Source organism: Neopsephotus bourkii, unplaced genomic scaffold (genome assembly GCF_033783945.1).
Source record: "Neopsephotus bourkii isolate Nb327-2 ecotype Australia unplaced genomic scaffold, CSIRO-AGI_Nbou_v1 NB_1797, whole genome shotgun sequence".
NCBI classification, from domain to species: Eukaryota; Metazoa; Chordata; class Aves; order Psittaciformes; family Psittacidae; genus Neopsephotus; species Neopsephotus bourkii.
The window spans coordinates 1,216,621-1,360,799 of NW_026902270.1; the positions used below are offsets into that span (position 1 = coordinate 1,216,621).

The 144,179-nt window shown below is 42.2% G+C and overlaps 4 protein-coding genes across 9 annotated transcripts; 1 reads left to right on the forward strand and 3 right to left on the reverse strand.

The window, feature by feature from the left end:
* Positions 1-34,430: 34,430 nt before the first annotated feature.
* Positions 34,431-40,788, reverse strand: CUNH3orf38 (chromosome unknown C3orf38 homolog). Its single transcript, XM_061342563.1, has 3 exons — positions 40,581-40,788; positions 38,721-38,941; positions 34,431-35,491 (listed from the first exon to the last, which is right to left on the reverse strand). Exons 1-3 carry the CDS (start codon positions 40,711-40,713, stop codon positions 34,916-34,918), a joined length of 930 nt encoding a protein of 309 aa, XP_061198547.1. The 5' UTR covers positions 40,714-40,788; the 3' UTR covers positions 34,431-34,915.
* A 4,437-nt stretch (positions 40,789-45,225) lies between these two features.
* Positions 45,226-83,547, reverse strand: ZNF654 (zinc finger protein 654). 5 transcript variants are annotated; one of them, XM_061342574.1, is made up of 9 exons: positions 83,344-83,545; positions 71,147-71,292; positions 66,590-66,671; positions 64,575-64,710; positions 59,101-59,303; positions 58,204-58,343; positions 53,493-53,634; positions 49,521-51,834; positions 45,226-49,126 (listed from the first exon to the last, which is right to left on the reverse strand). In XM_061342574.1, the coding sequence occupies exons 1-9, from the start codon at positions 83,473-83,475 to the stop codon at positions 49,119-49,121; spliced, it is 3,303 nt and encodes a 1,100-aa protein (XP_061198558.1). In that variant the 5' UTR covers positions 83,476-83,545; the 3' UTR covers positions 45,226-49,118. The 5 variants fall into 5 exon arrangements, with proteins under 5 accessions (XP_061198558.1, XP_061198559.1, XP_061198561.1 ...); XM_061342575.1 differs by having other exon boundaries at positions 71,147-71,307; positions 83,344-83,463; XM_061342577.1 differs by lacking the exon at positions 66,590-66,671 and having other exon boundaries at positions 71,147-71,307; positions 83,344-83,463.
* Positions 83,548-86,399: 2,852 nt separating this feature from the next.
* CGGBP1 (CGG triplet repeat binding protein 1) lies at positions 86,400-91,552 on the forward strand. The gene has a single exon (XM_061342583.1). The coding sequence runs from the start codon at positions 86,533-86,535 to the stop codon at positions 87,034-87,036; it is 504 nt and encodes a 167-aa protein (XP_061198567.1). The 5' UTR covers positions 86,400-86,532; the 3' UTR covers positions 87,037-91,552.
* A 34,253-nt stretch (positions 91,553-125,805) lies between these two features.
* On the reverse strand, positions 125,806-143,505 carry LOC133206524 (OX-2 membrane glycoprotein-like). Of its 2 annotated transcripts, none has more exons than XM_061342582.1 (6): positions 143,408-143,505; positions 141,022-141,103; positions 138,293-138,619; positions 137,394-137,660; positions 135,685-135,798; positions 125,806-126,576 (listed from the first exon to the last, which is right to left on the reverse strand). In XM_061342582.1, exons 1-5 carry the CDS (start codon positions 143,462-143,464, stop codon positions 135,689-135,691), a joined length of 843 nt encoding a protein of 280 aa, XP_061198566.1. In that variant the 5' UTR covers positions 143,465-143,505; the 3' UTR covers positions 125,806-126,576; positions 135,685-135,688. The 2 variants fall into 2 exon arrangements, with proteins under 2 accessions (XP_061198566.1, XP_061198565.1); XM_061342581.1 differs by having other exon boundaries at positions 135,685-135,801.
* Positions 143,506-144,179: the final 674 nt, after the last annotated feature.

Consider the following 144,179-nt stretch of genomic DNA (forward strand, 5'->3'; position numbering starts at 1 on the left):
CTCACCAAGAAGCTGAGCCATTTCCTCTCTTCCTTTTGCAGAAATCAGAAACAAGCCTTTGACCTGTCACATCAGCTCACAGACAGGCTGTCCCCGTATGCGCCAGCACAAGGACACAAATATATGCTTCCCCCTACACAAGTACAGCTACATGATAAAGCAGCTGGCAATGGATGGCTCCTATGAAGGAGGGTTCATGACACACTAAACCCTTAAGCTTCAGTTGTTGGAAGCCACTTCCATATGTACTTCACATGGCTCAGCTCACACGATTGACGCCTGTCCCTTGATCCGCACATCGTGCCTGCACAGGAGTATTCAGACTTGGGATTTACCTCCTTGTCATGGTTACTTCATTGACAGCCCTGAAACACCTGGATGTCTGGCAGCACTTAACAACCCCAGAAATATCTTCAGCACCTTTGGTTCTTACTCATTACAGACATTTAACAGCTCAGGAATGCTTCGGCAGTGTCCTAGGGCAGGCTTACACTGCTGAAATGGCCAGCTCGGGCTGTTGCAAGAGCACACACCACAGCCCAAGTTCACATACTACCAATCTCTTCAACACATTTCCTCTCCAGGCAGAAGCATGTCTACTGGGTATAACTCAGCCCCTGAAAATTGTCTTTCCTTCAAACCTGGTCCCTGCCAATTGAGAGATGTCATTATTCAAAACAGCAAGCTTAAAGAGGTGGAAGGAGGGGAAATAATTCTGAATCAGGAGTATGAAGTTACTGCCACAAATGAAAGGTCATTTCACTAATTATCTCCTGCACATATTTTGCATTAAATCCTGCATTATTCATAGCTCCACCAGGCTTTCTTCTGATTGCTATTTGGAGAACTGAATATTTACGCAGAGCATAAGGTTAAATTACAAGTCATTGAAAAATCGTAATGATGGATTCCAGTTTAATAAGCAGTGACATAAGAGTAAAATATATATATAGATAAAAAAATAAATATACCATGCTTAATTGATTGGAAAAACCTGCTTTCCTATTTTAAAGCACTCTCCCTCCTATGCAAGGAAAGCAGCATTAAGGAGGGTTTCAGGTCAGAATAAGCACTACGCTCTTCAGTGATTAGGCATTCCACACTAAGGCAGTTTAAAAGAGTTCAAATTTCCTTTCCAACTTACCGTTCTGATGGATAAACTTTTCTAATTACATCATGCTAATATTAAACTCTCTCCATTTCATACTGAACAGAAGTCTCTAAAGCCATACTTACAGCAAGCTCCCCCTCCCTTCTTCCCCTCTCCGTGTTTCAAAGCAGCCCACTGATTCTCAGCAGAGGGGCTGGAGGATACCAGTCACCCGCTCACCTATGACTGATGGTGGCTGGGTGGAGGCCAGGCGCTAAGCCCAGGCGTGAAGCCCAAGGGTTGCTGGTGACAGAGACAGATGCCTCTCAGAAACAAGAGCATAGCTGTACAGATGGCACCAGCAAGACATCTTTGGCTTCTTTAACTAGGGGATGTTATCCCACGAAGAAGTGTCTCTGAACAGAGATAAGAAGAGCAGGGTAGGAAGTATCAGCTTGCCTATCAAGTGGGAAAGATTTTAAGCCAGATTGAATAGCAGTGGATAACAAAATTCTCATGTTCTAAAAAGCAACGATCTGGCCCAGAGGGCTGAAATCTGGGGAAGTGATAAGAAACTGTAATAGAGTCTATCAGAAGAAGCAGCAGCGAGACACTTTGAGAAACTTACTTAGATGTATATATAGTAACCCTAGGAGCATGGAAAAGAGAAAGGGAAGGATTAGAACCTCTAATATTTGAACCAGTACTAGAAGAGATGTTCTGGGGCAAATTCTGTACAGCTGAGCATAACTTTACAGGAGAAAAAGCAGGGATTTAAATTCAATTTCGAGAGCATATATACTAACTGAAGTGAGGTAAAAAGAAAGAAAGAAGGAAATATTAACAAAGGATGTCATTATAGGAGTCTTACCATGGCTAGATCAAAACACACCAGGAAAGAAGCCATTGTTCCCTGATACATAGGGCAGAGAACTTCGGCTAGGTATGTTGGTAAAGCAGCACAGTGCCACACTGACGAATTGGAATACAATGGGATAACCTCTCAGCTGGATAATCTTTCCCCTCCACCCCCCACTTTTACCACACCCCCCCCCCCCAAAACAAGATGCAGAGGAAGTACTAGAGAGAAAGTCTTTCAGCTCCAGCCCTGACTAACAGGAGAGCACCAATTAGGAATTTGACATATGGGGGTAATAAATAACACTTTGGATTAAAGCAATCAAAAGGGAAAAAAGAAGTATGCATATATATACGCAATTATTTTAAGCAAATCATCTTTTCTGAGGAAGAGAATGCACAGCAAGACCATCGAGGCTGTGCCAAAAAGAGGCACTTGAAAACAGAAAGAAACATAAATCTTATGACAAAAACAAGTATACACAGCTGAGGCATAAAAAAGATGCAACATTAATCAAAGTACATTAAAGACAAGACACAAAACTAGCTAGAAAGGGACAAAAGGCATCAAGACCAACTTGGCTTGCATATGATAAGGGGAAACAAAGGAAAGCAACACTCTTCCTAAAAAGAAGACGTTGAAGCATTTACTCCCTTCTGCCACAGGCTTCACCGAAAAGGGAAGCATCCTCAGCCTCATGGGGTAACTGATGGGAGAGCAGACTGCAGGTGTGGAGAGGCGAGTCTCACACAAGCCATCGGATACGGACAACATCACCCTGGAAGAAGTCAGAAGTTTCAGGAAGCAATCACCAGAGCAGATGGGAGAACATTTACAAGCCAACAAGGCACAAAGAGAGAGCAGAGGGCTGGAGACAGGCAAACCCAACACCAACTTGTTCTGAGGAAACTACCAACCGCTGGCTTCTGGGGACAGTGGATTGGAACTTGATGATCTTTAAGTCCTTTCCAACCCTAACTATTCTATGATTGCCCAGCCTAATGCCACTGCAAGACCTACCCTCACTCTACCCAAACCTGAGGCTCAGCACCCAACACCTGATGTGATCCATGGGAGCAGGTTACCATAGGCAGGCCAACCTCTGGCCTATAAGGGGGGGTATGTCACTGTGATGAAAAGCGATTGGATCATTTGGTAGGGTCTAGCTGCTAAAAAGCTGGATAACTTTGCAAAAATACATCCCTAAATTTATTGCAACAGTCAGATATAAGCCTCATTTCCAGTCTTTGCTCCCTCTGTCCTCCTTTCCCTCCTATACAAGGCCTTTAAAAGGATAAATAGACAGGTATTTCTCTGCAGTCCTCCGGTGTCTACTTGATCTCCATGGGAAATTCTCCATTGACATAGGATAATTAGGAAATTTCATGCTGCTTGGACCTGCAAGAGTGCACATCTCTTTCTGAAGTGGTTAGGAAGTGGTAGGTTTGCTCCAATAAAACCTAAATTAGGACAGCATTCCCTTATCATTATCTTTGACTTCTCTGGGAAACCAAATCGCAGAGAGGAAACATTTAACTGTCATCTCTAATCCAGCTGTGTTTGCACAACTGAAAAGGACCCAATGAAGCCTCCTGGCAGCACTCAGGACTGGAGCCCAAACCCTACTTGCCTCATAACCACACAGTGCACGCACATCTGGAAAACAAAGGCAATTCTAAACATGCTGGGAGGTAAACTACAACCAGTAACAGATCTTGAGAAAAAATTATAGTCACATGGGGCACATGAGAAAGTATATTTTGAGTCAGCAGAAGCTGCTTTTAATCGTGAATCTCACTGATGCAGTTGTGTGTTGTTATATTAAATGCATTGCAAGTCCAATGAACATTATGGGAGGATTTCTGAAAAATGAACCTTAAACACACATCAAGCTCTCTGGCAAATGAAAATAATGGAGGATTTCCCCTTATTTCTTGTTTGAAAGCATTAACTTAAACCAGTTTTCATAGGAGAAATATACTTTCATCATAGTAGATAGAAAGCATTGGAATGAGTTTATGCTTGGAGAGTGCTTAACCATGTTCCCTGCATATACAATGCCAGGAGTACATCAGAACTGACTTTTTAACCAGACTCAGTTTAATATATTCTGCAATTTTAACTGTTACTATTGAAATTGCATCTATTATACAAATGGTGACTATAGGCTCTTCATACTTATTCTAAATTTCCTTTTCTTAACTAAGAAATAAATCATTGAAACACACACACACACACCAGCTTTAAAAGCTTACAACTGCAAAATGGTTTGACACCATCTGGTCACTAATATGCAAGGAGAGAATCTCTCATCAGTATCGCCTCTGTAGCAGTACAGGCAGACCAAAGGATTTTGGCACAATGCAAGAGGCTATAGACATTAGCCAGATGACTTCTACTTTGCTACGGGGCATGTGGCTTACACGTTCAGGGGCAGAAAAGCTGTCTTTGCATCAAAAGACATAAAAGCCAGATCTTCGGAAGGAACACCTGTAAAACAAACCGAACAAAAAAGCCACCAAGAAACAGGTAAAGGTCACATTAGTCAGACACCCATCACGGATGCCTTCTGTAGGCTTGATTGCACTCTAGTGGACTACTTTTTATTCAGGTTCCCTCCATTTTTGTAGTTCAATCATTCTATCACAAGATGTCCCAGAAATCAAGCATGAGAAGTTGCGGCTGCAAGCCACAGTTCGGCATGAGAGTGCTGACATATGGGAATTGCTTGTCATTATTTGATCTCAAATGATTTTCAATAATGCTTTGCTGTCGCAATAATTTGCGTCCTTATGAAGATGAATTAAGATCATTGTGTTACATCACAACACACCTCATTAATACAAAACAGCTTTGCACCTTTATCAGCAAGATGCATTTGCACAAAAAGCCTAATGCCCTTGTGCTGAAAAGCTTATAATGTTAAGTTACCTGCTCGATATTTTCTGTGCACAAGCATGACAAATCCTTTCTATGGCTTCTTTGTGCGTTATAAAGTACTGCATGCACACAGAGGCAACATTTTGCTTAACAAGTACTGTGTTAATAGTACCCTTGTACTGTTTCTGGCTTTCGTACCCAGAGATAACACAGTGCATTAACACACTCCAGTAGATTTAGGTTAACAGCTGAGTAATGAAAAGATAAGCATTCATTAAACTTGATATGATATTGGATCCATTTGGACCAAGACCAGCTATAGGTGCCCCATGTCAAAGTAAGTGATGGGGAATAGGAGACGTTCCCTCTACCTCCATACGCTATTTTATTTGGCCTTGGGAATGTGATAGAATTTGAAATACATACTCTCCAAGAAGCCTGATGGAGAAATTCCCTCTCTAAAAAGCAGGAAGCTATTTTTCAAATGCTACCTTTTAATTAGGAAAAAAAAAAAAAAAAAAGAAAAAAAAGACTGCATTCAAGCTAGAAGATCAGCTACCAATATTTTTTAAGTGATCTGAAGCATGACAAGCTTAGCCAGCAACAGAAAACCCATACAATCTATCCTCTATTGTCTGAGGGTTAATATAGTTATACCAAGCCTATTACTTCAGAGCCGCCTAATGAAAAATGTTCTATTTAACAAAGTGAACATCAACATCCTGAAGAGGTTCCTCTGCTATCTGTCTTCTACCTTTAATTTTAATTAAGAAAACAAATGGACAGTAAATTTGAAGCAAAGAATCAACATTAATCTCCAAATCAAAAGGATTTATATTGAGATTACAATTAATCACATGCATGGAATATCTTATTTAATAGGGTGATGCCCTCAGTTACTTTGTTTAATCACTAAAACAATTCCATTTCCAAAATTAGAACTTGGAACCGTTCCAAACATATCCCATTAAGTTTATCAATTCAGCAGGAACAGTGACACTAAACCTCTGAAACTCTTCAGAACTTCTTTATTCCTGCACTGAAGAATGTAAGGAGTGGGCAGACAGACTGACCCTCAGTTAAAAACAGGGAGGGGTAATGCAACATCTAATCAAGGAGGCAACCCCAGCACATTTGCACTAAAACTTACGGGTGACATTACTCCATTCCATTCAAACAAAGGCCATTAGGCCAGATTTTAGCCTCAAGTAAGCAGATAAACTCCTAGATTTCCTTCCAGTTACACTGGATGTGATTTCAGCTAACTGATATAGAAAGGATTTTACCATCAACCCTAAAAGAAAGCAGAGAAGGCAGCCCTACATTTGCACTTAGAATTACCAGCTGTCATGTGGGATATTGCACAGAGATCAGGTCTTGGCCCAGATGCACAGACATGCTGTCATCAAAACGTAGGCTCCAGGGCTCACCAGCAACAACTTCCACAGCTAGCTATGCCTTTTATTCAGGTTCATTTTAAACCTCGCTCTTCAGACACCTTATTCAGAGTTAGGACAGTCATTTTCCATGCTCTTTTCTTGTTAAAAAGGGACAACCAAACATCCCCAAGAAGAATATCCTATTGGTCACAAAAATGGGCAGTGGGAATTGAGAAGACAAACAAGTGTAGTCGGTTCGGATTAACTTAGCCATAATGTTTCAGCCAGCACATCAAAACATAGGTAGAACAATTCCTGGAAACATGAATTTACACGCCCATGTCTTTTACATCAAGACAAATGCCATAAGTCTTCAGATATTGCCTCAGCAAGATTAACACAAGACTTTTCATTACATGATCAATAAAGCCTGTCCTTTTACAGGTTCTCTTTCTCTTGCCCCACTTAGCTTCCAGTCTGTGACAGCACAGATTATTTAAAGATGCAATATATATTAACTGAAGACTGAAATCTGCTTAATGATTCCTGTTCTCCTCGTATACTCTATCCCCCTTATAAAAGAAGGGGGTGGTCAAGAAGAAAGTGGGTCATGGTGCTGTGGACATCACAGAGCATGGTTGTAGGATAATGCCCACGTCATACCATAATAAAAAGAGCAGTCACATACTCCTTTCCTATTTAAATGACACTTCTCATTTAAAAAGTCATTTTTCAAGTACATTTCTCACTCCACGTGCTCAGAGTCACGCTGTCAGCAGAGGAGAACAAGCCCTTCTGGCTCCATGCCCCTCTTTGCATGCCAAATCTCCCCCAGCAGCACCTCAACCACCTTCTCCTTGTCCTCCCTCCTTCACATGGCTACAGCCACTTTCTAGCCCACAAACCCCCCCGGCACACCCTGAAGAGCAAAAGCCATTCCCATCTCCAAAGCCAGACCTGCCTCAGAGATGACAAATTCTGCATACAGCCCCCCAGCATCTCCTCATCTTCAAACCTGGTCCCCAAGACCCCTGCTGAGAGACATCAATGCGCCTTGGCCAAGGGGCAAGCCCAGCCACAAAAGATGACCAGATTTACCAATATCACCCCACACTACTGGCCCATCTCAATGCCACAAGGGGTGAGTAACTTTGCCCCTTCCTTTAAGCCTGAGAAAAACACAGGTTATCTCATTAGAGCAAGGAGCTCAAGGGTGCTCTGGGACCAGCATCAGACAAAAGCAGACATCAACATGAGGAAAACACTCTGGGCATTTTTCCTCAAGCACACACTTAAACATGCAATAAAACTGATGGGATGCCTGCTCACAAAGTGACATAACTGAAGTCAGAGCCACCACAGACCAGGACAGGTCAGGGTGTCCCCTGCATGCTGGCAGAGAGGGAGGCTGGAGGGGAGCTCCCTGCACTCTGCTCCTGGGTTCTGCTCAGTAGCTGAGGGTGGAAGCAGGGATTGGAGGAGTTCAGCAGCCTTTTTAACACAGCAGTTGGAGCAGTCTGTTTAGTACTAGCTCTAGGGCGAAAGCAGTAAGCCGTGGTTACCCAGGGCAGGAGCTGAAGGGCTGTGCAGATTACAAGTCTAAGCTCTCACTGAGCGTGCATTGTCTGAATATTAACAAAATGCAAATTGCATACCAAATTAATTTGCAGGATAGTAAAAACCTCACAAAGATATGGGTGCTGTCATTGCGCTCAACATTTTAATGCTGTATTTTTATGAAGCTTCTGCTTCTTCATCCTAAGAGCTTCTTTAGGTAAAAAAGTTACTTTTACATCACCCAATTCTCTTTGGCAGTTTATTTTTAACAGACAACACATGCCGCATAGAAGGGATTAGAGTGAGGATTGTTCCCTAACCAGCCCTGTTATCCACTGAGAAACGCTGCTATTTCATTACATCCAGGGATGCTTGAATTTCCCTGGGTTTCTGATGCACATGGAGCAACTACCAGCAGTTAATGCAAAAAAAGGGACTAACTACTGGAGGGTCACCATCTCATAAAAAACATAATGTTCCCAGCCAGCTCTGCAGCTTGTCTTCTGGACATGTCAGCTACCATGTTGCCTTCAGGCAAGAAATAAGAATATTAACCAACAAAACAAGTAAACACATGTTCTTGTATGATTTTGGACTATATCAAGGTAACAGCTTCCTAAATAAGTCTTGGTTTTGCTGGTCCAAAGCCAGAAGAAAGATACACGCAGAAGCAACCCTTCTTACCTCTTCTGAGCACCCACAGCAATATAAAGGGAGTCAAGGGCAAAGCATTAGCCTTCTCTGTTCCATAAAACCTATTGCAATAAATTCAGTAAGAAGATGCAAGCATCTGAAACCAAGGATGGTGCCAAGAAGGCAGTCATTCTTGTCATCATGAACCTTAGCGCTTGCTGCTCCAGCAGCACCACTTGTCCTTCCCACCATGCCAGCATCCCCCTTGAAGCCATGCCAGCTGTAGGCGACTTGGGGCAAGGACAAGGTGCTGTCTCTGAGACTTGTGCTGCTTTATAGAGGGCATGCTCAGCTGGAGGACACTCACCCATTGCCACCCTCCACAGCTCCTCATGCCCATAGAGCAAGGGAGGATTGATTGATCGCATTAATGGGGGAAACAGGACACCTTACACTGGGGGAAACCGATCCTTCCCCGTGGCAGTAGAGCCCCTGCCCAGAGCAGCATCAATGCTAAGGAAAGTGGGGTGATTAATAGAGAAGAATTGATCCACCCAGTCCTTGTCAGGCAGCCAACTGCTGCCTTAAACAAAGAGGCCTATGTGTAACTCTACCAGGCAGTCACTTAAATCATGCCACAGCTTATAATGCCTCCCCATACATTCCCTCACTTGAGTCCACCCTTCCTTCTTAACAGCTACTTACGTATTAAACAACCTCCTTTTCTACACACTTTGAAGACTGACAGAGGAAAATTTCCTTGAGGTATAGCAGCCTTATCCACCCAACTGCCCCTGGATCACGTCCCACTTTCTCTCCAAAACAAGGAGAAAACATAAAACGTTTTCAGAAAACCCAAGGGATTCCAAACCAAGGAATAAAGATGGAGGGAGGCCTTGTTGAAGTTTCCTCATCCAAGATAAAGCTAGCCAACAGATAACAAAGGAGCTAGGAGGAGAGGGTATGTATAGCTTTCAGTGCTGAAGCATACTGTGCCAAAACCTACCTTGGACTAGACACACTGAAGTATTATTGTTATCTGTTGCCTTTTGGCAGTACATGTCACATCTATGAAATTTATTTTTATCTTGGTACGTTTTCCTGAATTAACAAAACCTCCTTATTTAATTCCACAGCATGGTCGGGCAAGAGAGTTGCATCAATCCCTTCCTGAAGGGCAAAAGCACACCTCTCCTTCAGATTTGACCCTCAAATCTCATTAACTGCAACAGCATCCTTAGGGCCCAATGTTTGCACATGACGTTCCTGAAAGGGGAAAGGAGGCAGAAGAGACAAGCACACCCCCAGCGAACAGCAGGCTGAGTGCTTGATCTGGCTCCCCTCCACCCCCACCATAAAAGTCCCTAGGGCAGGGCTCTGCTAACAAAAAGGGGCTTTGCAAATACCATGCTAGATAAGCACTGTAGCATAGGCAGCTTTTGGCATCTGCTCATCATTAAAGATAACCTCACCTGAACGGCTGGGGAAACAGCCCACCTGCTTTTAAAAATAGGCTTCCTCTTTTCTCACAGCAATCTGCCTGTGCTGAGTGATGCTTTAAAAATACACCAAGACATAGTGTTAACACTGGAGCATTTCCTTACCCAGCCGGGCAGGGATAAGATCTGCATCTCACAAAAGGCCAACATATGGTGCTGATAGCTCCCTGATTATGTCAACATTTATTAGTTAAGTAAAAATCACCAGTCTTCTTTAAAGGAAGGAGCCCAGATGCCTGCAATTAATATTTCTCCACCCCACCGAAGAAACTGTAACGTAATTCCAAATGTCTCTACTTGAAAAGGCTCAAAACTCACAAATTATGTCATTAGAAACAGCAACGGGTAACAAGAGGTGCAGTATAATGTATTTTCATTAGCCGAGGCTAATTGGAGCCAAATGAGTAAAACAATGCTGTAAGGGCGAGCAGCAGAAATCCTTGGGTCTTTAGGAGATGAAATAAATGAGGGTAATCAGTGGCGTATGCAGAATACAGCATGTTCAATTAATATAAATAGGAGAGCAGTCGACGGCAGCGCTCCGCTGGGGCGCAGATGAGTGCTGGTGGGCAGCAGATGTCTTATTATATTGTACAAACACAAGCAGTATGGCAGCCTAAACCAGTGAAAACACTCGGGTTTGAGGTACACCCAACAAACAGGACTGAAGGGGGTGTGGAAAACCCAACACAAATTGCCACAGGAGGAAATCCTGCCAAGCGGAGCGGAGGTGTTCGGAGAAGCCAGCATGGACCTGGGGAGGAGATGGGAGAAGGGGAGGAGGCAGCTGCCTGTCACGTTAGAGGAGAGACAGTCGTGGCAGCTCTTCCCTTGGCAGCTCCAACACTTGCCACCTGCACACACAGATATTTTGTGGGGGTGGATTATCTGATCCATCCTCCTCCTCCATCTTTTCATCACGTCAGGTTTAATTGTTGCGGTAACGATAGTCAATTGATTTTGCAATTTCAGCTTTCAGGCCCTTCTGAAGAGAGAACAACCAACCTTGTCTTGCACTTCAATCTTCTTCTCAATAAGATCAAGGCTGCTGTCCCTCAATTTTCTCTTCTTTTAGGGGAGAGAATAATGATGAGATCTTTCAGCACTTGCTTTTTATCTAATGTGTGGCAGAGCACGAATTTTCTGTGTTGTTCCCCCTAGGCAAATCCCCTTTTTGAATATTATGCTTTGGGGCTTACATCTTTTCAGATACAATTTTATAGCTCAAAAGTCACAAAATGCCCATGCTTTTCCAAGTTACTGGCGTTTTTATGCAATTTCCTGATATATCTTTTTGCAATTCCCAAGCAGAAATTGCCAATAATGCTCTTCTCGTTCTCCAAAGAAAAAGCTCAGTGGCTCACATCCCTCTGCAGCCAACACTGAGGTCTACTGTACAAAAAAGCACTGAATTTAAGCAAGATATACGAAAGCTTAGTGAGCTATCACTCATATCCACAGATATCCTACCTACTTTTCATAGTGCTAACTACCATGTTGCAAAAGAGCAATGACATTATGCAACTATTAATATAACAACAGCTTCATGATCAAATCCACACTGACTAATGTTGACTACTGTCATTTAGCATCACTAAATGATGCTTTGGTGACTTAGCCAGTGCATGACACACATTTTAAGTCAAAGATTGATTTTATCATTTACCAATTCTGTAATTTTTGGTTTAGCATTTGATACATAAAAATTTGGAGGGTTTTTTTGTCTTAATTCCAAGATTTCCCCACCCTCCTGAAGAAAATAGCTTTCACACTCAAGAAACATGGGGAAAATCAGATATTAAGTACGAGGAGGGTTCAAAAGTCATATCATTATGAAACTGGAGGTGAGTTAGCATTTTTCTTTTGTGCTCTATTTCATGGCCTGTGCCTAAAGGTGAAGACAGGCAACAAATTACACAAGCTATCACTGCAATACAACCACAAGACTGACAGTCAAATATACAAGATAGATGCAACATACTCCATACAAGATAGAGTATCAGGAATGGTTTAGGAAAGAGCCACATACAAGAGTTAGAAGTAATTATGTGTAGTAAATCATGCAAAATTATTGATGAGCAGCTGAACATTCATATCCATGAGCTGTTCAAATACATTCCAAATTCCTGAGGTTTCCCTAGACATTTTTCTCTTAGCATTATTTATTGGTCCCAGAAATCTATCTGTATCAGAAATCTATGCAGATCAATTCCAAAATATATTTACTACTACAAAATCAAACCTCTCTAATCATAGAATAGAATCATAGAATAGTTAGGGTTGGAAAGGACCTTAAGAACAACCAGTTCCAACCCCCCCTGCCATGGGCAGGGACACCTCACACTAAACCATGGCACTCAAGGCTTTTGTCCAACCTGGCCTTGAACACTGTCAGGGATGGAGCATTCACAGCTTCCCTGGCAACCCATTCCAGTGCCTCACCACCCTTACAGTAAAGAACTTCCTTATACCCAATCTAAACTTCCCCTGTTTAAGTTTGAACCCTTTACCCCTTGTCCTATCAGTACAGTCCCTAATGAAGAGTCCCTCCCCAGCATCCCTATATGCCCCCTTCAGATACTGGAAGGCTGCTATGAGGTCTCCACACAGCCTTCTCTTCTCCAGGCTGAACAGCCCCAACTTTCTCAGCCGATCTTCATGCAAGAGGTGCTCCAGTCCCCTGATCCCACAAGTGTTTGGAAGAGGCCCAGGGCTGCATCATCCAAACAATTCTTTAAGAAACAAGAAGCCAGCTGCTCATAGCCCCTTTACTGCTGAATCTAGACTACATTAAACGCACAGCAAAACGTTAAGCTGAAGGAATGAACCCGAGTAATCCACTAAATGCTTCAGAAGCAGCAAGTGCTGTTTCATTTATGCTGCACCAGTCCAATTGTGTTGAGAGACACTAGCATTTTTGCTGTCCTGCATGGAGGAAACAGAATGAGTTAAAAGGCAGACTATGGAAATCACCTGGAATGAGTGAAAGCGCACGCCTGAGCTGACCAAGGTTGACTGGCAGCACACACAGACAGAAGATCAGCTCCTTGGATCACTTACAGACAATAAAAAAAAGAAGTGTAAATTGGGTTTAAAGTATTTTTTTCATAGGAAAAAAAGAAACTCATTCCACAGATATTCCCCTGTGAAATACTGGAGAAAAAGGAACAGGTCACTGATGTCCAGGTACTTTGTTTTGATCCTGAAATTGTTAGATTTCCACTAACCCCAAAATTATTCTGCTCCCTTCTTCCCTCAGTGGCTTGTAACAAGGAGAAACTTGAAGGAAGAGCCCATATGCCCAAGAGGAAATTCAGTACATTTTAAAGCTAGGGAAGAATCTGTGGGGATAGGAGGAAAAACCTCAACACTTGTTTGAGATGAAATCCTGGTACCAATTAAGATAGCCATGAAACTCTCAAGAAGTCTATCAGTTTGCCCCTCTGCTTTCTTGCACTCCTCCCCAAATTTTTAAGTACCCAAACATAAAATGTTTAAAAGGGAAAAACCTGAGAAATTTCAGCAAAATGAAACCAAAACCCCTCCAAAAAGGCAAAACCTCAAACCAAACTCGTGCTAAATAATATCCCCTCTGAAATCTCATGGAAAAGTAAAGCAAGGGTTAAAGATGCATGTATGAATACTTTCAGGTGGACAAACTGACGGCATTTGTTTCCTTGTTAGGAATTAATCAGGATGAGAATTTCTACTCGTAAATACCTATTTTGAGATGGAGATGAGAGCAGTTTTCTAAAGACCACAAAAAGAAAGTCACAAGGTGCTATGCTCAAGCACAGTATCTAAAGTCAAATGTTAGAGATTTTCCTATTATCTCAGTATTTAGCTTTCATATGAAATAGTGAGAGAAGGGACAGGAGGAGGGTCAGAGGGAATAAACTTCACGTTCTTCAGCACATAGCTGACATCAACCTTTCACGTTATCTCAAAGCCTCTCAGTTAAGTCCTCACTAGAAGAGGCTTGAAGGAGCTACTTAAGGTCAGAAGTCAGCCAGACTTCAGCTCCAGGACCTGACACAAGCAACCTTAGCACATCCGACCCTGGCCCTTTGGCACCAGCCTCCCCAAGCAGAGAGCCCAGCCAGGAACAGAGAAGCTGCACTAAGCAAAGAGAATGAAGCCTTATGTATTGGAATAGAGTGCATCATCCTTTAATCAACCTTAAATCAGTGTGTTTACTGTAACAGTGAATGCGATCTGAACTCTTAACTTCTTGGGTTTTAAGTTGCTCCTCTAAGGTTTTCTCCCTTTCCCAAAATAATCTTAACAGAACAGAGATACTTCAGGTTTTACAGATAAATAAAACTTTCTGAAGAAAAACCTGGTTCTCCACATCATATGTACAAGTGTACATAATTAACTTGCTTTAGTTTTTGTTATATAGGTCATATTATGTAGGCCAAGTAACTTGTGAGCCAGATCACCATGATACCTGGGGTACTGCTAGGCAGTCTACCTGCAGCAATTTGTCAACTTGTTTTTCCAGCAGGAGGCTCATCCCAAAGGTTTACCTGATAGATTGCTTACATTAAACTGCTGTACTCCATCTCACACTAATGTACATGTTTGACCATCAGTGTAGAAAGGTTCCCTGTTTCCCACCAGCCCTGTGTCCTTCCTCCTTGCCCTATATTGTCTTTTCTATGGAGGTAAAAAAAAAACAAACAGTTTCTTTCAAAGCAATAATAGTGATTTTCAATTAGTGTGCCTTCTTCTATCTCAGGCTTGGGTATCAGCCATAGAAACCCAATGACCTTCTGCTGCCTTCCCATCAATATCAGCTAGGACAGGGACCTTGTGATTTTTTTTTCCTCATAGAAAAAACAAGCTCAAAATCCCACTATTAAACCTGCAGAGCTTTGTATCATTGCATAATAGAAGAACAGTACAGGTACGTGGTGTTTGCATTTTACCACATCGCCACTTCAATGGGATAAGAACATAAGAAGCATTTCCATTGCACCAGTTAGAGAAATCCCTTGGACAGCCAAAGAAGATGAAGGTACTTAGCTCAGCTGGTGTTTATTCTACAGACTGACAGTTAAGGTTCACCTCTGCAGTGCCCAACTAGGAAAATCACCAAGATGCCAATGAATGTTTCCCTGCAGATGCTCTTCATTTGCAGATGAACTGCAGCAGGGCAAGGCTTTTGGGCATGACAGGCTACCTGGGGCTTTCGGTCTGACTCTTCACAGTGCTGTATCCCATCAAGAAGGATTAGGAGGCTCAAGTGCCTTTGCTCTGGTTATCATTCAGGAGTCCTGCATCTGATATTTCCAAAGAGGAATATTTCATTCTCTATCTCCCCTCCCTGGAAACTATGTCAATCAGTCAGCTTTCCCACCCACCCACCCAAGGACAGACAGCTCCATCAGTTCCCATTAGCACTGCAAGTCTGAAAAGTACAAACCCCACAGTTTATTGATTTGCTTTGACATATTTAGGGTTCTCCCTAGGAAAAGCAAGTTGTCTTCAGGGGCAAGGGGAGAACATCAGTCACTATGATATCCAAAGCACACAACCTCCCTTTCACAGCTCCTTGGAAACACACAAGGAAGCAGTACCACTAGCATCGCAGGCAATTACAAGCATGAAGAAAGTCTTAATAGAAAGTTACAGACATAGCAAGGGTTTTTTCCCCCCCTCACCTTGTTACCATTGAAGTGTTGTTAAAGCTGCATGCCATTACCACCTTCCTCTACACCTACCCAGCTACTCTATTACATCTTCAAACTCCAGTGTCCCACTTAGACACTCACAACAGAACCTGCATAAATGTCTTCGTTTAAATCTGTGTTTGCTACAAACAGAAAACAGTTTTCCCATTTACCACTTGCATGCCACCCTTTAATTCATTTCTACCTTAATCTAGTAAATTCACCGGGCTGCTAACATAATATTATCAGTAAAAACACTCATAACCCAGCTGAGATGAAAGCCTCCAAATCTCTCACAAGCAACTTCTACTCTGATGAGGATCGTACAACTTTCAGGCACAAGGAGTTCTATTTCATCTGTTGCAAGGATAAGTGTGCTTTGGCTGCTGTTTGCACAGCTTGTGCTTTAAAAAGGAGAGCAGTGGATGAAGGTGAGCATGGTTTCTAGCTATCCTGTTAGCATGGAAATAGCAACTCTGATTTCTTCCACCTTTCTCTTACAGCAAATTATTTGCTGGTCTTTTTATATTTAGAAGGGAGGCTGTTTTGATGTTGAGCAATACCATTCATAATTAAAGCAGCAAAGAGAGCAGAGAAAGTAAGGGATGGGAGCAGGGGGCAGAAAAAGAGAGCCAAGACTTTACGAAGGGAGTTATCATAGACCGTGCATAAGAGGCATTAAGGATTTCCAGACAGGTCAGCATCTCTGTGAAAGCACCAGCAAACAGAGGCTATGTTCACTGCCAAACAAAGCACATAACCAAAAATGCTTCATGCTCAGCAATACCATAACAACAGCAGAAAACTCAGCAGCCACCAGCCAACAAACCCAGAACTTCATTGCATTCAAAAGCACCACCCCAGCCTTTACTGTCGTTACTCTAAGGCGGGTATCTCACACCATGTCCTCAGACCCCTCAAGCTCAGAGCACTTTAAAACACCATAGTTTGTCCTTAGAATAAACCCGAATTCAGACTTCAAGACCAAGCCCCAGTTCTGATTTATGAATCATTTCAGAATATCTTAGCTCGGTGCCTGCAGCCACTGTTGAGCTCCCTTTTTTCTGCAGACAGAGGGAGAACAAAAGCTACTGCAGCTGCTGACTGTCAGGCCCCTTCCAGAACAAACCTCCACCATGACAATGAAGACCAGGTCAGCAAGAAGCAATTTCATTGCTCCATCTGGTACAGTTACCAACTTGTTGAGCTATGGATGTTTTACTCCAACAACTCACCACAAACTAAACTCTTAATCAGTCTTTCTTTGTACCTCTAAAAATGACCAAACAGGCTTCCCCTAGCAAAAACCTCTTTCCCTGGCCATTATTATTCTCATACCAATTCTGGTAACCGGACACACCAGGCACCTGAAAGACCAATGAGCAGGAAGCAATGCAAGGTGGCCAGCTCACACAGACTATTGGGCTGCACAGAAATGCTCTTACCACCCACTGCTTTCCCCCCCCCAATTCATATTCAGCTCACACAAAGCCTGTGGGATGAGATTTTATACCACCTGAAGTGAGACACGTGCCATGGAACGGCGCTGCTCAAAGCATCAGGGAACAGCCATTCTTCACTCTGCTGGCTTTATCCCTGCCTTCAGATACTGGTATAAAACACGACAGAAATAACCCTTCCACCCCTCTTCATGAGGGCATCCCACCCACTTCCACCAACCTTATCCATGCTGGGATACAACCAGGAGGGTCCTTCTGGTGGAGGAAGAGCTCACTTCGCTCAAACAGGGCATCTTCTACAGCATTTGAAGCAAGCCTTGAGAGAATCCCCTTCTACTCTGGAAGAGAGAAGGAGCTTGACCTTAATTGCTGCTTAATTTTTGTATTACACTCCCATCATTCACTGCTATTGACAAGTCAGCTGTGATTAATCATACATGATTGCATCAACCAAGGCACACCAGAAAATAATAATTAGCAGATTAGCATATACATGTAACACTGGGCCCTCAGAAACACTTTACAAACACTAACTAATCAGGGTTTCTTAAACTCACTTCACCTGTCTCTCACGTAGCCCCCTCCTTTCCATTCCTCCTTGTCTTTGCTCAGCTCTTGCTTGCTTGCAGGGATGCTCCTTTCTCCCCCAGCTGCAAGAAATATTTGATTCTGCCCTTTCAAACCACATCTTTCTCCCCTCCTCGCTCCCTCATCTTCTCTTTTCTTCTTGTCACCCTTGGGCATCCTTGTTCCAATTAAAAAACCCAGCTGGAAGAGGCCTAAACAGCCCAATGAACAGTGAGGTATAGCAAAAAGAGGTATTTGTGGCTTTACGATGAGGTGAGCAACACAGAGGAAAAGGAATATGAGTGACAGAAAATAGGGTAAGGCATATTTGCCTAAGAGTGAGGACAGCAGAGAGCTATGGAAAAGAAAGAATAGAAAGAAGAACTATGCCCATTAAGGTTTGTCTTTTCTAATCAAGAAGGTTTCAGGTGTGCCAAGTTCTCTTGCTGCAAGCTGCCCATGGAGACACAGCACCATGCGAGCCGGTAGCAAAGGCCAGAAGCTGATGCTGACAGACATGTCAAATGCATGCAGATTCAATAACTCAGGTTGCATTCTCTATCACTTTCCAGATATCCACAGAACTGTAATGAGAGGGGGATAAAATTCACTTTGTGTTCAAGAAAAAAGGAAATTGTAAAATAAATGCTAAAGATTCAAAATAAGACTTTTTTTTGTTCAGTATGTCATTTTTAAAACAATAACAATATAAATTTCAAGAACAGAGAAGAATTTCATTTTAATGCATTACATGCACAAAACCAAGATGCTATAACTTATTTGAGCATCAGTGTTGCAGTAGCCATTTGAAAGGTTCTAAGAATCAAGAAAGTGAAGGGGTCATCAAGCTTTTAAAGCAAGAGGATGAGGAGCCTCTGTTGCATCAGCTCAAGCCTGATACCCTGATGGAAGCGACTGTACAACAGAGAAACCCATAGAGAAAGAAGGCTCAGCTGGTGATGCCAGACCCCCAGTGTCTCTGAGGGGTGCAGCAGTGGACCTCTCTTGGTTTCCCCCTTCGTGCTGCACTGTTTCCACACTTCCACGTGCACTGTGGTCATACATAGGGTCCAGCACAGACTGTGTTTCTTTGCTTGCAATATAACTTGGCTTTTCCAAGGAGATTTGAGGGTTCCCGTGTGGTCCTGCAGGCTGAGCAAACACTTAAGGTGAGAATTTGCTTGTGCTACGAGCTTTTGATGCTGGGATCATGATTGGCAGGTTTGAGGTAAAGGAGCCTTCCCAAAGCTGAGATTGAGTGGGGCCATTCTGATTTTAAATGTCTTTCACCAGATTCGGTATGATTTGATTTCCAGGAATAACCTGGGAATTTGACCTAGGAAACCTCCCATTTTCCCAGGGACCCATGATATTGGCTGATTACATCGCCCTCCTCTGCTCCCATCTTGTGTCAAAAGGCAGCTGTAGCTGCTCCTATGAGGCTTTGCATGCATTACAGCATTTTGGAAAGCATCTTGGAACTCATGGAGAAGATGTTATGCAGACACACGCAGAACAAGGGGAGGGGAAAAGGAGGTACTGGGGAATAGGGAAAAAAGGAACTTTGCAAATTCATTGCTATCTGCTCTAGCCAGGCAGCAGGGCAATGTACTCTGAGCCCCCAGCATATGCAGCTCTCCTCAAATCCCACTCACTTGTGGAAGTGTTGCACACTGAGAGTCACCAGCCCATGATGCTGTTCTTGTCCCCTGCCTTCCCGGGTGACTCCTGCAGTAGCTGGCTGGCTCTGCTGGCATCACACATATCCCATCCAGCAGCATGCAGGTCCATAGGTGGGAGCTGGCACCAACACAGCTCATCTGGGATCTTCCCGGTCTTCCACAGGGGTCTTGTGGCTGGACAAAGTCTCCAAAGGCATGCACAGGGCAGGCAGGGACTGTACAACAGCATGTGCCTTGTTTGCACAGTGTAGTCCTGATGGAAAACCCCGTGGGATGGTCCTGCTAGGAATGACTGGGCGGTGGGAAACAAGGGAAGTGTTGGGGTAAAACCGGCTCAATGAATGACATGAAGCAGAGTTAATGCAGGTGTGCTTTCTCGAATGGGGCTTTATGGAGGAGGCAAGGGACTGGAGGGGTGACTCTGAGGCAGGGAAGTTTGGGATTAGTGGTCCTGCCTTCCGCAGAAAACTGATTATTTGGAATTAACGTTAATAAATCTAGCTTTCTTTTCCTATACTTGCTCCCCCTTCTCCCACCCCTTACACAAAGACTCCCTGCACGCTGCTTACAGTAACCAGCACAAAACAAACCTCTTTCCTCTTCTTTGTGTCACGTATATCCAACGATACAAACCCTTTGTCCCTCTTGCCACGGCTGACATGCCAGCCAGAGCTAACGATCTTCACTTGGCAGGGATTTCCATGTGAAAGGAATGGTTTGAAGGAAGCCTGTGGGCTGGAGCCAAGGTAAAAGCTCCTCATTCCCTCCAGCGAACGCTGCTTTTCCAGTGTGAAAGCTGGAGCCAGTGCCCTCCGAACGGCTGTTCCCATGGATTTGCCCCAGGTTGGAGCCTGTCATCTTCACAGCAGGAGCAGGATGAGGGCTTTACAGCGGGATGAGGATCGCCAACAGCACGAACATTGTTTCTCCATGAAGGAAAACAAACTTTGGTCCGAGGTTTCGGCCAGCAACGGCTTTCTAATGCAAACAGTGCTCAGTCACTCTGCTGTACAGTGTATAAAGAGCTGTCAAATGCCAGGTACCAAAGGGTGACTCGGCTTAGCAGGGAGATGTATAATCACAGGAAGCGGCTGGAAGCTAAATCCAGGTGATCTGAAGTGAGAAGCAAGGTACATTTTTAACAGTTACCCATTGAAATGAACTGCCGAGGGGTGAAACTGACTGGGTTTGGGGGGCTTAAATTTCTCAGGTCGAGACCAGTTGCCCTTCCCTGCATCAGAAGTTATTGCAGGGATGAAAAGCAGGCCTGAGCGAGACTTGTTGAGTTGCAAATAGCCTTGCATGGGGTGAGCACTGCAGAAGAATGAAGCTTTGTAGTGCCAGGATTTCAGCAGGGATATTGGAAATGACCGGTGTGGGTACTGCTACCCTTTCAACTGGAGCCATCGGAGCCTTGCCAACAGCATCCCTCAGGAGGGGAAGCAGGCAGTGGAATTGGGAAAGTCTTCACACAGCTTGTCCCTGAGCACAGGAGGAATCACACAGGCACAGTCAGTGACTTTACTGTGGAGCCAAAGCCCTTCCCAGTCACTTCAGCAGCAAAAAAAACTCCCTCTTGGTTTACATTAGGATTATGCCATAAGCAACACTATCAGCTTTCCTGCCTCCTCTTCAGTGCATCTTCCCTTAAAACACACGCACCGCTGTACCCCACAAAACCCTCATCCCTAAGTTTGCCTCCAGATTTTAGGGCAAAACTGCCTGGGGTTTTTTGCTCAGTAATTCTCACTGTTTCAGCCATCCATTCCTTAAAGGATCACAGCAGCATCCTACTTCCACGTGGAGTGAGGAAGGGGAAACTACACTCCTTAGCTCCTGCAGGCTTCACCCACTGGAGCCGAGCCATGCACACAGCACTGGTTTAGAAGCTCAGGCGATGGCAGCAGCAGCAGCAGCAGTAGGTGGATGGCTGCTAAAATAGCCCTGCACATTGTGTGAACCATGTGGGCAGGAGCATCACCAGGCGCCACACTGCCAAGCCGCTCTCTGCTGATGTCCCTGGGGATGAGCTGTGCACAGATCAGCATCAACACATGGAAGGCGCCTGTCGTGCGGGTGAGATCCTGCGACAGGATCCATGCTGGACAGGAGGATGTCAGAGCATCAGTTACTGTGTGCTGCTGCTGTCACCCCACGGCCATGGTGCCTGTCCCCTCCTGATGCTGGTGGAAGGCACGGGGGCTATGGTGGGCTCAGCTGATGACACTGCAGTGGGGCAGGAGGAGGCACTGTGCACACGCCTTCCGATGCTTTCTGCTGTAACTGGGACAAGCAACGCAGCCAGAAGCGGCTTTAAGGGAAACTGCCCTTACACAGGGGTTTAAAGCGCACATTACCCCTTCCTGCCCTTCTTGTTTAGGGCATAGAAGTTGGCTTAAGCAATAAGCATAGGTGGCAAATGCCGTAATTGCACCGCAGATGCGATTTATTGTTCTGTGCTCTAATTGCAATAACTACTCTTTTTGTCTGCAGGACCCGGGAGGGGAGAGGATCCCTGCAGCTCCCCGCATCCCTTCGCGCCCACCTTCAGCCTCTGCCGCCTTCAACCCTGCGGGGATGCGGGAGCAGGGGGTGCCGGACCCATCTCCCAAGCGGAGGGAAGGGAAGGGAAGCGCCGGCGCTGCCGCTGCCTGCAGCCACAGCGGGGCAACAGCGCCGCGCCGTGGCCACTGCCGGCACTGCGGCGGCACGGATGGCCCGGGGGGGCACCCGAGCTCTGGTTTTACAGTGAGCTTCATCACATCATGAATAGCCATCGGCAAACGGGGGTGAGCTGTCCCTTTTCCGACTCGACAGCTGCTGAACATAGGTCTGTGAACCACCCGTTGGTGCAAGGGGCATTTCTTTTCCTAACGTTAACGTTCCTATTGTTGCGTTGTCATCCCACTTGTTTTATTGTGAATTACAGCTGAAAGGCTCTTTCCTGGAGAAAGATTCCTTTCTGTAGGGGAAATTTGGTTATTGAAAGCTTTCTGTGGGCAATTGCTTGGACCATCCTCAAAGCAAACGTCTGCTTGTGTGGCTGACATTGCTCTGTGCCGGTGGTCATGAACTATGGATGTTAGCTCACTGGCCCTGAAAGAGTTTATAGATTACCTTTAGTATGTATAATCACTTGAACCAAGGCTTCCATGCCATCTCCTGCCACTTGTGTGAAGGGGGGGGTGTCTTTTGGACAAGCTAGCACAGATGAAATACCCCACACAGAAGCACTGCTAGCGCATCACACACACCGTGGTTTCTGCCTTCAGGACATACGCCAGGCAGAAGGCAATCAGGTGCGGATACACACGGCCTGATCGCATGTACAAAGGCACATTTCACCCCCTGTGACCCCTAGAATCCCTGTGCCTGTTCGTGGCATCCAGCCAGCCTGGTACCCCCAGTTCCACCCTCCTCCTCCCCCAGTTCGCAGATAACCAGATACTCCTCTCCTTTTAGTCCCTGTGCACCCTGCTCCCTCCACTCCATCAGCCAAGGGCTCCTTATCTCCACGATGATCTCCTGAGCTGCCTTTTGTCTCCGACAGCTCATCGCCCTGCCCCTCACCTGCTGGATCAGCTGATGCCGCATTGGGAAAAAGAGGGAAAACTCTGGGAATAATTAAGAGCTCGGAAAGCTTTCAAGTTCAAACATAAATAAAGGGCAGGAGGCAGGGAGAACCGCATGCTTCTTTTGATTAATTCCTTTCCTTCCCACCCCAAAGGCCGTGCGGTAAATAGAACGAAGCACAGCCCTGACAGACACAAACCTTGGCTGTCTGTTTATAGATGGCGTGAGCGCCAATATTCCGGAGGGACCGTGCAAAACGAATCTGTCAGTGAATCAGAGCACATGTTACGGAGTGTGAAGGTACATGCTTCACATTAAAAGCAAATCCTTCAGAATACCCTCAGCCTACATCTGCCGCGCTGGTTGCTCCTACTGCGTTCCTAACATTCATCCTGAATTTTATTTTCCACATCTTGGAAGTGTTAGATCTGCAAAGAAAAAAAAACCCAACAGGATTATAAGCGCAGCTGTTGTGAAGCTCAGCTCTGAATAACTGCAGCTGAATGCTGATTCCTACCCATGGATGTGTTTCCAACCATCTTTTGGAAGCTGCCCATTTTAAGTAACCAACTAGCTGAGAAACCCAGGTTGAGAACGCTCACTGCTGCCTACCCCTACCGTGATCACTGGTACCTGCCACATTTAGGGGTGATCAGAAGATGCCATTTTATCCCACCTGACTCTTCCCAGCTCCCTTGTCATCTTTTCCTACTCTCCCCATTCCGTTCCATCAAGCCCCTGTGTTACTGCTGCTGCTCCTACACCAGCAGCATGCTCAAAGAGCGACATTCAATGACAGTGATGCCACAGCATTAGAATGAATTTCCAAGAGCAGAAAGAGCCCTAACAGTGCCAGGCAAGTGACTGGGGTTTTGGTACCCTTTCTCACCATCACTACCTTCAGACAAAGGAAGCAGACTTGAGGAGCGTTTATGCTGTGCAGTGATTTACAGTGTAAACTCTGAGTAAGGTCTCTGATCACACCAGAATGCAGTCATCGGTGTTACTAGGCAAATACAACACAAAAGAAACGTGTCCCATCATGAGCTATGGTTTAGTATCAGCTAATAGCCCTGCTGACTGGTTGGTTGGGGGTTTTTCCCATCATGAGTTACAGCTACATTACATAGTCACTTGCACTGGTTTGCCATTTGAGATCCAGATGCTTCCCATCCTAATCAGACAGTGTGCAAGCTTGTATCTGCAATCCAACAACAAATGAAAACACTTGAACTGGTTTTTTACCTGCACAAAAACGAGTCCAGGTTGGAGCACAGCAAAACCCAAACCTTTTCCTGTTAAGAGCTACAGAACAACCCAGTTCTGCTCCCTCTAACGCTACTTTTACATGGAGGTGGAAGAAAAGACAACTGAGCATTTCTTCTGTGCTCCTCCTCATCAACGCAGCTGGAAGCTATCGCCTTCCTCTGGTTGGACTTTGCCAGTTGCAATAGAACAAAACAGTTTAGCTTAGCACTCCTGTTTTAGCTCGGCACTCCTCACTCACAGCTCTTCCTACAGGACTTGGCCTGAACTTAGCTGTTTGCTTGGAAAACAGTTCAGCCCTTTCCCACTCTCAGGCTGGAGCTAACAAAACCAGCCAAAAGCATCAGCACAGCTTCGCTAGGAAGGGCTGGAAAATATTGTTTTCCCTGCTTTCTCAAAACCAGGGTCCCTTGTGCTTGCTAGAGTTCTTGATATCACTGCTTTATCTCCTCAGGGGTGTAGTGCAAGCGGGCAGACAGGCCACCCTGGTCCCTCCCGTTCCCCAGAGCAGAGGGGACCATCCCCTCGCCCTCAGACCCATGGCATTTTTGCTGCCACGTAGTCTCCTGCAAGACATTTAGAGGGATCGATCCCCGGACCAAGCAGGCTGCTCCCAGGCAAAGCCTTGCTTTCCTTTGTACTCTAGCACCACCAGGAAAGCACATATTGCTCTGAAGTTCATGCATTCTCCTGCTACAGCAGCCAGGGAAGAAGGACTCCAGGCAACAGCTATTGGCAGCGTTAGCATTCCATTTGCATGTCAAAGCCTGTTGATGCTTTTGGGACAGGCATTAGCAGTTCTCTCCTACACACACACACACATACACAGCAGGGACTCAAAAGGAAAGCCACTCACTTGATGCTGAAAAGTTGCTTCCCTGACCACATCTCCCTGCATTAAGGCATTACCTGCACAGCGTTAGATAAATACTGCAATTACAGGCATATAAACTGCTATGTGCTGCCCAGGTCACAGTGTCAGGCTCACTCCAGCATTCAAACCTGTGTTTTTCAGACCAACAGACATGCTCCACAAAGCAGCTTCACGCTAGTGAGGAAGATCTCACATTATGAATGCTGTGACAGTGCTTCCTGCCCCGGTCGCATACAGAAGGCATACCTAACTCGTGCTGCTGAAGGACAGGAACAGAGGGGTTTGCTTGCCATCAAGCAAATACGGAGGTAGCAGCGCTGTCAGAGATGCATCAGCAACCCAAACAAAAAGGTCAGGCAAGGAGCGGTGTGAAAAGGGGATGCTTCAGGGATAGCATGAAATTAGGAAATTACTCGATTAATGCAAAATGTTATTTTGGTTCAGAGGAAAAAAGGGTCACTTCTGTCTGTACATTAAATATGAGAACAAGTGCATTTGGACACAACATTTGACTTACACAAGACAGCAATCAACAGTGCTACAGAGGGAGCTTGCAGTATTCAGCCTAGCACTGCTCCTTGAGGACTACCTGGTGTGCGCTCAGCATCTGAGATACTCCACAGAGCACCAAAGCTCTGTGGAATAGGAGAGTGGGCAACGTGGGAGCCAGTAAGGAAACCAGAGAGCAGGCCACATACGCATCCAAAGGAAAGAAAGAGCGCAAGAAAATGAGAATTTGAAACTAAAACATACCGAATACCACAAAGTCAGAAGCACAAAGTTAATCCAATAACTTCCACCTGCAGAGATCAAACTACACCATGAAAAAGTAGTCAGAAACCCATCCAACAGCCCTTCCCTTTTGGCCTGGGATCTGAAGCTGTACTTTTCTGGCCCAATTTGACTTACATTCAAAAACTGCCATACTAGAAAAAGCATACCTTTACAGACAGCAGAACATACAGGACTCACTTTTGTACCTGGCAAACCTACCTAACCTAGTTAGGACCTGCCAGATTAAAAATACACATTAAAGGCTTGAAGTGTGGCAGGTGACTCTAGCAACCACTGTCTCTCACATAAAAGCCTACTCCCAAATGGATCCAGGACAGACATGCAAGCCGTTTTCTTACTGGAGTGAACTACAGCCCATAGTGCAGCAGAGGACTCTCCATGTTAATGATGCTGCAGTAAGCAGCACACAGCTGCTCAGAGAAGCAGAAACTTGCTTGAAACCATTGGACTACCATTTCCTTTTGCACACTGAAAGCATGAGGGATTTGTGAGCACAGAGGGTATTACTCACTTGTAGGGATACTGGGAGCAGAAGGAATCTGTAAGTGAAGCAAAGAGCTCAGAATTTCCTCCTCTTGTAGCTAAATCTCTCTTATATTGAGGGAAATAACCCCAAACCCATACAACTTGGAAACAACTTGGAAATGGATCCAGTATGCAAGTTAAAGGGGTGAGAACCAGAATATAATCAAAGTAAAACCAATTTCCTTTTAAGCCTGTTCCCTAATTTTTAATGTTTTACTGTAAACTGGTAGGAAAGGACAAGGCCTCCGATTCTCTATGGCCTTCCACAGGGTGTGTGAGGCCAAGGGACGCACACAGTGGGATGCTACATGTGCTTTCTGCTACAAAGCCCAGATTTAGGGCTCTCTGAGAGCAAGTGAATTAGGCATATGTAGCTGTCTAAAACAGCACATAGGTAACTAACTGCACCACCACCATGTAATTACAACAGGGCATAGTCACTAATTAAACTTACAAATGTATTAAATGCTTCTGTCTTCCAGGACATGAGAAATCACAGCTTACTTCTTTCTGCAGAAGGAACCGGTACATTACAATCAAGCCGCAGGACACTTTTGCTTAGCAGCTTTCTACACGTGGAGCCACACATTCAAGGAACGTGTTTCAGGATAACCAGACACTCTTACCTCTGCCCAAGGCTGTTGGAGGACAGGGTCGGTGGTCTTCTCAAAGGAGCTGCAGAGCCATCTCTTGTGGCAGGGAACCACCAAAAGGGATCATCTACAAACCAATTCCTCCCTGTGGAGCCTTGGGTTACTTATGTCAGCTGGCTGCCAGTTTGTCAGCTATTGCTTGCGATCATCCAACTTCCTTTTGGCTTGACTCAAAGCCCTCTGTGATGTATGTAGAAGCATTAGGGCAAACACAGTGTTTGCACTCCCAATGCCACATTGCTTGTGGTTGGTTTGTTTCCCTGATGCAAAAGCCTTTAACAGTGTTTTAATTAGAATGCTTTAACAGAGTATTTTTATAACCTCATCAGTTTACTGACACCACTCGGTGTACCAGTGACACTTATGCATACAGGTCCTTGTTTACCAGGCAGCTGTAACCAGGTGGCACGCTGGGCTGAAGTGAGTGATGCCTTGTCAGTCACTTCTCACTGATGCTGCAGCACGCACAAGCCGGGCGCTCTGACTATAAAACCTGATAGATTCATAAGATCATCCCAGTTTGGGCCAATAATATGGAAGACCAACTAGCACTGAAATTCAGCTCACCCAGGAAAGAATTTGCTCCTCTGTTCCTCTGAAAACTCTTCACTATTAACCCTTCACTGACATCTATTATTCTCCTGCCCCTAGCAGAATCCTTTCCCTTTATGTCTAGGGAAAGCCATTGTTGGAAGAGAGCTGGAAAGATACTTTTATGACTATTATAGTAGCTGCAAAGTCATACACACATGGCAGCACTCTTACCTATCAGTTTCTGCTGCACGCTCAGCAGCACCAACACGGGTTTTAATGTAGAAATCAGTCTGCAGAACCCATGGCCCCCCAGTTCAGCCCCATTTCAGAGGGGCAGCTGCCAGGAGCTGGCAATACCCTGCAAGATACAGGAGACCCATGGAAGGAGATTTTGGGGACACAGCTGGAGACACGTGTGGAAGGAGGTGCTCCGTGCCAAAGGGAGCACAGCTGAGTGACCCCCACTGGGGAAGGGACAACCCTGAGGGACCACAGCCAGGCCACACTAGTGTAGAGACATCCCTGAGGGACCATGGCTGACCGGATGCCCATGCCAGGGCAGGGACCCTGAGGGACTGAGTGTAACATGTCAAAAGCAAAGGGAAGGGGAGACCAGGAAGGTGTTTGACTGAAGGCGACCCTAGGAAGGGAAAGCAACAGGGTTTTCCTAACTGGTTGTTTTCATTTGTGCTCTTTCTTCTCAACCCTCAAATCAGCAATTAAAGCTTCATGTTGCATTCAGTCACATAGACATTCCTCAAGTCAAGACAGTTTTGACCATGACACTTCATCCCAAGTTAAGTTTGCCCTTACCTTAGGAGGCTTCCATCTTATTTTACCCTATTGTACACGAATCTTTTACAGAGATGCAAATCTAATACACACAAAGCACTAAGCAGTAACATCAGGCATCAACAAGGCAGGTAATTACAGTCTTTCAACATCACATTCCTTTACATTGCCTTAATAGTCAGCGGCTAAGATGCAACAGGTAAATTCAGTCCCTCTAACCCCCCTAGCTGAGGCATAAAAGGCAGATTTCATTTCAGTCTTTGCCAAAACTATAGCTGAAGAGGATGCTTACACCACTAACACCCTCTGAAACAGGCTGGTAGAAAGGGCTCACAGGTTGGTCACTGTCAGTCCATCCCAGATGCAATAATGCATGCCACAGATTAAACTGAAAGCTGAATGGTAAATTGAACATATTTAAATCCTTTCAGTGCCATAACTATTTCTAATAGCAGTGTTCAAAGTGTTCACACCTCATAAGCTGAAATTTGTAATTTCAGATAAAAATGGCTGTTTTCAGATGCACACAAGGAAGGAAGTAATCAAAGATAAAGTGGGTTTCTGTCATAAAAGTCCATAATGAAAACACCAGAGTAAAATCCTAAAGTTCAACTCCATACATCAGGCTAATCTCCAGAATGGGATTTTCTCACCACTAATCTTGTTAGAGGTAGGGCACTGTGCAAATATACCTAAACCCGTAATTACTGAAGAGATATTAAAAGGATCAATTTATTGCAATAACAAATGCAAACTTTGAGGAGAATTCATTAATGCTCAAAATCCAGCCATGCAATAAATAGTACTAATGAACTGAGGAAAAGGAACAGATGAACAGGTACTGGCATGATGTCTTCTGCGCATTGCTGGTAAAGGGGAACTGACGATTACTCCATTTGAAATGTACTTCTAGTAAGGGGAATGCTAGAAAGCAAGGGAAAGACTTGTTAGAAATACACATGTACATATATACACACACATTTAAAAATGTATGATGATGAAAACTGCTTGAATTTAGCCCAAAGGAGGCTATAATAGCATTTTCAACACCCTTAAGCTGTGTTTACATTAGCAAACAGTGCTGTGCAACAGGAGCATGAAACAGCTGTTACTGAGATGCTGCCAGCACACAAACTGTACATATGTTGTGGGGGTTATAGCCAGCTAGCTCCAGGCTGGTCCTGGGGACTGCCTGCCATGCACTGCGCCTTAGGGACAGGGCTGGAGGATCCCTCTAGTTCGGTTTTGTCAGGAGGGAACTCAGAATGCATGCTCCAAGGCTGCTCTGTAATGGGAAGCAGAACACGCTGGTTGTGTGTGAGGCAGCAAACATGACATTTGCTTCAAAACCAGCCTCCTGATTTGCACTAAAATGCACAGTGGAAGCACTCAGAACACCACAGTTGGCTCACTCTAGGACAAAACCAGCTAGATACAGCAGAAATCTGATTGCAACACTCATCGCCTAGAAGATCCAATGACAATGAGGGGTGTCTAAAACAGCCTTTCGGTACAATGAGCTGTGATAGCTGTCAAAACAGAACGTAATAATGGTTTTCCATATGCTTGGGAGCTTCTGCAATTTGCTAACAGGAAAAAATCAAGCACTTGGTTTGCTATTTTGGAATGACGGCTACATTCAAATAGCACACTAGGAGTTCGCTGGGCTGCTTCAGTTGGTACTTGCATACCTGTATGTTCACTGCTCCTTGATTTCACTGGCATTGCACTGAAGGGAATTCCTGGTGCCTCAGCTGTGATACAAAGAGCAGATTCGTTTCATGCTGGGATCTGAGCTGGCCACAGGACGTGCTTCTTCACAGGAGATGAAAGTTTGCATGTTACAAGAGAAGATGTGGCCACACCATATTACTTGTGAGGAGTAGCTTGAGAGAAAGGAAGAAGCTAGAAATGCCAACATGCAGAAGACAGCCATCATAAATAGGCCAAGTATCTGTTGCTATTTTTACTACAGGAGCTGCTCCCACCACCACCACCCCATTTGTTTGTGTAGTTGAGAGGATGCAGAGTCCCTAGGTCTCCTCAACCAAGTCACAACACATCCGAAGACTGAAAATGCCTGTCCGGAGAGCTGAGATACTGTGATCCATCCGTGTAAGAGGCAAAGAAAACAAACAACAGAAATACAGAAGATACATTAAATGGAACAATACAGACATTGAAAACTCTGACACTTAACTAAGGAGAAAGAAGCATCTCCTCACTGCTACCTGTGAGCTTTACTCGGTTCTCCAATTCTTACCGTGCAGGAGGTGGGGATCTGCTATGCTCTGCTACCACCCCTCGTGGTGTAGGAGCCCTTGTCTCTTCACTCATTCCTTGCCTGAAAGCTGCTCCTGCCCATTATTAGGAACAGTAACTATGCTTTTTCTTCTTTTGAGGTTCTTGGACACAGTCATCAGGCTTGTGGCAGACTTTGGCAGCTCTACAGGGAGAAAGCTCCAAGATAGAAGATGAGCCTCCCTCTTGTTCTGTTAAATCACAGTCAAGTGATTAAAAATCACTGTTTCTTTTCTCCCCACAACCTCATGGCAAAATGCTAGCCAGGCACCAAATCCTCACCTAGATGAGAAGATCTGGCTTTTATCAGTTTTAAAAGGAGTGATTTAAGGTGGCACACACACCACAATGTTATTCCCCTTGCAAGTGCACTCTCAGAGTGCAGAGCAAAGGTGGGTGTGCACGAATTACATGTCCCTTGCAGACATTGCCAATAAGCTGCCTTATTACCATAATGTTTCCCTCTACAACCCTAAAACAACAGGCTTCCTGAATAGCACAGCTTGAAATCACTGATGGGCTGAAATCTTTAACACATCCGTCAGATCCTTGTTAAGGGCTGAGGAACTGCCTTCAAGCCTTCCTTCTGATCAAGCCAAGGGAGCCACTTGGCGGTGTCGGGACATTTGGTAGCCAGCAAGGAAAGGGATAAAGCAGGCACTTCCAACCCTGATTCCAGAGCAAGCCTCGAGTGCTTGTGCCTGCATCAGCGCAATGATTAAATCAAGCGCACAACTCCAGGCAGGCAATGATTCTGCCACCAGGTGTCACCAAGAGGCTATTATGCCTGCTGAGACTGAAGCTATCCTCCGGCTCTCCTGCAGGCACAGCAGCAATGGATGCAGCACTGTTATCACGCCTACGCTCACGTGGGGTCGTTCCTTTCTACTACTACGAGCTGAAAATGAGCTTAAAAAGGAGGATTCCTTGCAATCGACTGGCATCACTGCGCGTTCCAGGTTTACTTACGTGGCATACAGGCTAATTAACCTTTACAGTGAGAAGCTTCACATCAGTCACAAACTGAAACTCAGAATGTCCGATTAAGGATTTTGCCTTGAGGATAAGGATATAAAGGATATTAAGGATGTTTGTCTTGAGCCTTGATTAAATATTAATAGAGGAAAACCGGTGAAAACTGTTTAATAATAGTTTTATTTAATTTGTTTTCATCTACTAAATGCAACTCCAATGGCCAAAAATAAACCAAGTAGAATTTATTTCAACTCTGAGCAGTAACATCTAGAGGGAGTGATGAAATCACTTCTATAAAGATTTCAAGTTTTCTCTGGCTGCACTCCATTTAAACAAGTCCTAACTATTCCCTTAAAGCCACGGCTAAGCTAAAAGTACCTTCTCAAATCTACCCTGCAGTTGCTGTTTTTCTATTCTTCAACTAAATCAATCCTGAATGTGACAATGATTTGAAAGCCATTCAATTCTGAATTCTGAACTCCCAACTAAGGATACTTATTATAAACAATAACCAGAACACCAGAAAGAATATCTGTGATATCCTTTGGAGCATTATTGCAGCTACAACCTCGCAACTCTCACATGGCACAAACCAAACATGCTTCTACATACACAAAACGTCAAGGAGCAGAAGCACCGCTGCTTCTCTGCCTCCCCTGCAACCTGACTGTAAAGAGGTCAACGGGTGCTCACTGGTGGGGCAGCAGCTTTCAAAACCCAGTTCTGCCTCCTTGCAAGGTGGACAGCCTGAACAACCATTATAGAACCAGAATCCTTTTTTCCAAGTGGAAATAAAATGCATTTAGAAGAGATGAGTATGTTTGTGAAAGAGGGAATGCAGACCTGTGAGAAAAAGGGGAAGATGTATCATGGGATAAAGAGTTATATCAGATAACAACTGCAAAACCAGTTACTCAGCATCAGCTGGCTGTCAGCACCTAGCAAAGATTCAGGTGGTGAGAGCCTAAAGAGCAGATAGTGAACTGTTTCCTTCATTTTGCAGCAGCAGCCTGGGATAACTGCTGCTCATGAGCAGCCATCAACTGCCAATACAAGCTGCTCTTTGGTAACTACATTTAAAGTAACCCATAAGCACACATCAAAATTAGCTGCTGCGAAAATCAGTTACCATTCATTGGTACCATTACCATTACCTAATGAGCACAGACCATGTGCACAGATTCTTAACAGCCTGATCAGCTATGCAAGAGCAGCAACTGCACCAACAGGTCATCAGGACATCATACAGCTCCTACTCCACCCCGCAATGGAACAGGGACTTACACAGAGGTCTTAGAATGCTGTGACAATGCAATATTTTCTTGCATATTTTGTGTGGAAGAACTGAAGGAGTAAGGACAAGTCCATGAGGTACCAAGCCACGCGATTTACCACAATACCCCCTGTATTCATCATTTTGAAGTTATCAAGCGTAAGCATCTGGAATGTAAGGATTAATGAGGACCGCTATTTGATCACTTGCTTCATCTCACAGAAACTCAAGTTATCACCAAAAACCAACCCCAATTCTCATCTCTGTTCCTTAAGCTCTTGTGTGGCCAGCTGCCTTGGATAGCTGCTCAGCCTGAAGGGTTTCTGACAGTCAGCTAGGTTTCACTCAATCAGCCCCCATTCTCCCCTTGTTCAGTTATCACAAGCATTAATGTTGACACAAGGAAGCAAGACCTGTGCCTGCACGGAGGAAGGAGAGCATGGGCACCACATCAGCTTAAAGCAGTGATGAACACTATACCCTTAGTCATGTTCATATTTTAACACCCTGACTAAAGCAACAGCTATGCTGCCAAAGTACAGTTCTGCCAAAGTACTCAGTTGAATTACAGACTGTCATACTCAAGAAGTGTTGAAAAGGTACCCACTTATGCCTTCAGGCAGGGTTTTGTCCTCACCTGAAGAGGAAAGCAATTCTCAACATACGAGGAAACTGCTTCTTCCACATTTTAACTTTGGGTTGGTTTTTCTTTATTATACATCAGGAACTGAAGAAGCCACAACTCAGCTGTTGATTGTCAAAGAACATCCCAACAGGGTATTTGAACTTCGGCTTAGAAAAGAAGTAATTTTAGATATTCTTAAAGAGAACCCATGATTCAGACTGACCAAAACCATCAGTTTTGTAAATATCTGAATCTTCCTGTTTCACTTCACCCACCTGTACTTTTACTACCTCTCCTCTTTGATAAACATGGGAACAGTTCATTTGGGTTTGACAGGTTACAGGGAATGCTTCCATTCTCACAACCTGTATTGATGAAGCTATGAAACAGAACCCACAGACAATTCAAGCAAGCCGTGGAACAAGAAGTTTCATCTCGTTTTATCTCTAATCCCTTACAAATAAAAAAGTAAAAAATGAAAGTTCTACAATGGCAACAATTTCAGTTATTAACTAGTAATTGGATTATTGATATGGCCTGTCATTGTAACAGCCCAGTGTTAACAAACTGACCTCTAGTCAGTGTAATAAAGCTTCTCTGAGCAAATAAAATTCTTATTTTGAGAAAATATATAAAAAAATCACAGTTATTATATTAAAATCTCTGTTGGAAACATATACAAAATAATTATCAACACATTTTGTTCATACAGTGCTGCTCTAAATCATGAAATCAATTACTTCACCTAAGCAAATCAGTGCTAGAAATGGATGCAAGGACAACCCTCTCAAGTCTGTCTGCTCCGGGTCAGACAGAATAACAGAGTTGGTCTGTATTCATTACAAAGTTGGAGCCATAAGGTAAAATGAAAGGAAGCTATGAATGCACAGAAAAAAACCCACCAACTTTCCTTGCAGTACTTCTAGTTTTCTGTGACAGAACCACATTTAGAACATAAATGGCAGCAATCTCCATTCACATTATTTTATCAGTTCTCAAAAAAAAACCCTAAAGGGCACATGGATTCCTTGGGACTCAGATGTCCATTTAGACACCAAACAATTCCAATTTCAAAAAGCCAGACACAATGACTTCTTGTTACAATTCAGGTAAGAGTTTTAACTGGTGACCTGAAAAGAAGCAACCTAAAGCTTGTGAACCTCAAGTCATCCCGCTCATTACATACTGCTGCCAACCCATATTTAAATGTAACTATGTTTTGTAATCAAGGATAATCAAACTCTGTTCCTAACTACAGTACAAAATTTAAAGTAACACTCTGCAGTATCTGTTAGCTCGTGGAGAGGTGCCCAAAAGCATCACCTGTATACATACTTCAGACTGTATCTCTTGTTTGTCATCCAGCAATCTGGACTCAAAAAAGAGACAGCATCACATGGCTGTAACCACTCCTCCCTCGCCCAGTCACTCAGTTGAGGCAAAACTGCTCAGAATTTCTGAGGCTCAAACACAATCAGTTCTTTCCCATCATATAACTCTTGCAGTTGGTTTGACTCGTACTGTATGGAGGGTTTTTCAACTGGCATCCCAGGCTCCAGAGCATTCTGTCCAACTATTTTAAGACTCGTAACTTTTATTTTCCAGGTATTCTCCCTAATGGGACAGCTAATGAGTCCAAAAACTTGTTCAAAGATACCCAAACACGAGTTGCCTCTATGTACTGTGCCAGCCACTGCCACCACCACTAACCCGTGCGGAGACATGGCACATTTCAGTCCGTTGGCATGCAAATTCGGGTTGAACAGAAGATATTCTTCTTTAACCAAGGACAGCAGACGAAGGCTCACCATTTCTGCACCAACATATTCTTCCATGTTTTTTTCTAAAGTGTTATAGGAGAACTTCATTTTGGCATCATCCCAAAAATGCTGTGGTCCCCACGCTTCTTTAGATTTTACTCCCAAGGGATGTTGAGAATTCAGGAGTTCAAAGAACCACTGACAGAATTCTTCTCCTAGATTACGAATACCATCTTGCGGTGACTTTTGGCTGTCTTCATGACTCTGCAATCAAGCACAGGTTTGTTTCTTAGAACTATTTAGCTTTAACATGGGAGATTACTACTTACAACAGCAAGATCATGTAAATACTTATTTTTACATTAAGACTTCAAGTGTTCTGAGACAGAGAGCCTAAAGAAAAACAACAAAGCAAAACCTTACTTTTAAGATCATAACTATCTTGTCTAGACAATCAGGGTAGGTGCTTTGATTTATAGTTAGCATAGTCCTTCGCTTTGTCTTGGTCTACAATTCACAAAGGGGAAAATCCTGCTTCTACTGTAAAAAGGCAGAGGAAGGATTTTTGAACAACTTGTGTGACACCAGGATTCTCACACTGAGAGACAAAATTGCTGCTGAGTAGAAAGTGCCTGGGTTAGTAACTTTTCACTGGCTTTTATGTTTCCAAAGGAAGACGACAGAAAAAACAAGAAGGATACAGACCCAACCTGAAAGGCTCATCTCGTATTTAGGCATGTCTACTAAAACATGCTTATAAATAAGTCATTATGTCGTCATATTTTTCCTGTTCCATGTTGCCTTAAATATCTTCTTTTTGGTACCTTTTAATTTGGTAAATTCTATTGGTTTTGGCACCTTCATATAGCTGATAAATACCATAGTACTGACTGGGAAGTTCCCTTTTGAATATGCACATCCAAATAGCTGAAGCTGACCTAATACTTCTGATGTATAGGAGTATTTTACCTATGTCAGTGGAACACACTAACAAAATGCACGATTAATCCAGAAAGGACTGAAAGTCAACAAATTAATGTACTCTAGAATTTTTTCTCCATCAGATTATGTGCATGAATTTAACCTTGTTTGCCAGCAAGACTGCCAAAAATCATATAGAAGATGCTTGGTCACATTCACCAAGATGGGCCAGTGGAAAAATAAGCATGACTACTCAAAACATATCTTCCACTAGCTCCCCATAGGTCATGGACAAGCCACTTGTGCCCTTTTTTCCCTTGTTTTACACAAAATGACACACACACACTCCTAATAAATATCTAAGGTGCAGGGGGATAATAAATACTTCAGAATAATATTTAATAGTGGGTTGCTGAGACAGACAACAGAGTGGTGGGTTTAAGTTTTGAAGCCAAATTCACAGTAAAAGGAAATATCGGTGCGCAATCGATCATGCAGTTAAAACTCATCAGAAGAGGGTGACAAGCCACTTCAAGTGTTGTATCACTAGATATGCACTCCAATAAAGTACACAGTAATTTTTTGGACACTATTACAGGTCAAGCTGAAAAAAGAAAATCCCTAAAACTATTCCCTGCAGTTGAATTCTTGGTGTGTCTATAACTGTGTGTAAAAGAATAGCAAAAGTTAAGCACAAATAGTTAGGAAACAAAATGGCTTAGCAATTAAGATATTGAAGACAGGTTTTTAAGTTGATTATAAAAGCATCTGGTTTAGAGAACACTTCTTTCTAAAGGAAACATCCCTGCAAAAGGCAAAAATTGGATGCTCAAGTAACAGTCCTGTGAGCCTATGTAATGTGTACATATGTAGTTTGTTTATTCTCTGCTTTCTCCTACAATAGCTAAGGCTTTGTCTTAAGAAAAATAACCCACACTTTCCAATGTAAAGACACAGCACTTGAGGTGACACGGTTTGCTGAACAAGAACTAAATGTATAGTTACTTTGTCAGGTTTCTCAGTATTTGCAACTTGGCAGCAAGACTATTAGAAGTAAATCAAATTTTAAGTTTGCTAATATTGAAGTCTAGGAAGTACTGAAATAAATATGCTTAAAGTAAGAATGAAATAAGTATGGGAAGCTGGAGACTTTTATAAGGAAATGCTGTATTTGTTTCATAACAAACTGTAATTCATTTCCAATTCTGTTACACAGGTTCATGATACCTATTTCTTCAAAATGGTGAGGGCTACAAGAATTAAGAGAAAGAAAAGGCAAAGAAAGAGCTTTGTGATAAATAAACCAGCTGAATTTCTCATTCTCTGTGAATGTGTTCTAAGTATTTAGAATTTATTTTACTCACCTTCAATCATAAAACTATGCTACTACATAATGGCAACAGTAATACAGTAATACTTGGGAAGTGCTCTTGCAAGAACAGCATTTTATTTACAAAGCATGCAAACAAAAAGTTGTTTTGAAAACAATTCTCAGCTACATCGTAATTCTCGACAGGTAATCCCAGAGAGAAAGCTCATTGGAGGTGGTTATCAACAGCTACAGAGCTCTAACAGTCCAGCTGGTGGGGCTGTTGCCCATTAGGTCGCTAAAGTGTAACACTTGAAAGGTGCTTATTTAGAACTACATGGTGAAGATCCAAGCCAAATAAAACACTGGAAGTTAATTACACCATAAGGATTTGCTAAATATCATAATTTTGAACTTCCAAATAACTTATAGTTGCCAAAAAAAATAAGAGTTGCGCTGTATTAAGTGCCTCTAATATCAAGGGGAAAAAAAACACATGGACCTGGCACTGCTACAAACCACATTTCAAAGACATAAAAATTTGCTAAAATCGATTCTGCACTCTAACCACATGAGGTAAGAAGGAAAACAGCTTGCAGACAGTGCTACTTTGACTGCGCTGTCTCTAGGAGTAGGTCAAGGCCACCTACAAAAAGACAGTTTTTTCCCCATTCCTTCCACCCCGCAACATTTTAGTCCATAGTTTGTCAGATGGTTTTGCCCTGTGATCTATCATCAACAACAGCTCTTTGCTCTGCTCTGGGAAGTGCCCTACCAATGGTAATGCTAGAGCCTGGCTCAGTTGGAAGATGACTGGAAACCCTGGATCTATACAAAAAGTTTAAGATGATCAACCACGTTAAAACAATGGTAAGGGGCTATGCAGGCTTCTGTATCTTCAGCACTGTTTTCAGTTGTCCTTGAATCCACAGAATTATTTGTGAATACCCTATATTTTTGCTTATAGTACAACTTAAATATTAAAAGCATGGAGAAACCCCCACACATTAGAATTCAAAGGTACAAATATACTTTGCAAGACAAAGAAGACTCTGCAAGTGATGCCTTGGCACAGACACCATTAAAAAATGTAATTAAAACAAGAATACAACCCAAACCAAATAAACTAAGAGTAAAGAGATTTGGTACCTTCCTAAAGCCAGGTGAAGAGCCACATTTTGGACATACATTAGAGCACTTACAGTGGTTATGCTGCAAAAGCAATGCGAAGCATCCTCAGGTCCTTCAGAAAGCAGCACTCACCTCTGCTTGTGTTTTTCTCTCCCCTGATGCTGAGGCATGTGTTGCTAACTGCCCGCTCCAGTACTGCTTTACGCGGTCGATGAGGACGTGTTTCTCACAGGAAGGAGACACTGCAATTCTTTGTGTTGCCAGGTACTTAAAGATTATTTCTCGATAGACTTTTTTGCGTTTCAAGAGCTCTTCTACACTTTGGCTGTAAAGCACAATGGCCTGAATGGCTTCTGCAAGAAAAGAAATCTAAGTTAGCTGCGGCTTCTCTCGCAGTTAAAACACAACTGTGCCATTTCTTAAACCCCTGTCCACCTCCAAACCCAGCACAAGCCAAGCCTAAAGGAAATGCAGATTGAAAAAGTCTGTTTGCAAACTGAAATCTGACTTGATACTAGACACAGACAACACCCAAAGACTTGGGAACATGCTTGAAAAACGGTGCTGTTTTTAGTGAAGGCTTTGCTATTTTATAATCCCTACTGCCAGCATCGATGACTGCTTGGAATTGATTATGTATTATTGGAACTTGATGAAAAGCATGCAAACTTTTCTTCCAAATGAAATAATATTCTCCAAGCATTTTCAAGCTGTTTGGAAACTTCAAGTGCTTCTAGAAGGATAAAGGTTCTTACACACAATGCATTCCACCTGTAGCTCCCCAAGATACACCTAGCCTTAACTGCAAAATGAGTTAATTTAACACCATCGTTTAGGGCTGCTGTTTGTCACCATACAGCACTTCCACTCATCAAATGCTGAGCTTGGTTTCACCCTCCATTTGAAAAGCTCTAGGATATTTCAAAAGAGACCATCTGCCTGTCTTCTTGGAAGCAAGATTACACGGAGAAAGAAGAACCAGACAAATTTTTTTATGGGTCTTCTGGCTATGGAATATGTATCTTGATTTCTACATCAAATGGGCAGTACACATGATCCGGTCACTGAACACATTGTTATGTTTAAGATTAACCTTCAAATAAGCTTATGAAGAATAAACTTCCTTGGCAAGCTACCAAATGTTTCCTGCAAACAGAAAATGGACAGAAACGCAGGCAGAGTGGTAACCAAAGTAACCTTTGATTCCTTGTATGCTGAACAAGAGGTCTAGTGCCAGAAGGCTGTAGCTTTTCAACCACCACACAGTGATCTGGGAAAGTGAGGTTCCATTTAGGTTGCTGAAGGCTGATGGAAATGGAACTAAGCCTGGTTTATTTCAGAACTAAAAACGAGAGGTATAAAGCCTGTATGGCCAGTCTTGGAGGTCTGAGTTGTGCCACATGAAACACAGCCAAGGGTTCTGGAGGGGTCTATTTCAGGGCACCTCAGGTAACTTACAAAAGCTTTACAAAACAAATCTCACCATCTACGAAGTATGGGGGTATTGGTCATACCTGAAAGTGCTCCGTTCTACAGAGAAGTAACCTCAATATCAGGTTTGTGTTTGACCCTTTCAAACCCTGAAAGCAAACGCCATTAATGCCAACAGCAAGAAGGCAACGGGGGTTTTTGAACAGCAGCAGGGCACAGCTGGGGCACAGCAGTGCTCGAAGCTCACCCAAGGGGGCAGGGGAGAGGATGCCTAAGAGGCAAAACCAAGTGCTTGAAAGCTGAAAGCCCGCTACAAGCACCAGCAGCCGCCAGCTCCTCGGCCACAACAACCTCCCAGCAGCCGAATGTGCCCCGGCCGCTGCAGGCAAACGCTCCCAACAGCTACAACCCAACCAAACGCAGGTGCGCACGGGGACGGGACGGGACGGGGCGGTGGGAACACCCCCCGGCAGCTACAACACACCAGCCCCCGGCAGCAGAGGCGCTGCGGCGGCTGGTCCGGCAAGGCCGCGGCAGGAGGCAGCGCTGGGCCGCGCGCACCTTGCCGGTTCTCCGGGTGCACCAGGCGGTTGGTGACGGTGTCGGTCAGCGCCAGCAGCTCCTCGGTCTCCAGCAGCTCCAGGAGCTGGCGGCACCCGGCCTGCTCCCGCTCGCTCAGCCCCAGCGACGCCATCGCCAGGCCCGGCCCAGCGGAACCGGGAAGCGGCGCTGCCGCATCCCCACGTGAAGCCCTAGCAACGGCAGCTTCCTGTGCGCCCCCGGGACACAACGGCCGAGTGCGCCGGGTGGAAACAGCGGCCGGCGCTAAGGTTCCGCCCGGGAGCCGGCGCCGGCGAGTAGGGAGACCTCTACCGGGGTGCGTACCCCGGTCCCGGGCAGCCCATGGCTGTCAGCGGAGAGTAAGGACCAGGCAGGGAAGGCTCGGTAGCCCGCAGGTGGAGGAAAGCCACAGGGAAGGTCTGGAAGGCCAACAGTATCGTGGGGTGCATGGGGAGGAGTGCGGCCCGCAGGACCAGGGAGGTGATCCCCCCCCGGCTACTGACTGTGGTGAGGCGACGTCTGGAGCGCTGTGTCCGGTTCTGGGCTCCCCGGTCCAAGAGCAGCTACAGGAGAGTGTCCAGCGGAGGCCACGAGGATGATCAGGGGTCTGGAGCATCTCCCCTATGGGGAGAGATTGATGGAGCTGGGCTTGTTTTAGTCTGGAGAAGAGGAGAATGAGAGAGGATCTCGTTAATGCACATAAATAGCTCAAAAGCGGGTGCCATCAGGATGGTGCCAGGCTCCTTTCAGTGCTGCCCAGTGACAGGACAAGGAGCAATCTCCATGCACTAAACCACCAGAAGTTTCATCTTAACATGAGGAGGAACTTCTTTACGGTGAGGGTGGCAGAGCCCTGCCTGGCACAGGCTGCCAATCCCCCCTGCGCCTTCCCCTAGCCCCATCCAACTTGGCCTTGAACACTGCCAGGGATAGGGCAGCCACGGCTTCTTTGTGCAACCTGTTCCAGTGCCTCCCCACCCTCACAGTAAAGAACTTCTTCCTAGTATCTAATCTAAATAGATAAAATTATAGTATTAAAGTATCTGACGTGACTAGAACTAGTTATCACAGAAAAAATCATGTTTCAAAGAAGAGAGCAGAAGCCTCAGTTGAGCTAAGAACCATAAGCCATGTGAGGGCTGGTGCTGAGAAAAATACAGGTGCCACTAAGGCTTGACCTTGCTGTGGCAGCAAAAGCAGACACTCGTCAAACCCATGCTTTAATATGGGTAGCATAAGGAGGCCACCTTTTGGTGTTAAAGCTGCCTGTGGTTTCAAAAATAGGAAGACCTAGATTCTTCAAGGACACACAGGCTGTCAAAGACAGGAGTTAAAATTACTGGTGATGCTTTTGCACAAACAACTGAGGACTTCTTTATGGTAGGCTCTGTTCGGATCCGTAATAACAAATGCCTGCACTCAAGATCTTGTAAACCTAAGATAGAACATGTACATGAGCAGAGAACACATTCCTACCCCCTCCTACTATGCATGTATTTTAGATGATTGTTTCCTCTTTGAGACCTAAAACACTGTCCATGCAGATCTCCAAGCTTGTCCAACACTCACTCAGCTACAGCAATAGCTGTTCTCTTGAGCTATAGGAATGGATTCAACATATACCAGAAACAGCTGAAACTATTTTGCCCATGAATTTCAAGTCCAACTTTAAGATAAAAAATTCAGTCTTAAAGCATCTGGAAAGACTCAACACAATAATGCTTGCAGTCTGCTGTGCCAGATTTCCCCTCATGTCTATCCTGATGTAATACTCTTTATGCAGTTAGAGCAACATAAAACAGCTTCTGTTGACAAGAGCAGCCTCATGTATAAAACAAGTGGCCTTGCCATAGAGCTATTACACATTCTTTAAGACCAGCTACTTGCACGCTCTTCATGTAGCAGAAAGACCTCCCACTGCTATATGCAGTGCAGTATTCTGCATGTCTGTATCAGAGTACAAAGCCAAACTGGTTCATCACAAACAGAACTACCTACAAGCCACCAAGTTAATTTTGCTGCTGAAATGCTGACTTTAAAATGAATCCTTATGAGCTTGAAGTTAGGAAATGCTTCTGAGAAGAGCAAATGACCTCTCCTTCATTTTGCTTAAGTTTCAATAAGCTTGCTTAGATTTGCTGCCTTCAGGGGTATAATATCTAACTGAATATTCTAATATTCAAGGGGAAACAAATCAAATGCCATTAAAAACATCCAATTATTTTGAGATGCTTACTGTGGTTTTCATTATTTTCAGGGGGCGAAAGGGAAGCAGGTTGCCTTGGAATGGTCACATTCCCACTAAGCCTGAGAGAAGAAAAGCACGTTGGCAAGGTTCTGGTAGTGGAGGAGCTATAAGGTTGACTTCTGTGAGAAGCTGCCAGAAGCTTCCCCTGTGCCCAGCAGAGCCAACTCCAGCCAGCTCCAGGATGGTAGCACCTCTGGAATAACATACTGAAGAAGGGAATAAAGTTATTTTTTATATACATCATATATTCTTCATATATCTATTTTACAGGAGCATATATATATTATATATAACAGGAGTTATATATTTTACAGGAGCAATTGCAGCCGGAAAGGAGTGTGAATATGTGAGAGAAACAGCTCTGCAGACACAAGTAAAGAAAGAGGAGATGCTCCAAGCACTAGTGCAGAGATTCCCCTGCAGCCCATGGAGGAGCAGATCTTCACCTGCAGCCTATGGAGGACCCTATGCCATAGCAGGAAAGGAGGCTATGGCTCTGTGGGAAGCAAGTGCTGCAGCAGGCTCCTTGGCAGGACCTGTGCACCCATGAAGAGAGGAGCCTAAGTCTGGAGTAGGTTTGCTGGTAGGACTGGTGACCCCACAGGGAACCCACATTGGAGCAGTCTGTTCCATGGGACCCATGCTGAAGCAGTTTGTGAAGAACTGTAGACTATGGGAAGGATTCACACTAGAGAAGTTCATGGAGGACTGTGTTCTGTGGAAGGGGTCCATGCTGGAGCAGGGGAGTGTGAGGGGTCCCCCTCTAAGGAGGAAGGAGCAGCAGAGACAATGTGCTTGTACATACACTGCCACTTTGATAACCATTTTGCCTGCAACATGCATATACCATAGTACCAGGGATCTGAGAATCCTTACCCTTATGGCCAAACTTAACTTGCTTCAGCCAGGGCCTTGTCAAAATCACACAAACTAAAAAATAAAGGTAAGATTGAAGTTACACCAACACCAAAAATAACCATTCAGATTTGGGCAGAAAACAGTTTAAAAACTGCTGTCAAAGAACACCATGGATTTAGAGACTGTAAGCAATAAAAACTAAATAATCCAGCATTTTGGTAACAGTATTGAACCTTTGGAAGCCAGCTAAAAAGCAATTGCACTGTCTTTATCTCTGGACTACAAGCATTCAATCAAGGAAACTAAACAAAGCAACAGAGAACAACTGTATCACACCAGAGGTTGCTATCTCTAGTAGCAGCAGCATCAGAATCAACATTAAGCTCATCAAGTGCAAAAACAGCAGCTCAGCTCTCTGTACTAGTGCCAGCACATCTTCCTTAAGAGATTCAGGACGTATTTGGTACTTGTAACACAAGCCCACTGAGGAACTTCAACTCTTTTATGATGGAGAAAGAAGACAACCACCTAGAAACAGCGGTACCTTAAAACTGCTGCATCAAGACTCATCTATAGCCCTAAATTGGGCTTTTGGGCCCTCCAAACAACAGTTCAGGAGTGGCTAACAGCCCTGCATTTTGAAGCCATTGCTCCCAGGGATAAACACCACCCAAGTCATTAAAAGGGACATGGCTCTGCTGATTTTCTTTAAGTAGCACATACATATTTCCTTGCAAGATTTATTCCTTTCAACCCCTATTACCTTCACCCCTGCCCTGCCAGCCTTATGCTCCTCCCCATATACATGTTACAAAACAGTGGATGCCCACTTTCTCACCAGGTCTATCTTCTCGGGCCTGTCCTGCTCTGAGATCCCAGGTGAGCAGATTTCCATTTCCCACTGCAGTCCGGCTGATTCCCTTTATTGGGAGAGCACATCATCCAAATGATAACTCTATGCGTGTTAACCAGAGGTAAATACACTAATGACAAAGTCTGTATAAGTGCATGTGACTATTTAATCCATCTTAAATTGCCAGTGTTTTGAAGATGCTCAGAAGCAGGCTTGAGGGCTGGACTGCATGGTGTCTAAGGTTCAGATCCGATGGAAGCTTTTATCCACAGGTGTGCTCTTCATGCATCTCAGACCAAAGACCGAAAGAGCTATCCCCTCTCCCTCATGCACAGGCATGCTTCTCTCTTCAGCACTTATCTGTAACAATGCCTTTTTGAGGACTTCCTGAACTAAGAGGTCCCAAATTTATGAGAGCAAGTAGTTAATTAGCTAGAGGAAACAAAAAGGGAAGCAAGGCAGGGAAAGCGAGACAGGAAATCAAAGAGTTCTGGTTCAATTTCCTTGGCATTCCTGGATCCACTGCACTAGATTTAGTCTATTCAGATCCAAACGCCCACACCTGGTCACCTGGCACATCAACATGTGGCAGCTTGACACAGATGCTGAGCAGCAATCATATACCAAACATAACACCATAAACACTGCAGCAGTATTTTCAGTGATTCCCCAAAAGACAAAATCCATTTCTATCAACAACAAAGACAATGTTTTATTGAACAAATCTATGTACAGTACAAAAAAGTCTCTCAAATGAAACACTACTGTTGATTTATTGCAGTTTGATGGCTCAGTTTTAATTTGTACTCTTATATAAAATGCAAAGTAAAATAATTTAACATTCAACAAGGAAGCACAAATTTCCTTTCTTGCTGAACCTGTAACAGCGTTTACAAATTAAGAGTCCCAAAAATGCATACGTTGCATTTAATCAGAAAGGTGTTATACAGTACCAAATAAATTAAGAAAATAGTAACACTACCACCCCCTTTCAGTCTTTTTGTCCATAGCACTGGTGTTAAAACAGTAAAAGAAACGAGTACAGCTGAACCTTCCAGGTGATATTAAAATCACAAAGTTTAATGTTATAAATTATCCAAACTATACAATTTATAGAGTTTTAATGAATATGGCTAAATAACCAAAGTACCAGTGACCTTTCCCCACAGATATGACCACTTTCAAGCTATTTTCAGGACTTCTGTTTTGTTGTGAAAGGTGCCTATCAAGCGGCAGCTCTTTGAAAATCAGAACTTACATGACCTTTACATTGAACTGCGATCGGGTTAGAGTAGACAGTCTTAAAAGGAAAGTCTAAATCCAAGTTACAGCCACATGGAGGAATGTTATTAGAATAGAGTTATCAGCAATGAAATGCACAGTCTTGGATCCAACAAAGCTCCTAAGCTCATGTGTAACTTGAGGCAGCTTTAAGAGATCTGCATTCTTATGTTACACATGTACTTCCGTATTTATTGAATCAAAGTGACATCTTGAAGAAGTATTTCCAATGCTTAATGCCTGCTTAAAACAAACCCTTTCTATTTTAGATTTGGAACCTTTTTCAGTTCTAGAGGTTTCAGGCTTAATGTAGGGTAATACTCAGCATACTAAAGAACTGTTAAAAAGCATGTAGAGTTATCACCCACACGCTACAAGTATCTCTTTGCTCATAATTAAGGTTGCTTAATACTGCAACTATCTGAGAATACCAGCAGGTATCAGAGAGTAGTTTGTATGAAATGCAATGTCTTTTGAAGTAAAAGATCATTACTTAAAACAAAAACGTTACCACCCACTTGCTACTTGAAGTCAATTCAGTGTATTTCTGATAGGTGTTAGGTGATGCTGATGCCCACCTACAGAAGAGTTCAGTGTTCCAGTTCTCCAAAGCGTACATACTGAACACATAGCATAAACAAATGGTGGTGTCCAAGAAAAGCATCTTTGAACAAAAATTAGTTTAATGCAGGTACAAAAAATTATGGTCACAGTTTATGCATGTACATAGATGCATATATCTACACACTTAAAAGAAAATACAAGTCTCAAATCATGGTTTTAAAGCATCTTCAAACACATGGAGCTCCAGGAAAAGGCAAAAAAGCACCAAAGATTAAAGGTACATTGAAAAGACTTTATACAAATATGTTTGTAATAGCTATTCTCTGTGTTTTCAGATTCTTCAAACTGTAATACTTTAAAATTAACCTTTTTTTTCCTCCATTTCAAATATATTTAAGCAAATTTAACTAAATTAACAATGTTAAGCAAAGAAAGGGGAGCCTGGGAACATTCAATATAACTGGGTCCTTAAAAATTAATTGGAAGCAAAAATAAAAGTGAAAGTGCATTTGACTGATAAGGTCCCCATTAATTTTAAGTTTTAAAAACTTTTAAAGTATTTATACATGTAAATACATAGAGTGTGCGTATATACGTATATATAATGAATGATGCATTTAAATCAGGTTTTTTGCAACTGCAAAAATAATTCTTTGGTGCCTCAAATGTCACACAAATCTCAAAAGTGGGCCAGTCATCAGTATTAATGTAATGCACACATACCTGTGATCATAATTTTATAACCTTGTATGTTAATCCAACTCAAAGTTAAGGCAAGAATGTTCTACAATTCAGAAGAGTATTCTTTTGAATTTGCATTCTTTTTGCCTCCCAGGAGGGGAAAAGGAAGCAGAATTAATGCAAATATCTGTTTAATTTCACAGAGGATTATTAGCAGAGGCATTACTGAACTATTAAGCTCCAGAACTACTTAACAGCCTATTTTACAATGAAACTCTTAGGTTCGCAAGTGTGAGCCATTGCTACAATGAACAGATCTTTTATGTACCTCTTGATTTTTTGCTCATTAGATTTTATATATCTGTTGATTTAAGCAAGTTGATTATCTTATTATGCCATACAAGCGTGGTGATGAACTATTTGGTAAGCAAATCAGCTGAGCAGGAGTAGTTGGTTTTGGCTGTCCTACATTGCTGTGATGACTGCCAGTACACACCAGGTTTTACCACTACGCTTTCTGTGCCTACAGTCACATTAATTTGCAGTTACCCGCACAGAACAGGATCCCAAATGAAACCTTTTCAGGTGGCAAGACAGCGTAAGATAAATTAAATCAACACAGTAATTAGACAACGTGCGTATTTGCCACACCTCTGGTTGGGGTGGAAAGACCAACAACTGCAACTGCACCTTTTTGGTTTCCAAATGTCCTGTATTTCAATGTTACACACAGAGCTGAGTGAGTCAAATTTCCTGTCTTCACATTCTGATTGGTTCTATGAATAGTGAATTTGGGATAAAGTGCTTAACAGTTAAGCCTAACTCCTTCACTTTCTTCTGGGAAAGGCTATATTTTCAAGAGATGCTATTAGATAGGGTCATAACGTCTTAAGGTTGAGTCAGTATGTGTTTTCACCCTTCCTCTAGACAGTAAATAATTAGTTACAGTACTGAGTTGCAATCTACCACTATTAAGCAGTATCACATGTGAAACAGGCTCTTCCTGATCTTTTCCAACTGGACATGTGCTCTGCTTTTGCCTGCCCCTTCCCCACCGCCCTTTTTAAAACAGGAAGCCATCTCTTTCTGGTCATACAAACAGCTGAAGAACCTCCATATTTGCATGAAGTTTAACTCTGCTCTGTAATGCAGGCTTAACCCCCTTCACATTCTGTATCTGTTTCAATCATCTTCTGTTGACATCCACACATGTGCATGTACTGCTTGTATTAAGTCTTCCTACACCTACAACAGATGTTTTACAGGACACTCTTTAACACACACCTTTACCATAGCCTTGCAAAGGGCCTCTCTTGCAGGCATCTGATTTCCTCTGTGCACAACTTTCCCGTTTAGTATCATGTTAATTGACTTTTCCTTGCAGACTCTGTACTTCAAGATTTTGGCTATTCGGGCATTCCATCCATCTTAGATTCCTTTCTACATTCCTTTTTTTGGATTCTGAGTGTAAGTTTGTTAAATAAGCTCCGTACTTTTGAGCAGATAATGGAATCACACACTCAAACTTTGAAAAGAGAATGCATGGTTCTTGTACACATTTCTTATCCATAGTATACTAATGTAACACTTTCTTGAATGACTTCTTCCCAGTTCTGTGGATGGATACCCTTGAACCACACATTTTCCAACTAAAGCAGCTTTGGGAATCGGCTGATTTTACTTCCAGAAGGCAATTAACACCTCTGCTTTCTTTGCCTGCTCAACTGTATGCCTTATTTTCCTTAAACCTTCATGCTAGAAAGACTGTACCACTAGGCTTCAATCATGCATTTGGAATGAATGTGGCTTTTCGGATAACTGGTACTTTGGGGACTTTGTAGCAACCTTTCTGGATTAAAGACCTGCAGAGCTCCTATTATTCCTATGTGAGTTCTGTTTAGAAAATGTGCTTTGTCTTTATCAAGGTCATATTTTTCTTCAGTAATTTGAGACTGCTTTATGATTAAGGCCAACTGGGAAACAAACTGATGCTTCTTCATGTAGTGTTTTCTTACACCACTCCTCATTTGATGCATTTTCCCACAACATCGAATCAGGCACCTGTAAAAAACAAAAGAGTGCACCGGGATGAAAATGAAGACTAACCCATGTAAATCATTCCTTAATCTAGAACGCTGCTTATGTTCTTCAACATGTTTAGTTTCAAACTTGCAAGGAAAGACAGACTGAATTAGTCCATTCTGTTTTACGAGAAGCCTTTTCCACTAGAGTTACCAAACAGTTCTCACTACCCCTTTCTTATTCTAAACAGCATGTTCAATCTGAACTTCCAATTTAGCAGTGTTCCTATATAACTGTCTAAGTGCTGGCATACTACAATTGCTTGGAGTTACGCCTGTCTTATCTATTCCATCAGTTTGCCTATTTTCAAAGACCATTTTCGGGTTGGGATTTACCTCCAGACCAACCAACCCAGAAGGAATGGAAGACTTACTTTCGTCATCTGAATCGAATCCAAAGAGCGTCTGACACTTCTTTTGTGCAAGGTGAGCCTCAAGTGCTTCTGAGTTACAGTAGATGGTCAAGCAGTTGCCACATCTAAATCTTTCTGTTGATTTGCTACAAATTTTATCTTGTTCAGAATAAGCATCTACTTCATCAGCCAAAAGTTTTCTACGTTTTGGCATGCTAATGTAGCGTTCATCAAGGTAACTTGGAGGCAATGGTCTAACATACGGCTTTGTTAAGATGACACCATATGAAGTATTCTCTGTTGTTGGATTTGGTTTAGAAGGTAAATGCGAGGCAGCAGTATTATTTTGTGGTGTATCAGTACAATTCTGTAACACTGGTAACACTGACCCATTTTCTGTCCTTGTTTCATCTGCCACTCTGTCCAAAGTTATTTCTGATGACTTGGATGATGTCTGATCTACGTCGCTGTGCCCATTGACGAGTTGGTCACTACCAGCATTACAGTTTTCAGAATTTGGCTGCAACACAGATGTCTTTTGGTCTGTCAAACTTAAAACTGTAGTGCCACCCTCAGACGAACTTTCATTTCCATTATGAATTACATTATTTGCCTTCTTCTCAACACTTTGAATGTATGTCTTTGGTTCTGTAGAATCCTTCCTTGACTTCCAAGTTGGAATTGGTAAATCGACAGTTTCTTTTTCATTAACGGATTCATCATCATCTTGGAAGCCACAAAGTTCTGAAGGATCATCTGAAGACTCTTTTTCGCTTGCATCTTCAGAACATTCTGGTGTTTTATTTAGATAATGCTGAGCCTCGTGTTCGTACAGCAAAGGGAGCTCCTCAAACAGCTCACAGCACTCTGCAAAATTGCACTGCGCTTTAAAAACACTGTGACTTTTTGTATGCTCGGCAAGCTCAGTTGACAGCTTAAATCTCTGGTTACAATTAAAGTGTAAACAAAAGTAAACATTTGGATACACGTGTCTCTTCAGGTGGTCTATAAAATGTTGGGAATCAGCAAATTTTCTCTGACAGAAACGGCATTTTCCTTTATTCCACTTCATTATATGCTGCTGCACCTTCAAATCAGTTGGATGACTTTTTCTCGCGTGTTTATTGAGGAATCTTATCTTTTTAAACACTCTAGCACAACCATTAGCAGGGCACTTAAAGCTTCCTTCCTCATCCATAGCATCAACATCTTTTTGAGAACAGAAAGCTCCATTCACTTTATGCAGGATAGGTGACTCTTTACTGGAGCTGTCATCGTCTTCAGGCAAACTTTCTGTACTTAAAGCATCAGGAACATTATTAAAACAGCTGTCACTACTGTTTTCAGTAGCATCATCCTGGTCACTTAGATGGTTTCCCACCGCAAGTACCTGTTCCGTGTTCTGCTCCTCCACTTGGACTATTTGGTCAGCACTTGGTGCTCTTGCAGTCTCTGGTTCATCATCTTTGGAACCATCCAAATTCCCATTTTCAAGAGAGGGAGTGCCATCAGAACATTCTACTTCATTAAGAACAGAAGCCCGCCGACCAGCCTCAATAACTGCAGCAAGATGTTGCCTTTCTATCTTCCTGACGTGATTCTTCAAGTGCTTCAGCATAAGTCCTTTTTGCCTGAACTTTCTGGTGCAAAGTACACAGGAAAAACTGCCCTTTTTTTGGTGAGCTTGTGCATGTTTTACAATGTGACCACCAAGAAACTCCTTGTTGCATATCACACAGCGGTGCCTTGGTACAGTTTGATCTAATGTTTCAGATGCCTCAAGAGCTTCGTCGTTCTTTTTGGCATTACCTTTGGACTGGGCTTCAGAGACGTCTTCCAGGTCAAGCTCACCATTGCTAACATCTGTTAAACAGGCACGCTCGTCACCCAGAGCCCTATACTCCGTTATCTTCTCTGTATTCGCAGTAGAGTTTTCCAGTGTATTTTCACTTAGGCTAACGAAGGCTTTATCCCCCAACAATGCTAAACAATTCTGCTTGATCATCAAGAAATTCCAAAACTCGGGATCAAAAAACAAACCTTTTTTCAAAATTGGAAGCAGTTCAAAACGCACACGGTTTTGAACAGAACTAGTGCACTCATTGTATTCTTCATCTGCACATTTATATAAATGTTCAACAGTGTAGTAAGATTCCAAGGTGCGCTCAAGAAAAAAGATTGAAAGAGCACAAATTCTGAGGATCTCTAAGTCATTTGGCAGAAAATGAGCAATTGCTTTATAAATAAGACTTTTCATGGTGGGATCTTCACGGAGGTCCAACTGTAGGGCACAACCACATATCTCAACGCATATCTGAAGACCATCATCACCAACCTGCGGAAAGGAAATCACAGTATACATAATTATAGAGTATGCAAATGGTGTTTTCCTTATGGGCTTACAGAACTCTACAGCTTCAACGTAAAACAAAGGAATCAGACTCACAGGGGGAAAAAGAGAGCTAGTATAAACAATGCCCAAACCTCAACTTCCCATGTATTTGTATTAATCTACGTTCAAAAGAGCAGTTCAGAAAGCATCCTGCTAGCATATTTCACCTAAAAGCATGTACATTTTAGAATAATGTTCAAACAAGTCTGTAAAATACAGGTACAGCAATGACCCAAACTAACATCTAGTTTGCACTGAAAGCTATGTAGTTACTATCAGCAAAGTTTCAGATGCTTTTGCCACGTGCAGCACTGTAATTAAAAGACAATTAATTATTTAGGGATATAAAACAAGACTGCAGCAAATCACGTAATACTGTTCTAGCAGTATCCTGTCTACACCTTCATTGCCTAGGCTATTCCACACTATCATGGACAGTTACTCTGTATTTTGTCCCTGTTTTAACTTGCACTGCATAAAAATAGAAGCTATATAATATTGCCTTCAATTTTGAACAATAACCACCACAGAAGCCTTAACAACCCATGGCCAAGCATTCTAAAAGGCTTAAGTCTTCAGAGTGACTATCCTTTCACTGAGCAGAATCCCTATTCCACACTTAAGGCTGCAGGCCCTTCCATTCAAATGGATGATCAGAAATATACTGCCCAACAGGCAGCAGATTAATGTAAAAGGTGTTTCAGGAAGTTTAAAAATTAATACCCACCTACATTTAAAGGTGCATTAACAAATACACACAATACTCCATATGTAGTAGGTTATTAAAAATATATATTCACTCAGATGAGAATACAAATAAAAGTTATTCATTTCACCACAAGTGTCTTAGAATACATACTGAGATCACAATCTTGAACAGTAACATTTCATGTAGAACCATACAGAAGTCCCCGTGATCAAATACTTCATAATTCACTTAGGGCACAGAATATGCAGGACCTCTGTGCAGTCAGGGTAATGATAAAAGCCACATCTGGAAATAACTTGCACACCTGTGTGCAAAGCATTGCACGTGACATCTTTTGCACATGTTTGTATGGGACAGCGTAAGCCTAACACCTGAAGCATGAAACACATCACGCTTTTCTGAAGCAAAATTATGTCTTCTGTTTTAGCCTAGCTTTTCCTTTGTTACATTAAGCATTTCTTCAGATTTGGTTAGAACTGGTGGAAGGATGCGAAACTTAATGAGGGTGAAAGGCAGATGAAATGGCATCATGCAAGTCCTATTTCCTTAAGGAGGAAGGCTAAAAATCCACAAAACCAGTGAATTTTTCACATTTATTCCATATGATTATTAATTTCTCCCTTTATTTCTAAGGAATGACATTCCTCAAATTTACTACAGCAAAACCAAAAAAACTTAGAATTCAAGAAAAAAAACCACACAGAACAGATCAAGGGCAATCATAATATTGATATGCATTCTGGAATTGGACAGATTTTGAAGAGGATAGTGTGCTCTTCCCTACCCTCTCTTACCTTTGCACAAAAAGTGGCCATTACACAACATAAACATCACTCCTCTTGAGCTACAAAAAGAATGGGGGATAGGGTAAAAACAAAGAACCAAAACTTACTTCATCCTTAATGACTTTCATGAAAGGGAAAATTACTCTGACATTGGTTGCAATTCTTAAAAGCTGGTAGCACTGGTCGACAAATACTTGTTTTGATGGGTTTGATTTAAGCTGCAGTTTGCTCCAAATGAAGATCAGGTCCCTATAAGTACAGAACAAAATAGTTCATAGTTAGATGGAGTTTTAGAACTCTATCACTAAGCATGATGCATTACTAAAAGGAACTATTTGCATATTCAGTAACTAAAACTATATTTGAGGGTGTAATACCAAACTGATTAACATCACAACTGTACACAATGTGCACAATGGAAAATGCAACTTAATTACTTTGTTAAAGCATTCAGGGTATCTGCTATCACTGAGCCAATTAAATATTCAACAGAATATTAATGTATTCAGCTTAGTATCAGAGAACTGCATAATAAAATCAGATGCTGCAGCATCTAGCCCTTAACACCACAGGCAATAAACATCAGCCTGAACAGCAAGCTCTGTGTGCTCTCGGGATTAAGTTACTTTCAGTGCAAGGATAAGGAGTCCTTCAAGAAAATGAGTGTTTGAATGTGGAAAATGGGAACATTGTAGAAAGCTAGTTTCTGATACAGTCCATTGACAGGAAATATTGATGTTCTCCAATTGTGCATATTACAACACGATTTTCTTCTCTTAATGCTGTCATCACTGCTCTTTCTAGCCAAAAGCAGTTACATGAAGGCATCAGTTTCTACAGCTATTCATGTATCTCTCTGATCTTCAGTCAAACAGCATTTCTGACTGATAAGAGGAAACATAAGAATAGATTGCTAGACCCTGCAGCAGAGCTCCTGCACAGGTAATGTGTTTAGTCTATAAAATACAGCTAATTGAAATTTACAGCCTGTAAGTTCTATGTACTTTAATTCAGAGATTTGGAAAAGGCAATTGGACTTCACTTTCAGTTGTAAGAAAATTTGCCAGCACGAAGATCTTACATGGGAGTAGATACAGTCAGGACTAGGCAGAAATCCTACCATAACATTACAATGGAAACAGGGGACCAGTCGACTTTGATTTTCTGAAGGAAGACACTTCTTTATTCCACCAGCCTCCTCCCTCAGAAAACACAAACCCAGTTACTATTTAGCTGATCTTCCAGAGCCTCTAGTCTATGTCAGATACAAATCAGACAAACCTTTTGAGACTGAGCTTGTCTAGCGAGGTGAGTGCCAGCATGAAGGGAAGTGACAGACTGCCTGTGACAAAGCACCAACTTCGCTTTGACATTTAGGACAGCTCTGCAATTCTGCCTGACATTTAAGGGCTAGACAAAAGAAAATCATTGTTTTCTTTCAATCAGAACCCAAGGAAACTGAAGTCAAAACAGAGATCAAGCTTACATGGGAAAACTGTGAAAAGGAGTTCTGTAAGCAGCTCTACCCACAAAAACATGTATCAGCCTTAGAGGTGTTCTAAAGATACTGGCCTTTTCCAGGCTGAAATTGAAACGCCTGAAGTCTTTGCAAACTTCATATACAAGTTTGAAACTTCCTGCACCAAACCATTCAAAAGATTCAGTTAAAGCCTCAAGCTGAAGCACAAAAGAAAGAATTGAGCATTTTTACTGTTAAAGTTACCAAAATTAAATAACTTATCCTCTGCTTTGCCTCACGCCATTTCAGAGCAGCCCATTTCAACACTAATCCCAGAGAAAGTGAGAAAAACCAGATTATTCTTCTGAGAGATTAGTGGTTAAAATGGCTTGCCATGTGTTCAGGCAAGTTGGTACAACAAAACAGCTGAAAAAGGAATGGAGAAAACAGAAGCAACAGCTTTGGGGTGAAGAGCAAGCTGTTAATTCAGTTTAACCACCACGTGATTACACCTTGATGTGAAACAGAAGTCAGCAGCATTTGATGTATTATTTCTGTGGCACTGACCACAACACAGATAAGAAACTTGAGATAATGTAGGCAGGGGCAGTTTTGTATTTGCTTATTATGGCACAGTAATACAGTACTTAATGACGTTTACTTCTTGGATGGTCTAACTTAGTTCACATTGAGCCCTCTGCTTAAACTATCATAGACACACGTTGGGGCAATTTAAATTGTTACTGTGAGACCTCAGAACTCCATAACTCTTTACCAGAGGCAACCAGCCTGGTACCCCCCTACAAGATGCCACAACAATTGTGTGCCTCCATCAGCAATACAAAAGAACAGTTAGGTCCGCTCTGCCTTAGCTAGATCTAAACCCTTTACTACTGTTGACAAGAAGAAAGTCTATCTTTCCTTGGTTATAGATTAGCACACTCCACCAAAATGTTATCCAGGTCACAAAAATTACCTAAATGCAAAAGGCTTAAACATGTGGAAAAAATCCTTGACTTAGTGAATTTACTAATTAGGAAGCACTTGAAAACAGACAAAACAGCACTTAAAAATTGCCTGACAAAGAAGGCAAAGCCATTTTGCTACGCTTATTCCATCAAAATCTTGGCTGTCTTCCTGAAGAGACACCACTATACTGATACTAGAAAGTCTTTCCTCACTGGACTCTTCACTTAACAATACCTTACAAACCAATTTCTCTAGTCAAATCAAGCCCAGCTTGCTTTGTGATTCATTTGTCAGTGGGCTTTCACTTCAGGAAAGTAGTTCTGATCATAGTTTATTCTTAGCATCAGTGAAAACAGGGATTGTTTTGTGACAGAGCTGCTTAAAGTTAATCTTCCTCTGAGATAATATGGAGCTAATGGTTTCACCTTGAAGACTTCAGAGAGGTTGCTTCACACGAAGTGGTAACAAATATCTGCTATTTACATCTTCCTGCCTATTCTGATATTTATCTTTGCTAGTAGTGGTTGCCACTAGATGTCTGCTACATCTGCAAAGTCCTCAATTCCAGACAAGGCAAGATGATTTATGCTGTGCTAGGTTAAAATCTTCTACATGATGTGGATTAATTTAACCTGGCTCCTACTTCTTGAAATATTTGAATTACAACATAGACATGCCTTCACAAGCTTTGCTCCACATTACATTATCTAGTAAGCAGTACGCAGATTCTCTGGTTGGGTTTGCAATTGTTAAGGCTCAGCATCTGTAAAGAATGAACTAGCTGTTTTAGTTGCCCAGACATAACTGCTCTGAACTCTTTCAAAGATCCTCAAGTTCCGTATTTTGAACCTAAAATCAAAATACTAAGGAGATCCCAAAATGGTTTCCCTGATAAACAGGTATCAAACAGTACTTTAGTCTCTTCTGGAATTTAATTTCTGACATCCGCTTTGCCAGAACAAAAGGACAGATGTCTTGTTTTGACTAGCAATTTTTAGAACGGCTGATGCAAAACTTGGTTATAAACTGGGTTAAGAGCAAGGTTAACATCTAACCACAGCAAAAGATATAAAAAGCATATTTCATTTAAAATATGTTTCTTAAAAAACTGAATCCCCGAAACAGAATTAGTTAACAGAATCATCAATTAGTAACTAACATGTAACTAATGTGTTTAAGTTTCATCTGCAAATTTCCTAAGTAAGAAGTCAGGAGATGCAGCTTTTGGGCAGGAATCAGCAAAGCTGGATTCCATTCACAAACTGTGTACCTTTTCGGTTGGATTTCTTCATCTGTCCTATGGGGACAGTCATGTCCACCTTTTCCTGGACAGACTGAATGAAAACTGACACTAACTATGGACAATATATTGTATTATAAATGTATGTTGATCATTTTTCCAAAGGTTTTGATGCAATGCAATCACTTACTCAAACACTTAAAGAGAAAAAAATGACAAACGAAACATTATAATTTCTGACCTTCCTTACTTCCATGATAAAAAACCCAAATTCACCACCTCTTACTTCTCTATTCCCTGAAATCTGGGAACACAGAAGCCTGATATAGATTGTAAACTCCATATTAAAATTAATTACAAGATTAATAAGAGCTCTATTGACTGAACAAAAAATTAAATCCTTCCTAAATAAGCTTTTTTTTTTTTCAACTACGCAATCAAACAAATTTAGCATACTTTATCAGCAAATGCAGATGTTTTATACAGAAATTATCCAGGCTAAACAGAAGGATTATCTTCCTTAGCCATCGTTCAGTCCTCCAAATGATGAAATTTGTTTTGACAACTCCTTAGAAAACGCTTCTAAAAGCATAAAAGCATCCAAGCATCAAGATGATTTAGTGTGTATGAAGACATTATTACTTAAATGTTTTCTAGAGTACCACCATTTATTTTATGGCTCTGTTTATGAAATAAAAGCTCCCATATTAAGTAGCACATTTTTGGAATCATATATTCTCTTTAGACATACTGATGACATATTACCCCCTTGTTATTATAAAGCAGTGCCATTAAACTAGCAGGACAGAAAAATATCTGCATTGCCAGGGAGTCTACAGTCTGCATATTGTTACACATTGCTAATAACAAATGCCATGATTCTAGGTATTTATAGCCTGAAGTATGTGAAGGCCCACCCTTCTGTTACTTTGAGACACTTAATGTGTTATGTACCATGTAGGCTACCATTGTGCATGGCTGTGTAAAAAGGCAAGCAGGCATAACAGACGTAGTAGGAGAGTTTAAAGACCACGTTAGAATGTTTTTATCTTGCATTTTAAACTTGAGCTACACCTCAAAGTAGATGAGTCATTTTGGCAATAAGCATTGATTATCTGCTCGGCTGCTTCACCAGAAAGAAAGTATTTACCATATACAATACATGTCCCCATTTTGAAGCTGAGGGACTAGGAACGATTCACATAGCTGTAAGGCTAAGGTAGTCTTCCCTTCTTTTTCAGTGTTGCAGATGATCTCAATTCCACTCTTGCAATCAGTCCTCAACAAGTGCTATACAATTAAAATAAAATCAATTTAGACAAATTTGCTAACATGAAATAAAACCCTATCAGACCCTGCTATATTAAAGAAGCTACTGAAAACTTCAGGAATTGCTAGTGACACTGGATTTCTTTGGTATAGCTTTTGTGTAGGTCTGTAAATTGAGATTTTGGAGATATTTAGAGTTCTTTTGTATTTATTAGAGCAATGACAATCAGAATAATTGCCCAAGAAATTAAATGACTACACAAAAGCACTTTCTTGGCATGACTTAGCTTGTTCTCAAAACAAGGTTAGGAAAAGCACTGTTATCTAGTAAGGGCTATCAGCGGTAAAGTAGGGCCACATTCAGCTAGAGTGTCATTTTACATAAGGGGGCACCATTAAAAAACCTTAAGGCTACTCAAAACTTATAAGGCACAGAACACTTGACTGACATCAGTTAGGCTAAAGAGCTTTTACTAAAATCATAGTCAATAGTAAAATAGTCAATACACTGAAGTTATAAAATATTAACGACTCGAGTTATTTAGGGAACATATCTACAAGTAAACTTGACCAAAAATTGAATCTAGGTCAACAAGATTTGTAGGCACTTAACATTTAACTTTTCAAAGCTTAAGCAAGCACTAAGTTAAGCAACAGCACTGTAGCTGCCTGATTTTATGACATTTGGTTCTACAAAAACAGAGTTCCATATGCTCCTCTTGACAACTCATATACAGTAAGTATTTAAGTAAACAAAATGTATACTGACAAACAATACCTCCTGGAATAGCTGATCTTCTAATGGTGACATATAAAGACAGGTGAAAAGAGCTTGATGGAAATACAGATCTTTACTGATATCTGGATGATTTATGCAAGATTTGATAAGAGCCATTGCCTCAGGGATGCGTTCACAGGCAATAAGGTATCTGGCACGCAGTTCAAAGAACAGTGGATTTTCAGAGCTTAAATATTTGTTAACTGTACAGAAAAGAAAGATTTAAAGGCAATTAGAATATGAAGTCCAAACAACAAATATATTTAAATGTAATGTTGTTTTCAATAGTGCAATGTCAACAAATAATATATAAAAAAGGCTCTGCTAAAGAAGCTATCAAATATTTAAATACCATCAAGAATCTGTCCTTCTGCTTGGAAACAGAAATAGTTTTCTTACACCAGTAATCTAATTCAGTATTTTATTTCTAACAGATTAACACAAGGTGCTACAAAGGATTAGTAAAATATACACTACGTAGAAGCAGATATGAACATTTTTGAGAGAGAAAATTCCCTCCTTTCTCAGTACTCGTATCTGGGTGATTGTCAGAAGCACAGGACTGACATCACTTCCAAGGCTAGAATTATAGATGCTCAAAACAACTCAGTACACTCATTACCCATTAAAATGGAAGAGCTCAGAGAGATCACAAAGTTGACTACAGTTCACATGCTGTTGCTTTAAGTAGTTTCAAACACTTGGCTTTTGCTGGTGAAGTGGAAAATTCACTTTTTCTTCTTCTGAAACTGCTCCTGGGCACAGTTGTTAAATCTAATCCATAAATACCTTTAAATCCTAACCCCTGATTTCTGGAAATCTGTTTTTCAGATCTAAAAGCTAAACTTCAAGTTAACATTTGAATGAAAATGTTTGTATTGAGATACTCAAAATACTTAAAACATTCAAGTAATTGGGAAACTATGAAATACATAAAAGACATGCTTGAGATCTTTTATAGCTCATAGAAATTCTAGTATCTCTTAAGATTAAAATGTCATTCAAGACTACAGTGTATATATATATATATATTTATACTATAAAATGCTGCTTTTATTTTGAGAATTGTTTGCATCCTGTCAAGTAAATGCACACTCCGAGGTGTTAACAGTGTGTTAGCATTAATGTATTGGACAATATGGGCTGATCTTCCTCTTACATTCTCAACAGCTACCTTAAGAATCCCATCACTTCTAGTGTATTCCCTGTAGTACTGTGCAGTGTTTCGTATTAAGTAAGAAAAAAGAAATGAGATTGTCAACTTAGAGTCAATAAAGGCTGAAGTTTATACCTCAGAGGGAACATGTATTAAGAAAGTTACAACTTAAAAGTGACATTAATAGGATTTAACAAAAAAGTGGTTACTGAAAACCGCTATCTGAGCATCCAAGTGACTCCCCGCCTGCCCCAAAATAAAAAGAGCATATATATAACAGGAGTTAAACTTTGTTTAATAAGAATGCCTGGTTTAAAAGACATTTCTTGCACTCAGAAAAAGGATTTCTGTAAGATCCTTGTTCTTATAAAACTTAATGGCATTATATGCTAATGAACACTTAAGGAGTATTATTCAAGGCGAGATAAGGTTTCTTAATAGATGTACCATAAAGTCCACCATAAGAGAGAATCTCATTCCCACTATCCATTAGCACTTCCAGGAATAGAAAGAAAAGCCAGCGTCTAACAGTAGTCATTAACTGCAAGAAAAAGTGATTATATGAAAATATCCTTTATGCCAAGTAAAGGCCTCTCCTTTTGAATTAACATTAAAAAGATAATAAACCCCGTCACCAGTTTCACATGCAAACATTACCCAACGGATCACTGACTATTCACACTGAAAAATTACACTGGGAATACTTAGCTTTTATATGTGCTGATGTTAAAAAAATGCTGCATATCTAACAACTGATTGCATCATCCTTATCACTCGAATGAGGGAAGACTGCAGACCACAGTGTAAGTGACACCTCTCTTATACACAGGAAGGGGGACCCCAGAAACTACAGGCTTATCAGCCTGACCTCACTGCTGGGGAACATCATGGAGCAGATCACCCTAAGTAAGATCATAAAGCACGTGCGGGAAAAGAAGGGATCAGGACCAGCCAACACAGGTTCATGGACAGATCCTCCATGACCAACCTAATCTCCTTCTATGACAAGGTGACCTGCCTGGTTGAGGAGGGAGAGGCTGTAGACACTGTCTATTTGGACCTTAGTAAAGCATTTGACACTGTTTCTGACAGCATTCTCCTGGAGAAATTGGCTGGGTTGGAAACTGCCTGGATGGCAGAGCCCAAAGAGTGATGGTAAATGGTGTCACATCCAGTTGGTGTTGGGTCACTAGTGGCATCCCTCTGGGCTTGCTGTTAGGGCCAGTGTTGTTTAATATCTTCACTGATGATCTGAATGAGGGGATTGAGTGCACCCTCAGTAAATTTGCTGACAACACCTAGGTAGCTGGGAGAGCTGATGTGGTGAAGGATAGAAAGTCTCTGCAAAGGGCTCTAGACAGACTGGATCGATGTGCTGTGGCCAGTGGTATGTGATTCAACAAGGTAAAGTGCCAGGTCCTGGACCTGGCCCACAACAACCCCACACAATGCTACAGGCTTGGGGTAGAGCGGCTGGAAAGCTGCTCAGCAGAAAAGGACCTGGGGGTGCTGACTGATGGCTGCTGAACGTGAGCCAGCTTGTGCCCAGGCAGCCAAGAAGACCAACAGCATCCTGGCCTGTATCAGCAATAGTGTGGCCAGCAGGGCCAAGGCAGTGATCATCCCCCTGTCCTCAGCACTGTTGAGGCTGCACCGTGAATCCTGTGTTCAGTTCTGTGCCCAAGAGAGACATTGAGGTGCTGGAGTGGGTCTGGAAAAGGGCAAAGGAGCTGGTGCAGGGCCTGAAGCACAGTGTGATGGGGAATGGCTGAGGGACCTGAGGGATTCATTCTGGAGAGGAGAAGGCTCAGGGGGGACCTTACTGCTCTCTACAACTACCTGAAAGGAGGACAGAATAAGAAGGTGGCTGGTCTCTTCTCCCAGGAAGTGATAGGACAACAGGACAAGGCCTCAAGCTGTGCCAGGGGATGTTTAGACTGGATATTTCGAAAAACTTCTTCACTGAAAGGATGCTCAGGCATTCGAATTAGGCTGCCCAGGGAAGAGGTGGAATCATCATCCCTGCAGAACACGTAGATGAGGCCCGTAGTGACATGGTTTAGTGGTGAACTTAGCAGTAAAGGTTGGATTTTATTATCTTAAAGGCCTTTTCCAATCTAATTGATTCCACGATTCTAAGCTAACTTGTTAAATCATTCCCACTTTCTGTGGGGGAACTCTGAAGTCAGTATGCCCCTCCGCTTTGTAAGTGAGAATCCCACTTCTAGCAACACGATCTCCCAGAGAAGGTGTCTCCTACACCCTCCAACGCTGTTTCTGAAGAGACTGCGAGTTCCAGCTACACCACTGGCAGGATTGTGCTCCCTCCCCATCGTGGAATGCTCTCTTTTCCCAAGCATATATCTAGAAGAACATATAAGCTCTTCTAACCCCCCAAGCAAAAGACAACTGCTAACTACAGTAGCATTTAGCCAAGTATGTGATACATACAAAATGGCTTGGGGAAAGTAACTGCTATTCCTGTCCAGCATGTGTGGTACTTTGCTTTAAAGCAACAGATGCCAACCAGCAGCTTAGAAGCTAATTAGCTGCTTACACCTGAGTGTACCTCTGTGTACAGTATTCTCTTCTAAATGTTCACAGCAGGCCACTTTATTCTCCCTAATCTATTAGAAGTCTATTGCTGCCATATTTCAAGTCTGCTGTTGTTTTTAAACCCAAAGACTGCTTTCCTTTCCAGCCACCTCAGAACAGAATGCAGCATCCCAAAGCATACAACTCATGTAAAAACAGACCCAGGGAGGTTTGTCTTGGCCTAAGCTTCTCTGTGTAATTAATGAATCAAAGACAGGATTATGCAGTTCATACAGTACGTATTTATCAAACTGACTTTTGCAAGTAATGGTTGGTGATTCAGCAATAATATGCACTTTTCCCCATTTAAAATACTGATCCCTAAGGGAACTATATGGCCAGGTTTCAAAAGATACACCAAATACTGCTAGCCTAATAAGCAGCACAGAATGTTTGCTTTGTGTAAGACTTCAGAGGAATCAGATTTTAGAGGAAGTGAGACAAGAAAGGAAGAGCTCCCAAAAGATATAATCGAAAATGCCTGTCATCACAGCTAAGATATGTCAAGGGGGTATGTGGGGATATTAGAAGATAAAAGGAGGAAAAATACCTCAGCAGAGGGGAAGGAGATGTGCCTACAACAGAAGGAAACAAACTAATCATCTAGCGACAACAGGCAGTGTCATTCCTACTCTGCCAGGTTAAAACTAAGTAAAAGTCCTCAAACTGTTACCCATCATACAGAGGCATCATGATGATCAAAGGAATCATTAAAGCAAAAGACTAAAACAATTTCTGCTGGAGAGATGGAGATTGAGACCCAATTCAGATCACAACTACCAAAAATTTTTTAGAGTGTCATATGATATAGAACAAGTGAAGGATTAAGCCCTGTTTTCTTTTTGTTTCTGTAGGTATTTGACCAGAAGTTTATTAGATCTATAAATCACATGTAAACTATTTTGCTCAAGCACTTGCTTCACGAGAGAAACAAAACAACAAAGACTACACACTTAACCATGTTCATGTTGCTAGCACAATACTCTCCCTGGTTAAGAAGGCAGCTTGCCCAGTTGCTGTGACTTTATAGTCCTCTTGCTCACTCTACAGAATGAATGCACTGTCATAAACATAGAAAAGAATTAGCATTTTTTATCACTATCAAATAGATAGTCCTCTGTGAACGCTGCTACCAAGTATGTTGCTTAAGATGTTAGCGAAGACTTCACTGTAGACTGGATTATTTTTCCCCTTGTGAACTTCCATTGACATTCCAGTAGTTGTTTTCCACATGCTGCCTCTTTCTCCAACTCCCAACTCTAGGAATTACACGTACATAAAAACAAAGCAGCTATCAGGTGTAGTCTCAGGCATCATTCTAAACACAACCAAGCCACAAGCCCAAGTATTAACAATTTAAAAGAAAGATTAAATGAGCCCAAGGACCACAAATACAGGAATAGACATCAGGTCCTCCCTTGATCATGCTATTTTAGTAGCCTAACTGAGGTCAAGTCACTCTCCATGCTCTTTCAGTTTAGCTATATTTGGTAAACTCATTTCCTAGAGTAATTGCTCAGTAGCCTCCTTTACACTGTAAAAGTAGACTTAAATTACTAGCAAAGAAATTAGTTTTCTTTCAAATAAAAAAGGGACCTGTACATTTTACTACAGAAAAACAGTTATGTGCAATGCAGGTGACAACAACCTGACCCTAATATCATAAAAGCATAATTCAACCCATTTTCTGTACTCTAAAAAAGTAACATGGCATATGAAGTACCTAATTCCTGCGACACAGGCTTTGCTTTAAGAATTGCTTGTAATACAGGATCCTCCCATGGTCCACCATCTCGGATGATTCGAGTTACTAGTTCCAGGTTCATATTTCGGTATCTACTGAGAAGGTTCTGACATTCCTACATGTAAAAAGAAAAATCATTAGAAAGGAAAAAAAAAAACCACCCAAAAGTTGTTTAAAAATAGTTAGGTCATCCAAAAGATACAAGAAAATCCAAGCATGTTTTAGTATTTCCTCAGCCACACAATCTTTCATTGACCAGGCCTACACAAAGCCCTAAAGCAATGATTTATACTCTCTAAAAACAGTAATATAGAACTGTAGAAGCCAAAATGCAAGAGCCTCCCATTTGCATAACAATGCAAAACTGCCTTTCCTGGAATTAGGAGGTATTACTGGCATACACTGTTGAAGTCTTCACCTCATGCTAGCCTGTGCAGATTTAGACATGTTGCCATTGGATTTGTGATTCAGTGATGGTGTCTGAATTCTACAAGAGAAAAACTGAATTAAGCCATGTGAGTCACCAGCCCTCAAGCAACCACTTTTCTCCAAATCTCTACGTAATAGAAATTATGCCTGCTTAAAATAATCCAATGTGTTTTAGCCATCATTGATTTTCATATATGCCAAGTTCTCCCCATCCCTCCACGCACCTTACATTTGCTGGTAAAAGTGTCAACTTCAATGTTAACCAACAGTAGAATTTTAATCACAAAAGCTATCTGATTTTAAAACAAAAATAAAATGCAGCTGAAGAATGGCTTCTATGCACATGCAATGAACTTCACACAGGCTTTTTTTACATAAATTCTTTTAGCTTCAACTCGGTTTTTCCTTTTGTATTCGGATGAGTAGATTTGAAGGTAAGGAATGCATTAAGTAACTGAATTGGTTTGATTACACAACTGATTCAGAAATTCTTATATAGAAAATTGTGTAAACATCTATTTTAATACATTCACTGCTTAAAAGGCAATTGAGAATTGTAAGACAAAAGCACAGAGGAGAAAGTGTTACACATCACCCTTTTGGCTTACGTCTCTTGTTCATGAGAAAGTTTTTGAAGTGCTTATTGTAGGCCTGCCAAAATGTCCCATTACTCTTAGGCAAGAGACCCTACTCATTCCTGAGGCTGCTAAGCCAATTCCTTGACCCCATTCTTCCACTAGTTCTAATCCAACACATAATGGCTGCTGGTTTGATAATTAAGGTAAGTAGTGTTGGCACATTAATTTGTAGCAGCCGTAACAAGCAGGTATCAACATAAAAATAACAAAGGGATAGCTATTTCTTAAACTGCAGATCCATGACCAGTACTAACAGATGGAAGAATCCTGTTGTTCATCTTTTCTTGCCCTATAACAAAATTTTTTCTCACCGTGACACAAAGTGTTTGTGTTCCCATGCAGTGAATCGGTTCAGGTCAAAAAAAACATTCCCAAACAACTTACCTGGCAAAAAGAAGTGCAATTCTTTAAATCCAGGTTCATTTACCTTATGTAGTTTTATATAGCCATACAAAACATTGTCCCAATCCAGCAAAAACAGTTTCAATCAATGCAAGTTTATGCTGACCTGAAGAATTCATTAAATTTAACTGTTTAAAACCACAGAGGGAAACTTGAGGTTTCATGTCACCAACCAGTGTGCAACACTGGATTGCATTAAGCTCTAATTAGTATAAACAAGCAAAGCTTCCCTCTTTTAGATGGCAAACACCCAAAATCTGCCTCGAACAAGAATGTTATTACAAAGAGAAGTACACTTTACTTTGTCCAAATAGATTCAAATAGCAATACTGACAATAAATATAAGAATGAATGGCTTTCCCTTCAAATACCCTTCCCTCTTTTTTGGAGAGGTAAAAATGTAAGGAAACCAGCTACCTTATTTCACTATAATGGCATGTTTCCTCGAGGTTATCTATCCACAAAAGCTATCTTTACATGTAGCAAAACAGTATTAAAGGTTTACATGAAAGTAGGCAACACTACCTGGATTGAACCTAAAATATCTTTCAAAGGATCTTCATAGAACTCATCCTTCCCAAAGAACAGCAGCAATTCAAAAAAACTCCTAAAAAACAGAAGTAGTGACAAGTCAAACTACAAATGATCATTCGAAAAATGAAACTACTGTAAGTCTATTACTTTTCACAGCACTAAAACCAAAATTAGGACTTGAGTAAGTTCTAGAGCTGTGACCATGCCAAAGTTACTCTAAAACACTTGGCTAATGCCCACACTCTCTAAATCAACTCATATTTCAAGAACTTTACGTTGGTCTGATATTTTGTGCTGGATTTTGGCAGTTAAGACTTCCCCACACACACCTCAAACACATTTTTCATCAGGCATCAAGTTGCAAATACAATACAACAGTTTATATTTAAGCACAACTTAAAACCCCTTCTGCCACACCTTGTTCATAATTTCAGGACCTTTAGACTCATGGTACCTGCCCGATCTTCTCCCTCAAGAGCTCTTATGTGCTTCATACTGCTGCTCCCCATTCACCATTCCAAAAGTGAACGTTCCTGAAAAGCCCAAGCAGTTGTCACATATGCAGCAATTTTGAGAAAGAAAGAGGGCTACTGTAGAATGTCTACAGGACACAGTTAATATGGAGTTACATTCAAGGACTAGTAACTTGATGTGAATGCTGATTCCCAAGAATTCATATTTTCAATTGCATTAAGCACTTTCTACTAACACATTCTATTCCATTTCAACCTGTCTTGACTGAAGTCTCTCTGTGAAGATGCAGGTTGAAAGGTGCTATTTATTTAATATTTCCCAATAAAAGCCTTTTGCCATTAATTCTGTATTTCTAGAAAAAGCTTTTGAAGAGAGAGCTTTTGTGCAAATAAGCAAATGGAACTACATTCGTCTTCTGTACGGCATTCAAATGAATTGATAAAACTTCAGTGTTACCACCACCAAGCTCTTAAGCAAGTAAGGTCTATGTGCAGCAACATGAATTCACAAGTGTTGCCTCAAAACCAGCAGCAGATAAAGCAGAAGGCAGGACTGATCCTTTCAACAGCAGCCTAGATGCAAACCGACCTGTGGCCTTAATGTTTGAGCATCTTAAAAAGTGTATCTAGGTACTTAATTTAGGTATTACTTTTAATAAAGTGACTGACACAAACAATCCTGATGGCAGAATCAGAGAGGTTGGTTGGTAAAAAATAGCTTTCAAAAGCTCAAATCAATTTAGATCTTCACTTGCAGAAACATACTTACAACTCAGTCAATTCAGTCAAAAACTAGGTAGTTGGATCTCATGGATCTGCAGATGGCTCCAGTGCACCTATTAAGATTCTAAGAAATTTTAACTTTTATTGGGAAACGGTAACAACCAAGTGCTGCACTAAACCTGCAATTGCTGGTTGAGAAAGTCATGAGCAGCAGGCAATAACTAAGCAATCCTCAGAGGGAAAGGCAGTACTGAAAGAATACCAAAAGAAATACTGTGCATCTAGGGCACTGTAGAAACAGGACTGAACAGCAAAGGCTTTGGTCTCAGAACAGAAAACATGCATAATTTTCTTTAAGATTCCTCTAGACATCTTTTTCCCAAATGAAGAAGGAGAATTATGAGGCAGAGGGGGAGAAGGTGAAAGATGACTCCTGAAAGAGATTCCAGCATTCTTCCAACCTCAAGTTTTTGAGTCAAGATCCTGCTGATGGCAATTTCCTTTCTGACTAAAGTATTTAATCTTCTGTTCCAAAAGCTTTTAAAACAAAAGGCAGATTTTCATGAACAGCTGGACAAGGAACTCTTACAGAACAATTGAATTCACTGCAGTTATCAGTGAATAAGTAAAACCTAAATATATTTGAAGATAACACCCAGAGCATTCCTGAAGAACAACACGTTTCATTTTTAATAAAGCTAATTCAGAAGTTAAAGAGCAGATTGAAGGCAATTTTTCCTCTCAACATCCTCAGAAATACTGTGCATTAAACAATCTTAACATCCACATGAACAAAAGGAAGTTTTGCATGGGAATAATGCAAATGTGTAATGAAATTAGGTTTCCTTTACATTATGCTGCAGTAATTTTTTTTCCTAACCCGTGATAAGCTATGCCTAGAACAGACCTGGAAAATTTAAGATACAAATCCATTATGCTCAATGATGGGATTTTGCTCCAGATTCGGTCCTTGACTCTCAACTCAAATATGGCCTGAAAAAGCAACCAGTATCCAAATATGTACTTGGTTCTGAAAACCATTATCTCATTTCATGTTGATAAACAAAGTTTTGTAGCACACTTGACTCTCGGGAAAGGTCAGACATGAGTCATGTCGTGATCTGGAGAGCAGCCAGACTGGAACTTAGATAAGACAAAACTAGTTATAGCTAGTCATGCATGCATCCTTTTTTATTCGCTTTGTTTGAATAAAGAGAATAGAACCTTGCAAAGGACAAATGATCTGGGAATTAATAGTGAACAAGTATAAACTAGTCTTTTTCCCTGTCAATGTACCTGTTCCACACTCTGATCAGCCGAATAAAGGAAGCTATCAAAATATTTCTTATTTCCTTATGACCAGTCTTCGAGTTAAAATTACTACAGTCAATTCCAGCTTGGCCCAGCTATCTTAAAATAGTCTGCAGCACTGCATATTCATATTTGCATCCACTCATTCAGAATAAAGGTGCTTATAGAGTTATCACATTGCTATTTTGATATTATGGGCATCAGAACATTGCCCAAGAACATTTGCGTGTTGGCATAATTATTAAAACCCCTGACATTAATGGTTCTTAACCAACATGCTGCCTCATTTGACGCGAAGCAAGGCTACTAAGTAGTGGAAGTGCAACAGTCATTGCTGTTAGTAGCTTATTGTCTGGTTACCAAGGCAATTTTACTCCAGTATGACAATGCAGTCAGGCAGATTTTTGTTGTCCAAGAACTAAGGCTTAATATACACCAAATTTTCAGAAGACATTTGAGTTAAGGATTCCCAGGTAACTGCAACTACTAAGCCCCAGCATTCCTTCATGGTATCACATGCAAAAGTACGCCAGTGAACCAAAGTCAGAAGACAAACTAAGCTGGCATTCTAGAATGGAAGAAAATCTTAGTGAGTAAACCCAGCTCCACAAACCAAGACAGAAAAGGGTGACAGGAATTCAGTCACCAATTCATTTCTACATTATCAGAATGTAGCCATCCGACATGCAACAAATACTTGAATTTCTGCTATTTTTCCCTTCCAAGCATTGCTATTTAAAAGTATATAGAAGCACAGCTTGAACTTCATGAGGTTTCCTCTCAAAAAAAATAGCAGTGAATAAAAAAGAGAGGTCACCCTGTTTTAATCCAACTGCTAGTCATTTTATAATTGTGGTCTATGATTCCATGAAGACTCCCACATCAAATAGTTTCACGCACACAAACAACCAGTAAATCTCTTTGGTGAAGTCTCACCAACACTTAAAGGTAGCGTATACACTGTAAATGTACAGAATAAAGACTTTACTCCTACATAATCAGTACTAATAACTCAAAAACAGTGGAAAGAATAAGCAATGCACTCCTCCCAAGTAAAGGAAGAGAGGAAGACTAGGAGAGCATTCACTTCTGATGAATCGATGAGGTGACAGCAAGACATTCCCACGCAAAAGGCTGAACTAAGATACAGAGCTGTATTTGAAACCACTGCTCAACAAGAAAGCAATTTAACCAGCTGGACAAATATATCTGATTTGCTCAAACCAAACTCAAAATATAAAGCTAGCTTTTAGGCCTTTGTCCCCATTTGCTGAGAGAAGATAAAGTACACTGCTAAGTGTATCTAACTTGCCTAAAGATTTCTTTTGCTTCCATTCAACGGTGAGGTTTTGAAACCTGAAAAGTGGGTTTTCAGAGCAAGGAAAAAATGGGACGTTAACTGATGCACTCATCATTAGCCTGAGCTTTCAGCCTTCATGTGGGAAAACCACCAATGCATTAAGAAAACTGAGATTATAGCAAGATTTTTGACCTAATATTCTGCAGTTTTTCAAGCTGAATATGACTTTTGGTCAGTTAACTGCATAACAAGTCATTCCCATAGGCATTTTGATGACTCAGATATAAACATCCATTTTTAAATGGATTCACTCCTTAAACACTACAAGAAATTAACAAATACTTAGCTTATTAAATCACTAGAGGTAGAACAGCAAAAACTTCAGATAAATTTATAGTTATGTACTGTCAAAAAGATTGGTCTTCAAATACACCAAAATAAGATTCTCCCCAAAAGAAGTCTGTATTGTGATCACTTATTTCCTTCCATTATTCATTTTGTCAGAAAACCTTTGGGACACAACATTGTAATGCCTAACTTGAATATTTAACAAGGACACCAAAAAGAGTAAATTTTTGTGTTTTCATCCTCAGTTAGCAATTCTGTGTTCCGTGTCACTACATCACTTGTAAAACTGCCCTTAAACTCTGAGGTTCTCTGAGACTCTACTGCTATTATACAAGTAACACAATCTATATTGTAAATGAAATAATACTAACTGAAAAAAAATGATATACTTACAAAGCTAGGCTACTCAATACGTATTGTACGTGCTCACATTCAGCTGGGAATGACACACAGGCAGATGTGAAACAACAGAGCGCCGTCTGAAGCACCTGAAGCTGAGGCAAAGGAACCTGCCATCTTCCAGCATAGTCTTCAACAACCTAATGACAAAAACACTGAAATATATATCATGATGTAAAACATTCTCTTTAGTCAGAAATAAGTAGTTAATACTGTACCTGCTTTATCTCCCCTCCTTCCCCCTCAGAAGCAGCGTTTATAACCAAAAAATCCTGACCATCTTGTGTTATCAAACTGAAAAAAGAAACTTTACGACCTACATTATAAAAGACATAGCACAAAGGACCTACAATTATGCTTTTCAGAGGGTAAGGCACAAAATACTTCTTACACAGTAGATAGTACACTCTTAATTTAAACACAGTGGATAACATACTGTGCATTTAAACACAGTAGATGGGACACTCTGCATTTAAACACAAGGTTTTATTTTCCAAGAAGTTACAAATTAGAGAGTCTGTAACAATATCCAGACATTCCATTCTAAAACTTTCCAAGAGGGGAAAAACTAGCCTGTGCTCTTCTGGCCTAGATGTCGGCAGAGAAAGGCACAGACATACCAGTCACCCTTTATCTGGTCAAGTAAGTCAATTTGGTCTTTTTCATCCATACAATGGAACTAAGGATAGTCACGTCCTGACCTACAGCTGCAAGTTAGCTACAGGGAAACCTAAAGGTGAAACACAGTTGTTTTAATGGAGAAAAACCCTTGCCCAGTCATCTAGTCCATCCTTTTTGTATTAAATTCCTGGCACTGCCTATGCCCACACTGGGAGGCTCAGTAACCCAGCTCCACCTGGCATTTCGACATGTGTTTCCCTACACTGAAATCCTCTGAAAGGCCCAGTCTATTTAAAGCACTCCATAGATAAAACATGCAGCACGGAGTTCAGCGCAAAGCACAGCAATAAAACAGATGCCTGCAAAGGCACCCACCAATTCTGTGACAGATCAGTGCCTACAGTCCAGTCCTCCAGCAAGTAGGAAGTGTTTGGGTAATCTCTCCTCCTTTGATCAACAGCTACGACATAACTCATAGAGCACTCTAAGCAGAGACTGAAAACTGTATTTCTTCCACACTCTTGGCACATAGTTTATCTGACTGCACTACTTGTCAGGCCCCTTTTGCTCACTTACTCTTGCCTTATTCTTTCATCATAATGGCACAGCTTGAATATAAGTAGAAGAGTGGACTAGTTGCACTTCAGGGCATAAGGCACTGTTCTCCACCTGAGGAAGCCTAACCTAGATCTTTCACATCCCAAAGAAAGTAAGAAGCAGATGAGGTAACACAGTGCCAACAGCTATGTATAAAGAGAAAGGCAAAGCACTCCATAGCATATGGAAGAGGCAAATAACTGTCTTCAAGAAAGCTATTAAGTGCCAATCCTGGCCACTTATCTCAAGGGCTGTTTTGAGCTGTTAACACTCTGCTTTATCTTATTACACTCCTTAGAGTTAACCTACTTGCTTGGCTATTGGGATGAGCATCAAGGTGATTTTTCATTAAAACATCTTCCATAATAACAGTCTTACTCTTGGGTAGTGATTGTCAGTTTAAAGGCCATCATATTATGCTTGGCTTGTTTGCTCCCAAAGTATCACTGCACACTTGTCTAAGCTGAGTTTCAGTGCCCGTGCCCATAAATCCTTTCTACAGTTCTTTACAGTGAGTACTTTATGCTACCATCATCACAGCATACTGTCTCACTGCTTGAAATTTCTTATGAGATTTAGTCCAGCAAAGCATGGACTAAATCAAGCATCAGATCTATCCCTCTTCAGGATTTCTTTTTGACTCAAGTCTGTGAATCCCACTTGTCTCATTTCCCAGGAAGCAAATGAAGAGCTTGTTAAGTCAGGTTAAGTGGCCTACATTTTTAATTCTGCATGCCTAATTTTGTTTATGGCTCTGCAACAGGAACAGGCCAGGGTCCCATTTCTGATAGTCACTCCAGAGCAAAGCAGCTACTGGTAACAGGACCAGGAGCTTTGCCTCCTCACCAATAACAGCTGAGACTGATTAGTAAGTAGATCCTGACTTTCCACCAAATTTTAATAATCCCTGTTTGAAAGTCTGTTAACTTAATAAACCAAATATCCAGATGAACTGGAGGAAAACTACAAGAACTGCAGATACTCTTCCCTCACTCATCTGCTCCATGTTCTCCTAAACACTTTTAGCAAGGCCCCTTGTGTAAGAAAACACAGAAGATGCCAGAGAAACAAAGCAGACAGAATAAACATCCTTTAGTGGTTTTAGCCTCTAAGTGGTCAAACAAAGATACAAATAAAACATCAGTTTCCACCATGCTGTTTCACAGCACTTTCACCTGAGAGGCACACTGCAGATACGCTCATAAGAGATTTCAAGCAGCGAGACAATATTTTGTGATGATGGCAGCATAAAGTACTAACTGAAAAGAACTCTGAAAGGGGCCTATAGGGATGCTGGGGAGGGACTCTTCATTAGGGACTGTAGTGACAGGACAAGAGGTAATGGGTTAAAACTTAAACAGGGGAAGTTTAGATTGGATATAAGGAGGAAATTCTTTACTGTAAGGGTGGTGAGGCACTGGAATGGGTTGCCCAGGGAGGTTGTGAATGCTCCATCCCCGGCGGTGTTCAAGGCCAGGTTGGACAGAGCTTTTTGTGACATGGTTTAGTGTGAGGTGTCCCTGCCCATGGCAGGGGGGTTGGAACTTGGTGATCTTAAGGTCCTTTCCAACCCTAACTATTCTATGATTCTATGATTTATGGGAGTGGGCACTGAAACTCAGCTTAGACAAGTGTGCACTGGTACTTTGGGAACAAAACAAGCCAAACATGTAATATGATGGCCTTCAAACTGACAATCATTACCCAAGAGTAAGACTGTTATTATGGAAGATGTTTTAATGAAAAATCACCTTGATGCTCATCCCAATAGCCAAGCAAGCAGGTTAACTCTAAGGAGAGTAATAAGATAAAGCAGAGTGTTAACAGCTCAAAACCATAGCACATCACCACACATATAAAATTGCATGCTGGTTTGCTACCCACCGGTTTCTATCTCAAAAGAGAATGGAGAAGGCCTAAAAAAAAGTTTTGAAGAAAGGCAAGAAATGCTAAGTAGTGAAATAAATTTCACATAAGGATCAATCTAGGACACTTTAGATGGTAAAGAAATGACAAGTGCAGGGGGAGGCACCAAAGAAGGCTGGCAATTAGGATCAAAATAAATGATGGGAGGTAGTTCTTCACACTGCACAGTTAAGCTGTGGAGCTTCTTACTAAAGGGATGCTGTGGATGTTGAATAGCTACACAAGACAAAAAGGTATCCAGCAGAAGTTACTAGCTACAACAAATACCTGAACTGTAAACAGACAGGGGAAAGTTACTGTATTTGCTTGTCTCATTCCTTGGTTAGGCTTATATGAACTTTTGGTAAGATTCTGGTCCTAATAATCCCCAAATATTGAATGCAAATAATCATAATTCAAAAAAAATATAACAAAGGCTCATGCTAATGTATATAGTATAGCCTCTGAAAGGTGCAGTCCTACTGCACACAAGTTATAAAGAGCATTACAGTCCTACTAGTGGCCTCAGTGCCCCTACAGTGCTCCACTGAAGCCCAAGCAAGCTAGGTCACAAACTAACTGGCACAGGACAGCCTCCTCTCCCAGAGGAAAACCCATCAGTCACTGCCTGCATCAGCTCTCTGATCTGGCCTATCATAGATGTCCCAGAGGCATCACAGAAATAAAGGCACCCCAACAACACCTCTGCCTTAGTTAAGCAGTTAATCTGCAATTCAAATGTATCCACAAAAGGTTTGAAGCAACAGCCCCCCCACACCTCCAGCTGGTCAGGAAGAATATGAATACCATGCTTCTCTTCTGAGTATGGATACCTGAAACCATACATTCATCAAGTCCCAGGGAGAAAACAAAAAGACACCAAAAAACCCCAAACCAGAAGTCTAAAATTGGGTCAATTCTCAGCAGGCTTGCAACAACCACCGGTAAAAGATGGGGGGCTGAGAAAAAGCCAAACTAACTATGAAAAATTCCAAACCAGAAAGGGGGAGGTTTGGGAAATAATGTATCTTTGTTTTACAATTTGATGTATACTTCAATGTCCGTTTCTAAATGATCTTACAGAATAGCTTTTTCTGTAATGGAAACTAAAACCTTTTTCTTTTTATACCCAACATGGCATGCTTTGAAACACGGCTGTAAAACAGAACATAGGTAAGGGTTTATATCAAAAAGAATCCCCAGAACAAACAAATAAACCCCCAAACTCCTTTATTGCTGCTGACATTTTTCAAGGAAAACAAAAGTTGAAGGGACATATCTGTGTTCACCCTCAAGTTGTAAAGTATTCTCAGAGTATTTCAGAAAATGAGATAATGCTGCTTGAGTCCTTAGTGCTTTATTTAAACATATTATTTATTTAAACATTATATTCACCAGCATAGTTTTTAACAAGCACACTAATTTCAGTCTAATGAAGTCAGCCAAACAAGAGGCACATTGTTCAAACAAAGTGGCCTGTTCCTTTGCTCAATACACAGCACAGAAAACTGTGAGGTGACATTCTCATGTAATGTTCTGCAACAATTCCTTCTGAGAATTCCATTAGGATGCAACTTTTTATATACTTAAGTCTCTCCATGCGTCATCCCCACATATGTCTTTACTTTTTAAATTACTACCATCCATGAAGAGACTTTGGGGCTGTTTGTCTTCTCTTTCTCATTCAGTGCAGATACTGCAAGGGAGTCTGAAGCATCTTTCTCAGCCTTCTGCCTGCAATTCAACTCCATCTTTCTCCTACAGCAATACACTACTTCCCCTTCTTTAACACATTTGAGTAACTCGTAGGAAAATCCATGATTCAGATACATCCTATTAATGGCCTGTTAAAAATCAAGACCTGACTTATCAGTCTCCTATGTGACGTTTCTAAGAATACAGCTGAAGCATCTCACCCCGAAAGTAACAAGGTAGTAATTAAAGACCTGAACTAATGTAAAAATCGATCAATAAATAAAAAATCCTCTAATATTATGTTTTGACTGATTAAATATACACATATAAAGTCATTTGACTATACTACAAAAGCTTATGAGAAATAGCATTGCTAATAACTAGATTTGCAAATACGCAAGACACAAGAAACCAGTGTTTTATGCAGTAGTAGGCCTGAAGTTGCTACAGCTTTTTCTATTCCTCTCCAAACAGAAAGAAACAAATTCCAGCAACTTTTAAGTTTTGCATGACTGAGATTTTAAATGAAGTTGCTCCCATAGCTTTCTGAGATTTAGCAGCAAAAGACATCACCACAGGAGTCACAAAGAAGCCACAACAGTTCCGCAACTACTTTATTTCTAGCTTTCAGAAAAAGAAAACCAGTTGGCAAATACAGTGGTTGTAATTTGTTAGAATAAGCAAATACTGAGGAATCAAACAGAATGAACCAAAAGGGATTTAAAATGCCAAGCAAAAAAAGGGCATGCTTAAAGCTTCCTGAAAACTAAAAGCCATCATTAAAAGCAACACTTCCCATGGTTGCCTGTTCAGCTGAAGTACCAGAGCAGCTTGAATACCGAAGTTCAGTTCTAGAAGAGAACTTCAGTAACACTACATTCACTCCAGCTGGAAATTTCAGAGGAATAATCACACCTTTTATTACTGTCTTTTAACCTGTTTAGTGGCTGACAGGCATTTTGTTCTGTTTCCTTAAACAAGCTAACTATGCTCCTACAAAAAGGGTCCCATTACCCAAATAGAGTAGAAAAGGCCTTAAGATTTTAAGTATTACTTAACAGATACAAGTTTAAAATGGTTTTACGTGGTGTAACTAAAAGATAAACACACCAACAAAAAAACCACCCAATGTCTTTACTGCAATTCACATGTGAATATTACATAAGGAGCAACCAAACATAATCATACAATCACACTTCTAGCAAAAGAAAAAACATCACCCAGTAACAGCATGACACATCCTATGAGACAAGTTCCTGCCAAATCTCTACCCTTAAAGCTAAATGCTTCCCCCCACCCCTAACCACTGAAATCTCATCCATCTCTTCAGCCTGCTCGAGGCAAAAATATCTAAGACTGGGTTCCATATACCCATTACATTTAGCCACCCAAAGAGCCAGTTTCCACATATATTTACAGTCCATCACTTGCACAATAGTGAAAACTATACTAAACCCAGAAAAGCAGTTTTGGTTATTTGTAGCACTGTAGTACATGAGCCTGTGTGAGATTTTGACTGAAAGATAAATATTTATATTGAAATTAAGTAATTTTCCTCATCTTTTCACATTATACCCCCCACTGAGCCAAAGTCAACTAACTTAAAGAATTCTTTTGATTGTATATTGAAGAACTGACAATCTTATGAACACACACAGCAACTTGTATATCCAGATCATCAGTAACATTAGTAAAGCACAACTTTAGATGCATTTTAAGTAAAAAGTACAATTACTTCTTTCCCTCATCTGCACAGTTGCTACCCCAAAGGACTTAACTTTTTGACTGTTTCATTACCTACTGCAGTAACTGTGCCTTTTCTAACTAGAAAAAGCCCACACAGCAAGGCTACCGGCCAGTCTATGCTGCAGAAGCATAGGTAACATTCAATGGACATCCTTTTTAAGTACAAAAACCTGCAACTTTTTTATAAGTTAAAATCTTGATATATTCTTCCAAGCAAAACTCAAAAGCTTATTTTCATACAAATGCTAGCCTTTGAGCCAAGACATTGAGAACTGGAGAAGCAGCAATACAAAGATACGTGAACACAGAAAAGTTCCAAAGTGGAAGGAGAAATACATTACAAAGATCAAGAAAAGAGTACAATGTATTTGAACATACTTGCAGTGTTTCCTTATTTAGAAAACTAACTCCTTAACCCCACTTGTAAAACAGGGAGATCATTTCTCATGGTAAAGCTAAAAGGACCCCGAGCGCATGAGCTGAGAAGCCACTATGGAGAAGCAGACACGCAAATGAGAAAGCACTTTATAATGTTAATGACAAGAGCACTGAAGACTGACTCCTTCAGCCTATCCATCTGCAAATAAAAGGCTGAAAATCAACTATTATTGTGAAACCTCCCGAGAAGCTGACTGAAAACAGCCAAGTGCAATGAGCATACCGCTACCTAGTCTTGATAGCGGCTTACCAGGTTTCTCATCAAGGGTCAAGGGAAAGTGCCACCATCATAAGCCAGAACACCCATCTTCAAAGCCAGGTAATCCTCAACAGAACTGAATGCTACACTGGGCATTCATTTTGGGAATAAATACAACCTGGTGCTCACCGCTGCTGTTTTATAAGGATTTCCTTTCAAGCCTGAACTCCACTTGACTTTCAAGCAACACAATACTAAACTGCTAACTAGCAAGCTGAATATGTTTGTTTTCACCAGCCAAGCACATTAAAAAAGACCCAGTAAATACAGAACACAGTAACAGGCTAAAAATAATCTGAACTGTTTCAAGTAGTCATGGTATTCTTTGATACACAGGTAAATTTAGTTACTGCAATGTATGGTTTGCCCTTCCCTTTACAAGCTTTCACACAACTAGCAATGTCACACATTACAGGTTCTACCCTCACAGAGAAATCAGCTTCAAAAAATTGAAGGGGTCACATTCCACCACTAGTACTCATGTGAGCAAGGTCTCTGCAGTCAAACTTTAAAATAAAATAATGTACAGCGATCAAATACGGATCCCAAGGTCCAAAATGTAGTAAAATAAAAGTCTGAGATAATCTAAACGTTTGGGGGTATTTGGTTTTTGTTTGGTTTTGTTTTTTTTTTTTAAGCAGCTTAATGACTATTGACTTGAAATTCAGAGTCAAAAGCAAGTACTTTCTATTTAAGCACATCACAAAAAAGGTGAAAATATATTAAAGCCAAAATCAGCAGAACAAACATTCAAAGACACGTACTTTTTTTGCCATCATCCCCACAAAGACAGACAGACAAGAAGTTGAGTCATACACCCCTGTATTTTTGTCTGTCTACTAAAATAAATCCAGGAAACACTATCTTCTCTAGCACGTTACTAAATTTTACTTCTTGGCTTTCACGTTTATAAACCCAAGAATTATTTTTCTAGTGGTGACACAAGATACCCACTAGTTCATGTAAGCAAAGTAAGGAAGCTTTACTTCAGGAAATCAGGTCATACTTGAAGGCCACAAGCTGATGCCACAGTGAGATCAGGTCAACTAGTGTTTGCCCCTCAGAATTAGCTTGTCACGCTAGATCAGACTCACCTGGTGTGCATTTCAGTCAGTACCAAGCAACAGAAAATAACATCTAGTACAGTTATGCAGCCATGTGGACAACTACAGAAATGCTGGGAGTAACCTGGAATTTTTTGGTAGCACTTCATGTTATAAGATGGTGAAAAGAAAATGCCATTTCAAGCTAGTTGACAAAACTACGCCCACTTTAAATGCAAGAAAGTAAACTATATCCATTTCCCAGCTTGTGCTTAAGGTGTGTTTTCAAAACAAGTAAATTTGGAAACTCCCTCCAGGCTCATATCAAATGGTAACCATCTAAGCTACTTTCTCTGCCCTCCATCACATTTCACTCACACAGGCACATCTCAATGTCCCTGGTCCCTAAGAAAAATTGTGTAGACTGTAAAACTCCACATTTAGCATTAGAAGCAACTCGTGAAGCTTTTCCAAATGTTTAGACTCGGGGGGTTTCTGCTCGGTACCACCCTTCCAATCTCTTTAAACCTAGAAAGCAGTTACAGACGCCTTGTTCTTTTGTTTTCCAAAGTTGGGACTGGTGGACTTGCTTCCCCCAACTCCTAAGCGGTTTCAATTCGTGGCAAACTTCGCAAAAAAGACAAAATGCCACGTCAGCAATTTTTAGAAAGTAACATAGAAACAGCTGGTAAGATGCATAAGCTGAGCACTTATCTTCCCACTGCCTCTTTTCATTCCCAACCACAGAAATCTTGATCTTTATTTTCCCCATGTCATCACCCTCAAATAAGAACCTAAGAAAACATTTTATTCCACTTTGCCATGGAAGACTCTGCATGACCATGTACACCTTCAACAAAAAACAGAAAACAAACAACACACGACTGCGCATTCTGACTTTATCTTCTATCATTAGCTTGTGATTATACCTATATTTAAGGAAAATGCTCTGATAATCCAGTCATCTTTTGTAACTGATATTTAAACTACTCTCTGAAAGTGAAGTTCAGCTGGAATACTCCTGGCCTCAGGAGTACTGAACGTGGCTGCTTACAGAAATATTTTACCTTTCTAACACACTTCAAGGATTAACAACATGCACACCAATGCATTTCAAGGTCTAAGCCACTTCCCTAAAGATCACTGAAGAGGTCTTTGCTTCTACCTACAGAAAATGCTCTACAGACCCAAACAGCTTTACACCTTGCTTCATTTTTCCTACAGCTCTTACTCAGAGATGTGAATGTGCACACACTTAACACAGTGGCATAACTATAAGCAGTCTAAACAATATCCTTCTCAGCTGACACCAAGCTTCTTCACTACAACTGAAGCACAACCATGTATTTTAATAGGTTGTTATTCTAAAAATAAAAATGTTTCTTTTGGGTAGTTCAAACTCATGTCACAAAGACACTATTTCTACAACTGCTGTTCAACTTTCAGTGCAAAACCAGGGACATAGGAGGCAAACTAGGATGTTTAGAAGTGCCAAATAACCATTAAGACAAGCAAAACTGTGTTATCAGGGTGAAGTAGAATGAGGTGGAGAGCCTTGATCTGCACAACAGCCAAATATGACCTCCAGAAGACCTGGGGAGAAAAATACAAAGCAACAGGTTCTGACAAAAACTAAGAGTCAAAAACTGCACTAAAAAAAAGACATATCTGGGGGAGAGGGGAGTAGCTAAATCTAATACAGTGACAGAGTATTTGACAGTGAGAAGTTTTTTTACAGCAAATGTTATTAGAAAGAGCTGACCTAAACTTATGATACTTTCTTGAAGAAATATAGATATACTCCAAAACTTATAGGCTGAAGGCCTATGAGTCTTCTGTAGGTACAGGTACATGTAAACCAGTGTAATGACACCACTATCAATCTCATGAGGGTAAATGGCAGCTAATCTGGCGTATTCGCAACTTCATTTGCTGTCAAAGCACAAACTGATGATGGCTTGGCTTCGCGAATGAAGATTTGGGAAGGGCTTTACCATACCAGTACATTACACCAGTGAAGATCTTGTGCTTATATGATTAAATCAGAAGGAGAAACCATTACTAGAAAGTAAGCTTAAACAAAACATGGAAGATTATGTTTTGAGTGAGCACGTGACAGCCAATGATACCGGGCCAAATTTAAACAAACCAACAAAAAAAGTCCCTGGAGACCATGCATAAATACATTAACTCACTTTCATCAGGATTGTTTAAACTATGCATTGTTAAGAAAGAACATTTAAGAGAAAAGAAACAGAACCTTTCATACACTCAGAACACTGGCTGCCCATGTGAAGAGTTCATAAACTCAAAGCAAAACAAAGCAGGGGAGAGGGCTTGGCAATCTTGCTATACAAAAGAAACTGCAGGAGAAGTCAAGGTCAAATGATTTAGATATTTTACCAGTAATAACCACGATACAACTATTCTATAGGGAATTCCTTCCCTGGTCTTGTCCTCTTCTGTTCCCTACTCATTCCTTACTTTGCCTGGGAAACGGGATTGGCATCAGTATATGAAGTTACTACCCTGCCCACACTTCCTCCATAACACAATGAATCCAAGACATAAGCACAGCTAGAAGAATCTAGGATAAAACTCTCTGTGTTCAGCAAAAGCAAACATCTTTCCAACCTGCCAACTTAATCAAATAGGGTTGTGATTTCTTATAATTGTACTTGACGCCATACTTGCAAAAACATTCACTTCGCCTTCTACTGGCTTCACAATTCCTTTTCACACATACTAAGTTTAGAGAAATCGACGAACAGGAGGAAATATAAAAAGATAAAACAAAAAAGCAGCCCACAGACTTCTTGTGCAGTATGCTACCCGAGATGATTTAAACGTACATTACAGGAAATAATGTTCACAGCAGATGTTTCATTAAACGTTAAAACAGGAAGAACAAAATAAGATGACAGAAACACATTTATTTAAATGTAAAAACACAATCGCAGTGGTGAGGTGAACTGACACGAAATTGACAAAATGAAATAATTCCATACATGAAACCTCTGGACCTTGTTTCAGGAAACAGCAAGCAGCATGGCTGAAATATACCCAGCCTAACTAATGTTTCATCAACACCTGCTGATGAAAGCAAGTAGGAAAAGCAACCTGTTGTCACTTCATTACTTTGCAGGGCATACATAAAGTGATTGCAAAGAGCACAGTAATTCCGGGCCCGCATAAACAAACGCTGCATTCCAAAGAAAGGGAAAACCCAAAGCGCATACCCCGGTCTAATTTGGCCACCGCCACGGGAACCGTCTCCGAGGGCCTCCTGCCTTCATCTCTCTGCCACCCAACTCCCCAGCCCAGGCAATGCCACCCGGAATCGTTTTGTCCACAGCACCGCCACGACCTCACGTGTCCCTCTCCGCCGGGCCCGGCAGCGGCGGAGCCCCATCTCCCGCGGCCACCCCCGGCTCTTCCTCGCCCGCTCCCGCCCCCCCAACCGAGAGCCTCCCCTGCTTTCCCTCCACCCCGCAACCTCCCTGCCAGCCCCATTCCCAGTCGCGGCTCCGCACCCGTCGCAACCTCCACCCTCCCCCGAGACAGAAGCACTCAACACCCCACGGACGAACCGGCGTCGCCTGCGTTGTCCTTCTCCGCCTTAAGACCCAGGTGGAGCGGGCTAAACCAAGCCGGGCAGGGCCGCATCCCCCTCAACCCTGCCTAGGGACTGACCCAAGCAGAGAGCGATTCGACCCCGGCCCCGCGGAGTGCTGAGGGGCAGAAGCGCCGGTCCCGCAACGTGTTCGGCCTCCATTACTCCCGGGACCCTGAAGGGAACGGGGGACCCCGAGCTCCGCCGCGCCCCACCCCCGCCCGCGGGGGGGGGAAGACCGAGGAGCGGGTCGGGGGGGCGGGACGGCACTCACCTGGCAGAAGCGGCGGCAGTAATACTGGCTGTTGAGCAGGGCGGGCAGGCCGGCCGTGGGGCCCGGCGCCACCAGCGCCTCCAGCTCCTCACTGAGCCGCTCCGACTCCTGATCGCTCTCGTCTTCCGCCATGCTGCTCCGGCCGCCCTGCGCGTACCGAGCACCCCCCTGCCCCCGCCCCGCCACGCCGGAAGGGGCGACCCCTCCCTGCCGCCTCACTTCCGGCCACGCCCACCCGCCGCTCTCCTATTGGGCCAGCCGCGGTGCCCATCAACAGGCGACGACGAGCGAACTCGCCGATGACCTCTGGCTCCGCCCTTCCGCCGCAGCGTCCTTTGATTGGAGGAAAAGTCTCTTCGTTACTTTGTCTCCGCGTCGCCATTGGCTGCTCGTTCCGCCTGTTACACCTCCCTCCGCAGCCTCCTGCCGACCACTGGCCAAAGCCCCCGTCCGCTAGACGCCGCCGTCACCGCCGCGCACGCTGATTGGTCTGAGCACACCTCCATCACGGCGCCTACACCCGCCTCCCACTTCTAATTGGTCAGAAGTGCAGTCCATCTCCGGCACCCTGGCCGGAGAGAGCCAATCACTGAGGGGTTTTTCTCCCACGGCCGCTCCGTGGCGCCGGGCGGCGGTTGCCAGGCGGGTTGCTAGGTCCCGCCTACCGCGGCCGCCAGGGTGGGTCGGTCCGTCTGCCTGCGGCGCGGCGCTGGCTGCGCGGCGGCCGTCGGCTCGGTGGAGGGGAGCGTCCGGCCCTCGGAGCGGGGCCCAGCGGAGGAACGGCGGCAGCGGGGCGTGCGGAGGCCAAGCGGGTAACGGCACCCGGTAGGGGGCGGGCGGGGGTCACCCGGGGCCCCTTTCCGCCGCTTGTAGGGTCCGGGCCCGGGCGGCGGCCGCCGGCGCCTGCGGAGACGGCTCCCCGCTGTGCCATGGAAACACCGGCTGTGCGGGTGGGGCGGGGCCGCACCTGTCTGCGGCCGCCGCGGATGGGGAGGACGAGGCCTGGGGTGCGGCGCTGCCGCCGCCGGGCCGGGCCCGCAGCCCCCTTGGGACATGGTTGTGAGTGAGGCGGTTGGCGGAGCTCGGACTCCGCCGCTCCTCGGAGGCCGTCCCGGGTCAAACGGCCCAGTCTCTCCAGTGGCCAGACCCCAGGATTCCCTAGGGAATACATCGAGTTCTGTCGGTCCCAGGGTGCTTCTGCGGCAGGGAAACAGCGAAACCCGGTTAGCGGTTGGGAGTCCGGAGCTGTTTTCCTCCTTACCTAAAACAACCCCTTTGGGCCCGCCGCGGCTCTGTCTCCGGTGGGGCTTTTTACCCAAAGCGCGCTCATCCGCACCCTCGGGCTCCCACCGCTGCGGTGTTACCGTCCGTTGCAGAGGGCAGGCCCGGTGTCTGCCCTGGGTGCCTGGTGTGCCCGCACGCCTGCCCTGCGCTTAGGAACGCAGGAGCAGTTCAGGCATTAGTAGGCATCAAAGGATCCACGCCAAAACTCGAGGCACAAACCACCCCACTCAAAATCCTTTGTTTTGCCAGTTGTGCTCCTCGCAGGATCCTTAAGGATTTGGATGCGGCGTAAGTGCAACCACCGAGCTCAATGGGGGGATGCGTTTTGACGTTTCAGAAGCTTAAGCAACAAGTGTATGTGAGGTTGAGGGCTGTTTTCTGCTTGATTGCAGGAAGCAATCGCTTAGGAAACTCATGGGGATAAATCGTATAAAGCAACAAGAGAACAAGGTGCCGTCAATGCTGAAAGAAAGATCAGTTGCCTTAGTTTGTAGCGTTGTGAAGTAAGTCAAAACTTGCAGTTGTGGAAAGTAGCTGATAGTACAAAAAATAGGCTAAGAAAGTAGCTAATAGCGAGATCTTTGACTCCTTTTTATTGCTGTCTTTTAGTTTAGCAATAGTTTAAGGAAAAAAAAAAAAAAGGCAATTTTGAAGACTGAATTTTCTGGGCTTTATTTCCAGGGCAAGCCAAAGGCACTGTGGACAGGAAAATTTGATTATAGGTGGACAGACTCAACTTAGAGTTAGTTTGGAAGTTCTGGCCTTTTAAAGTCAGACAACCTATTATATTTACTCAAAATAGTTCCCAGAATAGATCTTTTTAAGAAATACCTGTTTCCCTTTTTTTGTTAAGGAAGTGGATAGTTAATGTAATGACCAATTCAGGGTAGTTAAGGAAGTGGGTAGTTAATGTAATGACCAATGCAGGGTAGTTAAGGAAGTGGGTAGTTAATGTAATGACCCGCTCAGGAAGCTTCAAACCCAAACACAGCTTTTTCTTGATTTCAGCTTTACTTTGAAAATGACTTAAATTGTCTTGGCTGAGATTTACACCAACTACTCTTATTTCTCCCCAACAAAGACAGATGCAAGTCCTGTTTGATTTTAGTACACTTGGACAAGTGATTGCCTGCTTTGCTAACACAGTGTAACTTAGAGTGGTGTTAAAAAGTGTCCCGCTCTCTTAGTTATCAGTTACCTTCCTCAGAGAAGTTGTCATCTTTGAAAATATAGGTTTTCTGTTTTGCATTGAAAAATAATTTGCTGTTTTCTGTTCATGTCAGGCTCTTTCAGCAGTCTCTATCTAGTTGCTGACAAAATGAATTGCTTTTGACTTGGAGTTAAGGTTCAGTCCAATAGCTGTGGTATAAGCTGGGGCAGAAGTGAGCAGTGTTCCCAAATGAGCACTGAAAAAGATCAAGTTTGGGGTTTTTGGTTGAGTTCTTTTTTTTTTTACTGGTTTTTGAGACAGTAGTGGCCTTCTTGCCAGATATTTCAACAGCCAAGTTTTTGCTACGCATTTTCAGGAAATAAACAAAAATACTCAAGATAAGAAATTGTCAAATATATTGAAGATACCAAGAAAGTACCCTTTACCATAAAAGTAACAGTCTGCAAGAAAAAGCCTATTTGACTTTCAGTGATGAACAAATGGTGTTTTGAGAGTTCTGCTGAGCTTTGTAGTCACAGCAACTGACCCATGAGGAAGCTTAGTCTCGTATTTTCTTTGGACTTGATCAAGAACCTTTCAATAGTAGTTTCATATATATATCTTACATGTAATTATATTGCAGCTATCAATAAGTATTGAATAGACTGCATCCAGAGCTATTCAGTTGAAATCATTAGCACATTTTGACAGCAATATTCTTTTCCAACTTTCAGGTCAAGCCTATTGAAGGCACAATGGAACGGTTTGGAGTCAAGTCTGCTCCATCACGTAACCGCTCGAAGACCGCTTTGTATGTAACTCCTCAGGATCGTGTAACTGAGTTTGGCAGTGAGCTGCACGAAGACGGAGGAAAGCTCTTCTGTACTTCCTGCAATGTGGTTCTGAATCACGTTCGCAAGTCTGCCATCAATGACCACCTCAAGTCTAAAACACACACAAAGAGGAAGGCGGAGTTTGAAGAACAGAACATCAGGAAGAAGCAAAGGACTCTGACTGCCTCCCTTCAGTGCAACAGTACTGCCCAGACAGAGAAAACCAGCGTCATCCAGGACTTTGTGAAAATGTGCCTGGAAGCTAATATTCCACTGGAGAAGGCTGACCATCCGTCTGTGCGAGCCTTCCTGTCCCGCTATGTCAAGAATGGCAGTTCGATACCCAAGTCAGACCAACTGAGGAAAGCATACCTGCCTGATGGGTATGACAATGAGAACCAGCTCATCAATACTGAAGACCGTTGAGAAGGAAACCGTTTTCATCATTGTTGTGAAGTTTTACATATTGATGGTGTGGTTTATTTTTATATTCATGCATATAAACAGTGTTACATATTGGTTTTACAAGCTATTTTGTATTAATGTAGAAATGACAATCTATTTGTGAACTTAGTGGTATGCCACAGACTGTTGCTAACCCTGCTGTAGACTTCCAAGCTACAATGATGTAGAACTCATGCTGAATGTAGGGAACATAACCTGGCATTCAGCTTATCCACATTCAGTCCAGCTGTACCTGACGCTAAGAAAAAGGGACTTGGATGGAGGACCTCACTTACCTAAACTGTGCGTCTAAATATACAAGGAATATGACACAATGGAGATCATTAATCATGTCAGTGGATTGCTTTTTCCAGTATCCTGTCCATGAGTGATCGAGAGGAAGTGCTGCACATTTGAAATGCAAGAAGCTATAGAATGATTAGTTAAAACAACTGCTGTGTTGGAGGAGGATTATTGCAAATTCCTATTCAAGTTCGGTTTGCGTTCTAAAATGGGAAACACTTTTCTGCTAGAATACTCTTCTGTCCTATTTGGTGCAATTGTGGAGGTATTCATTATCTGGCTCCAATAGCTGGTCTCTTGTATTGACCTCTGAATTCCACTGTTGTCATGAATTTAGGAGTTCTGCATGTTTACCAGTCCCCCTTTTCTAAAATCACAGTTTCATTGTCTGTTTAACATGTCCCCTTCAATTTCAGTGCCAATCGTTGAAAGTCAAATTGACAAACCAGTAAACTGAGTGTGGCTTGCAGTGCAGTTGCTGGCAAGTGAAATTTACACTAGCTGAAAATCTTAGTAGACAGGATTAATGCCTTTTTCTTACTAGAGGACAGGGGACACTAGATCTAAATTGGGGATGGTGGAGGCAATAAACAGTGGAGTTGAGAAAGCTTTTTTTACAGTGCATAAGAGAAGAGGCTCCCTCAGCTTTCCCTGAAGGTCTTCTCCATCTCTGGCCTTGTTTACAGCCTTTTAGGCAAAAGAGGTAAAGCAATTAAGATAGTTTTCAAAATGGTTACTGGAAAGGCTATTCAGTACCTGTAACTGCAAACAGAAAAAAGTGTATGCTTTGCAGCTCTACTGGAATTACAGACCTGGGCTGTATTTCTTACTCTGTGCCAAGGCCATATCTATAAAGGGCAACAAAGGCTAGCAAGAACTAGCAAAAAGTAAAATGGGCAATTGAAGAATTTCAGTATGTTATCCTCTCTGAAATCTAGTAAACTATTATGGAGCTATTCCAAATTATTATGCCAAATAATCCATTCAATATAAGTGCTCTATAAAGTTTTTGAATGGAATGAGGGAGCTTTGTGCAAAATGCTGGAGTTAAGACCACTTTCTGCCTGCTTAGTTTTTCTTGAGGTCCTCTAGGTTTTGGGGAGGCACCAAGCATCTTCTAGTAACACAGAACTCCTTAGTGGATACAGTGGTGAGTCTGTGCTGTAACTCCCTCAGGTGGAGCCAGTTGTTCTTTTCAGCTTCCTTTCCCCAGCAGAGTTTCACAGTATTTGTTTCTCAGCATTTACTTTATTCCAGACATTTACAGCAATACTAAGTAATTGCTAAAAAGAGACAAATAAGCTGCTTATTTTGTTTCTCTAGCTATTCCTCTAGCTATTTCTAGAGCAGTCTCTTCTGCTGGATTGAGGGAGACTTACATACTAAGTACCAACTAGTTTTTGTGCAGTTATCTTCTACAGAAACGCACTTGTGTTACATTAGTCTTGTGCCTTCTGCTATTAGACCTGTTTGGATAAATGGACAAAACTAAAAGGAGGAAGGCTGCTTACCCACATATTCTGGTGCATGGGTGCTAAGTACACTGCCACACCTTTGGTCCCTGTTGATGATAGCAGGACTTCATGTAGGTATAACAATCCTATCACTTATACTGGTTGCTGTTTCAGAACTACAGACAGAAATAACGGTAATAATTCCCCCCCTCCCCCCCCCAAAAAAACCTAGATACCAAAATATGCCTTGCAAAATACTATTTGCTCTTGCACGAGCTTGGGTTTAGCTTAACATCATGAACTGCCTTGGGCTACAACTGTTTTATAGGTCTTCTTAAACCAAGTTAAAGGTACTCTACCAATAGCTTTTTCTGCCCTGACAATAATTGGAAGTGTTCATTACAGCTGCTGTTTCATTACACTGAAACAACAGCCTTGCTTTATTTTGTTTTCTTACCTTATGAATGCTATCTTAGAATTGAAGCAAACAGGAAACAACGAAGTCTTGAGAAAAGGGGCTTCCATTATAAATAAAAAAGGCATTTAGAGAAGATAGTATGATTACAAGGTATAAACTGGGACCAGTTAGCTCAGTTCTTGCTAACATGGGATTTCAGAGGCTGCACCCCATAACCATTTTATATTGGATTCAGTGCTGTATATTTTTCCCTTGGACTGGCAAACTGAGAGATGTTTTGGAAAGTTTAATGGTAACATTAAATAAGCTCTTACACAACTGAAAGAAAACCAAAACCGAGTTCATTTCACTTACATAAAACCAGAAGTCAGCAACATCAGCAGCTTTTGGTAAAAAAAAGAAACCCAGCCGTTTTCATTAAGGCAAAGCAATATTAGAGCACTTGGTTTCCCAGAATTTGATTCTACTTGTAGCAGTCTGTGTACAAAGCCTCAACTTAGAGAAATAATACAGTTGTGTAAATATTGTCAGTCATTATTCTAGTACCACTTTTTCAATGCAGAATTACTGCAGAGGTTGGGAACCTGGTGAGGAACCTTACCAATGTAGTCATAGTCTACTAACTTATAGCAATTTGGAAGCAAAAATTGGTCACAAGGATTTTGAATGGAACTGATTTAATTCCAGTACACAGCAGTTTGTAAGATGCTGGGGTCTTAATCCTATTTTGTTTAAGTCACAGCATTTTCCAAGCTTTTGGAAAATCAAGATTCTTATCCATTGCAACAGATTCAGAATGGAGTAAACCAATGAAAAATAAAACACTTCCAGGTAATCTAAAAAGAATAAAGAGTAAGTTTATATTCATGGACATAATGCAGATCGTCAACAAGACAGATAGACTTACTTCCTTTAGGAGGAAAAATAGCTCCACTCAGTCTTGGAATAGAGTTCTACAAATGCTTAAGTTTAGAGCCAGTGTGGCTATAGTTGGATGAAGCATAACCTTGGTTTAATTACTGCTGATCTTAGGGAAGATCTACAGTGGAAGTTTTCTGGTGTATCTAAACCTAATAGCAAAATCCTAGGACAGAGGCTGTGGTTGTTGAACAGTCTCCATGGATTGGAGGTTTTTTTGCGTTGGGTTTTTTTTTTTCCTGCAAGAACACTGCATTTTTCCATGTATTTCCTGTAAAGCATACTCTCAGAAGTAAAAGGAGAATGGTAGCAATGTCTGCTTTTCATTTCACATGCTTATGTAGGGACAAGCTATAAGGGATACTTTTGCCAGGTGGTTTTATTAATATATATGAAGCTGTAAATGTAATATAAAAGGAAAAGAAGAAATGTTTTCTTCTCTGACCACACACTTATATTAGTTTAGCCAACTGACAGCTAAAATTACTCCAAAGTGCTTTCCTTGAAACATCAATTTGAAAGAGTAAAATACAAACAGGCACATTCTCAGTTTTGTGACTACTCACACGTATGTACCATGTAGTTAGTTTCAGCTTGCGTGTTCTTGAAGAAACATAAGCAAGTTCTAATGATTTTAAGCATTCTGAAGCCTGTCATTTGGCAGGTCCCTAGAGGAGGTGAAACATTGGACATAATGAAAGGGAAAGCTGTTTTTCAGTTGAAAGAGAAACTTGGTTCTGCAAAGTATGAGATATTCTCATGATAGGACTATATTTAGCCAGAGCCCCTTTTTAGCAGTTCTGTTGAGCTGAACAGCATAATGTTCCCTGCAGCGTTTTTCAGCATAAGGAGCTGGTTTATAGGAGTGGGGAGAGCTGGAAGTTCGGCAAGGATAATCTCTATTTATATTTGCATATAAAGAGAAGCAAGAATCACTGTTGTGTTCACATTGTACTCCCTGCTAAATCTTTTTGTGTAATTTGAGTGCTTGTTGTCTTTGTACATTTTTAAGATTGTGTCTAACTTGCTAAATAAATCTCTCTTTTTTGTTTGTTTTTTTTTAACAAAGCTTCTCATTGAAATAATGCTATTAAAAGTTTAGGCTCGTTTGGGCTAGTGAAAATGCTTTATTTTTGGTTTGGTAGTAGGGATGTTTCACAGATGGAAAGTGGCCACAGAAATGGTTTTATTGAAACTTGCGAGTAGATACTAGAATGAGGCCGAAAATGCCTGGATCCTGCAGTGCCACAAGACTGCCTATGAGAACAGTAAAACCAGAGTAAGTGATTTTAAGTTTTTATATTAAAATATTATTGGAAAATAAATACTTTACTTTGTAAAGTTTTCACTTGGTAATGGAAAAATGGTTCTTAAAAAACAATAAAGGAATTGCTTTTTCATAGAATTCATGCATGACCTCTTCTTTTGCCAAGAAAGTGGGTAAAGAACCTGTGTAGTTCACATATAATGATAATGTAAGATTACAGAAGTGAATGGTGACAGGAGAAAATAATCTACATGCTGTTGTTGAAACCAAAGGTAATGTCAAACTATAGGTTGAAGCAGTTCATTGATGTATCTGTACAATGACACTGAAGCCTGGTTATGCAGGGTTGGTTGACTAGAACCCCTGTTTCCTGTTGAGTACGTGTCTTCCTTTACAGTAACAGAAATTCCCTTATTAAGCCTTCTGTGGCAAGCGAACACCAAGTGAAATAATTGCTACACATTTTAATGTTGCAGTAAACAACTGGTAGGTATAGGATCTCCCAGATGCTTACTACTACAAGTCTTTTCAGGAAGAGCATCTGCAATGTGGAAGAATAAGGTCTTTCCAAACTGTCTGCAAAAGAGTCACAATTGGATATCTTTCTTCCTTAGGGACTTAATGAAAAGTGAGCAAATAGCATCAGTCCATCAAAATTATCAAGTGTAGATTTGATTGCTTACACTTTTCTTTTCCTGAATCCTTACCTCACTTGACATCTCATGATGGATCAGTGATAAACTAGTGTAATCTCTTGACTCATGAACTTCCTAATCAATACTTTTGTCATTTTCAGGTCAAAGCACATTAAGATCAATTTGCTTTTTGTTGCCTTTATATCAAATGGAAAAGCAGCTTAGAAATAAACATATCCTTTTGTAAAGTTTTCTGGTGTGGACAATACCTCTGAAACAGCACGTGTGTGCTTGCAGAATCAATGTATCAGAAAGGTTTTGTGTGGAAGAACTGGGTGAAGTACCTATTTAAAGTCCAGCACTTGGGCCATGCTAAATTCTTGCAATGACATTTTACTTTCCTAACTGAACGATGCAGTCTAACCCATATCCAAGATGCAGCAGGATGAAGTATACATAACTGCTTTCAGGCCACGTTCATAGTGATAATTAGGTTTGATGCTTGTCATTTACATAGGATGGACACCAGGGGCTGGAGGACAGACAATCTGTGCAGTTCTGCTGAAGTCAGGTGAGGGGTTTGGATTTGTTTGTGGTCGTTGGTTTATGTTTTTTCCTCTCTCCATCCCTCCACTTTTCCTACAAGGGGTTTGGAATATGTGGGTCTTCTGATGGTACAGGCCACTTCTTTCATACTTGAAAGCAGATAGGAGAGCTCAAGTAACATACAAAGTGCAGGCTGTGGACAGGATACAGAGAGCTACTGCAACTTAGCCTTGGCTTTGGGCAGCCTCAAGACCAGTGTTGTCCTGAAGCTATATGTTACCTATTAGGTATCCTTAATACAGTTCTGTAAAGTAGAAAATTAAGGATAAAATTAAAACTATAAGCAATTGCTGAATAACCATCTCAGTCCAAATTTAAAAGCCATTAATCTAAGTATTTAGCTCTCTTTGTGTCTTCCCCTGTCTAGCAGTGCACAGGAAGGGGAAGTAAAAGCAAAGGATTACTTAAGAGCAGTGAAATAACCAGCACTCTCATACGTGGTCCACAACCACACTAGAATAAGCATACATATTCATTAGGAAGTTTTCTACTGTCTTTCAGTGGATACTACTACTTTGCCCTCCTATCTGATGCTTCAGATATCGTATCCTTGAGGAAAATAAGCAAATCTTACCTTTTCTCCTAACCAACAGCAGCTTACAGCAATGGAGTGAACAGGGAATAATTCAGCAGTTCTGCAGGAGCTTTAGAAATTCTTGGGATTGTATATTGGTTTGCCTTAAGTGCTCTTTTAATCTGTTCTTCAGTGTACAGAATAGCTGACAAATTCAGTGTTCGACTTTACTGCAGCAGATGAGACCTCCTTACTTTAATTCCTTTGTAATTAGCTTTGAATCACTTCATCTCTCCCCTTGTTTCTGAAGCTTGTCATTACCTTAAGACAAATCCAATGACTGTGATACCCATGCTTATATTTCATCAAGTGTCTCATGCAGCAAAACCCTGAGTAGATTCTTAACCAACTTTGCATTGAATAAGCTGACACCCCTTGTGAGAGCAAGCAGAAAGGAGGTGAAGGAAGTAATGAAGTGTCCGCAGTGATGGAAGCCACGTTTGCCCAAGCCTTTTTAAGGAAGGGGCTCCAAAATAGAGAGAACTATGCAAGACATTTACTATTAAAAGTACAAGGTAAAGAATCCTCACAAGCCACACACAGGATGCAGGGCAGGGAGTATATGGTCCTTGCCCCTCTGACCCACCTCCCCTCTTCCGAAAGGCTGATGCAGGAGAGTACCCGTCTTTCTTACAGTTCAGAATGCTTCCACATAGTTACCAACAAAGACTTATCCACCTAAAAAGCAGATGGTAAACCACCACAGAGAACAGACAAAACCTGATCTTATTAGAAAGCTTCAGACAGTAGCAAAGGACACAGTCTAAACCAGTTCTCATGAGAATACAGAGATCAAGCACCAACTACTAATGTTACATTTCAAGCATAAACCTCAGACAACTCAGCATTGGCACAGGCAGGAATTGCACTGCCAGGAAACACATCCTTTAATAAACAGCTTTACTAAGCTTGCTATGGATCCAGCCACTAGATGTCTTCACTATACAGAAATGCACTCTGGTATGGTATTTTGTCCCAAATAGAAGCATGCTGTGTGTGGAGTTAACTCTAGGAGTTCACTTCCATACATATTTTCCACTTAAGCTGGATTGTCGGCTTTGTAAGGTTATCCCAGTTTCTCACAAGTGTCAGTAAGATTCTCATGATCATCGCTTACTTTGCCAGACCCTTCCAACCATGGAATTTTGGAAAGCTGTTCAATTACATTTCCAAAATAATATTTGGAAAAAATCCTGATCATTTAGATTTTTGTTAGGCCATAATATGCATATATTTTGTCTAAAAGGCGTGAAGCGTTTAGAATAGAATAGTTCAATTGGAACACACTTACAACCATCGTCTAGTCTAACTGCCTGACCACAAGCATGTTATTAAGAGCATTCTCCAAATGCCTCTTAAACATCGACAGGCTTGGGCATCGGCTGCTTCACTAAGAAGCCTGATCCAGCGTTTGACCACCCTCTTGGCAAGGAAATGCTTCCTTATGTCAAGTCTAAACCATCCCATTTTAACATAGGATTTCATAACTGCATTGATTTCTTCCCTGGCTCCTATTTGGGGTTGTTCTATTTGCGTTGTAAGCATAAGTGATAATTGCTAGATACAAAGTTCCCGTTCAACCTTAGTTTTAAACTTAGGAAGAAACTCTGCGTTGGGAGAATGGTTTTGGAAGGTGCAGCTTGATTCGGAGAAAACTCCAGGAACAAACTGGCCAACGAAGTGTCTAAGTTGACAAGCAGGTATTCTTTATTGCAGAGCCAGGAGACACGGGGGATAGCTCCTCCTAACGTGTATCACTGGACACAAGCAGTCCTTCTATAGTCACTGGTCATACATGCATAGTCATGAGGCTACGTATGAATTACATCATTTTCCAGGCAGTTTCCCACATGGGTACACAAATGCGGTGGTGGTCTCTGAGGGTCATTTACTTCTTCCAACAATCTTCATCACTTCTTGCAGCCTTGGAAGCACCAGCTTAATTAACATTACAGACACAGCAATCATCCTGTCCTTCTACTTGTCAGTTAGTTTAACTGCTCCCATCCTGGACATCTGCCATTCCCAGATACTCCCCATCCTCAGGGCCTGCTTTTCTGTCCTGTTTTTCTTACGCTTTTTGTACTAAGCTCCTAAGGACCCAAAACTAAGTCAATTACAATGTTTTGCCTCCAAGCACCTCAGTTATTTTCCATTACAAAGCCATCAAACCTAATGTTACTTAGAACTGATGACATTGTGTGCTTTTTGTGCCTCCTTGTCTCAAGCTAAATGGCTCAATGTTCTAGAAACATTTAGGGGAGAATGCGTTGTGGATGTGCTAAAAAAGAACCTACAAAACCCAAACTCAAATCACTCAGCCTTATGTAATGAGGATGCTAAGACTAAATAGTGGAAGCAATCATCTCCTACAGTGCAGTTACTGTAAATTAATCTAATGCAAATTAAGACTCTTCAGAGCACCTTATGAGTAGTGAATTTGTTCAGCTTCCTAATTTGATGATTACAGTAATATACAAGGACTGAACAGGTTCAAAACACTGTTGCGCATCCCTTCTCTCTGCTACATTGCTGCTTTTAACATCAAAATCTCAATAGCAACCTAAAAAAGAAGCAAGACTCAAACCCTGCAGCCAGAGAAGCGTGAAAGATGTTTTACCTCGAATGGCAGAGGAGTTCTGAAGTGATACCAAGTGATCAAGCAGTTCATAGTTCAACCACACAAAAAGACAGAGGTGTAACCCATCATATTTTTGGGTCATGCATTGCTTCCCTGCCCCTTTTCTTCACTGTCTTGGCAGAAGAACCAGAAAAGGCAATCAGCTCAGACATACACCCCAGGTAAACCTAACAGAATGCAAGAGTCCATCAGAACTGCACTTCTTAGACCCACAAGAACTCCACCACGTTCAGAGAATGAAGGCTCCTCCAGTCATGTTAATAAAAAGGATATTATTGTACATCCTTCTAGTAATGCTGGCTCAGAGCAACTATCAAGTTTATGGTAAGATGTGGGTTTGTAATTTAACTTGTCTGCAGTTATTACCCATTGCAGGGGGAGGACAGAAACCAAAGCAGTGCTGAGTGTATCTTGGAGACAATCTGTCTTATTTAATTACTATATCAGAGACTCTTAATTTGATTGAGGAGGATAATAATGATAGTCATTGAGAAACATTCAGTAACCATCTAGACCAGAACTCTAGCACATGGAGACCAAACACATCTTGCTTTGTGGCCAAAGGCTTTGCCTTCAAAGGGTTTGGCAGCATTCAAGCCCCTGCTTGAGGTCTGAGAATCCTATTGGCGCTGAACTAGATGCAGTTTGCAGTCAAATTATCCTTATCACATAAGTGTACCTTCAATTACTTCGCTTAACTCTGTCTAGTTCTGATCTCACTTTCAACTTTCAATCACCACAGTTTTAAATAGAGACATTCTCCTCATTTGAACCGCCATGAGGAATACACTGCACCCAGTATACTCCTAGTATTATTTTTACCTCATTTTGCTTAATGAGATTGTTTTGTTTCAGATTCTTCCCTACTAGTATCATACAGGAGACATAAGTGCTAGCATTGAAATGAAGACCATCATACAGAAAATATAGCTGCTGCAGCTCAGCTGCTGTTGATACATTTCACATATATAAATTCATAAATTGATCAAAATAGCATTTTTTCATAAGAAACTACTAAAAAATACACAAACAAATTGGCTATGTGAAGCTTAGTTGACACACCTGTCAAATCTATAGTATATTTCACTGCTCATTGTTTTTATGCATAAGCCACATTATTAATATTAATAAGAAAAGTTAAACCAGCATTCAGAGCATCTACCCAGGAAGGGAAACCTTTAGCTTAAGAGACATGGATTACCACATCATTTAGATGCAGCTGTTTCTTAATGAGGGTGTCATCTGAGCCTGAGGAGGCTACTGAATTGCCATACACCTGAATTGCAAATGAATAAACTAACACTCTTCTGAAAGAGGTGTATCTAGAGCTGACAACCTCCTTCATGCCCTAAACAGATGTATGCTCTTCAGAGAGTAAGCTACTGTTTCTGTTCATCAAGTTTGCCCCTGTTATTAGTCCCTTTCACAATCACCTCCTTGCATCCTCCAATATGGCTCATTAATACACAAACAAACCCTGCATACCCATCCAACAGGCTCCTAGATACTGGCTTTAAAAGAGTATTTAATCTCTGTTATGCTGCTTATCACATAAATCTTGTTCACACAGAATTTATTGTGCTAGGTTTTACTCTTTGACCTACATCAGAACTACTTGGGGTCCTCTGAGGACACTACAATTTCCTTCTACACACCTGCAGTACTAGCAGACATCAGAATCATCTTTAGATGAGCTTTACAGAGTTTTGCAAGCCAGTCCCTACAGAACCACCATGTAAATACCATTTTAAAACCATTTACATTTTAGGTTTAAGTTTTCCAAGCTTGTTTGGGTTTTATTTTGGTTAGAAATAGGCTGAAAATTGAAACCAACTTTCAGGTTTGTACATTGCAAATCTTCCCAAGGTTTTCCTTACTCCTAACAGGTACAAAGCTGAGCACTCAGATGTCTTACACAAGGTCAATAACCAGCAAATCTTGGCTAAATTATGGAAGGAGAAGTAAGCTTGTTGCCGAAACTTACAAGCAAAAGGACCTTCTGCCCCATAAGCCCAGTAATTTTAGTCTGGTTAGACCCTGCCTCCTTTGTAACACCAAAGGACAGGTTGTTTCCATCCAGTCTCACTGGCCAGCATACACAAATAAAGGAAGCATTTCATTCCAAAACAAATAAACCCCAGCAAACCTCCCTTTGCTCCAAGCACACCCAGCTAGTACATGCACTCATGCCTGCTAACAGAGGACGGGCACGGCTCAAATAACACTGTGAGGTTAGACCTTCTGGTGGGATATGTCTTGCACATGCTAACATTCAGCTAAACAGAAATGTTCCATCTTCAAGTTTGAGTTGTCAAAATAAGGGCCTGTTTTCTGTCCCTACACAGCTTTTGTCAAGGAATGTTTAAAAACTGGTGCAAGCCTTCATCAGGGACCTCAGCAAGCAGGTCAGCTTTACAAATACTATCATTGCCAGCAAAAGAACCGAACAAAATCAAAGAGGAAGAACTAGAAACACAAAATTCTTCATTGCACACCAAATAAAGGGACAAAGTACATTGCTGTATCTTTAGGATCACATGGGAAAAATTAGGTGAATAGGACCAAAATTCCATTAACAAAATGACATTCCATGAAAAATCTAAATTGTGGTATAAATATGTAAAATAACTAAAACAAGATTTCATTTCCTTCCTTGGAAAGCCTTCCTTGAAGCTGGGAGAAGTCTGGAAAGGCCTAACCAGGTACTGCCTTAGCATGCCTTCTGAAGCACTTCCCTTTGTAAATACACCTTACCTAAAGCCAAGAGAGGAGCCTATTTTTCCATGAGCTCTCCTCACAGCCCCTTTCCCTTTTGGTTCCTAAATGCAGCAAAGCCATGAAGACCTCAGTGCTAAATGTGACCACTCACCCCCCAAATCAGCATGCTTCCTGGTGTAGGTTTTGTGCTATGGCCCTGACCACAAACATCCCAGAACATAGGGCCTGGATGAAATCATTATTAGTGACTTAATGTGTTCACAGACCCAAATGTAGGATTCAAAACTAACAGTAGATGTTTGCTTTACATGAATAATAGATGTTTTATACCTCAGCCATTAACTGTCTGAGGAAATGACTTGTATTCTATCCTATCTCTCTTGCCTTTGCTTTTTAGAAAGGGGACAAGAGCAAAACAAAATAGAGAGAAACAAACATCTCAGACATTCCAAAGAATAGCCCTATTCACTAGAGTTGTTCTGAGTTCTTAGATGATCAGGTGTGTGTGACACCATTTACAATTCAAAGGTAAGAAGGCTCAATTTTTAGCTCTTAGTTTTTCTATTAAGGGGTTAAGTTAGACAAATGGAAAGTCATATCCATTCAACTTAAAACTTCACTTGCTTAATGTGTCATTTCATGACTGTTTTCTAGAACATAAGAGCAAGAAAAAGATTAAAATTGTTTTTATTTAAGTACTATTAGGTTTATTTCCCTATTGTATAACTTACGGAATATATACATTCATTTGAAAGTCTTACCCTAGCAGTACACTGTACAAAAACCATTCCTTACCTGTGCAGATTAATCCTCGGTGCAGTAGAGGCTGTATCAGTGCAGCATATTCAGGAACACACTTAACTGATGTAGAAGTAAATGCACTTTTAGTCAATCTGAATTTCACCCAGGAGTCTAAGTTTGAAGCTGACCTGTGAAGCTTACACACATTACAGACGCTTTCACCCTCTTGAAAACTACACACTTGGATATTGATCATGACCATGTCTGTGCTAATATCCATAAGGAAAAAACCAAACCAAACCAAACCAAACCAAACCAAACCAAACCAAACCCTAGAGAAAAAGGAGGGGGGGGGGGGGGGGGGGGTGTGTGGGAACCTCAGAAACCTAAACCCACACTTTCTCTAAGGGAAAAGAGGATTTGTATGCTAGGTTAATTGACAGCAGATTGCCAAATGCTTTCACCTGCATTAGCTGCTAAGAGCCAACAGCTGTGTGTAGACCAGTGTCAGACAAACTTCAACCTGAAAGTGCCTCTGAGGGTCACTGGGACAGGAGGGCTCTACTGCTCAGCGGCTGTGGGCAGGCAGTGACACTACTGGCTGGGTACCAATTGCAGTACAGGTTTTCCAACATACGGTTCCCAAAGCTCAGTGGCATGTTCCATAGGGAATCTTTTGGAGAACATAAAGGTGTTGGAGTCAGGCCCACTCCACAGAAGGAGGTTTTGCTCTGGAAAATAATAGAAACCAGACCTGATTATGTTGGAATTGCACTGGTAAATGAATGATCACCACCAGAAGATGAAGGAGCAAAACCGTGGCATGCTTTGGCATAGGCATTTGGTGAAAAAAGGAGAAACACTATTCAAGCTCACCTTCCTAAGAGATGCAGCAGCACATTTTATTTGAACTCTTAAAAATACATAAAGTAATGCAAGAAATAGCAATGTTAGCAAAACTTCTTTTAAAAACCTCCAAACTGTAATCAAGTAAATCCTTTGTTAGCAGTGGAATAGCTCCTTATGACTTCAGTGGTAGTAGTGCAGGGAGTTGTATGGAAGGAAGTTTCTTGCTGTCACATCAGTGCATGCATTTAACACTTGAACTGCTTATACCTTTCACCTGCGGAGCAAGGGCTGCACAAAAACTACTCTAGAAATATATCCAGACCTCTTTAAGGCTTCTGCTCTGGAAATCTCTATATTCCCACTACAGATGTGGCTGGAGAGTAAATCTGTGCACCCAGGATCACCCCTGTTCCCTCTCTCTGGGAGGTTCTCAGTGGTACATTCTCCTACACTGACCAGTGTAAGACTGTGATTGCTGTAAAGCAATATTTGTCAATGATTGCTTTAAAGCAATATTTAACAGGGAGAAGACATTTTCCTTCCCAACTACGTCCACAACTAATGTTCATCTGAATTCATAACGATAGTAACCCTGTGCCAAGTGAATGATGTTGGATGTACAAAACTTGTCCAGAGCTGATCAAGTGATTGCTTCAAGAGTAACAGTGTGCAGTGATGCAAACTTTGTTGTAGAAGCACCAGATAATTCAAAGTCAAGGAAAACATGACATCCCTGCACTGGAAAAAGGTGAGAATGAATGAGGTACAACAATTCTTGCCCCTGTTCCTGGTTAATATGATGATGAATGAAGGAGTGTCACTGAAATCTGTTTAAGAGAAATTGGACTTTTGGGACCTTCTAGAAAAGTTTTGGGTTTGTTTTGTTGGCTTTTGAGGTTTTTTCTATCCAGAAGAGATTTTGGAAAAGATAAAACTATATGGAAAATAATTAGATGAAGGACATCAGAAAATAGACCTGCACACTCTGCTGGAAATACCTCTTATACAGGATTATATCAGAAAGAAGGTTGCTATCAGGGAACAACCCAAACTCTATAGGTACTCCCTGAAGCATTATTTCCCATGGCAATCACTACTCACATAACTGAAACCTCTACTTTCTAATTTGAGCTTTTAGTTTCCATTCTCAGGCTGAGAACCACGTGCTCCTACTGTGGTATCACCAAAGCAGATCTGACCTACTTGCCTGAAACCAAATCACAGGAAGGCTTTCAAACTATGTAATCAACCTTTCTCACTTCACTTTTACCTGGTTATTTCTCCCCACACCTAACAGAAACATGAAAACCTAGATTATTTAATTCTTCTTTTATGTCTTCACATGATTTTATTGTGTCCTTTCCTCTCATTGATTTCTCTAAGTGAAACAACCCCAAGATTTTCAAGCTTTCCCTTATGGCCTTCTTGTGAAAAGCAGAACACAGGAAAACTTGCTATGTATATTTCATGTATTTTCTTTCTAATATATTATATCTCTAACTTGACTGAGATGTAGAAAAAGGGGGAAAGGGCATTTTAACAATCATCCTATGAAGGAAAGAACCAGTAGTCTTGGTGTTATCTGCTTTCACTGTCCCACATAGAGATGAGAAGTGCTGTAAGTAGACATGGGAAGTCTTGAGTAATGATAGAGAAAAGAAGCTGTGATTATCATTACCAGGGGTATATAGCAGATTCCCACCATCACAATTTTTGTTATGTTTTTCTTCTATTCCAGGACTTGATGGCTCAGATTCCTCAGCTGAAACTCATGGTAAAAAATGATCTCACATTTGCCTATTATAAGCCTATGGGTTTTCTCGGTTGGAGTTTGGGGGTTTTTGTGTGTGTTTTGTGTTTTTTTTTATTTTTTTATTTTTATTTTTTATTTTTGGAAAATGAAATTATTTAATCTTAAAAAAAAAAAAAGGAAAAAAAAGTAACATGTTTGCTCATAGAATTGCTTTAGGATTTTCTGTGGTTTTTTTCTCCCTACCAAGTTCACTGAACACAGAAAACTGGCCACAGGTACATTGGGAATTTCTCTGCTCCTCCTCTGAGAAGCTCTGTGAAACTAATTCTGTAAATGTATCAATCTCTTTTGGTTAGCTTTTGTCAGAAAAGATATCCACAAATCCAGTTGGGAAATAGATTTGTATTCTTTGAAGCCCAGTCAAGAAGGCAAAGATTTCTATAGCAATTAATAAACTCCCTCCATAATCAGGAAAGCACCTTTTCACAATGATTTATTGAAACTTCTTTATTTCCTCTTTTTCCCAGCAAAACAAAAGAGAACTCCATTAACCCAACAGAAACAGGAGAGCCTGCTCAGGCCCTTCTCCTGCATCACTTATTCAGCTTTAGTTTGGATACTGTAGTGGTTTAAACTCAGCCACGCAGCTCTCGCTCACTCCCCCACCTTCTTCCCCCTGCTCCCGGAGGGATGGGGAGAAGAATCAAAAGAATGCAACTCCCACGGGTTGAGATAAGAGCAGTCAGTAACTAAGGTATAACACAAACCACTGCTGCTACCACCAATGATAATAAGGATAAGGGAAATAACAAGGGAAGAGAATACAACGGCTCACCAACCCGCCAACCGATACCCAGCCCAACTGAGCAGTGATTTAACCCTTCTGGGTACCTGCCCCCAGTTTATATAGTGGCCATGATGTGCTGTGGTATGGAATACCCCTTTGGTCAGTTTGGGTCAGGTGTCCTGTCTCTGCTTCCTCCCGGCTTCCCCCCCTCCCTGGCAGAGCATGAGACTCACAAAGTCCTTGGTCAGAGTAAACATTACTGAGCAGCAACTAAAACCATCGGTGTTATCAGCGCTGTTCCCAGGCTGAAAGTCAAAACCACAGCACTGCACCAGCTACTAAGAAGGAGAAAAATGACTGCTACTGCTGAACCCAGGACATTTACCTTGCATGTGCTCTTGTGAAATAATGCTCTTCAAAATTACTCTTAGCACCAAGAGGCTTACAGCAGCAAGCAAAGTCTTTAATTTGGTTAAATTTGCACCACAGTTGCAAAGGAAGGATGTATTAGCTACCAGGCTGCACATAACACACAACGATTTGCACTCAAGTGAATAGAAGTTAAGGCTCTTGTATCTTCTTATATCATTTTGGTATCATTCCAGCTAACACCAAAGCTACTAAGCACATATGCATTCCCACCGCTATTTTGGTAATCTAGATGGGTTGTTATGGTTATGGTATACTTCTGCTCTGCCTCCCCTCCAACCTTTGAAGTCACTCACAGTATCTGTGTGGATAAAAATCCACATTAAGTGTTTCTGCACTAAGTTGTTAATAAAGGCCATTAGATATGTTGATATTTTGTTGTGGATTTTTTTCTTATTTTCTTGTTTTATAAATATATAAATTATCAATGCAGTAAAATCATTGATAATCTTCATTAAAAAAAAGTAGTAGAAAACTGTCTTCTAAAAAAAATTCAGCTTGCTCTTTTTGTTCTGGTGGGCAAATCTTGGCTAAAGAGTAATTATTTTAGGGGAAGGAGTGGGAGCTTTCGAGCAAGTTAGGTATGAATGGGCCCAGAAATAGACCTTTAATTGCATTTACTACTCAACTGACAAAGGTACGAATATCCTCAGACTACAAGTACTCTATGAAATTGTCTATTTTTTGTTTCATTTTGTCTGTGAAAATAGACACAAAAAGAAAATACTTCAGAATAAGAAAAAAAATGTTCCTCTGAGATAGATTCTACCTCAGTGGTGTGAAACTGAAACCCAAGGAGAGCCACTCAACGGCGAGTCTAAACAGATTTGAACAAAAGGCATGAAACTTCCCTAATTGCTTTTAATGACCTGGATACAGGCCTTGCAGGCAGAAGGGAAGGACTAAAAATACCATCCTTCCAGAGAACAAGTATATGCAAAAAAGAAGCTTCTTTGAAGATGAAGATGCTTTGCAGCTGTCCCTCTGTCACCGCAGCCAGATGAAAGCACCAGCAGGTTCATTCGGATCAGCCCCAGAATGGCAGCTAGCAACTGAGACCTAGAACAAGGCTGAACACACCTGGAAAAAGTATTGCACCATTAAGAGATGAGAGGAATAGTGACATATGAATGTGACTTGCTTCACCCATACCCAAGGCTGAACTTTGACTTAATGAGCTCCCCAGAGAGCGAAGTTTGATTTGGGAAGTAAGATTTTTGTAGATAAACAGGATGTGGATACCTCCTTACCATCAAACATGCTAGCATTGAAAAGCAAAGCACAGGAGCCTGCAGAAGGTTCATTTTTTTAATCAAACAAGCTGAAAAACTCTGCCTTTTGAAGGAGGGAAACAAAAGGCACTGACTGAAACCGTCTGCTTCTTAAGGTGTATGTAATCCATTCAGGTAAAGTACAGCATCGCTCAGCTTTCACAGCCTTTAGAAAGATAGTAAAGAAGTTGTTATTTCCACCATCCATTGGTGGTAAAACTGGCTGGTTAATGGAAGACCTGTACTGTGTCACTTCATGTCCTACATACCTATCTCAATCATTACTGCACCTCTCAATAACATGATACCACGTTTTAGACATCACACCAAGTGATGGTTGCGTTAAGGCTCAGTGGATGGCCTCCAGATTTCAGGGTTGCATCCTCCTCTGGGGGCAGGACACCAGTGGGAGCAGAGCAGCCTCAAGATCCACCCTGTGTGCTCAGGACCTGACTGGGAGGAGCCAGCGCTGGGTTAAACTGTGCAGGGAAACCACACAACCACAACAGCGCGCTAAAGGAAACAGGCTTGGGACCCATTCTGTGGGAGATGTATGGCTCCTGGGCAGCTTCCCTGAGACATGGCCCAAGGGATGTAATTTTCTGCTTCCTGTGTTTGCTATTTTTGCACTGAATATGCTGCACAGGTATAGTCACACAGGAAGTGCAGAAAACAGGAACGAAGCTGTACAGCTCTCAATTACACCCACAAGCCCACATGGAAACTAAACAGCAGAGTCTGCAGAGCTGGAGATCTGTTAGTGTCAGCAAAGCAGGCTATTGCTCTTCATTGCAAACTCTTCTTACAAGGGAGGAACATGCAACTGGCTCCTCCCTCCCAAGCAACCTGCACTGCACACAAGCCTCTTACAAGATTAGATGGGATGAGTGGACTCTAAAACACATCAAGCATCCTAGGTTCACTATATTCAGTCATCCCCCCCTCAAATTATGCTTCTTTATAAAGTCATTAAAGATTTAGAACAGTGGTGACGTTTATCCATTTCTCAACCCTGGGGTCACAAATGTCAATCAGACAGTGGACTGCTTTTGGCAAACCATGAGCTTTTTCCTATTGCTACTTCACCTCCCACCTGATGGTATGTAGGCATTCGGTATTAGGGCTCCAGGTAATCCATAAAGTCACTATTCACAGGCTGCAGCCTCAGAGGCTACATTTATTTTCTCCCATGTAACCTGTGCTAAAACAATGCCTGGCTCAGTAAAGGGGGGTGGGATTGCTGACTTCCAGTGTGCACGAAGAAACCTGCCTGCTTTCTAGCGCTTCTGGATTATGGGAAAGGTGGTGATGCAGGGGTGGTTTCCGCTGAGTTTCCCTCATCCTTTTTTAACCTGTTAATACCCAGAGGTTTACTGCCTAAGCTTTACAGCAGGGATTCAGCCTCCGAGCCCCACAGCCTCTGGGAAAGGTCATTTCAATTGTGTTTAATTAAAAAAAAAAAAAAAAAAAATTGATATTGTTAAAATATAAATAATATAAAATAAATAATAATAATAATAAAAATAATAATAAGGGAGCTTGCAGCTCCCTTTGTCCATGCCTTAAGTCATTGACAGTCATGGTTTGCTGGAAGAAGGGGTAGCTTCAGTAGAACCTCCATTTTCTCTAGAAATTCCTATGTAAAATGCTAACTACAGCTAATTTTTAAGCTTAACTACAGGCAACCTGTGTCATGGGAGGAAAGCAGGACCCAGACCCTCACCTTATGTCATTTGTGGCTATACTGTCACTACCAGCTCCCCCAGTTGGGGCCCTCACAGATACGCATGATGATCCACTACCTTCCCCAGAGGCTAAAACCCCCTGTGATCTACCAGCTTCCTCTTCTCTGCAGTCTGGGAATATACGGTACTAAAGCAGTGGTCTCACATGATAAGCAAATGATGGGAAGTAATAAGCGTGCTTTGATTTTGGACACCAACTTGTGATAATGAAACAAAGGCGGAATAGAAGTGGCCTTCAATATGCGTGCAAGGCTCTTGTCTTCCACTGTGGCTTCTTTTCTTTCTTGAAAGGGCTTCAGAGCTCTAAGCCTGCAAAAGAGAAATGAAAGACAAACCAGAAGTGTTCAAGTACTTTGGCTGACCTCAAATTACTGGAGTAGGTACCAGGAAGCAAGGTCAGGTCTAACTGAACAATTTCTGGCTATCAGTTCCAATAACAAAATGCAATTGCCTTCCTGAAAGCCATATGCACGCATTTTTGCCTCAGTCTGATACATCTGCTCTTGGTAAAGCCACCTAGGTCTATGCTGCTCTTCTCTCTGCTCTCTCAAATTGGTTGACGTCTTTACTGAAGCACAAGGTCTAAAAAGAAATCAGAGTTACCACCTTCTAAGACCCTATTTCTCTGAATCAGGAAACAGAGTTCTCAAATAGTTCCTTTGTCACTTTACAAGGAGAAGAAAATCAAGCTCTGTCCTGTACTAGATAAAAGATCGTGAAGGTCTGGAAGCACCATTCTCATTCCAGAAATCAGAGTGGTACTGTGTAATAAGCTTTCTCCCTAATATAATAAGAACAGTCTTAAGGCCATAATTCCAAGGGAAGCATGGACAGTGAAAACTCTTTATACAACTAAAAATGAATTCTCAAATTATGTGCATGTCTTTTGCCTGAAGTTGTGACAATCCCAAGCCTGGATACATCTGCCAGCACCTACTGCAAGGACTGTGGAAAGAGGAGCTAGCAACCTAACTTGTTTCTTCCTTCTCCTGCAGAGATGGCAATAATATTCTTTTACCTTAGAAAATAGAGATCTGCACAGTGATGTGGCCAAATACATAACTGAGCTTTTTCAGCGGTGAGTTTGCATGCAAATCTGTTGCTCTGTGGTTGGGCACCACAAGGATTGCTTGCAAACACTGTGCTGATCAAAGGTGATCGAATCACAAGCTCTGACACCTCATTTACGTGGAATGTGACATGGAATTTACACGGAGTCTGTCTGAAAACAGATCAGAAAGAGAAGTTAGCTCAGATCCTTTGAAAACTTAGTTAATATAGAATAATAGAATCATAGAATAGTTAGGGTTGGAAAGGACCTTAAGATCATCTATCTGTAAAAACTATCTGGCAAACGTGATCCCAGTCATACAGGGCGAGCATCCTCATTGCAGAAGCATAGTTTGGAGAGGGTCATGCATGCTTGGAAGGCTGCACTGCCACTTGGTAGGTGAGAGGGAAATGGATCTTGTCCCCTTGGTCCAAAACAATCACTGTCAGCAGAAAGAGCACGTCTCTGCAAAAAGAGGGTAAGGAAGGTAACATCTAACCCACTGAGACTACCTGCTGCTGGGGTACCATAGCCAAGGAAGCCCTCATTCTGTCCACAGTGATGCGCTGTGTCCTAGAGGGTGCGTCAATCACCTGCAGCTTGAACAACCAGGCAGCAGACCCCTCTTCAGGGCTGATGTTCTACCCCTCATCCCCATGCAGGTGCCCGATGCCCAGGGCTGGGGCTGCCCTGATCCTAAATGGGGGGTGTGACAGGCATTGGCTGCCAGACCAGGGACCCTCCTGCACTGCTGCACCCCAATATATGCAGGGAAATTGCCTGTCACCCCCCTCCACTGATGTCAGATATACTCTGATTTCTCTAGGGTGGGTGATGGGAAAGGATATAAGTACAAAAAGACAAAGCAACCGCCTGTTTTCACTTGGTTGCATTACCGTGAAGGGTGAGCTGGAAAGTACCAAACTTTCGTAAAGCACGCTATTGTCTTTCATTTTCTACATGAGTGGAAATTTGGATGCATGTGTCAAAGCATCCTATTTCCTCTGGTAACTGTTTTTTACCAAAGCTCTTGATAATATGAATCTGTTAGTAAAAAAAACAGTATCCTGAAAATCAGATCTAGTTGAGATTACTTTCTGTATTGGAAAAGTGTCTCCTGAGTCACAAACGTAAGGCCAGTGCCTGCATAAAAAAGCTGAATGCAACTCAAAGTTCTCCCAGGGAAAAAATAATACTCTCAGAATCTATTCAACAGACCAAAAGTGTACCCAGAGAACTACTTCTATAGCTCCTGTGAGTGTGGGGATAGGAGTGATCAAACTGTCAGATCAACCCACTCACCTGCATTTTCAAGTCATAGTTTCTCTTATAGGAGACAGCAGCTTCTGAGTTCACCATCCTAATCTTATACTTGCTTCCAAATAGTTAAGTAAGGGTAAAGTCTGACAAAACGAGTGGGTGCTGATGAGGGCATACATGTCAAGTATCCAGGGAGTACACCCGTGGCCAGGCTGGCCAAGCCTGGAGGATGCTGTACCATCCAGCTCAGTGACACCGAGGACTGTGCTACCACCGTTCTGCACTTCAGCACTGCCAAAACCCCAGCCTGGCTCTTCAGCAAGCACTGAAGGTAAAACTTGGACGCCTTTTCCAGCCTAGACAAGGTTATGAGTGACCCAAACCGCTGCCACCCGACCATCTGAAGAGAAGAACGCAGAAAAAGCAGAGGAGAGTGGATGATGGAGGATGCGGGAGCGCTACGGTCGCTTGGCTGTGCTGACCGCCTCCCGCTGTTCACTCCCCTGAGCACACAGCATCCCCCCTCTCTTCCGATCGTGTTTTTAACCCCGGAAGATACTGGGTCGAAGATTATTGCTTTGCTAGACCACTAGATGGCAGGAAACGGCAGGGATTGAGCTCCCGTGCGCCTTCCTCCGCAGAGAGCATCACCCCTTACTCCCCCCGCCAGCCCCTAGCTTGCGAGCCAAGGCTGCAGGGCAGCCCCTTAGATTCAATGAGCACAGGCACAGCTCTTCTACACCCAACAAACTTCAAATTCGTTGGTTTTGCTTTGTCTTTTCACACTGCTGGCAGAAGACGTGGCACCCGTCTTGAGATGCCACTGAACCACGGCTCAGTGGTGGTGTGTGAACAAAGCCTGGTTGGTTGAGGAAAGAGCAGGTGCTTTTCTGCAGGTCTTAGGAAGACAGACTGATATGCCACCAGCTGGAAGTGGTTTTCATTGATTAAGAACAAAGCTAAACCCTTACACTTTAAATTATATCCCTAATTGCTCACCTTTTTGCTCCTTCTGAATTGTCAGGTGTCCAGATTGAAAACCCCACAAAATTGATGAAAACAAGTTTACTCTGAGCTGTTTTCACCACTACCAGCTGGGGTATCATTGCTGTTTGTGGTTTTGGCCATGGTAACTCTTATTTGCTTAACCACAGAACACCAAACCTATTTTACAATGTTTATTTGGTTTCAAGTCTTTAAGTCTGTGCTTTTAAGTACTCTGATATCAGTCAATGACCATATCATCCACAGTTATATTCCAAATAGAAACAGAGCAAGATTCTTCTTCACAATATCTCTGCCACCTCCTGTCTTTGCTGAACCAGAGGAATCTCCTACAAGGATGAGAGTTGCTTTCTCCTTCAAGAAGTAACTAATCCAAATGTAAAATAAAAGCTGATTTGCCACAAGGAATATAATCTAGCACCCCAGAACTGACTTTATCATATCCCCCCCTGGCCCTGAATCTGTTGTGGGATTCATCCCACACACTGCAAACAGCTACAGTGGAATGTTATATCTGAGCTAACCATCACCAGGATCCCTTAAGAGTCATGGAAGAAAAATGCACCAATCATGTCTCATAATGTGTGCATATTATAGCTAATTTGGCATTGGATGAACACCATAAAAAGGCTAATTCACCCCTGATTGTGAAGAAAGCCTTTCCATCCACAGGGTAGGGACCCAGTAACTTCTCTATGAGTTTCACCAAGGAGAACATGATTTCCTTTGCTCTGCTGTCATACACTTATTTTCCATCATGATCAAACTTCCTTTCCAACCTCAGTGCATATACCTGGATCAATTCAGGCAAGCCTAAGAACGAGGTCTGCTCACCTGATCTGTACACTGGGTCTGAGTTTGATCCATTAGGTCTAGATCCAGGACTGAAGATCCTCAATCCATGTCAATTTGTGGGCATCCTTCTACAACAACGGGTAAAACCTGAGCTGGATCAAATGTACCACAAACCATGGCAGAAAGCACCTGTCTCAGCCCTTCAGACACAAAGGAGTGGAAGCAACTGAAGCTATAGGGTTGGTCCCAGGAGCTCAGAGCAGTCACCATAATGGACAATGTGAGGAAGGTCCCAGTGCTAGAGCTGGAGTGCAGCCCTTTGCAATGCAGGAGAAGAGAGTTACCTTCTTCCCCCCTAATGTGAAGGTGGCAGCAAAGGGAAGTCAAAGGTCTATAGGAGTAAAAACCTTCAAGCCAGCCCATAGTTTTCCTCTGATCCCTGTAGCATCTTAAGGGAGATTACAGATTTTTAGCTAAACAAGGCAAACCAGGGTGGGTCTAACATTACAAACTTTGCATTAGATAAAGCGAGCACAAAGGTTAGTAGTGGTGAGACATTGAATCCCTCTTGCTGTACACAAAACCAATCTGGTTGCAACGTGACCACACCATCTTCTGGGATAAACACTTTCTGAGGGCACTTGGTAGATAAACCAGAAGGCAGAAAATTAATAATGAAAGAAAGGAGTATTTTCATAGTTTCATGTTTGTCTAACCCAAGATCACTGGTGGGAGCAGACATACAAAAGCTGTTGCAGCTACATTTAACCTCTTTCCATCATGGAAGAGAGCAACCCTTTTACAATATGTGGGGGCAAGGATGTTAAATTCCCTGGCATGATTTACTTACAGCAGCTCTATAAAAATAATTGCAACACAACTGTTAGACACGCTCTTCAAGCATACTGTAGAGAGCAAAGGAAAACCAAAGACTAAATCCTGAAGTACTGCTTCTCCCCTTCCTCCTTAGCCAAAGATGGGACTCCTGGAAGAACCATCAGAGAGTGACATCCACGAAGTCAGGAGAACTCCAGCTCAGCATCTTGGAGTAACCCCTCTTGCATGAATTCAAGACATGGAGGAGAAGGGGTAGGGAGAAGGGAATTTACCCAAGGTCCAGTGCAAGCACGGGGAAAACAGTCAAGCCTGTGGTTGATGGTGTACACTTGGGACCAGTACTAGATCTGAGGACTGCAGTGTGAAAACTTCCTCCCTGCATTTACTATTCTGATCCTTGTAAAATGCCTTACCCAAAGGACTGCCCCAGCAAGGCACACTAAGTATGTCTTTCCATAGCCAGAAAACACAATTACTGCACTTAACTATTATCTCCCAAAGAAGAGAAAACAAACACGGCCTATTACAGGGCCCCTGAGAACTACAATTTCCCCAAATATGGGTGAGGGAGTCTAGTTATTCAATCTTCAAAGTTTTAACAAGATGTCTAAAATTAATCTCCCTAGCATTCTCACAGGTCTTTTTCCATAAATAGATATCCTTTGCTAACTTACTATTTTTCCAGTATAGGTCTATATTGCCAGTACCTTTGATTACTAGTTGTACAGGTTTAGATTATCTTTAGGTTTTAATCATTCTTGCTTTGTTTTGACATTCTCAAGTGCTACACGCACCCTCTAGTAGGTTAATCTGTTGCTTAAATGAAGATAGACTAGGTTTAAACATTGTGTCTTATCACAGGCAATATCACACTTGAAATAGCTCCTACTTTGAAGGAGAATCAGAATAGTTCTAGAGGTACACAGAATGTAAATTCCTACCGGTAAGCCCACCATCACTTCAACACCACTGCCACAGGAACGCTTCTATTATAGGAACCATTTGATGTCATGGAGCAAATTGCATATACTGAGAGGATACTGTGACCTTTGAATGTTTTTCCTTCTTACAGAGCTTTAGTCATTGGTGACTGCAACTGAGACGCCTGCATCCCTGAAGAAAAGGGTGGCAGACAGAAAAAAACACAGATGACTTTTGCAATAAGCCAAGCTAAAAATATCCATCCTCTGTCCATATATGCAAGACACAGGCTCCACTAGCTGGGGCTTGCTGGCTGTCAGAAAGAAAAGTCTGTAGTGTTTTATGTTGCTGCCTCACGCAGTGCCTCTGGGTCTAATGACAGGTAAAGCTCACAGGAAGACTCAAGACTCTCATTAGGTTATCTGATCCAGCACACAGCTCTGTTGCAAGTTTTGATTTCCTCCAAGCTCACCCGGGGGTCATGAAACCCATACGAACAAGTGGAGCTGCCTACATTGACAATACACAGAGGGCAATGTCGGAGCAGATCACAGGCGATGGGAGCAATGGGCCCCTGGCAGTTCTTCAAGGCAAACAGATCTGAATGATGAAGTTCTGCTCTTCCTCTTACAAATGGTGACTGCACTGTGGTCCTCCCCAGAGCAGAAAGGCTATGATAAAGAGAAATAAACATCATTAGCTTCTTCTGAGAAAGTCCAGAGCTTGTAAAGGTCTTTGGAATAAGCACAGCACAGCTTTTCGGGTGCCAAACAGAGGTTTTAATGTACTTCTTTCCAAAATTATATTTTTCTTCTTCCACCTCACCTTCATTTTCCCTGAATTTATTGCAAATGCGGTTTTGTTCCCAGAGGAACGTTATATGTGTAGCAGATAAAGGACCATATTCAGATTGCAGTGTACACAGAGTGATACCCTATCCTTTTCGTAGACACGTAGGTGTCTATGACACCTTGTAATTGCTCCTCTCTGTCCAAACCACAGGCTTGATCTCTATCAACAGCCACAGAAAGAGGAAGGGGATGGCAGCTCTGTCCAGAAAATCGTGTCCTCTGGGGTACCGTGGAGGAGGGCGATGTGTGCAGTGCTGCTCAGGGCAGTGGTACATACCTGTAACATTTAATGCAGTCGTCGTCAAAGGTCCCTTGACTTTTTTTCCACAGGAAAGCTTTACGGAGTTTGTCTCCCCATAAATTCTCCTAGAAAGCTGATAGAAATGTTCAGGAAAAAATATTTTCTAATGAAAAATACTATTTTTTTTTCAGATAGGTTGTTTTTATTTAAAAAAGAATAATAAAAAACCCCATTTCTACAAGACTCCCAATATTTCCTTTCCTTAGGAATAGAAACAGTTGTTTATTATTTCATTTGAAAATATTACTTGATCTTGTGTGTGGCTTTCTTTCGTAACTACTAGGAATCAGCTAGTGTGTTACAGTTTTAGCTGCTCTTTTAGACGTGGTTGCCTTGGTAAAGAAATGAATGAGACCTCAAAAGGACAGGGCAAATAGTGATTTTATGGTAGGCAAATAAATCTTCTGCCATCTTTCTGTTACACTAAAATGACTGTCTCACTCCATGATTACGCATGTTGCTTAAAGAAAGACAAGACAAAGATAGGAAGCCCTTTCAACCTGGTTGTGTGTTACTCATTTCCTCAGCCCTCATCCCCAAACCAAGGCACAACACTCATTGCCGCCAGGCACCCCAAGGGTGTAGTTCCCAAGGGCTGTGCACAGCCATGCCCTCCTCTCCCTCAGGAGTGAGGAGGAAGAGGGAACAGGAAGCTGTACGCCTCTGAAGCACTGACACAAGAGTGCTCAGAGCAATGATTATCATCAAAAACCACATCTTGAATGATAAAAATAGATGAGTGCTCTCTGTCCTAGTCACTGAATGAGAGAGAGACCCATGTGTGTTGAGACTATGCTCATTCACACATCCCAGGAGGCCAAGTTAAGATTACATACATAAGCTTCTCATTCTATCATTTCATAACTTCCATTTACATAAGGGTATAATGCTGTTTTTCCTATTATTCATCCTGTTATCTGGGCAAGATACTTCAGATCTCTTTTTGGCATTTTAATTTCAAGAGTGGATGGTGCTGTCTCAGGCCATGCCTTGGTCTTTTCTGTCCTTCATGCAATTACCTTTAAGCAGTCAAAGCAGAAGATGAATTCACACACAGTTTTCCTGCTCATTACTTACTGCCCATTCATAGGTGGGATCCTTGTTGCCCGATCCTATGAGTCTTCGCCAACAAAGTAACCACAATCATGGTTTGTTCATTTAGGATGAAGGCTGCCGTTCTTGCTGCCCAATGCAAGCTGCTCTGTGACAACACCATGAGGGCAGTGGGCTTCCCCTCTGCTCCCAGAACCATATTTTGGGCCTCAATGAATATTCTGGTCCAAGCAAGTCCAGGAAGCTAAGTAAGTTGCAGTCAAAAGTAAATGCAGTTACTTGGTACCTAGCACTTGGGCTTGGACATTCTGAGCACACTTTCAGGATGTCTCTGCTTCTCAGACAATCTATCTACTCACACATATTTAAGAACACAGAGGAAGGTTGCCTTTAAAACACAACTCCTTTAAATAGGGTATGGAAGAAGGGATCTCCTTGCTGATTTCACTCAATTTTAAATTAGGTTGGCCAGGAAATGCTACCTATATAATGCATGAGTTTTGGCCTTAAAGGCTTGCAGGACAGTTCAGAAAGTGTCGATATGCGTTTCATTTAGTTTTGGTGAGGCTTTTCTGTCTTCATCAATAGCATTGCAGCTCAGTTCTCACACACCTATTGGTCATCTTTACTAGGGATGTATAGGATTGGAAGACCTCTTCCCATGTGTTGGAGTAGCAGGTTTGTGCTTTAAGACTGAACATATCACCAATCTCCTCTGAGCATCACACAAACAATATCTCGATACCATAAATGTTTCTAGCTAACAGGCATGACAATTCTTTGCCTGGGTAGCTGACTTGAAACAAAGATGAAGAAATAGCCTTTCTTGTAAGTTGCAATGACACTAGCTTTCAGTCACCAGGGACCTCATCAGACTGCCAAGACCTTTGGCAGATGATTGAGAGGGATCTTGCCATAACATCTGCTAGCTCCTTCAGTACTCGGGGATGAATCCCATCAGGTCCCATGGACTTACGAGCATTCAGCTGATGCAATTGGTTCCTCACAATTTCAGCATCCACATATGGAAAGCCACTGTTCCCACACTCGTGGTCCTCTGGCTCAGAGACCTGGGTAACCCAAGATCTGCTAGTATTATTAAGGACTGAGGAAAAACCCCAACATTGAATAACTCCACTTTTTCTTCATCCCTATGTGCCATGTGACTATCTTCAAGTAGTGATCCAATGGTTTCCTTTGAAAAGTCCAAGAAAGAGCCCTCCTCTTTCTATTAACATACTTTAAAAGGTCTTTCTTGTTGTCTGACACAACACTGGACAGTTTCAACTTTGGTCCTGCTTTGGTCCTGCCTCTGTGCAGGAGCTTTGCATGAGGATCGGGAAGGGACTGATGCTGATCAGATTCATAGTCCCAGGAAAGAGGGATTTGCCATTGGTTTCTGTTATACAGTCACTGTTCAGAGGCATCCCAGGACATGCATAAAATCATATGCAGAGTACGCAGTGCATCACTGCTGCTCCAGGACTTCAGCATAGCTGCATTTACACAAGCAAAAGCAGAATTATGACACTATACTGGAGCTCTGAAAATACTTCCATTATCCTTCTGAAAATTGTTTTTCTATAATTAATTATTTCCCAGCACAAACCTCAATGAGTACTGGCACAAAATGTTTCCTTTTTCTCTCCACAGCTCTTCAACTATTCTCACTTAAAAGAGAAAATGACAAAACACATGTAGCAAAAAAAAAGTAAATAATAAAAATATAAAACCACTGGAAAAAATAACAAGGAAAGTTATGGTTTATGACATTTAATCAGAGCTTCTCAGATCTGGAAGTGGAACACTTGAAGATACTAACAATGGAAAGAATAAGCAGTGCCATGGTTGTTGCTCTGATGGGGAGTGAGTCACTGAGATAAAAGTCACCTGTGAAATACCAGGATGTAAAGTCTACACTGATTTCCTTTATAATTATCTTCTCATCGTTTTTACGGTAACAGATTCCAGGAACAAGGTGATGCTCTCACATGTTGGGGCCTTTTATTGGAAAAATAAATTGTACTATTTCATATTGCAAAAATATTTCTCAACCCATTTTTTTCTAAACAAATCTTTGTCTGAAGATAAGGCACGAAGCTTCCCTTAGACCCATGCCTCTACATTCTCTTCATCCCAAAGCAAACCTTTCCATTCACAACCACACAAGTATGAAATCTGCCCATGAAATGCACGGGCATCCCAGCAGCACTGCCAAAATGTATGGAAGCAACTGGGAGCCAAAAGATGCATCATTCAGTTGATCCCACTGCACTATACATAACCTTTGGGCATGGGAGGTTAAAAAGGCAATCGTACAAACTATGCATAGTTCAGTTGTTCCTGCTGCTCTACATATAACCTTTGGTTACCACAGGTTACAAAGGAGATGGCAAGTAAACAACAAAAAAGGCAAATAAAATATCATTCGAAACAAAAAAAACAACAAAAGAAGAGTTGTGGCTAGTGATAAAAGTTAAGACACAAGAACAGAGGAGATACAAATAGGAAAGACAGAGAAAACCTGCCTGTGCGCCATTAAGGCCACTGTACATATTGCTATTGTACCTATACTAAAAACGCACTGTGTCTCTCACTCCCCTTCCCCTCCCAGCACTTCTTGTGAGCTAAAAACTCACTGCTGCACATTCTGTTCCTCCCTGGCAATTTTCAGCCACATTCCCTGGATTCAAACACTGAAATAAGAATATCACTCAGCAACCAACTCGCCTCCACACGTTCATCCCTCATCCTCCCTTCCGCTGCACCCTACTTGTAGGAAATCAGTGGTTGCCACCAGAAAACCTTATAAAAAACAAAGGATGGGAGGTAACCATTTAGACAGTTTTGCTAAAAGGAGGTCAGCCTTCACCCTCCGCACTGGATCATTGTATCAACAGCATTGCTCACAGGCAGCAAGGCTGGGTCTCACCTCTTCCTGCGCAACTGCTTGGGAAGGGAAAAAGGCACGCTGTGAAGAAAGTAGTCTGAACTTTCTCAGGATGTGGGAAAGCTGAGTGGTTGCTGGAGGCCCAGTCCCTGGAGGTTATGGAGCAGAAAGAAAACACACTCAAGATCAGGATTCAGTGAAAACTCTGCATTCCTATCCTCATGGGACAAAACAGTTTTTCTTCCAAGTTAGGGCAGAGAAGTGTTATTCTTGGCACTTGCTCTTTTCTGCACTACACTGCTTCGATCATACAGAACATGAACACAATGAGAAAGAAGAGCTACATCTCCACATTAATACCCAAAGAATTTTTGCAGCCTAAACCCACAGGTTTACACACCTGGATTAAGTCACCTCTCCCTTACAAGGAGACTGACAGAACTTTTGGCATTCCGTTTTCTCCATTCATCCCTTTTCCTCACACAAGGATCAGTGGACTGAGAGTTTCCTTACTGTCTGCAAGGAGAAATTAAAATCTCTGCTATTTAACAAAATCAGACATTTTCCTCTTGGAAGACAAGATATCCTGGGCAACCTGGACTCACTGCGCGAACACAGGGCTGCTGTGCGCACAGGGTTAGCTGTACTCCAGTAGTTACTTACTAGGTGTCCTTTAACACGGTCCCAGGCCATGCTGATGTGTCTTCCACTGGGTTTGAATACTTGGCTTCTTAAAGAAGTGAAGTTTCTGATGTGACTTTGGGGGGTTTGGACCTTCCTTTTTTCCAATTGGGGCAGCACATGTCTTTAGAAAGAGAGCCATTGGTTCAAGTTAGGGCAGATTCAGAATCTCTCCTCTTCCTGGGACACTCTTCAGGGCTCTGGAGACAAGGATGCAGAGTAGTGCAGGGTTGTTCTCAGCTCTTCCTTTAAGACAATTCCTCGTTACACAAGGTAAGAGAAACTGCAGTAACTCCATTTCCAAATACTTAGAGGTTTGGAAATGAAAAGACATTCCTAAAAACATCCAACCTCTACCTAAAGTCTCAGCACAGCTTATTCAGTTTGTTGTATATCCTAGTGATTGCTCTTTTCTCCCCCTCTACTGTAGTCTCTTACCTTCAAATAGAGCAGTAAATCAGAGTCATAAGATGTAGAATTTTACATCACTTCATGTTGTTTACAACATAAAACATTTTCATAGTAGTTTATAAAGGTAAAATATTGTGGAACACTTTAACTTAAAAACTTACTAAACCTTGATATGTTTCTCTCACAAAATATTCACTTATTCCACTGAAAGTACCTTCCTCTATTTCAGTGGGAAAGGCAAAAAAAAGCAATGGTTTGTATTTACCCTATTTTTGGAAGCAAAATGTCTGGCAGTGAAGTAATATTTTCTTTTTTTGCCTTCCCATTATTTACACTGTGACAAGCCAAAAACAAATTCTTTATCTTTAAAACAGAAGACAGCATATATGTGTGTGCCAGCAGAAAAGAATGATTTGGAAACACTTCAACTGTACAATATCCGAACTAAGGCAGTGTCTTGGGACAGGGCTGTATCAACAGCCCTACTTCTAAATGCCCATAGAGGGGCATTTCCCCTTTGAGAATCAGCCCTAAGCTGATTATTTTCCCCAAAAGATATAAATGCCTGCAAATTCTAAACATAGCTCAAACCTCTTTCCTAAGTATTTCATCAGGAAAGGTTAACAGATGCATACCAATGCAATCATATATATGGAACACATCACTCTGAAAGCTGTACTTGCCCATGTACTGGAATGGCTTATACAGACACCACCAAAACAGCCATTCTGTACGCAGCAAACAAGGCTATTAAGTCTGCTTGTGCTATCTCAGGAGTGTTGTAAAATCACTGAGCAGAAGATTTACAACTTGTCTTGAATGATGTGTTGTATTGTCCACATAATACGAATTAGATTGATGGCAAATAAATTACCCCTCAGATTTTCAGCCATCAGATTTAAGTTTCGTCCCCAAATGTGGCCTGCACAACACTAAATGTGCCTGAAGACTCTGAGTCCAGATCTCATGTGAACCTGAACAGCTAAGGCCAGAGAAGCACTGAAAGAATGAACCCTTCACAGTCCCAAAAAGCACTTAGTAGGAAACACATGTGGGAGACCACAGCAAAAACCTCAGCCTCGAGGGTTAAGCAAGGCCATGCTGAGTAACTCCTGCAATCTGATGCTCTAGGTCAGTCATTGCACTTTACATTGCCTTTATTGCCTTACTGGTTTGGAGGGGACAGTGCCAGACCAGACTGGAGGGGCTTCCCTTCAGCACTTCTCGCTCTTGGTAGACATCAAACATCTCCTACATATACCCAGTGAACTCGTGTTGTCACTCCTCTCCAACACTGGGATTTCTCTTCAGCGAAAACATAACTTTAGCTTACGAGCAGCCAGCCTGCTAAAGATGCCAGATTTCTCCAGTTCCAATTACCAAGTTTCTCAAGTGTCTGGTCTGCCCTTTCCCAACCACTGCAGTTCTGCCAGGCAGCCAAGCCAAAATGTGGCTGGTCAGCATGGGCGCTGTAACAATTTCTCTTTCCAGTGAAATAGATGGGAAAAGCAACTCAGTTTGTGGTTACTAATGCAAGATTCAGCCCCTCTGGTGCTCAAACCAGTTCAAAAGGAAGGATGCAAATCAGGAAGAGCTTCATTGAGGTGGGAGTGATGGCACAGAGGGAGAGAGGAGCTGGTTGCTACTGAAGAACCCTGGCCAACAGCACTCCTACCCTATCAATGACAATGCTGCAACAAACCCCCTAAAAATCCTAGAACTAAAATATTGATCTTGGATCCAACACTACACAGCTCAGTGCAAAAATATCCCTGAAGAGCTCATGTGAGATCCTACCATCACTCCAGATCAAGCAGAATGAATTTACCTTAGTTCAACTCTGAATTCCAGCCCTGTTCTTCCATGTAGACTGGAAAACATCTCGTACCTCTTCTCACATCTCCTTCTCTATAGAGAAACACAGTGGTTTAAAGAAGAGTTAGGGACACAAAGGGAGGGCATGGGAAAGAAGCACAGTGGCCAACAGGCAGTCCTTTGGGCTGTTGCTCAACATGCACAGGTTTGCACCCAGGGCAGGCAGGACAAGAGGAAAGCACAGGGCAGCTGCTGGTGCCTGCTCAGCAGACTCCAGGCACATGATTTGGAAGCAGAGCAGGACCTCTCTCACTCATCTCTCCCAGCACAACCATTCTCATGCCCTGTTTCTCATACCCTGAGCTCCTGCCAGGACCCTCAGGACTGGCAGGGAAAGAAGCCAGGTTTCCTTCACCCCAAGACTTCCCATCTTTCATTCCCATCACTATGCTTTCCATGCTGCCCAAGAAAACATTCTTCAGTGTTTCCATTAAAGCCTCATGTGTTTTCCTAGTGCTGCTCTCATTGCCACCAAGTGCTCACTCCAAGAGCTGTTGGTCCTTCAAGAAAACAAGCCTTACACCAAGTGTATTTCATAGTTACCTTTTGATTTCTTATCCTAGACTGCGCTGTGATAGAAGAGGCAGAACAAAGCCAACATTTATCACCCTTACATGAATACCAGTTAGCTGGAATCCCCTGCTGCTCACTATAAATTCAACTTAACACTAGTCAGCAGTGGTGGGGGTACACTTCCCTTTTTCTCCATGCTGAAACACCAATTGTGTTGCTCAGGCAGACCCACAGGTTGCACATTCTCTTTTTCTGGGCATCTTCACAGGACAATCATGCAGCCCAGCAATGAAGAAGACATGTCAGTGGGCTTCACACCCGCACCAGGTAGTGCATACCCAGGATCTAGGCTCTGTAGGGCTCCTGTGGACAGTCAGTCACCTCCACTTCCCCAGGTCTACCTACCAGCATCCAGGTTATTTTCCCTTCCTAGAGAGACTGCCTTCTGGTTTGGAAACTGGGATGAGCTTTCACCAGAGCTATTTTCACAGTGTGGTTATTGTGATCCAGGAAGATGCTAACACCTTCACATTGTGTATTCTCAGGTATCGGAGAAGGGAGCAGTCAGATGGAGAGTGCATCCAGATAAGCAAGAAAACATCACTCTTCAGCTAAAATCCTTTGCAAAGAAGGAAGGGACTTGTCCAGGACTTAGAAGAATAAGAGGTCAGGGAAACCTGAACAGGGAAGGACATAATCAGGAGAAAGAAGTTGAAATCAGAAACACTTTAAGAGTGGATGAAATCAGGTATAAATCAGTCATTCTCTTGCAACATTTCCTTACCAAAATACATTAACTAATAGCTTGTTAACTGTTGCCAGAACAGGCAATCTGATCAATGCTTCATCTGCCAAGTAGAGACCTGTTTAAACCTGGGTTCAAGTCAACAGTGGGAAACACCCCACTTCCTTTTGTCAGCCCACTACACATTGTTTTCCAGAAGTGTTTTTACTAAGCTGCAATTAGTAAAGAAATCCGTTTCCTCTGTTTCATTAAGGAAACCCAGATTAGCAAGGCTTGGGCTGCAATCTTATTCTTAGCAGCCTAGGTCTCTGTCCAGAGAGCCACATTTCCCTCTCACAGGCAGGCTTACTCCTGTTTCCATTTCCTTTGAGCCATCCCTATGTACCCTGCGACAGAAGGACTCTCAGTCTCCAGGGGAGATACCGATCCTTTTGGAACATGGAAGCTGCGCATTGGCTTTCTTCTTCAACATGAGGCTTCAGGTGTTGAGGGGCTAAGAAGTTCACTATCCACAGGTTTTCCTACCAAGGCAGGGCAGACAGCCTGCCTCAGACTCCATCCAGGCAGGCGTTTTGAAGACAAGCCATGAAAGCTGCTGAATGTCAGACGCTTGCCATCCCAGCACTAGCGCTGATGAGCTTTTGGATGAGCTGGAAATGCCATGAAGTGAGTTTCTTCTAGGATACAAAATGATCAGCACACCATTAAGCAGTTGACTGTACAGAAACAAGCTGCGGAAGGCTTTGGATGTTTCCAGATGGATGTTGTGAGGTTAGGGCTACAGAAATAGAAACAAGAAACACCCTATTCATGAAGGAAAACTCACATGAAGTCCCAGAGACAAAGCAGCAGGTGATATCTGTATACAGAAAGTGAATGTTGTTCATTGCATGTCGTCTCAGAAAAACACATTTAAGTGCTCTCAGCTTGAAGCAGAAAGCTCTTTAAAGCCTTTCCAGGTGATATCAACATGCAAATTCTTGTCTAGTGTTGATTCTTCCAATGATTCTGCCTGTCTTAAGGCAAAAGAAAAAGAAAACCCAGACGAGGCCCCCACATCCCATACATCCTCTTAGCTTCTAAAATTATCCTGCACTTCCTTCCTTGATGACTCGCTATGCAGCAGACTTTGACAACAGATGCTGCCATGCTTTCAAAGCAAACAGCCTTTTAGTTAGCAGGGCCGCAGCCAGGTGATGCCAGAGTGAAACAGGCAGGCACATGGGATGACATGACAAAGTCATTCAGAAGCATCCAAATCTCAGACTTCAAACTGGAAATACGCTGTGCAGAAGCAAAATTCATGGATTGCTAATGGATGAGAACAGGATACAACAGAAAACCCAAGGATGCGTTCACCACTTCGTCAGAGGCAGCTGAAGCAGCTGTCCCAACCTCAGGCTGGGTCATCAGTATGGCAAAGCAAAAGAAAAGATCACCCTTACCCTGCCATCAGAAGTGATGATGTTCTTGCAATCTCCCTCTTTCCTAGAAGCCCATTCCTGCTTTCTGAGGTTTTGAAGACCCTCTCTTTTCCATCACCATTGCCATGCATGGAAGCTGAGATCTCCAGCAGACACTTTGCCTTCCTGTGTTGCATGTCAGCACAATTCGAGACTAATAATAACGGCATCCTTGAGCATGTCAGAGTCAAAAGAACACAAAGAGAGGACACAGCTGTAGGAACTAAACAATTCATTGTGACTAGGGAACAAAAGCAAGTATCTTGACAGGTTCTGAGAAGCAGGCTGTCAGCCAGAAAAAGCAACCTTTTACAGCAACCTTGAGTTTTCCCTGAGGAAACATGCTATTCTGCATTTACCTTTTGTGAGGTTAAGGAGGGGTGTCAATCTGCTTTCTTCGAGGTCATTTGACCCTGCTACCATACCTCAGCCCCAGCCCTCACTGCTTGGCTCTTGCCCTACTCTGCCAGCACAACTCACCATGCGAGTGGTGCCAACCAAAACCAACACAGCAAGCAGCCTTTCTACTCTTCTGCCTAGAGAAACCACGGCTGCCCCACACTGTGCTCAGGGCAGCAGTGCTGCTGGCTCACTGCCTTCCCTTTGTGCGTGAAGAGATGACCTGGCTGATCCCAGAGTGCCAGATTCCCAGAAGAAGCCACCAACATGCATGCCTGACCAGCATCCAATAGGAAGTTCTTCAGAAACCATTCTTCAGAAACCATCAGTAGTGGCCATCTCTTTCCCTGAGAAGTCAAGAGTTGGAGTTCATGTTGCAATCTGAAGACCTCTGGAAATCACTGCCTATTCTACCAAGCAGCAGAGATCAGACAAGCAATAAACTGCTGCCTCTCACTGGTGTTGGAAGGCAGGATATAATCCCACAGCGTGCAGCTCCTTGAGGGAGATGGCAGCATTGCCATGTCCTTTTAACTAGATCCAAGCTTCTCACTATCACACCTTTCAAGGAGAAAACCACCACTTGATGCCATGACAAACAAAAACGATTGTGGTTTTACAATTCAGCCCCAAATGCCTTAAAGAATACATCAGGTCACTGCCGCCTTTCCCAAAGGAATTCTTTAAGCACTTAAAGAGCTCCTTTGTGATGTGTTTCTCACCGATTTACAAAAGCTCACAAGCAGTGTGCTATGGAATGAAAGGAAACAGCCTTATGGTCAAAGTTGGTTTATTTGATTTTTGTCTCAGCAAAGGCATTACAGAAAACAGCTCAGCCCGTTCATCAGTAAGCATGCAACTGGAGTTAAAGAACAACGAAGGCGCTAACGTGGTATACACAGAATGCCTCTAAAAATACAAAATGCAATTTTCTGATTGTCTGAAGTTCCTCAAATCTCAAGGGATCAAAAATACTTCTGTAAATGTAGCTCAAAAGTTGGTTTGGGTCATTTTTTCTTAAGCCTGACTTGTAATGAAGCATTCCTAGCATTCCAAACAAGCATAAAAATACACCCACCCCCCCCAAATGAACAGCTGGTGTTAGTCTGGATCAGATTTGTTAGTTTAGTTTTTGTTTAATTAAAAAACGTGGAATATACAAATAAATAAATCATATTGCACCTACAATAGCAATAGCAAACATCACCTCTCACATCCTCAGTAACGCACAAAGACATGTACACACACATAGAGCTTTTTGCCAGACTCTAGCGATGCTGCTGCTCAGGAACCAACAGAACATTGGTTCTGAGAGCTCACTCATAAGTCTTGCACTCTGTGGGTTGTGTAGATTGACAGTTTGTACCCTTAGTAAACATATGACATAAAAAGCACAATCCAAACTACCCTGCACTTAGTAAGAGGGAATAGTTCAGATGCACAAACAGACGTTAATCAAGCCCAAACAACAAGAGGGTACTGCAGTGTTCCCAACATGATGGCAAACATTCAGACAGAAGGAAGGCTGAGAAACACCTTAAACATTAGCACTCATCAGAACAGAATCACCAGAGGACCCCTCCGGGCCTCCCATCTGTCTGTGGTGTCAGTAGAACGGGCCACAGTTGTATGCCCAGAGGTAGGCATGGTTTTAGCAACGTTTGCTAGTGAAGGGGGCACAGAGCCCTGCCAAGGCACTGGGAGGCTGTCGTGGTTTAACACCAGCCAACAACTAAGCACTACACAGCCTCTGCTCACTCCCCTGTGGGATGGGGAAGGGTTGGAGGAGTAGCCTCATACTAGAGCCTATAAAGAAAATTAACTCTATCGCAGCCAAAACCAGCACAGAGGAAGAGTTGAGGCTCTGCCCCTTACAAATAGGATATGCTGCAAGGCAGTGGCCAGGAGCATGCTGCTCTCACAAGCACAGCAAGCAGTGGGGTCAGGCAATTGGAGCATAAAGCATGGAAGTGGGCAGGTCAACAGGTCTGAGCAGGCACTGAGGAGCAGCTGAGGGTGGACAACAGAGTGAGGAGCTCCAATCCTACCTAGGGCAGGAGCAGAGTTAGGTCCCAGTTCGTAAGAGTGATGCAGTGTCTTTATCTGCTGCCAAAACCAGGGCAAAGCAGTAAATTCAACTTCTGTAAGACTTCCCATTGATACCATTACATTCACAGCAGTGACATGCAATAGCTGGGGGTATAACATCCCCCCCAAAAAAGTCCAAGTCTGGAATAATGGCTTTTGGGCCAGCAGAGCAATTTGTCTGTGTTTAAAGACACCACAGAAAAGGATGAGGACTGAAGACTATTTGGAACAGTGCATAAAGCAACCATGAGAACTAGTGGCAAACCTAGTCCATGCATTATGACACCCAAGCAAGCAGCAGACTGGGTACTAACAGTTGTTCCAGAAAAAAAATAGAGAAATAGAATGAAATAGGAAGGAAAGGGAAGAGGCAAAACCAAAGAAAAAATAGGGATAATTCCACTAGGCTTTGCTTCCATTTCCTCCTCAATTACATGTTAAAAAATACATAAACATAAAATAACCAAACAACCAAAATCCCCCATCCCAAACAACCAAAATCCCCCAACCCAAACAACAAAACCCCAGGGTTAGAAAGAAAAACTAGATAAATAAATTACTTATAACCCCTTTTTTTCCCAAACTGTGGCTGCTACTGCCTTGAATCTGTCACCTGCTTGGAGCCCTACTGCTCTTCCCCAGTAACTTCAGCAGATTTGGTGTGGCTGGAGTCCTGTGGTTTTGAGTCCAGCAGGTTTCTCTAGAAAGAGTTAAGCAATGGTTGTTGGCACATTCATGCATTCACTGGGGAAAAGGAGTTGGATTAGCTGGATAGGAGACGGGAAACAGGCTGTCAGGAAGAGGGCAATGAACGCAGAGCTGCTGCAAGTTCACTTGCAGCGATGTTGGTAAAAACTAAATCCCTCTACTGCAAGAGCAATTAGACACTGGAAGAGGATTCCCAGAGACTTTGCAGAGCCTCCATCCATGGACATTGTCAAAACTCCATTGGAAGAAGGCAAATACATTTAGCATGGCAGCACATTTTGCAAGCATGGCACAAGCAAAGTAGATCTTGCCTGGCAGCTGAGGAGCAGGCTAAGTGGTTCCTCTGGCCCTACCTTTTATAATTAAGCATCTAGACTGGATAACAAACATTGTGCTGTTCTTTTCAAGCGAGTGATCCAACTCAGTATCTAGACAGGGCAGTGTACGTGGTACATTTCTGTTTTACTGTTGTTTATTTCTAGCTAGTCAAGTCACTGCTTGTAATGCTTGGCTTCAGGCTCGTGGGTTGTAATGATGGGGTAGGTGAATGGAAATCTTCTAGGATCCTAAAAAACAAAGGAAAAACAGGAAAAAAGGATGAATCATGGCCATTGTGCTGCTTATTCAGGTCTTGCTGGGTGGTGGTGGGGAAATGCACAGTGGGAAAACTGGGGAGGAACAGTCACAAAAATGTCCTTTGGTGAACAACCATAGGACCTTCCCTGCTGCACAATGAGTAGTGAATCTTCCTAAAGTACAACAAAACAGGCTTCAGCCTGTTGCTGGACAGGCTGCAATCATCTCGCTCCCTGCGGATGATACCTTGCCTTAAATATAAGCAACTTACTGCCAGCATGGAAAACAGCCCCTCCATGACTTCTTAAATGGGACACTTTGAGGGATGTTCCAAGAACAAAACAGTCTTAAAATTGGTGGGGAAAAAAAACCCCAATACTTTCTTTCTCTCCCATTTTCTCCTTAAGCAATAGAGACTCCTTTGGGAGCATTTCATGAGAAAGCCTGAAAAGAAGTTATGAAGACGTCATGCTATACATTACGCAGCAGCGTTTTATCTTGGGTGGGGATAAACTACCCAGCCCACCAACATCCCATTCAAAGGGCATTTACTACAAACACCAAGGCAGGAGCTGCCTTCAAACTATTTCACCTTGGGAGGAAGCCATGCGATCCTGCTTGGCAGTAGCTGCCAAAAGCCATTACCAGTGTAGAGTAAGAGTACTCTGCCGAAAAAGCCCAAGTAGACTGTGTTACATAAGATACCCATTTACCTGTGAATTTCAGTTTATGATCCCTGAATTCGGTCTTGCAGTTACCACAGTACAGCCACAACAACAAACATATATTCTAAAGTAAAATTTATAAGTAGATTTTTAAGTGGATTTTAGTTAAGGAAATTAATGACAATAGAGAAAGAGAAAACAGAACTACATTGAGAAATGGAAATCAAAGCCTTTTGCCTGATGATTTCAATCACCAAGACTAAAAAATCAGCCCAGCTTACAGCACTCTATAAAAGTGCCATATCTTTTTTGTCTCCCTCTCCTTTAAGATGGTCTTCCCCCCCCCCCAAGCTATTCTAAATCACTCTACAGCTCTGATTACAGTGCCTAGAGATGTGGTTAAAAAAAGACTAATAGTCTTTGCCCCTGGGCTTGCAGTGTCAAGGCTTCAGCCAGCTCACTGGTTATTCTTATTCTGCCCTTTGCTTTCAGAAACCTGGAGGAGATCACGTATCAGGATGCAGATTGCCCGTTCCACCATAACAGTTATGGTGGAAGTTTGGAAAGAACAGCTTAAAAGCTGTTTCTGCCTTCAGGTAAGTGCTGGAGCAGCACGCATGTGGTGGCACTGCTTGTGTTGAACAGCACCATCAGCCAGTCCTTAAGCTGACTGCAGCCATCTGAACTACTGCTACACCCCATAACCCTTCCCTCCATCTCAATGGAAGCACGGCTTAGATTCCCTTGTTTTCATCTCCTGGAAACCTAATAGGGTACCTTGGAAGCAAGTGGACGATTGCAACATAGGAATGTGGAGGTTGGGATCTGAGTGCAAAGCCTTACTGCATATTTGCACAGTAGAACACAAATGAAGCCATTTCCAAACAAGGGACAAGCAACACGGCATGACACATTTTCAGCATTAATATTAATCTCTTTATGTATAATAATAATAAGGAAGAAGTTCTTTACTGTAAGGGTGGTGAGGCACTGGAATGGGTTGCCCAGGGAAGTTGTGAATGCTCCATCCCTGGCAGTGTTCAAGGCCAGGTTGGACAGAGCCTTGCGTGACATGGTTTAGTGTGAGGTGTCCCTGCCCATGGCAGGGGGATTGGAACTGGATGATCTTAAGGTCCTTTCCAACCCTAACTATTTGATGATTCTATGATCATGGAATCATTCGGGTTGTAAAGCACCTTAGGATCATCTGGCTCCAACCTAGAATCATCTACTGGAGAAAGAAAAGAAATAGATAAAAGCAAAAGAAAGCAAGCATTCTCCATTTCCTACTGATACAACAGCAAGTGAAGAAATGAAGTTATTACTGTTCTTTGTTCTCATTAAAATAAGACCACCAACACCTGTTCAAACAATAGTTCAGATTTACAAAAAAAAAAAAGAAGAAAATATATGGGGGTTTTTTGGTTTTTAAAAAAACCCTAACCTGCTACTAAACCAACCAACTTGTAGAAATTCTAGAGATCACTCCCACTGCAGCATTCAGACTATGAGAGTAAGGCAAGGAACATACAAAACCCTAAAGGAATTTATGAAGTGTGAAAAGCAAATCAATGCTCCTGGTTGGTAACACACTGTACTATTGAATGTAGATATATATATATACCTATATTCAATAGATATATATACACGAGATACATATATATGTAAGATATACATAACTATTGAATATATAACGTGATTCTGTGATTGTTAGCAGATATAACATATAATATAGATATCTATATATTCAATATATATATATACAATATATATGATATATATAACTGTTGAATATATAATATATATATCTATAGTCAATACATATATATCTATTGAATATATACTCTGATATTTCAGAATATCACTGATGTTTGAGACCCAATTTAAAACATATATATTTACTATATGCATATTTACAACATATATCTTGTATATCTATACTGAATACAGATATATATTTGTATCTTATATATATTATATATTCAATAGTTATGTATATATCTTGTATATATATCTACTGAATATATAGTCTGATATTTCAGAATATCGCTCTGATGTTTGAGACCCAATTTACAACACTACCTTTATGGGGCCTTGAAAACATATCCACCCCAAAACTATGTGACATCCTTACTTCCATGTAATAGAGTAAGAAAAAAAGTTTCCACCTCCTTATCTAATAACCCCACATAGAGCAAAACACACTTTGCAGAGGAAAACCATTTCAGAATTGAGCATGCAAACAATTCTTACTAGGGATTTAAATGAGAAACTGGAACAGCAAGGCAACTATACAAATACGTTATTCTTCTCTTCCTCTCAGCTGCCAGCCATTTTATTTTGAGACAACAAAGTCCTCCTGTTGGAATGAAAAGGAGAATGAAGGCCTGGAAAATTATTTCATAATGAAACACAAGCACAAATATGATGCATGGAATAGAAATAGTGTTAATCACACATAGTAAAGGCCTCCCTGTTTGCAATGAAATGGCTTCATTATTAGTGGCCTATTCTTCGACATCTGTGCTTTTTGATGGGCAGGACACGCTCTGACATGTTTCCTACACCACTGCCTTCACCCCGTTGGTGGCACACAGGATTTATTTCATCCTTCCAGACAGAAAGCTCAGCCAAGCCCCAGGCCTCCTGAATTCAGCTATGTGCCTCCCACTCCTTCCTCTGTCACTCCTTCACCTGGCTCTGCTCCCAGATGGAAAGCTGAATTGAGAAGCACGCAAAGAACCATTTGCCCCTGTCCTTCACCATGAAAACCGGTAGCACTGAATTGCTAATCCAGAAAACATTATTTCGGTGGCAAAATATTTATGCCTGCAGAAAGCCTGACGGGAAACAAAGTCACCCCTCCAATGATGTTCTAGTATGAGGTTGGGTTTTCTGTTTGGTTGGTGTTTAGTTTCTCCCCTTGTTAGTTCTGTTTGCCTGCAGAGTGTTTATGGTGCGGATTTCTTGTTTGGTTGGGGTTTAGGGTTAAGAAGGGTAAAGCTTTAGTGTTAAGAAGGGTAAAGAAATGAAGGCTGTAAGCAAAACAACTTTCACTTATACCGCAGCATTTTTTGCCTATTTTCGGAAATTCAAAATAAGACAAATATAATCTACTCACAAAAAAAAAGCCACGTTTGAGAGGAAACCAGGGCTATCCTATAATGAACCTTCCCAGCTGGGAAACAGCAGTCAGAGACCCATTCCTCTGTGCGCAGGCTGTCTTATATCCATCTGCCTCATGAAAGAGGGAGTTATGTACTGTGCTTATCATCTGAAAGGCTGGTATTCAGCTGTCACTTCAGTACAAAGTATCCTGAAAAGTCTCCCAAAACTGAGCTGCTTCTATGTTGTTCTCAACTACCTTGTCTCTCACTGTTAAGAAAACCAGCTGTACGTCAAAGCAAATCCACTGAACTAAGCAAAGCCACACAGATAAAGTAAGAAGTGTCTTAACTTTTAAGCCAAATCTTAGAAACAGTGTTCCCCAAATCAAATAAATACTAGAGGATACCACTATAATGGCTCTTCCAGAAATAATTCCCATCTTTCCTACAGACAAAGCAATGGAAAGTGTGTGCAAGTACTTGTTGTTGCAAAGTTCCCCAATTGACCGCAATCTCCTGCATAAGACTTCCATATTTACCAACCTTTCAGTTTTTTTTGGCCACCAAAACTTAGGTTTCTGATACTTAAACACTGTAGCTAATCAGTCAATTTGCTATTTGCAGCTTAAGAGACAGAATCTGTGTTATTGGTAGCAACTTCCAAACTTCAAAAACTAACAGTCAAGGCATCTTCGATTCCTATTCACGGTATTAAGTGATCTATAGATGGTATCTATGAGGTATTTTGAAGCTGTTTTATAGCACTTGTGTAACATTCAAGGTACACTGAAGTTCAGCATCTCTTTGAATAGCCATATTTAGACGCAAACATCTTGAAACAAAGACTTTAATGCTCTTTAAGTTCCATAAAGTTCCTGCTTGAAATAAAACCTGAATGTTTCAGTTGCCAAACAGGTAATCCCCACTGCTCTGCTGGTGCTTTCTGCAGAATGGATTCTTTTTTCATTGGATCTAGCATCTTTTTAGGTGTCTCTTCAAATTTACTTGGTCCGGGTTCATTTAATCCGCTCAGCGTTTCTTAGGTCACAGCATGTATCCAATGACAAGCTTAAAGAATATCCTGTCCTGTTGCTATAGCTTTTTAAACACAAGTATATTATTTGACCACTTAGAAAGCTTTCTGCATGGCAAAACATGGGTAAGATATCCCAAGAGAGAGCAACAAACCAATGCTTAAAGAAACCCAACCAGCCAACCAAAAACATCACGCTGGCCCTTACATCCCTTTGTGAAATAGCCTCACAGACAACACAAGCCTCCCTACAACTGTTTACATGGAACTTTATCCCCCTGCAGACCGCTAGGTCATGAGAACTGACTATAGATCTTTTTAACCAGCCAGGCTGAAATGCAAGTACCTTGCAAACCCTGGAATACACCCGTGATGCTGTGGATAGCATTCAGGTTGAGACGTGTATGTGATAGGTAAATCAAAGGAATTCATTCAGAATAACAGCCTTGATTTTGCTTCAATCCAGGCATTCAGCCTGTTAAATAGACTGCTTTACACTGGTGTAGTCTACAGTAAAGCTCTGTTAGTTGAGGCAGGTAGGAAATGGTGTAACTTTGTACCAGAAGGGCATCACTGAGAAACCTCCAGCATGGTTGAAGGCTGCTCACAGCATGCCTGTCACTGGGTTGAAGTGCAAAGTTCACCTCTCTGCTTGGCAGAGGATGAAGATAGGAGTTTCCCAAAGCTTGTGCACCAGCACTTGAGAAAAGGCTGCTCAGTTTGCCACCAAATAAGTGACTTATTGCCAAATCTTCTGAAGACACTTGGAATGTTTTCAGGGAGAATTGAGGTGGATGCATGCTCTGCAACTGGCATGCAAGGCAAATGCCTGAGGGATGGGACATCAACACTGAGCCCCAGCTCTTCGTCTGATTCTCAAGCATCTATCATGGAGAGGGTGAAACAACAGAAATAAAAGCTCAGCAAAACCCAACCGTCCTTTCAACAGCAGAAGCAGAAGAGAAGAAACTTTGACTGAGAAAGGTCCCCAAGCCACCCAGACAAAAAGAAGCTGTTGTTTTCCTTTAAAAACCAGGCATCTCGGCAAGTTTGGAAAAGCTCTGCTTGTTTTCTAGTGCAGAATGAAAAGAAGTATTGAAGCCCCAGATAATGGCCTCAGATACACAGTGGTATCTTCCAGCCAGCATCATTAGCTCTCTATCATGCTGTCACAAAAAAGCATGCCCAGAAATATGTACTTAAGCATTGCTCCTTGTTCCAACACAAACAGAAGGATAATAGAGGATAAAACCAGAAAAAGGCTTTCTCGAAGATATTATTCTCTTTTGGGTGAACCAACTTCAACGCTTTAAAGATTATAACCAGATTTCACAGGTCACAAGTCACCACAAAAAGCAGACTGAGGCCTGCAGCGAGCTGCTCAGATAGGAGCTAACAAGCTGGAGGTGATTTCCCCATTACAGTGTGGTATTTGTGGAGAGGTAATACACCCTACATATAGCATTCAGAATGACTGTAGCTCCACAGGTATTGTTGGCATTCTAAGGATTCAGCCAGGAACACAACAGTGGAATTATATACAAAATAAATGGCAAGTAACTTTTAGCATCTAGAAACTCATAAAATCAGATGGCGAAAGGGTGATCAAACTGCACTGGGACTGAAGTTTTACAGCAAGCTAATTAATGAGGCCTTCAGGGAAACATGCACATTAGGAATATGGACTACGCATTTCCCTAAGCTGGTCACTGTATAAAGGAATAGCATCAGCTAGTCAGTATTACTCTATATAAAGTAATGTTCCTTCATGCAAAAAGGATCCAGGCTAGCACCTCACATTTTCACAACTCAAGACTGGAATCATCTGAAAAGATACAGACTAAGACTGATAGAAACTAGGCCATATTAAATGAACAGAGACTGAATAACTTAAAAGTCCACTGCAGAAGTCACATCCTGGTATCGCAGTTAATCAAATCCCATGATAAATGGGAAGGAACACAAGCAATTGAAGTCCTTCAAATCCTGTTTCTATTGCAACTCTAACACAACAAACACCCACTGCTAAACACTGCTCACCTAATTTACCCCCTCTGCCACACTGAACAGGTATTTACATGAAGTCCTGACCCTGTGCTACACTGGCACATATGTAGGGCCAGGAACCCAGATGCCCTCTCAGGCAGCAGAGTGTGAGACACCACTTCTCTTGCTTGACACAGAAGGGCTTCAACCTCTGAGACATGAGCTGAGGAAGAAGGGGCACAGTGCTTTCAGTTTAAACACAGAATCACAGAATAGTTTGGGTTGGAAAGGACCTTAAGATCATCCAGTTCCAACCCCCGTGCCATGGGCAGGGACACCTCACACTAAAACATGTCACGCAAGGCTCTGTCCAAGCTGGCCTTGAACACTGCCAGGGATGGAGCATTCACAGCTTCCCTGGCAACCCATTCCAGTGCCTCACCACCCTCACAGTAAAGAGCTTCTTCCTCATATCCAATCTAAACTTCCCTATTTCAGTTTTAACCTGTCACCCCTTGTCCTGTCACTACAGTCCCTAATGAAGAGCTTTTCTGCATTTAGGCAGCTTTGTTCAGTTTCCAAACTAAAGTGTAGGTTCTGTGTAGGTAGGTGCACGTAACAGCGGTGTCTTGCAGCAAGAAATCATGTCCTGCATGACCCATGACATGGCACAAGGATGTATGATAGGTATCAGGCTTAATGGTTCCAAGTCTGACACCTAGCAAGTGGTGTAGGGCATAGGAAACCTGTGAAGTTAACTGTATGTACTACCTGCTGGGGATGGCCCCCTTAGAAGTTACAGCTGGATCCATATGCAGGCATTGGCTGGGGAACCACTAATATCCAACAGCCAGAATGATGCCAGGAGGTGTGTTTAACATCCTCAGCCTAGTTAAAACATGAACCACATAACCTTGTCAAGCAATGTATCACTGACTGACCCGGCTCCTGCTTCAGTCACCAGTGCAGTCACAGCACTCCAGTGTGGTTCTCCTCATCTGGCACGCAACAAAGGGGCTTTGAAAGTCTGCAAGGCAGCATCTGTACTTCTTACTGCTCTCCTTGCCTGGTCACTCTTGGATCCACTCTAGAGGGTGATCCCAGACCTCTGCCACATCACCTCTTCAAAGTCTGCTTCTTACAAACTCATTTATGTTTGGAGTGGTTGTTCTAGAACAAAGTTGCATTTTTCTTTTGAGCACTTCACCTTTTTCTCCTGATCCTTCAAATAAAATAATTCAGAACCAACTCCTTGCCATTTAACTCCCAGGTTGATCTGAAAATATTTATAGAATCAATGGAAAGCTCACATGCATTTTACCATTAAGAAGTTGTATTTGGGGTATGTGTTCATTTCTCTCTCTTCTCAGTGAAGACTTTTGTGTCTCTGGCAGTAGCAGGCTTACTAGATAAACCCCTGTTAGTGGCAGATGCTTTAGGTTTAAGTTCGCAGTACACAGGTCTGATACTCCTGAAACCATCTCCTTACCTTAAATCACATTACCATCATGATACAAGTATCTAAAACTTCAGGAATTGAGATATTGTGCACTGGCATTTCTAAACATATTCATAGAATTTGAAGTCAGACACAGCTACTTTTGATCTAGGTAAGCAAGAGTGAAACTACCAATGACCTTCAAGTTTATGTGATGTCTGAAGCCTAAGGCCTCTCCCTCCTCTAATTTTTGCCTTTCATTCTGTTTTGAGCAATAAGCCTAGAAAGCTGAGTTAATCCATGATCAGGTCATCACATTGACAAGGACATTACAGTGATCCTGATTTCTCCTTAGGTCAACAACAGGAAGCAGACTCATTTGAGTGCAGTTCTCCATCACATTACGCTGTTTGTCTTAAAAACACAAAGAGGATGCTGTGAGCAGAAGAAAGCCTTTCCCTTAAAGGCACATCACTCTGTATGAGCGGGTTTCTCTCCAACATACCTCTTCTGCCATTCCCTGACCATACTTACACTGGACACCTTAGTGGCCCTCCATGAAAACATGAAAGATGACTGAATTACTTCTGCTAAGACTCCTGCCTGAAAGCAAATCACAAGCCACATACCCTGCTCTGCTTTAGACCCTACCTTCATGATTGGTGGTCCTGTATTGGTCCTCAGCAGTAGCAGTGGGAAACAGCTTTTAAAATTGCATGCAACTGAAGCAACCTCTAATAACTGCAAATATATTATTACAAAGTTCGCTTGCCTGATATTACAGTCTCAACAAAGTCTCATTCTTCTCTGCAGATGACGTTATTATAGGCTTTATGAAAACCATTGGGTTCTGTGCATTAGCGACTCACCACTTCAACCCCTCCTGCTTATCCTCCTCCTCCAACACAGCGTGATCAGAATCAGAACGATGAAGACAATTAAAATCCCCCCAGTAATCGGCAGCCAAAGCCACGAGGAACCTGCTTCTGAAAGAAAAATAACACACAAAAAAACCCCAAACCAAACTAAGCTATTTTATATAGGAAAAAGAAAAAAAAGAGGCAAAACACACACACAAAAACCACCCCAAACTAAGCTATTTTATATAGGAAAAAAGAACAAAAAAAGAGGCAAAACACACAAAAAAAACCCCAAACCAAACTAAGCTATTTTATATACAAAAAAGAACAAAAAAGAGGCAAAACACACAAAAAAACCACCCCCAAACTAAGCTATTTTATATAGAAAAAAGAACAAGAAAAGAGGCAAAACACACAAAAAAAATCCCCAAACCAAACTAAGCTATTTTTATGTAAGAAAAAGAACAAAAAAGAGGCAAAACACACAAAAAAACCCAAAACCAAACTAAGCTATTTTATATAGGAAAAAGAACAAGAAAAGAGGCAAAACACACAAAAAAAAACCCAAACCAAACTAAGCTATTTTATATAAGAAAAAGAACAAAAAAGAAGCAAAACACACAAAAAAAAAAACCAAAACCAAACTAAGCTATTTTATATAAGAAAAAGAACAAAAAAGAGGCAAAACACACACACAAAAAAACAAACCAAAACCAAGCTAATCTATTTTATATAGGAAAAAGAACAAAAAAGAGGCAAAACACACACAAAAAAACCACCCCAAACCAAACTAAGCTATTTTATATAGGAAAAAGAACAAAAAAAGAGGCAAGAGGATGTTTGATTAACGACAACGGTTCCTCACTGATACTGTGAAAGCTGATTTTTCATTCTCCTAGCAAGGAACAACAACAGTCTTGGTTTCCTGCTTTCTGAGATACACATTTCCTTTTTAAAAGGCCAAAAGAAAAGAATATTTTATTGGAGACAGGACAACACTACTATGCTTTTTCAGTTACTGTCACTCAGAATTAAGAACAAATTTGCTTTTGAACTCTTAGGAAGAATACATGAAAAGTCAGATTTTACTCTGTACTGCTATTCCTATAACAATCCCTTCCTGAGCACATAATTTGGGAATTAATCCCAAGCTGCTTTTCCTGTCTTCTTAATTTCCAAGTGGTCTTCCTGTCAAGTCTCTGGATTTGGAAACACACGAATTTTAAATCACCTAAGTCAATGTTCCTGTGTGAACCAAGGATGGTTCTTCAGCTTTTAAGGTTTCTATTTCTCATCTATAGAACTGGCAGGAAAGTCTTTCCAGCAGAACAGAACATAGAAAGAACGAGGTATTCAGGCACTACATTGATGTATTTAAGATGTCCCCATTTATTTGTGGTCTGTCAAAGACACCATGTAGTCTTAAGTGAAAATTGAAGTCTGACTTGCTGCAAAAAAGCATGGTGCCTCTGAAACCCATAGGCCCCTAGGTGACTAGTTTGGCTTTATTCCCTCTTGGAGGGGACCATAATATGTTATTATCTCAAAGATGACAATGAACACAAAGCAGGATTTCCTTTCTTCTTCCTTGGCATATACGTATTTCACTCCCCCCTCTTCCCAACAGATTCCTATCTAAACATGCTATTGCAAAACACGCTATTGCAAAACACGGAAGCCAAGAGAACACCACCAAGGAGTTTGTATTGCCCACCTACCTTCTTTCATTTTCACAGGCAATTCTCTTTTTTCATTCATGTTGCTTACTCTGCAGGTCAAGTCCTGCTCTCCGATGCTCTTAATGTTATAGATCTCCAGTTTACTGCTGATGGACACCATCCCATTGGTGTGGCTGACCTTCTCCTGTGTAGGAGTAGAATTGAACAACTTGTTCCAGGTGATGGTGGGTTCTGGGAGGCCAACAGCATGACAGACAGCTATCAAGTGACCTTCAGAAATGTGGTAATGGACAGATGCATCGAGACCTTCCAACACACAAAGTGAGACAATCCATCACCACAATGAGCACCTAATCATAAGCAGAGCTAATCTGACTGGATTCACACTGAGCCCAATGCTACAGGAATGCAAAAAGAGTTCACTGGGTCCCCTCATTATTCCATACCCCTTCCCTTACACTGAAGCTATATAGCCAAAAGTTTCACTCAACCTAAAATCCCAGGTTTTAAAAATAATCTAAGTAAAATCATTTCTTGGTCCATGCTGTTGTCCTATCTGCCAATTCCCTATCAGTGGCAGGGTTTGGCACAGCAGCTCACAGCACCAGGGCTGTATCTGGTACCAAGAATAAACTGCAACAGGCAATATTGGTTTGCCCAAGCTCCAGCTGGGACTACTCGGGGGCTGATAAACAAATATCCCACTCCTTGCTTTTTAACTGTTACTCAAACAAGGACAGCCCAGAGCCAAAACCACCACAATAGGCTTGAATATGACCCCATAGAATCTTGCTCACAGCACTAATGCTCTGTTTCTATGCCGTGCTCCACTGAGGGATGCTCCTGCCACTGTGGTTCCTGAATCTGCTCAAGGAAATGCTGTGGGTGAGAAAACACCCCTTTTTCCACTAGAGAAATATCCCTACAGAGAATCCTACCAAAGACACTCAGGCAGGTCCGTCCTGAGAGGGAGCCGTAAGGGAAAGTATTGAAGAGACACGTGTAACATCCCGAATCGTTCATTCTAGTGTCCCAAAAAGTGATGCTCGTCTCATTGAGTACCAGACTGGTGAAATTCAGTCGGCCTTGATAGGGCTCATGAATCTTCAATCCTTTTACTGTACTGTATGTAGCTATATTATTGTGTGATTTTTCAGAGTCCTTTTGCCACGTCACTTGCAGAACATCCTTGGGTTCGGTCAGGGTACAGCCGAGAGTCACGTTGTCACCCACCTTTGCGTTTCTGTGTTCAGCCTGTGGAACAACTGCAATGGTATGAAGTGGTGAAACAGGCAGATATCACACATATTCAAGAGCTTAATTCTGATTCTAAGAATTACCTGGATTACCCAACAGATGCAACAATTCCAACAATTACATACTGCTTCTGCAGTTTCCCCCCCTGCCAAAAAGCCCTTCCCCTGCATCCTCCTAGAAATCAATGAAGTTACGTGGATTTACATCAACATAATGATTAGAAGAAAAGGCTCTGCCTTTCTTCTAAACTCTTTAAATGAAAAAGACATATTTGCTTCTGAGGGGAGGATCTGCTATGGGAAATTGTGAACTCAGGTGAAAATCAGTGTCCAATGTCATTGTAGATATGGGATGCTGCTCTAGGAGGTCTTGTCTCACACCTGCCACCTCCATAGCGATGCCTCAGCCATCTATTGTAATCAAATGGCACCAGCGATCTGCATTTCACCTATTTTTGCCTCTGACTGTTGAAGCCTCAGGAATCCAGAACCGGCTGCCCAGCCATTTTCAGGCAGATTTCATAGAATGGCTTGGATGGGAAAGGACCTTAAAATCATACAGTTCCAACCCCCCACCTCCCATCCACAGGCAGGGGCATCTCACATGCGCAAGGCTCTGTCCAACCTGGCCTTGAACACTGTGAGGGTTGGAGCATTTACCACTTCTTTGGGCAACCCATTCCAGTGTCTCACCACCCTTACAGTAAAGAACTTCTTCCTCATATGTAACCCAAGCTTCCCCTATTTAAGTTTGAACCCATTACCCCTTGTCCTATCACTACAGTCCCTAACAAAGAGTCCCTCTCCAGCATCCCTGTAGGTCCCTTTCAGATATAGGAAGGCCACTGTGAGGTCTCCACGCAGCCTTCTCTTCTCCAAGCTGAACATCCCCAACTTTCTCAGCCTATCTTCATGCAGCAGGTGCTTCAGCCCCCTTATGCTCCTCATGGCCCTCCTCTGGACTTGCTCCATGGATGGATAAGGAAATGCTAAGAAAACTTAGAAGGGAAAAAGGAGAACATAGAAAGTGGAAGCAAGGACTGGTGGCCTGGGAAGAATACAGGGACATTGTCTGGGTGGCTAGGGATCAGGTCAGGAAACCTAAAGCCCAGTTAGAATTGTCTGGCCAGGCATGTCAAGGATTAACAGGAAAGGCTTCTGTAGGTACATTTGTAACAAAAGACAGACTAGGGATAATGTGGGCCCTCTCTGGAAGCTAATGGGAGAACTGGCTACCCCAGATCTGTAGAAGGCTGAGGTTCTCAATGACTTCTTCGCCTATAACATTCCATGCCAACACTTCAGTCATAGGATCCATCCTACTGTGTTTCTCCGATTCCAATGATACCATATCCCCACATACATGTACACATCTCTAATTCCTCTTGTTTATTCCCCCCCATCTTGTTTGTTTAGGGGCGTCTGGGCTGAGCTCTGAATAAAGCCATCTCATTGGCTGGAGTGGCTCTGCATCACTCTGAGCATTCATTACAGGTGCTGGTATCCACTGGCAGTGTTGGGATGGATCTGTGCCCCTCTCCCCCAGGAAATCTAATTTAGAGCTGCCTTATCCAGCCTGGCAAGTCTCCTACCAAAGCAGCTCCCCCTTGTCAGACCAGCCACCAGTAGACCTGGCCACCCAAATCTAGTCCAATGTTCCAAATAACCAAACCCCTGACTATGGCACTACTGTACTTATCATTTATTAACCTAACAGATCCACATGGCCTTTTCAAGCTCCTCCCCTCTGACCCTGAGGATCAATCTAAAAACTATCTGAGCTCCAGGGCCCCTAACTACCTCTCCCAGGGCTCTGTAGTCCTTAATGCTTTCCACATCACTAACACCAGCATGGACACTAGAATGAGGTAATAGTCAGTATGACTCGCTAGACAGGCAGCCTGTAATAACACCCCTGATCCAAGCCCCCAGTAGGCAACACACCTCTGTCCAGACTGGGTCAGGCTGACAGATGGGTGCCTCTGTGCCTTTCAAAGTAGGGTCACCTACTATTAGGACCCACTGCTTTTTCCTGGAGGCAACAGTATGATCCCCTGTATTGGTGTCAGCTTGTTGGTCATTTGGTGTGGTGGATGTTGCCTCATTAGCTCCCTGCAGAGCTGTGAAGCAGTTCTGGGTGGGGATGTTGGGTTTTGGAGGAAGCCCCTTGCTTTTAATTGTCCTCTTCCTCCTTTTATTGTTGGATTTCTCTTATTTGTTACAAATTCCCAACTCCTGGAGCAATGAATGCCCTCTTTTCTGCTCGTACAACAGCGGATGCCTGTGGCCTCGGCACATTTTGGCCTTGGAACCAGTAGTCCAGCTCCCTCTCAGCTTCCCAGACATCTCTTAGTCTATTGACAGTGGGAGGTACTCACCTCATCAACACAACTTCAGGAAATTCAACTTACCATTTGCTTTCCCAAGCCCAGCACAAGCCAGACACAAAACCAGCGCTTGGAAAGTCATTCTGGAAGGTAATATCTTCTTCACCTGAAATAAAACAAGGAGAGATGGTTAACTCAATGACAAATCATCTTCTGGGATGCCATGTCTCTGGGGTATGAATACTCACAATAGCTTTGCTGTATAAGAACAACAGTTCTGGGAGCAGACAGAGAATTATAGCAGGTCTTAATACACAAAACAGAAAGTGCTCTGGTCAAGGTGGGGAAAAAATTGCATGGAAGTTAGAAGGGCATTAATCCATCAAAGTATGAGATATTGGTTGTCCAGCACTAGCTGTGGCACTGGGAGAGGTAGAGTGAGCTTGTGAGATCAAGGGGTAAACTGAAAGCAACTTCTCTGAGGACTTCAGGACTTCCCATCTGTCCAAAATTACATGAATTGGGGAAGTTTGGGGCCATAGTGCACCTGCTACACACAAATATATTTCCACAGTGGGAAATAGGCAAAAAACAGGTTACGTTGCTGCATTCCCTAGTGAACAGCTTTTGACCTGCTTCCCATTCCCTCACTCAGTTAATACTGCCACAATTCCCCTGAATTGTGGAATTGGAAGCTGGTGTCATATTTAAGTGGTATTGTGGTATAAACCCAGCTGGCAACTGAGTGCCATTCAGCCCGCAGTTATTCCTCTTTCCACCCTTCCCAGGTGGGATAGAGAAAGAATCGAAAGAATGTAAAACATATGGGTTAAATAAGAACATTTTAATAACTGAAGTATAGTACACCACTACTACTACTAATAGTAATGGAAATAATGAGAGATAGGAAAAGAGAGAAAGCAAAAATAAACCAGTAAGTGGTGATGTACAATACAATTGCACACCACCCATGGACCGATACCCAGCCTGTGCAGTGATCATTCCCTTCTGGATAAGTCCCCCCAGTTTCTATACTGGGCATGATGTGCTGTGGTATGGAATACCCCTTTGGCTAGTTTGGGTCAAGTGTCCTGTGTCTCTGCTCCCTCTCAGCTTCTCAGCCCCCTCCAGCACTGGCAGAGCACGAGAGATTGAAAAGTCTTTGATTGGGATAAGCGCTATGAGTAACAACTAAATCATCAATGTATTATCAGCATTGTCCCCAGACTAAAGCCAAAGCACAGCACTGCACCAGCTACTAGGAAGAAAATTAACTCTATCCCAGCCAAAACCAGGACAAATGGAAACATGATTTTGCATTAAATACCTCTGTAACACAAGTCAACTGTAAAGCATTTTCTGTTATCACACAGCTTAAAAAAGGAAGGTGGATGAAAAAAAACAGATGAGTTAGGGAAAAAATAAACTGTTTAAGAAAGAAATTCCCAGCAAACTTGTGCACACCCTAACCAGCAGCCTGCCTTTAAATTTTAAGCTCACTGTACTAAACCAGCTCCTGATACAACTCCACAGTTGCCAAGGCTGTAAAGATCAAGCCCAAGTATGTAAAAACATAGATATGTAAAATCAGGAAGCAAAAATCCATCAGCAACAAGCCCAATAAATAACGTATTCACCAGATAATACAGTGTAGCCAGATGCATGAGCACAGGTCTAATAAATGCATATATTCCTAAAACCATGCAGAAATCGAGGGCCAGCATAGCAGTTGAGACAGACATTTCAAGTTACAGAAGTGCTTATAAATCAGTAAAGGTTTATAAAGAAGTAATAGAAGTTTATAAACCAGGAAAGGTTTAGAAACTGGAGGAAAGCAGTTTTCAGTAACAGCCCTCCATCTCACTGCTTGAAGGCCCGTTAAAGCTTTTAACATGCCGTTGCTCGCAGCCTCTGTGGCTGCAATATTTCATGTAAAGAACCAGATTATGCAGCTAAACCGTTCGCAAAACCAAGTCTCAGCCACCAAGCCGTGTAAGGCAAAGGAAAGCAGTGAGCAAATCATTCATACTTAAGTCACACAGCTCACAGGTCTCTTGGATCACGGGCTGCATCCCTGCACTGCATCCGCCGCTCCTTCGGGACTGGTCTGGGAGAACCCTTCCATACCTCTTGCTCCCGGCGCAAGTACAGGGAACTGCTGCGTGCGTCCCGGCTCAACCACCCTGTCCTGGGTTCAGCTCTAACACTCAGCTACCGGCTGGCGTTAAATCACGACACAGTCGCTGCACCCATCGCCGCCGCTGCGTCTGCACCGCTTCCTCCCAGTTCACCGCTCCGGGCGGCGGACAGAACTCCCCGGCACAATGCATCGTGAGCGGCTCAGCGCTGCGGGGCACTGGCCTCTCCCCCGAGCCCCGCTGTGGGGTTTCGGCAGCTTTCCCTCACCCCGCACGACCACCCGCGGCTTACACCCCCTCCCCTCCTCTCCTCTCCCCCCCGTAAAACCCACCTCAAAGCATGGAAATGCGTCCGGAGAGCGGGAAAGCCGGCGAAGCCGAACTTCCATTCATGCATATGGGAAAGTGCAGGGCGGGCCCATCCATTGGGAGAGTGGAAAGAGGCGGGGGAAAAGATGAGCAGGGAAGTAAACGCGCCTCTGGTAGGTGGGAACGCCCGGTAAAGCTGCAGGCGCCTGCAATAGCAGGTAGGCATCAACTCAACCCTCCGTTGCCACTGGAACTGACTGCAAAGGGGTTCCCCACCCCGTTTTCTCTTTCTGTTCGGGGTTCTTGATATCGACCAAATGAGCAAACTGACCTTGAAAGAACAAATAAAAGCCTGAGAAATCATGTTCTTAAAGCAAGAACACGGTCAGACCTGAAGCACGGCGAGGTTTCAGCAGTACGAGGCTGACAGCACGGAGTTACTTCCAACAGTTCTCCAGGATGGATTATTGCACTGCTTTTGAACAGCAGCTGCAAAAACCTGAGCATCCTTCTGAGAAACGTTGGGTTGCATTCTAGCGTGCAGCAGAATAAGTTGCTTTTATGTTTAAAGCACGACCTTCCCTAGTTTAAGTCCAAGGGTAGCGACAGTCACACCAACAATGAATTTCCATTAAAGATCTCTGTCCTATCATCGAGCACTAAATTGAGAATCCAACAACAAGAACATAACGTAATAATAATGATTATTATCAATAGTAATACTAATAATAGCAATGGCAAAGAGCTGTGGCATTCACCATCCAAATACTGGACTGCAAATACTGAGTGTTCCAG

Excerpts from the sequence above, each read along its gene's own strand:
- CUNH3orf38 (XM_061342563.1), bottom strand. The coding sequence starts at position 40,713 with ATGGCGTCGCTGGGGCTGAGCGAGCGGGAGCAGGCCGGGTGCCGCCAG. Across the intron at positions 38,942-40,580 it reads GCACCCGGAGAACCGGCAAG|AAGCCATTCAGGCCATTGTG; the intron begins GTGCGCGCGGCC and ends CTTTTCTTGCAG. Across the intron at positions 35,492-38,720 it reads AGAGAAAAACACAAGCAGAG|AGTCATGAAGACAGCCAAAA; the intron begins GTGAGTGCTGCT and ends GCTTGATTGCAG.
- ZNF654 (XM_061342574.1), bottom strand. The coding sequence starts at position 83,475 with ATGGCGGAAGACGAGAGCGATCAGGAGTCGGAGCGGCTCAGTGAGGAG. Across the intron at positions 59,304-64,574 it reads GCCTGTGTCGCAGGAATTAG|TTAACAAATATTTAAGCTCT; the intron begins GTACTTCATATG and ends TTTTCTGTACAG. Across the intron at positions 53,635-58,203 it reads GGGGACATGTATTGTATATG|GGACCTGATCTTCATTTGGA; the intron begins GTAAATACTTTC and ends CTGTACTTATAG.
- CGGBP1 (XM_061342583.1), top strand. The coding sequence starts at position 86,533 with ATGGAACGGTTTGGAGTCAAGTCTGCTCCATCACGTAACCGCTCGAAG.
- LOC133206524 (XM_061342581.1), bottom strand. The coding sequence starts at position 143,464 with ATGGAAGTTCGGCTTCGCCGGCTTTCCCGCTCTCCGGACGCATTTCCA. Across the intron at positions 138,620-141,021 it reads TGGGCTTGGGAAAGCAAATG|TTGTTCCACAGGCTGAACAC; the intron begins GTAAGTTGAATT and ends ATACCATTGCAG. Across the intron at positions 135,802-137,393 it reads GCCTGTGAAAATGAAAGAAG|AAGCAGGTTCCTCGTGGCTT; the intron begins GTAGGTGGGCAA and ends TTTTTCTTTCAG.